General features: G+C 42.3%; 2 protein-coding genes across 2 annotated transcripts; one reads left to right on the top strand and one right to left on the bottom strand.

Moving 5' to 3' along the window:
* Window positions 1-51,464: 51,464 nt before the first annotated feature.
* Window positions 51,465-130,010, bottom strand: GET1 (guided entry of tail-anchored proteins factor 1). The gene is made up of 5 exons (XM_089677884.1): window positions 129,614-130,010; window positions 127,690-127,855; window positions 106,806-106,873; window positions 63,691-63,805; window positions 51,465-51,785 (listed from the first exon to the last, which is right to left on the bottom strand). The coding sequence occupies exons 1-5, from the start codon at window positions 129,731-129,733 to the stop codon at window positions 51,712-51,714; spliced, it is 543 nt and encodes a 180-aa protein (XP_089534010.1). The 5' UTR covers window positions 129,734-130,010; the 3' UTR covers window positions 51,465-51,711.
* A 389-nt stretch (window positions 130,011-130,399) lies between these two features.
* On the top strand, window positions 130,400-141,791 carry HMGN1 (high mobility group nucleosome binding domain 1). Its single transcript, XM_089677887.1, has 6 exons — window positions 130,400-130,634; window positions 131,647-131,682; window positions 131,865-131,894; window positions 135,479-135,532; window positions 138,020-138,151; window positions 140,684-141,791. The coding sequence occupies exons 1-6, from the start codon at window positions 130,620-130,622 to the stop codon at window positions 140,726-140,728; spliced, it is 312 nt and encodes a 103-aa protein (XP_089534013.1). The 5' UTR covers window positions 130,400-130,619; the 3' UTR covers window positions 140,729-141,791.
* The last annotated feature ends 2,388 nt before the right edge of the window (window positions 141,792-144,179 follow it).

The raw sequence follows: 144,179 nt of genomic DNA, 5'->3' as shown, positions 1-144,179 counted from the left end.
CTAGCGCAAAAAATAAAAAAATGCAGAGGTAATCAAATATCAACAAATGAAAGCTCCATTTGTGGGAAAAAAAGGACGTAAATTTCAATTTGGTGCAGCATTGCATGACCGCGCAATTGTCAGTTAAAGTAATGCAGTGCCGTAATGCAAAAAAAATGGCCTAGTCATGAAGGAGGGTAAATCCTCTGGAGGGCAAGTGGTTAATTCCTTTTCAGAACTTATATGAGGTACCTAACACTGCAAACGTTTTCTACTTGCAAATGAGACATGCTGCAACTAAGTAGCTAGGCTTGGTTGGGGTGGCACTAACCATCTCTAAGTACTCCTCCAGCCAGGGCACCAAAAACTAAAATCAACATACCACTCAGTTTTGTAGCATTCTAAGACCTCAGGCACACAGGATGTTTTAAAAATGCTGCTGTTCTTGGCAGCAGTGGTCTGGCAGAAAAACCCGCCTGAAGCTTGTAAAAGTGTCTAATGCATTTACAAGCGTTTAGGTGCATTTATAGGCGTCAAGCACTTCGGTGTTAATTCATTTCATTGGCTAGAATAATAATTTATAAATGCGCCTAACGTTAACACGCGTTTAGACACGTTTGCACACATTTACACTCGCCAAGCATTTTTCTGCCAAAACACTGCTGCTCCTGGATGCACTGGCAATGGGTTCTTTTGCAGCTCCTAAAAGCCCCTGCCACTACAAACGTCTAAAAGTCTATGTTTGCATGGACACGTAGGATAACATGGAGGAGCGTTTGGAAGCTGTAAAAAAAAACGCATGATGCCCCTGAAAATGGCTGCAAAAACACCCTGTGTGCATGAGGCCTAAAACGGCTTGCCTTGGATAAGACACAATGGCAAGAGGGCCTACCAGGTCTACCAAAGGACGCCTGGCAAGACATATTACAGTGGTCCTCATATTACTTCCATTATATCCTCCAAAGCAGGGGTAGACTGACCATTTGGAAACTGGGGCACTGCCCGAGGGCCCGGGGTCAGTAGGGGGCCCCATGAAATGCCCCTGGTACCTTTTTCATAGGCTTTTTTGAGTTTGGGCAAGGACACAGGGGCCCCATGATCCCCTATTGCCTGGGGGCCCCATGAGTTGTCAGTCCACCCCTGCTCCAAAGGTAAAGTGATTCCGCTGAAATATTTGCACTGTATATGCTACATGCCCTACAAATGTTTAAACATGGCAAATCATCTACCTCCTCTTGCTCTAGATTCCTGACACATTTAGGCACTTTTTTTTTATATGACTTGGGATTGTCCCAAAATACAAACCTTTTGATGTGAAATAACTAATTTGCTGCAAATCTAGCTTTACCCAATATCTCCAATCATGTTTGATGCTTGCTGGGGTATTTTGAGGACTCAGACATGCTTAACCCTACTAAACCCCTTCTTTGCCTTTTAGGGCTCGTTCACACTTGACTGTTTTACCAATGCTTGCCAAATGCCCATATAGCGTTTGCAAGCATTGGTCCAGCATTTGCGGAGCGTTTTTTAATGCTCGGCAAACGCTATGCAAACGCCGCATGCGCGGTTCAGCGGCGGTTGCTAGGCGTTTGCCGAGCATTAAAAACGCTCCGCAAACACCTATAATGAAGTTTAAATGGTGTTATCGCTCCGCAAATGCCCCGCAACCACGTCGCAACCGCGCCAAAAACGCTGGCCGGGCCTTTGCGGAGCGGAACGCCTCCTGACTCGACCAGAGGCGTCTGTTTTGCCACGACCCGACACAACACTAATGTGCAGAATTGTCAGAGTCTCTGCCGCCTGCACACAACGCTAGTGTGAACGTAGCCTTATACTTCTATATGAAGAAGTATATGGCTATTACCTGGAAACAGTGGCGTCCCGAGGCAGGTGCGGGGGTTGCGCTCTGCACTGGGTGACACCATTCGCACGGGGTGACACCGGACCTGCTCCACGAAAAGGTAAGTTGTAAAGCAAGCCAACGATCCCCGCAGAATGGATCTGATCCATCCTGCAGGGGTCATCGGCTTTCTTTACAACTTACCTTTTCATGGAGCGGGTACGGTGTCACCCCGTATAGGTTGCATGCCAACGATCCCCACAGGATGGATCGGATCTGCGGATTGGGGAGCATAATGGATCGGAGTCCGATCCATTATGCTCAATCCGCAGATCCGATCCATTCTGCAGGGATTGTCAGAGGGGGTGTCACAAAGTGTTATCGCACCGGGTGACACCAACCGTAGGGATGCCCCTGCCTGGAAATCTTTTGATCCTCCAACAGTAATTATTGGAGAAAATCTCATCAACAAGGTAATACCATTTTAGAAGCTAACATATGACTTATGTGGCTGCGCAAAAAAATGGAGAAATTTTAGTTCCCCTGGCAGGACACACAAAATACTATACCTTTAAAATAAGGTCTCTATATTGAGGTTTATGAAAACATATTTTCTGTGTTTGTATAGAAGGAGATACACCATAGACAAATATGAGACTGTACTGGGTTTAATATTTGGTTTTTATTATCTCTTATATGGATTAAATATCAGTCAACATGATTGTTTTAATTACCTTTATGATATACTGCATCCTCCAATGAAGATAGAGTCCTAAGTTTATATGTTGTTTAAAATCTACAGTATTGCAGCGTATCAGTGCGTGGATAAAGTGTTCAAATTAGTTTTCTTTTTCATTTTTTTGTTAATTTTTCCTGAGAATAACATACTTCCTGTTCTTGGGTGGCTAGGCTCACTCACTTCACTATATTTTTGCAGGGAGCCATGGTTGTCACCCAGACTGGACTATAAATATGTCTTCCCCTCTTCATCTTCATTACAAATGGTGGTGGATTTGTAGTTTACAGAAGAAAGATAACATTGCTTAAGTTTTTTAGTTCAATTCAGCTCAACAGATATTTTCTGTACTTGCTGAAAATGTTCTTAACCTGAAAAGTGAAAACTAGTGTAGCCACATCTTAGTTCTGATAATCTGTAATATATTACATTTTTGTGCTTGGGTTTGGTGATCTTTTAAAGAGACACTGGGGCAGATTTACTAAAACTGGAGCATGCAAAATCCGGTGCAGCTTTGCACAGAGACCAATCAGTTTCCAGGTTTTATTGTCAAAGCTTAAAATGTTTGTAAACCCATGACCCTGCATTCACTATATCTTGTCTCCCCGAACCTGCATTCACTATATCTGGTCTCCCCGGACCCTGCATTCACTATATCTGGTCTCCCCGGACCCTGCATTCACTATATCTGGTCTCCCTGGACCCTGCATTCACTATATCTGGTCTCCCCGGACCCTGCATTCACTATATCTAGTCTCCCCGGACCCTGCATACACTATATCTGGTCTCCCCGGACCCTGCATTCACTATATCTAGTCTCCCCGGACACTGCATACACTATATCTGGTCTCCCCGGACCCTGCATACACTATATCTGGTCTCCCCGGACCCTGCATTCACTATATCTTGTCTCCCCGGACCCTGCATTCACTATATCTGCTCTCCCCGGACCCTGCATTCACTATATCTGGTCTCCCCGGACCCTGCATTCACTATATCTGGTCTCCCCGGACCCTGCATTCACTATATCTGGTCTCCCCGGACCCTGCATTCACTATATCTAGTCTCCCCGGACCCTGCATACACTATATCTGGTCTCCCCGGACCCTGCATTCACTATTTCTTGTCTCCCCGGACCTTGCATTCACTATATCTGGTCTCCCCGGACCCTGCATTCACTATATCTTGTCTCCCAGGACCCTGCATTCACTATATCTGCTCTCCCCGGACCCTGCATTCACTATATCTGATCTCCCCGGACCCTGCATTCACTATATCTGGTCTCCCCGGACCCTGCATTCACTATATCTGGTCTCCCCGGACCCTGCATTCACTATATCCGGTCTCCCCGGACCCTGCATTCACTATATCTGGTCTCCCCGGACCCTGCATCCACTATATCCGGTCTCCCCGGACCCTGCATTCACTATATCTGGTCTCCCCGGACCCCGCATTCACTATATCCGGTCTCCCCGGACCCTGCATTCACTATATCTGGTCTCCCCGGACCCTGCATTCACTATATCCGGTCTCCCTGGACCCTGCAATCACTATATCTGCTCTTCCCGGACCCTGCATTCACTATATCTGGTCTCCCCGGACCCTGCATTCTCTATATCTGTCTCCCGGGACCCTGCATTCACTATATCTGGTCTCCCTGGACACTGCATTTACTACATCTGGTCTCCCCGGACCCTGCATTCACTATATCTGGTCTCCCCGGACCCTGCATTCCCTATATCCGGTCTCCCCGGACCCTGCATTCACTATATCTGCTCTCCCCGGACCCTGCATTCACTATATCTGGTCTCCCACAGTACACAGAACATAGAAATGCAATTATTTTTGTAAATATAAACTGCTAAATACCTTTTCTGATCAGCAGTTAGATCAGTCTTGTGACTTCTATTCATTCTCCCCTGACTGTCCTATGAGGCTGCAGGACCCCTGTCTGAACAGTGCTGATTGGCCCTGTGTTGATCACATGCACTCTAGCAAGAGAAAAAAACTCTCTAGCAATACACACCAAACCGAGCATGTGCAGCTTGCCTCCAAGCCTCTGTTCTATCAGGAGATAAATTATATTGGGGACAGTAGAAGAAGGGGAGGATCAGAGGAAGACAGAATTAATGCAGAAGATTAATCCCTTAGGTTCCACAGTGAGAATAACAAGCATGCTTTACTGCATATACAGACTGATTTTACTTCTGTGGGTTTAGTAACACTTTCATAGCCCATCCAGCAGGTTATACTCACCCATGCTTCTCTACCACAGATTGGGGCTTTGAGGTATGGAAAGGCATGTGACCATGATTGGGGTAACTGCAAAGCCAAACCTTTGTCACATATGAAATACTGGAGCAGGAAAATGGTGAGAGAGCATGGATCTGTTGTCTGAATAGGTATATGGACAGTGCAGTGTTTTTCAGTCACTGATCACATTTAGGCCTGATTTGGCAGTGTGAACGTGACTGGCACTAAGCAAAGAAATGGCATATTAATACGTACTGACCAGGGGCGGACTGACAACTCATGGGGCCCCCGGAAAAAAAAGGGGATCATGGGGCCCCTGTGTCCTTGCCCAAACTCAAAAAAGCCTATGAAAAAGGTACCAGGGGCATCTAATGGGGCCCCCTACTGACCCCAGGCCCTCGGGCAGTGCCCGAGTTTCCAAATGGTCAGTCCACCCCTGGTACTGACTTCAAGAAGAACCATCTACCTCCATGTGAGGTCGTCTGTGATATATGGGTACAGTGGATTATTTAAGATTTAGATTATGGTAACGTGAGTCGACTGCTAGATATTGGCACAGCTGCCATATAACTTTGCATGCATTCACAGGTACAGATGAGTTTATTTTCAGACATGCATTGTGCATCAATACAATCCAAATTGTGTTGGGTTTGTATGGTGATCCCTACCAGATGTGCAAGGAGGTGCAGCTACACTAACGGCCAAAGGTTTGTGAACATCTAACCATTACATCTATATGAACTTGTTGGACATCCCATTCTAAAACCATGGAAATAACTTGGATAAAGTATCCCCTCCTTCCTCCCAATCAGCCGAAAGAGCATTTGTGAGCTCAGGTACCTCAGGTGATGACCTGATAGCTAGAAGACCTAGCTTGCAATTGCCATTCCAGCTCATCCCAAAGGTGTTCAGTAAAGTTAAGGTCAGGGCTCTGTGCAGGCCAACTGAATTTTTTTCTCACCAAATTCCTCAGCCATGGGGGCACAGTCACACTGGAACAGAAAATGGCTTTCCCCAAACTGTTTTTCACAAGGTTGGAAAAGCTGAATTCTGAAAAATCTTTGTATGCTGAAGCACTAACAGTACCCTTACCTAGAAACACCTGAAATCACTCATTTAAAGGGGTACCACATACTTTTTTTTGCAATTTAGTGTGAGCTAATTGTCTCAACTGGCCCTGGTGGCTATGTATCTTTATTAGCAAAGACCAGTGATTTGGTCTTTGTATGAAAGTGTCAGAATCTGAAAATGAAACTAGAAAGATGGAGCTGGAGGTCTAATGTGCATTCTGGGTACTTAAAAAAAAACTAAGGTACCATGTTTTTGGTGGGAAGCTTTTCCTTGTGTATATCAGACAAAATGCAGCACATACCAATTCTTGGGAACTGTTAGTTAGAATTGGGTACCATGTTGTGGGCTGACACCTGGAGGGCTACCCAATGGCATTCTGCTAGGCACAGAGTCTGGGGTCACTCTCCTGCAGTTGGGGTTCCTTTGCTTGTGCACCATCAATGCACCAGGACCAGATGGAGGCCACTTTAGGGAAAACCTCACCTTAAGGTGGACCTCCAACTTAGAGATATGGGTTGTGGACCCATGTCCCTTTTAAAAGGCTACAGGACCAGTTGGTTGGACCCAAAGAGCCTGCCAAGAAAAACCTGAGAAGTGGTAACACATTTAACTCTTTCCAGACCAGGTTGCACTCTAGCTAAGCTAACAGTAGGTAACCTGCCTACACATGCAGTAATGTGAACAGGGCCTTAATGATGTATGAGCACTATTCTGTGAAAGTGCACTTTGAACCCAGGCCAGTGTGCTGTCCCCACACAGAGTGTCCATGATGGCCTAGGCTCACAGGAAGTGAGTAAATGTTGCTTGCTGTTATTAAACTTGGAAGGGGTGCAGCATCTAGTTGAGGAACAGAGAATGTCTGCAGAGGACAGCACTGGATTGAAAGTGAGTACTGCACTTCTCAAAACACCGTTTTAAGTTGACTACATACAGTTGCAAGAAAAAGTATGTGACCCCCTTGGGATTACGTGGAGTTTTGCATGAATTAGGCATAAAATGTGCTCTGAATGTCATCTAAGTCACAACAATAGAAGAACACAGTCTGCTGAACATAATACTACACAAACATTAGATGTTGCCATGGTTTAATTGCACATAACATGTAAACATTCACAGTGCAGGGAGGAAAAAGTATGTGAACCTTTGGACTTAATAACTGGTTGACCCTCCTTTGGCAGCAATAACCTCAACCAAACATTTCCTGTAGTTGCAGATCAGACCTGCACAACGATCTGGAGTCATTTTGGACCACTCCTCTTCACAAAACTGTTTCAGTGTAGCAATATTCTTGGGATGTCTGGTGTGAATCGCTCTCTTAAGGTCATGCCACAGCATTTCAATCGGGTTGAGGTCAGGACTCTAACTGGGCCACTCCAGAAGGCGTATTCTGTGCTGTTGCAACCATTGTTTTGTTGAATTACTTGTATGCTTTGGGTCATTGTCCTGTTGCATCACCCATCCTCTGCGGAGCTTCAGTTGGCAGACAGATGGTCGTACGTTTTCCTGCAAAATGTCTTGATAAACTCTGGAATTCATTTTCCCATCAATGACAATAATCCGTCCAGGCTCTGAGGCAGCAAAGCAGCCCCAAACCATGATGCTCCCTCCGCCATGTTTTACAGTGGGGACGAGGTTTTGATGTTGGTGTGCTGTGCCTTTTTTTTTCTCCACACATAGTGTTGTGTGTTCTTCCCAAACAACTCAATCTTGGTTTCATCTGTCCACAGTATATTTTGCCAGTAGTGCTGTGGAACATCCAGGTGCTCTTTTGCAAACTTCAAACGTGCTGCAATATTCTTTTTGGACAGCAATGGCTTCCTCCGTGGTGTCCTCCCATGTACTCCATTCTTGTTTAATGTTTTCCTTATTGTAGATGTGTCAACAAAAATGTTAGCATGTGCCAGAGATTTCTGTAGGTCTTTAGCTGACACTCTGGGATTCTTCTTTATCTCATGCAGCATTCTGCGCTGTGCTCTTGCAGTCATTTTTACAGGACGACCACGCCTAGGGAGAGTAGCAGCAGTGCTAAACTTTCTCCATTTGTAGACAGTCTGTCTTACCGTGGACACATGAACATCAAGGCTTTTGGAGATACTTTTGTAACCCTTTCCAGCTTCATGCAAGTCAACAATTCTTGATCGTAGGTCTTCTGAGAGCTCTTTTCTGCGAGGCATGGTTCACATCAGACAGTGCTTCTTGAAACCAGTAAACCCAAAACAGGTGTGTGTTTTTTAAGGGCAGGACAGCTGTCAGCAACACATCCAATATCATCACACTGATTGGAGTCAAGGTTGGCTCACTCCTGGCTCCAATTAGCTCTGGGAGAAGTCATTAAGCTAGGGCCTCACATACTTTTTCCTCCCTGCACTGTGAATGTTTACATGTTATGTGCAATTAAACCATGGCAACATCTAATGTTTGTGTAGTATTATGTTCAGCAGACTGTGTTCTTCTATTGTTGTGACTTATATGACGTTCAGAGCACATTTTATGCCCAATTAATGCAAAACTCCATGTAATCCCAAGGGGTTCACATACTTTTTCTTGCAACTGTACGTATTATTGGTGGCTAAACAAACCATAGCAAAAGCCTGGAATCAACAGTTCATATACTTTATGGAAGTTTATCGCTGCATAGATTTCTTCCTGGTAAATGAAAAAGTCTATAGCATTCTTTCAGATACCCATGAGAGATTCATTAAAACATGGACTCCATGGATCCAACATGCCCATCCTGCTATACCAATAGGTAGTTTCACTTCGCTATAATTTTGGAGGTCCCATAACCCAAGTTCTGGCTCCATTGACTTTCTCCTTTCATTCCTTTCTTGTCTTCCCCCCCTTCTTCTCTTTTTTTCTTTTATTCCAGTGGCTCTTCCACAGGGATGTTTTTTTATATGTTCCATATATTTCTTGGTTGACTATATATTTTATGCATTTCAAATGGTATTGTCTTTTTCGATGCTATCAGATGTTGGGCAATGGGTGTATAGTCCTTCATCCAATTCCTACACTGATTCATTGACATGATACGGTTGATATGTCTGTTCTCTTCTTTTTGACATGTCATTTACAGTGTCATCATTTACAGGTATGTTTTTATTTGTGTATGACTGCTTTTGAATGTTATTCTCAATTGTTAAACCTTTGCTTGTACACAAAATAGTGGTTGCATTTGCATTCTCTAAAATTCTAAACTATTCAATAAAAATGTATTGAAAGGAAAGTGAGTACTGCAGTGACAACTGTCTTTTTTATTTTGAATAGGTCTGGATATTGTTTTTATTAGAGTTGAGCTTTAACAAGCAAAAGAAAATGAGTTTCAGGTATTTTCAGCCTTCCTATGTAGTTCTATCACATGTAATTGAAATTAGAGAGCACAGTTTGGTTCCCAGCAATGTAATTTTCCACAATGCATTTGTCAATCATATCATGGGGGCAATCTTGTGCTGTTTAGATTTGGTTATATATCCATTGCATTATATGTCCTGACTGCACAAAAATAGGTTCACGTTGGTCTCAAAGTGAAACTTTAGTCAGAAAATTAGGTCCTGCTAAATCACTTCAGGCTGGCCCCTTATGCAGGTATACTTATGTACTCCTGATGAAGTCACATGTTGTGACGTAACGCGTAGGGTACGTCGATGACGTCAAGCTGTAGACAGAAAGTGTACGTACCGCCATTTTGAATAAGGGATCCAAGTCAGGGCATTCATGAAATACACTGTATAAAGAGTATTTAATCCTGTAGTGTCCCAGGTGGACACTTACAAATGTGAGTGCATTTTAACATTATTTTAATAAAAGTTTATTATATTTTGGATATACTTCACTATATGGAGCCTTTTTTTCATTTATCTGCAGAGCGTTTTGGAGCTTAGAGGTGCTGAAGGAGGTGGAGAGCTTTTGTTCCAACATACCCTCGCGGGTTAATGGGAAAGGCGCAGTTTGACCTGAATATTCAGGTCAAACCAGAAGGTGAGCGCAATAGTGTGTCGGAGGTGGATAAGCACTGAGGGGTGACACAGGAGCACCGTGTATATATTTATATACGTAATAGAGTGGTCACACGCATTCACTTGGAGCACAGCAGTCTTAAAGTGACAGTTCACCAGCAATTTGATACCATTTTCTTTTTTTGGGACACTTGCTTGATGGTATATGATACACAGGAGGCATATCGCATAAGCACATGAGAAGATTTTGGAGCATTAAAGGGACAATTCACAGTTTATATGATTTATTTGGTATTTGGATACATTATTATTTAGCACTGGTATATTTAGTTTATTTACATATATGTGTTGATATTCATTTAATGTAGCACATATTATTGTCACAAAGCACGATTGTATTCACATGTGTATATTGATTTATTTAGCACTTTATTTGAGTTTATAGTACTGCGCTGCATTTTTTTTGATTTATGGTTTATATGTGGGAACACATTACATGCTAGCTGCAATATTTGATGTATAGGAGATCCATTGCGCTGTAGGTATTTCATACATACTTATGTAATACATTAAAAATAAGTACCTATACTATTTAAACTCCAGCAACACACGGTCTCACCCTGCTCTGCACATGCTCAGTTGCTCTTTATTTTTGGCATTCTGACAAAAATCTGAGCCACAAGGGGCTGATCTGCTGACAGCTTAAAGATTTACTGCTGCTCAGGGGCTGTGGGCTTCAGCAAAATGGCATCCTCCAGCAAGAAAAAACAGAAGCAATGCTGGAGGCATTTTATAGCACACACTCAAATTATATTAGTATTATAATAGCATATTAGTAAGACCTCATCTGGAATATTCAGTTCAGTTTTGGGCACCAATTCACAAAAAGAACATTGGGGAACTGGAGAAAGTACAGAGAAGGGCAACCAAACTGATAAGAGGCATGGAGGAGATCAGCTATGAGGAAAGATTAGAGGAACTGAATTTATTCTCTCTTGAGAAGAGGAGATTAAGGGGGATATGATCACCATGTATAATACATAAGGGGGGATATGATCTCCATGTATAATACATAAGGGGGGATATGATCTCCATGTATAATACATAAGGGGGGATATGATCTCCATGTATAATACATAAGGAGGGATATGATCTCCATGTATAATACATAAGGGGGGATATGATCTCTATGTATAATACATAAGGGGGGATATGATCTCCATGTATAATACATAAGGGGGGATATGATCACCATGTATAATACATAAGGGGGATATGATCTCCATGTATAATACATAAGGGGGGATATGATCTCCATGTATAATACATAAGGGGGGATGTGATCTCCATGTATAATACATAAGGGGGGATATGATCTCCATGTATAATACATAAGGGGGGATATGATCTCCATGTATAATACATAAGGGGGGATATGATCTCCATGTATAATACATAAGGGGGATATGATCTCCATGTATAATACATAAGGGGGATATGATCTCCATGTATAATACATAAGGGGGGATATGATCTCCATGTATAATACATAAGGGGGATATGATCTCCATGTATAATACATAAGGGGGGATGTGATCTCCATGTATAATACATAAGGGGGGATATGATCTCCATGTATGATATATAAGGGGGATATGATCTCCATGTATAATACATAAGGGGGGATATGATCTCCATGTATAATACATAAGGGGGGATATGATCTCCATGTATAATACATAGGGGGGATATGATCTCCATGTATAATGCATAAGGAGGGATATGATCTCCATGTATAATGCATAAGGAGGGATATGATCTCCATGTATAATACATAAGGGGGGGTATGATCTCCATGTATAGTACATAAGGGGGAATATGATCTCCATGTATAATACATAAAGGGGGATATGATCACCATGTATAATACATAAGGGGGGATATGATCTCCATGTATAATACATAAGGGGGGATATGATCTCCATGTATAATACATAAGGGGGGATATGATCTCCATGTATAATACACAAGGGGGATATGATCTCCATGTATAATACATAAGGGGGGATATGATCTCCATGTATAATACATAAGGGGGGATATGATCACCATGTATAATACATAAGGGGGGATATGATCTCCATGTATAATACATAAGGGGGGATATGATCTCCATGTATAATACATAAGGGGGGATATGATCTCCATGTATAATACATAAGGGGGGATATGATCTCCATGTATAATACATAAGAGGGGGGGGGGATATGATCTCCATGTATAATACATAAGGGGGGATATGATCACCATGTATAATACATAAGGGGGGATGTGATCACCATGTATAATACATAAGGGGGGATATGATCTCCATGTATAATACATAAGGGGGGATATGATCTCCATGTATAATACATAAGGGGGGATATGATCTCCATGTATAATACATAAGGGGGGATATGATCTCCATGTATAATACATAAGGGGGGATATGATCTCCATGTATAATACATAAGGGGGGATATGATCTCCATGTATAATACATAAGGGGGGATATGATCTCCATGTATAATACATAAGGGGGGATATGATCTCCATGTATAAATATATCAGTGGTTCATATAGTGAACTCAGTGTAGAGTTATTCACCCTGAGGTCATCACAGAGGACAGGGGGGCACTCTTTACGTCTGGAGGAAAAGAAATGTAATCTCCAAACACGGAAAGGTTTCTTCGCAGTGAGAGCTGTGAAAATGTGGAATAGACTCCCTCAAGAGTTGGTTCTGGCAAGCTCAGTGGATTGCTTTAAAAACGTCCTGGATTCTTTCTTGGATACACAGAATATATCTGGTCAGGGGCGGACTGATCATTTAGAAACTTGGGCACTGCCCGAGGGCCCGGGGTCAGTAGGGGGCCCCATGAGATGCCCCTGGTACCTTTTTCATAGGCTTTTTTGAGTTTGGGCAAGGACACAGGGGCCCCATGATCCCCTATTGCCCGGGGGCCCATGAGTTGTCAGTCCACCCCTGTAACTGGTTGCTAACATTTATAGGTAAAGTTGATCCAGGGAATATCCAATTGCCTCTCAGGGGATCAGGAAGGAATTTTTTTCCCTTTCCCTGCAGGAGCAAATTGGATGCTTTGCTGGGTTTTTTGCTTTCCTCTGGATCAACTGTGGGTGTAGGATTATAACTTTTTTTTTCTCTTTTTTCTTTTTTAATGGTTGAACTGGATGGGCTTTTGTCTTTTTTTCAGCCAGACTAACTATGTAACTCATTTTGTTATCATAATTATTAATGTGAAATGTATGTTTCAGCTTTAAAAACATATTGCAGTAAACATGTTGGCGGTTTCCTGTGCACGTTGAGCCTTTAAAAAAATTGGGAAAAGCTTTGAAATGCGTAGAAAACCCCAAACTGACAGCTGGGGTGTGTATCTATCCTAAATGAGATCATGAATCACATTCCTCTGCATTCCCCCAGACAACACCTCTACCTTTCCCTTGCTTTTCTCATCGGCCATTTTGCGTTGTAAAAAATCAAGCTATTCATATAAAAAGCAATCCATTGCACATCCCCTTTTGAAATACTTGTTTTTCTTTCCTTCTGTCACCGACACTACTACCATGCTTGGAAGTAATTAGCAACATTGCACAATTAGGTGCAATAGCATGAAAAAAAACATGGGTTGGCGTAATTTCAGCGACGCTAATTATCCCCCTTCATTATAGTACAGAGTAATTTATAGCACTCTTTGTTTTATCCACTTGATGAAAAAAAAACAGTAAACGGACTTCATGAAAATTCCTGATGGCTGATCGCACACACTCCCAGATAAAATATGGGTCAGTTCGTCAACTGAGAACAACCGATTGGCACTGTCTATTGTTCTAGATCATTCTCCCTCGTTGTCTCCCATGAAGCAGAGGGCAGCAGCTGCCGACATGATGCAAAATGAAATTTTCATTCACTGGCCTGTTTTTTTTTTTTGCTGTGTTTTATCCACTACAGATGTTCTGTTCTTCATGCCATACAAGCTGAAAGTGAGGGAGGAAAATATAATGTTTACAAAAAAAAAAAACCTTTTAGCATACTGTAAAAAAAAATACAATAGACAAACATGGGTACATTATTCTTGTTCATTGTTGATTTTTTTACAGTTTGCCAAAAATGATCTTTCCCTGGGACCATCGCCATACTGGATTAGAATAACTCAAACATTTTCCCTGCAACAGATAAATATTTTACACTGAACAAAAATAGAGATGCAGTATTGAAAGGCATTACAATCAATTACAGTGTTCTTATTTCCTTACTGTTTCAATTAAATGTAACATTTACATAACGTAAAAAAAATTTACATTTTTATTTCAATTAAATGTAACATTTACATAACATGTGAAAGAATTTACATTTTTATTTCAATTAAATGTAACATTTAAAATTTTAGAAATTTGCAATATAAAAGGAATGTGTTTGGGTTAACAATGGATTTACTAACCTTACCTTTACCCAAATATTTCTCGCTTACACATCCTGTTTTCTGAGTACTATTTTACAGTCACTGGGGTTGATTTACTAAAACTGGAGAGTTCAAAATCTGGTGTAGCTCTGCATAGAAACCAATCAGCTTCCAGGTTTTATTGTAAAAGGGTAATTGAATAAATTACATTTAGAAGCTGATTGGCTACCATGCACCTGATTTTGCACTCTCTAGTTTTAGTAAAGCAACTGCAGTGTTCTTATATTAATTAAATATAACATTTAAATAAAACTGTTAAAAAGAAAAAGAAAAGGATCAGGTTAAAAGGCGCAAGTGTGCCTAGTATCTGCGTTGATTTAATTTGATCCTAACATATTACAATGGCCCAAAAAAAATATTACATATACAATGTAAATATATAATGTAAATCAAGGGAATATACAGGATTCCAGACACCACCCAAACCGGCAGATGACATCAGGAGAAATATATATATAAACGCTCATTAAATTGTGCGTTCTGGTGAGTGTGCATTCTTTCCGCACTTTATTTCACAGCACCTTACCACCAGGAGGATACAGTTACATGAAAGCACCTGAAGTCACTTCAAGCCACCATATGAACTGTTCATTTAATGATTTATATTCATAATGTGTTTTCTTCTAGCGCTGCACTTTTGATTTACATTGTTTTTTAGAGGTTTTTATGGTTACCTGGTGTACAGCTGCTATACTCTCTTTGTGTGTGCGCTCGCATATATTTTCCATAATGTAAATATATACTTTTTCCAGTTTTAAATAAATGTAATATTTAAAAAGAAAATTGTAATTAACAAAAAAAATCGGTTTAAAGGTCACAGGTTTGCCAATCCAACACATACACAAAAGACAAAATGTAAATATTGTAATGAAGTAATTACTGTCAAAACGCTAAAAACAAATTTTATTAATTTTGTTCTGTTTTCTTTTAAATAGTTTTTTTTGTTTTAAATGCTTTATTTAAAAATGTATATATATATATATATATATATATATATATATATATATATATATATATACACACACAAACATATGTGTGTGCCTGTCAGCCATGTGTTCACATACCCTCCCTGAGAGGCTCTCAAGCGAGCAGTAAGGGAGGGTACACATATTTATCTGCACAACTGCTGAACAATTTAGGCTGACAGGCTGGGCACCGCACACCAATCCTCTTTGTGTGCAGAAGACTCAAATGCTAAAAATAAAAAATAAAAATAAATAAATAAATTTGAAAAAATGCACAAATATCTGCTGGGCGACATTTAGGCATGTCTGTGTTCTCTCTGTGCTGGTGTGTCTTCCTGAAAGCTCACTTATGAGAGTGTTGAGCGTCTGCCTTCCCCTTCCCGATTGGTGGATCCATTCTGTGTCTATGACAGAGCGTAGAGCAGGGTTTTTGGCTCTGAGCCATCTCTGCCTTAAAATGGACGTTTGGAAACAGAATGAGAGCAGGATGACGATGAGAAATGTCCAGCCGGGCTTGTACGCATCGAAGCAAGCCTGTCCTGGGCAAATTTTATTAAGAATTGTAGGAAATTGCAGATTTATTCTTAGTGGAAGGGCTGTCTTTTACAGTGACAGGGCTGCTAGGACAGAAACATTTGTGCTGTCTGAATCTACAGCCTTAAAGGTACCTTTCATTCAAAATAGCAAATTAAAAGTGAGTGTAAAACCTAACATAATATTTATTTTACTAAATTAAGGCGTATCATACACAATTGTATTTTTATTTTTTAAATTAAATATTATTTTCACCTTTTTTTTTATCCTTTGTTACGTGTTGGTGGTGCTTATGTTACTTTGTATCACACACATTTGTATTTTTAAACAAAAATGAATATTATTGTTACCTTTACTTTAATACAATGCTTTATCATTGTGTATCATATAAAATTGCATTATTTATAAAGTATTATTTTCACTTTTTTAATTTCTTTGTTTCAAATACTATAGGTTACAAATCTCTGCAGTTATATCCTGTCTATATATATATCTCTCACACCCCAGCGCACAGGAATGCCTTTCAATAAAAAATAGAGGTAAAAGTATGCTGCTGTGCACCGGTGCAATACACCAATTGATAATAAAATATATATAATATATAAACAGCACATATTATTATTATTATACAGTATTTATAAAGCGCCAATAGTTCGCTCAGCGCTGTACATTACAAAGGGGGACAGAACATGTGACAGAACAATAACAATACAATGCAAAACATGAGGGGATTGAGGGCCCTGCTCTTTCGAGCTTACAATCTAGGAGGAAGGGGATGGTGGCACAGGAGGAGATAGCTGTGGGGGATGGGGTGGTAGGAAGAGCGGAGGAGGTCAGCAAGTTAGCAGGGGGTGAGGTAGGCTTCCATGAAGAGATGGGTTTTCAGGGTGCGCCTAAAGGAGAGGAGAGTAGCTGATAATCTGATGGGTTGGGGCAAGGAGTTCCAGAGGATGGGTGACACCCTGGAGAAGTCCTGGAGGTGGGCATGGGAGGAGGAGACCAGGGAACTAGAGAGAAGGAGGTCATGTGAGGAGCGGAGTGTGCGTGCTGGGCGGTACTTGGATATTAGGTCAGTGATGTAGTTCGGGGCAGTATGGTGGACGGCTTTGTACGTCAGTGTTAGGATTTTGAATTTGATCCGTTGCGCAATCGGAAGCCAGTGGAGGGATTGGCAGAGGGGGGTGGCGGAGATGGAGCGGTTGGAAAGGTGAATGAGTCTGGCAGCTGTATTCAGCCGCATATCAACCTCCTTACCATATAATCAAAATTATATTCTAAAAATTGTGATAAATTATATAGTGATAAAAATGTCCAAAAAAATCTATAAAATATATATATATTTGTGCAAGAAATTATGTATATCACATAAATAAAAGTTCTTTCTTCCCATAAAATCAAAAATGATCTTCTCCCAAAAGAAATGTGCTTCCACCAATCACCAGTGTGAAATCAACATCAACCGCACTCACCAGATGTTAGTGAGTGTTGCGCCTTTAGGATTTTAGGGATCCTACACCCAGGGGCGGACTGACCATTTGGAAACTCGGGTCAGTAGGGGGCCCCATGAGATGCCCCTGGTACCTTTTTCATAGGCTTTTTTGAGTTTGGGCAAGGACACAGGGGCCCCATGATCTCCTATTGCCCAGGGGCCCCATGAGTTGTCAATCCGCCCCTACCTACACCCCCTCTAAATATCTTCCAGAGCTCCTTTTCACTTTGTATGGCTTGATGTAATCCTTCCACTTACTCCTAATAGAATATAGTTTTGATTATATGGTAAGGAGGTTGATTTGCACTGTTTATATATTATATGTATATCCTGTCTATGTGTACTCCAATGATGGTTGCATGGTATTTTTAGGGACAGGTTTCCTGTTGGCAACTCTGGATTGTCCCTGCATAATTTGGGGTTGATTTACTAGAACTGGAGAGTGCAAAATCCAGTGCAGTTCTGCATAGAAACCAATCAGCTTCCAGTTTTTTTTTTTAAAAGCTTAAATGAACAAACTGAAGTTAGACGCTGATTGGATATCATACACAGCTGCACCAGATTTTGCACTCTCCAATTTTAGTATGTAGCGCTACCCCCTTGAGGGCCACTGGATTTTGTGGCCCCCCTATTCCTGCACAGCCAGGCAACACTCAATTTTTTATCTTTCTCATGGTGTTGGTAACAAGTCCATGGGCTTGTTTTTGTTGTTTTATTGAAGGGAAAACAACTTGGATGGGGATAAGGGAATATGGGATGCCCAACTTGACTTGGTAGAACATTCTGAGGACAAACTTTCTTCTCCATGTACCAGGGGCGGACTGACAACTTATGGGGCCCCCGGGCAATAGGGGATCATGGGACCCCTGTGTCCTTGCCCACACTCAAAATACACCCAAAAAGCCTATGAAAGGTACCAGGGGCATCTCATGGGGCCCCCTACTGACCCTGGACCCTCGGGCAGTGCCCAAGTACCCGAATGGTCAGTCCGCCCCTGCCATGTACACAAAAAACCAAATGCGATATCTCCTGCGCTCCGGGACCCAGATCGGTGGTAAGTAGATGGAATCAGACTCCAAAAAAGCAAGGAGGAGACCACCGAAATAGTTAAGGTCGTGCAGCTCCACACCAAGGCTGGGGAAGCCCAAACAGAACTGTGAGGAAGAACAAAAAAGAAAAAGAAGCGCACCAACCTTGCGCATTACCTCAGTAACCAAAATTTATTAATAAAAGAATGGTACTCACAAACAGCGAATAAAAAACCTTCTCTTTTCATTTAGATTTTTATAGCAATATAGCTTTTTTCTTCCAACTGTCATTTGTAGCAAAATACTTTGGCTATATTGCCCACTTAGTGGGAACATCTTTGAATTCACTGGCTATGAATGGTTCATTCAGTTGTGTGAGTTCCTCATTTATCCTATACTCATTGTATGCATTTTTGATCGTTAGTGCAATGATGATAATTATGGCAATATATATATATTTCTAACTAAGGGATGAATTAGTGAAATTTTATTTATATTTATTTATATTTTTTATATATATTTTTTATTTATGCATTTACAAGTTGCATTCATGAATGATTTTATTTGTATTAATTGATTCCATATATGTGTACACATTTTATATTTTATATATATTTTCATCCGATTTTTGAAGTTTATTATCTATATGTTACTATGAACCCATGATGATTATTTATTGTATTTGATTATTTATTGCATTTTGATTGACACCCGGGCCCCTCCTCCCTGCCCAGGACAGCCCAACCTAGTGGGGAGGGCCTTATTTCAGTCTGGAGGCATAAAAGGGAACACACATTCTCAGTCCAGTCAGCTCTGAGGAAGAAGGCTTGTCCTTCGAAACGCGTCAGCTGTACTGAGTGGCTTCCTCCATGATGGGATTCGCATTTGCATCTTGCCTTTAAAGTCCCTTTGAGGACTGACATGCCTGTTTTTATTCGCTGTTTGTGAGTACCATTCTTTTATTAATAAATTTTGGTTACTGAGGTAATGCGCAAGGTTGGTGCGCTTCTTTTTCTTTTTTGTTCTTCCTCATGTACACAAAAATGCAGATCCTGGACTGTACTCTCTCTAGAATAACGTCAGTCTCTAAAAGATCAGTAGCAAAGGTTCCTCTTTTAGGAGTTCTATGTCCCCTGGGTGAAATTCACAAAGTCCCAATACTTTCTAGAAAATACTAGCCCACCTGGTTGCCTTGTAAAGTGTCCCAGAGTAAGGGGTTTAAGTTAGCTGTGACACTGTCCCAATGAAAGCATGCTGGATATTGCATCTTTCAGCCCTCTCCCTTAGAGGCCCTGGGGGTGTAGAGGTACTCACACTTTCCCATGAGTCCTGCTACCTTGGATAAGACTGTTGTCCAGGCCTTCTGGTGTGCTAGTATTCCCATGCTAAGCATGCTGTCTCTTGAATAGGACCATACGTTAGTGATGATCCCTCTCTCCAGCTTCCTTTCCTTTCTTCCTCTGCTCCAGCCTGGAAGCAAAGCCCCCCATCCCCAAGGCCCCCTCTTAGGCCTCACGATCCTCAGCACTCCATCCTCCACCTGACCACAGACCATTCCAACTGGCCAGGATCTTCAATATTTATGGGCCCATCTTACCACCCTGCCAGGCCTCCTGCCTGGGGATTGGTCAAACACCCATAGATATTCAGATCCCTGCCTCTGTACCTCCACCCCCTAGCTTCTAGAAGACCTCCAGAACCAGGGGGAGGCAATAGAGGCCTGATCTGCAGAGTCTTTCAGCCTGACCTGGTTGAACCCACAGCAGTTACCCAGACTCACTTAACTACTGTCAGTCAACATACGTTTACCTAACCTAACTATACACTAGAAGGTGCTACAAGTAAATCAACTGTGTTGTAATGGCCACTTGTAGTCTCCTTTAAAAGCCTATATGGCACAGGGAAAATGCAGCACTAAAACAGACTAAACTCTTTCAAACATTTCATTTTATAAAGCAAAGTGTACTGTAAACATTTACCATGTTATCTTTTCTTATGGAAACCACTGGGGTTGATTTAGAAACGGCAAATACATGTACACTTCTTTTCAAGTACACTTGCACGTTTCATGGAAATTTGCTCAAGAACTTAGTAAATTAGGTGAAGCTTCACTTACAAGGAATACCCAATCACACGCAAGGAAAAAAAATAACATTTTTGCTTGTACATGATTGGATGATGGAAGTCAGCAGAGCATCTACTCAATTACTAACTTCTAGAGCAACTTCCCTTGTAGAGGGCAACTGCACTTGCATAGTACACAGTCTATTTACCTTTAGTAAATCAGCCCCTATAGTGTTAACCTTTTGTTGCATTTAAAGTGGTTGTAAAGGCTCATGGTTTTTTTTTAAAAAACCTTCTGTGTGCAGCAGTGCCCCCAACCCCCTCATTACTTACCTGAGCCCCATCGTGATCCATTGATGTGCACAACAGCCTCGTCTGTCCCAGGTCTCTGCCTCCTCATTGGCTGAGACAGCAAGCAGGAGCCAGCGGCTCCCGCTGCTGTCAATCACAGCCAGTCAGTCAACGAGGACAGAGAGGGGGTGGAGCCAAGCCGAGGTTCTGTGTTTTATTGGACTCCTCTCTCCTTTTGATTTCCACGAGATATCAGGACATGCTAAGTGTACGGTATGAAGGAAAAGCAACAAAAAGAAAGAAGAGGGATACCCTTATCTGCCACTATTAAATAAAGCGCTATTTGGGTCCATCTAACCTGGTGAGTGTGGCCAAAAAAGGGGGGGTCACGGATAGAAGAGCATTTTGTTAAAGAGCACCAGTCACTATTTATATCGTTTGATGACCGGGCTATAGCTGAATAGCTGAATGACGGCTACAGCTCGGTTGTCCAGTTCTGGGAGGGCGTCATATAACGTCCTCCCAGAATGCGCCCTCCCGCGAGCCCCCAGCAGCGCACAGCCAGTGCTGTCTGTGATCGCCATGTCCTATGGACACAGCTGATCACATGAGAAGGTAAAAAGCCAATCACAGCGGCCTTTTACCATGTGATCAGCTGTGTTCAATGACACAGCAGATCACTGAGCAAATGCAGTTGCTGGTTATCGGCAGCACTTGACAGCGTGAGGAAAGTACTGCTGATAACCATCAAATGTCACAGAGCAGATCAGCACTGATCATCAGTGCACTGATGACCAGTGTTGCCCAGCAGTGCCACCCACTAGTGCCCAGCAGTGCCACCCATCAGTCCTGCCTAGTAGTTGCACCAATCAGTGCCTAGCAGTGCTGCCCATCAGTGCCAGCAGTGCTGCCAGTCAAGTGCTGTCAGTCAGTGCCACCAGTCAGCACCGCCCATCAATGTCACCCATCAATACCACCTCATCAGTGCAGCCTATCAGTGCCCATCAGTGCTGCCTATCTGTGCCACCTCATCTGTACTATCAGTGCTGCCTATCTGTGCCACCTCATCTGTACACATCATTGCTGCCTATCAGTGCATCAGTGCAGTCTCATCAACGCACATCAGTGAAGGAGAAATATTACCAGTTTGCAAAATTTTATAATAGAAACATAGAAAAACTTTTTGTTTTCATTTTTTGCTCTTTTTTTGTTTATAGTGCAAAAAATAAAACACCCAGCTGCGATTAAATACCACCAAAAGAAAGCTCTATGTGCATGAAAAAAATTATAAAAGTGTCACATGGGTGCAGTGTTGCATAATCGCGCAATTGTCATTCAAAGTGCGACAGTGCTGAAAGCTGAAAATTGGCCTGGGCAGGGAGGGGGTAAAAGTGCCCGGCAGGCAAGTGGCTAAGAAGATACATATGTATATATACACATTTTATTAAGGACTGAAGGGCTATTTGAGTATATACAGTATGTTTGGGCATGGAGCACTTTCAGAAGACACATATATATCGTCAGGGCTGTGGATAAGGGGGTGCCAGCAGTCCTCCTGTACAGGCCAACAGGGGGGCCCAAGCAGCTGGCTGAATGGGATGTGGGCAGTGAGAGTGATCGGCATGGTGGGGGGGCAATTACTGTAACTGATGCACTGTATGGCTCTCTCAGGAGCATCTGAAAGCTGAATTCTTCTTTTCTCCCTCCCGCTGGTTTTCAGCTGCTGCAGAGGGAGCCATACAGGGGATCGGTTCCAGTAATTGCCCCCCCCGCCCTCCATGCCGATCACCCTCCCTGTGCACATCTGATTCACCCAGCTGCCTGAGCCCACACAGTGCCAGCTTCCCTCTTCTCCTTCCCATTGGCAGCTGCGAGCACATAATAGGATCCTTCAGGATGGAGATTGGGGGAAAAGTCAGAAAAATATGTCACATTAACCAGCCCCCTTCCTTTCCTGAATGAACACAATGAGTGATCGGTACTGATCATTCACTGTATCCATTCATAACTGAAGCATTGTACACTTTGGTTGTTTTTTTTTTGTTGTTTTTTTAAGGGCGCCCTGTCAGGTTGGCTGTATGGGGCCCCGTGGTTTCTAACAGCAGCCGTTTATATCACTATGAACTGAAGGTGTATTTGGACGTTTTGGAAATTGTTTGTTGTGGTATGGTATACTGTTGAGCGCTGTTCTAAAGGAATTTTTCTTTGAGTAGCAGTGGAACACATTTGAGCAGCTGCACCAGTTATTTTTTTTAAGTTTTTCACACCACTTTAGTTTTGACTTGGTATAACCATAGTTCAGTTCATTTTTATGTTTTTTTTTTAGCTTTTGTTGCGTTTAAGTGCTGCTAATCTCTTCCAGCCTTCTTGCAGCTACTTTCCAGCTACATGCATGCACTATAATAATGGCTGACAGTCATTGCTCAAAGCAGACTTCCTGATGGTGAAAACAGTTGAACATGCCTGTGGAATTCATTTTAAAATGACCGTTTATGGTCTCCATTGGTACTGCATGTGGCAGGGTGACAGAGCAGGAGAGCAATTAGAAGACAGACACAGACAGGGTGTTGTCGCCCAAGAACAAGAAGTGCTTGAACAAGGACCTTCATGTCAGAATTTCCAAGCATTTTTTTAAACCAAAGCTGTAGATCGGAAAAATTAACATAAAAAAAAATGTCATAGGGTAGATATTTTGTGAGGTTTTACTGGTTGGTTTTACAGAAGGAACAAAATGTTTGCAAAAGTTCAGTAAAGTGCAGCAAAATGTAAGAAAACACACATTAACCATTTGCCCTCCAGAGGACTTACCGCTCCCCCCTTCCTGACCAGGATAATTTTTGCATTTCGGCACTGCGTTACTTTAACAGGCAATTGTGCGGTCATGCAACTCTGCACCCAAATGAAATTTACGTCCTTTTTTCCCACAAAGTGAGCTTTGTTTTGGTGGTATTTTATCTCCTGTGCGGTTTTTATTTTTTGCACTATAAAAAAAGTGATTGACAATTTTGAGAAAAAAACAATATTTTTTACTTTTTGCAATTAAACATGTCCAGTAAAAATATTTAAAAAATCAAATTTCATCATAAATTTAGGCCAAAATGTATTCTGCTACATGTACATGTATTTGCAAAAAAAATCCCAATGCGTGTACATTAATTGGTTTACGTGAAAGTTCTAGCATTTACAAATGGTGGTATATATACTGGGATTTTTCTTTTCCATTTTTACTAGTAATGGCGGCAATCAGCGACTTATAGCTGGAGTGTGGGACTACGGCTGGCATTCTGACACCGGGGGAACTGGCTTGGTGTCACTGACATCCCTGGTGTCACTGTACTAATGGCACTGGGCAGGAAGGTGTTAACATGTGGGTGATCAAAGGGTTAACTGTGTGGTGTTTTACATCATGTCCTGTGTTAGTGCTTCATTGTAAGCACACTGCTTTTCATGGCTGTGCAAAACAGTGTGCACAAGCTGACAAGGCGGAGAACTGTTTTGTTTACTAACAGTTCTCTCTCCCCCCCCCCAGCATCGGAGATGCTCAGCCAGTGAGTAATCACTGGCCGAGACCCGGTGATTGACAGCCGCAGCCACGAATGGTGGGTGGGAAAGGCGTGCATGCCCCCTACCCAGAAATTAAACATCACGTATATATACATGATTTTGCGCACCCAGTAGTATATCTACTATAGGGCGGACTGGTTAAAGCCAAAAGCAAACATTTATTACATTACAGCTTACCAATTCTTAGATGTGATGGCTGCATTAGTTTTCTTTTCAGACTCTCTTTTAGTTTCATCTGGTGATTCAGGCAGCAACTCCACTGTTTTTCAAGCTCTCCAGCAGAATGTATCAGTTTACATGGATGAGAAAATCCATTTATTGTACCACTGGCAGGACTGATTAAAATGATCAGCTTTTATTTATTCATGTAAAACATTTATCCCACAATGAAAAAAAAAATAGTTTGCTTTAACAGATTATAAAGTGTTAGCTGGAGTTTGGCTCCAATTTGTTATTGTATTTAAATCAGCTTGTAGGTAGATGCAGCCTACTTTCTGCAAGTGCGCTATACTGCAGCAGCATTGAAGAGGGAGAAGAAGTCAGAAGGAACATTCTCATCTATGGTTTTCTGGGTCAATGGGGAAGCTATCTTGCTGGATGCTGCTACCCCATGTGACTCTGGTGGCCATCTTGGGTCATGCAGAGTCTACTTAAGACCATATCTCCCAGGCTTGGAGCACATTTCTGGGAGTGGGTAGTGCAAGGACAGCTCACCCTTCTGACGGGGACAGTGAATAATGGTAGGGAAGGGTTCCAGTTGAGTAGGGAAAGGATAGGGACCTGCCATCCTTCCTGGAATCCTCCTATTTGGGTGCAGAGTGGCCCGGCTGCATTCTGCACTCCGAGACAGATGCTGTTGGCACATTTGAGACCTGCTCTGTTATAGGGTGCCTTCCTGTTGAGTTGTTTGTGGAAGTTTGGACTCTGACTTTAATACAAGTTCCATTTACTGCAACTGGACTCTGTGGGGTTGATTTACTAAAACTGGAGAGTGCAAACACTGGTGCAGCTCTGCTTTGGAACCAATCAGCTTCCAGGTTTTATTGTCAAAGCTTAATTTAACAAGCTGAAGTTAGAAGCTGATTGGCTATCATGCACAGCTGCACCAGATTCTGAGTTCTCCAGTATTTAGTAAATCAACCCCTGCTTGTTTACTGCTGCCACACCATGCTGCACTTCTATGCTAATACATTTAAACCCCCCCCCCCCCCCAGACTGACAATGCTGCTGTCTGCTGTGTCCTGTGCTCATTCCTCCAAAGTGGTGTCTCACTAATACAGGTGGTGTGTTACTTGCCAGATAACCAGGTGAAAATAAAGGGAAAAAACCAACAAATAGAAAACTGATGCAACCACCACATCCAATGATTGCTAAGCTACAATATATTTATTTTTGGTTTTGTGTGTAGTATTGCTTAGACCTTGCAGTAAAATGCAAGTTCTGCTCAAATTATCAGGCTTCCCTACCTCTTTACAAATCACCTATTGTTAGGAGGTAAAAATGTACAGTTGCAAGAAAAAGTATGTGACCCCCTTGGGATTACGTGGAGTTTTGCATGAATTGGGCATAAAATGTGCTCTGAACGTCATCTAAGTCACAACAATAGAAGAACACAGTCTGCTGAACATAATACTACACAAACATTAGATGTTGCCATGGTTTAATTGCACATAACATGTAAACATTCACAGTGCAGGGAGGAAAAAGTATGTGAACCTTTGGACTTAATAACTGGTTGACCCTCCTTTGGCAGCAATAACCTCAACCAAACGTTTCCTGTAGTTGCAGATCAGACCTGCACAACGATCTGGAGTCATTTTGGACCACTCCTCTTCACAAAACTGTTTCAGTGTAGCAATATTCTTGGGATGTCTGGTGTGAATCGCTCTCTTAAGGTCATGCCACAGCATTTCAATCGGGTTGAGGTCAGGACTCTGACTGGGCCACTCCAGAAGGCGTATTCTGTGCTGTTGCAGCCATTGTTTTGTTGAATTACTTGTATGCTTTGGGTGATTGTTCTGTTGCATCACCCATCCTCTGCGGAGCTTCAGTTGGCGGACAGATGGTCGTACGTTTTCCTGCAAAATGTCTTGATAAACTCTGGAATTCATTTTCCCATCAATGACAACAATTCGTCCAGGCCCTGAGGCAGCAAAGCAGCCCCAAACCATGATTCTCCCTCCGCCATGTTTTACAGTAGGGATGAGGTTTTGATGTTGGTGTGCTGTGCCTTTTTTTTTCTCCACACATAGTGTTGTGTGTTCTTCCCAAACAACTCAATCTTGGTTTCATCTGTCCACAGTATATTTTGCCAGTAGTGCTGTGGAACATCCAGGTGCTCTTTTGCAAACTTCAAACGTGCTGCAATATTCTTTTTGGACAGCAATGGCTTCCTCCGTGGTGTCCTCCCATGTACTCCATTCTTGTTTAATGTTTTCCTTATTGTAGATGTGTCAACAAAAATGTTAGCATGTGCCAGAGATTTCTGTAGGTCTTTAGCTGACACTCTGGGATTCTTCTTTACCTCATGCAGCATTCTGCGCTGTGCTCTTGCAGTCATTTTTACACGACAACCATGCCTAGGGAGAGTAGCAACAGTGCTAAACTTTCTCCATTTGTAGACAGTCTGTCTTACCGTGGACACATGAACATCAAGGCTTTTGGAGATACTTTTGTAACCCTTTCCAGCTTCATGCAAGTCAACAATTCTTGATCGTAGGTCTTCTGAGAGCTCTTTTCTGCGAGGCATGGTTCACATCCGACAGTGCTTCTTGAAACCAGTAAACCCAAAACAGGTGTGTGGTTTTTTAAGGGCAGGACAGCTGTCAGCAACACATCCAATATCATCACACTGATTGGAGTCAAGGTTGGCTCACTCCTGGCTCCAATTAGCTCTGGGAGAAGTCATTAAGCTAGGGCATCACATACTTTTTCCTCCCTGCACTGTGAATGTTTACATGTTATGCGCAATTAAACCATGGCAACATCTAATGTTTGTGTAGTATTATGTTCAGCAGACTGTGTTCTTCTATTGTTGTGACTTAGATGACATTCAGAGCACATTATATACCCAATTCATGCAAAACTCCACGTAATCCCAAGGGGTTCACATACTTTTTCTTGCAACTGTACCTATAAAAAAAACAAAAACTTAAATATACTTTGCTCCTGTCTTCTGCATCACTGGGTGTAACACCTGCCCCCTTCTGGGAAGATTCCTCAGGAATGCAGTGCAGGCAAAATCCCTGATATATGTCCAGAGCATCTTGCAGGATTTTGGCTGCTCTGTATTTCCCAGGATATAACTGGGAGAAGAGTGTGACCTCAGCCTTGCCTAGACACCACTGGTGAAAGACAGGGGTGAGATAAGAATAAACTTTATTCTTTATTTTCTAGAGGTACATTTTATACCTACCAATATTAGGTGATTTGTGAAAGGGGAAGGGGTCCGGACAATGTAAGTGGACCTTGCATTTTACTGCATGGTCCAATTTGAAGACTCACACCAGAATGCAAAGTTTTATAACACTACAATATGATTCCATTCTAACGCCTCTTTTCAGTTTTTACCACCCAATTTAATGAAGGAAAGTTGGAGAAGAAATGTTTTAAAGATCACAAACTGTTTCCAGCTAAAGAACATTTCCAGATTTTTGCCACTTTGCCATCATGTTTGTACACACTCCATCACACTCACAATTTTCCATTTTGCGCATTATAAAGAATTGAAAAGAGACTTGGGAAATATTGTAAGATAGAAGCACAGGGCAAAAAGAGAAAACTGTAAAATCCTTTCCTTGAAGTACATTAAAAGGTAACTCCACTTTTATAGGAAAAAAGCAAGTAAAAAAAATTAATATAGCATATAAAACTGTGACACAAGTCATATTGTAATGTTATTAAAAATGACCTTTTCTTTTCAATCTGAAACGCCGTAATTTTCTTTAAAATGCAATGCCCTATGGTAACCTGGAAACATTCTGTACACAGAATAGAACGCCCCTCAGAAATGTAATTTCCTATGTAATTGCCTCACTAATTTTCCCAGAAGTCTACACTAAGATAAAAGTCAAATTTTGGGCCTGCCCTGCAGCAAAAAGTTAATTTTTGGTGAGATACTCCCACTTTACTCTTACTTTAGCCTTACAAATGCATCAGCTGACTGATAATTATAAAACCACTCCCATACAGATTCACTCTGCACATGGACTCTGACAAACAAACAGCTATTTCTTCGGAATAACAAAAGGTAGGAATCTGCAATAAAGTTTGTTAAAATACTTGCACTGTGCATAGACCACCAAGAGAGGATTTTTTTTTTTTTTTTTAATGGAGTTACTCTTTAAGGGACACAGGATGACGTTTTCAGGTACATTGAGTTATGCTGCTTTCTTTTGGAGAATGGGCACTGGCAAACAAAGCTGTGCTGACAACTCAATATAACCCTTCCGATTTCCAGCCCGTTTCAGTTTTGTAGCAAGCAATAGTGAGAGTGGATCAAAATAACAGAAGGGAGGGATAAGTGTCCCTTAATGTACTCCAAGAAAAATATTTTATGGTAAGTTAAAAATCTTGATTTCTTAATCGTACATTAAGGGATACCAGATGAAGTATGCAGGTACATTGAGATGTCCAAAAGCAGTCTAAGGGGTGGGCAACACAGCAATAAAGGACAACAAGCCCAGAATGCCCAACAGGGTAACAGAGAAGGCTCAACAGAACCCACAGAGCCACTTGAAGAACCACACAACTGAAGCTGACATCAACTCAGGCCTGAACTTCCACATGGTAAAATGTAACGTATGTGTGAACAGAAGACCAGATGGCAGCCTTGCATATCTGAGAAACAGATGCCTGATGATAAAAACAGCTAACCAAATCACCCTGAGTTCCAGAATATTGATCAAAAGACTATCTTCCTCCCATGACCAACTCCGTAGAACCAAGAGGGTATCCAGGACTGCTCTCCAGCCCAAAAGGCTGAAATCCATTGTGAGAACCTTCCAAACCATTGGGAGGAAGTATTTTTTCAATTCCAGCTCCAAACATGTGGCCCACCTTGCCAGGACAAACCTGGTTCTGCTGATCAGCCATATAGGATGACCCAGAGACTGCTCCTTTTTGTCTCATACTGCCAGAATGTTGTGTTTTAACAGTCTGGATTAAAAGTGGGCAAATGAGACTGCCTCGAATGACTATCATCTGGCCCATAACTCACATGCAAAAGTGAAGGGTTAGTTGGCTCCTCTACTGTGGAGTCAAAACTTGAAAGGCAGGAGTCTGGAGTTTGTCCATGAGAAGGAAAACATTGGACAGGCCCAGATACTCCAAGCGATTATTGTTCAATCACTGGTTTCTGGAGATTTAGGATTCACCCAAATCTCTGTAGAGTCTGCATAGTCTGTTGGACATTGGCTGACTGACCCCCAGTTGACTGGGTTTTCTAGATATTTCTCTACTGGGATGCCCTGACAGCGAAGCATAGCAAAAATAGGAGATAGCACTTTGCTGAAGACCAAAGGTGCTGTGGACAGGACAATAGATTGGTAATGTTGCATGCTCACAGCAAAATTCAGGTAGTGTTGATGGAAGATGAAGGACATCTGTGTGTGCATACTTGATCAACACAAAGGCCAAAAGGTCTCCCGCATGGAGGGAAGCAAACACTGACCTGATGGATTCCATACTGAATTTCTGTACCAGAGGAAAGTTTTGAGGACCTTAAGATCCAGCATGTGGCAAAAGCCCCCTCATATCAAGTGAATCCACCAATTCATCAAAACAACAGTGTAGGGCTACAGGCAGGAGCTCCAGTTGTAGGAAGACAGAAGACACTATGAGGATAGACCCAGGATCCCAAAACATACCTTTGGACCAGGCACTCTGGGGTTTATTACTAAAGCTGGAGAATGCATAATCAGGCACAGTTCAGCATAGAAACCAATCAGCTTCCAGGTTTTATTGCCAATGCTTAAGTGAACAAGCTGAGGTTAGAAGCAGAAGTAAGCCTGATTTTGCACTCTCCAGCTTTAGTAAATATACCCCTCTAGATCTGGCAGATGAACCACAATGGCAGGCTGTAGGACAGGGCCAGCAAGGGACTATTAGGCCATGGTAGGACTTTTATCCCCAGGATCTTTAAACATGACATGTCCTCTACATAAACAAAGTGTTGTTAAAACATGAAAAGGCTGAGTCCACTATTGGATAACCTGCTTTTAAAAGCACCCCCCCTAAACAGGATATTGCTGAGCAAAATATTTCACAAATCATGTTGCAAAAGTGAGTGAGTAGGAAAGGTTTTAACAAGCTGGCAACTTTTAAGAGACCCAGTACAGCAGTAAGGACCCAAACTCTTCATTGAACACAAGGTACATTCCCCTTCAACCTCAGCTGTGCAGATGCAACTTCAGTCAGAGGGAAGTCAGAGATGGACTGAGGGAGACGATATAGATGCACACTTGCGGCCCCTGTGCTCTCAATTAGGTAACCTGAATAACATTTTTCACATAAATTCAGGCATGGTCACTGCAAATTCCTCCTAGATTAGGAGATGGGAGCCACCCCGAAAGGGTTAGGGAAGACCCCAAAGAGTGTTGCAACAGGTGATTGGTGTCAGATCCCTTAGATGGTACACTGCAAGCCCTCAAAACTGCTAATTGATCATAAGTTGGCAAGGCCCATGGGACCACTACCCTTGCTGTTATATGATCCACCATACTAACAGTGCCAGGACAAGATCATCTAGAGCAGCCCTCAGAATTTCCACTCGTCTGCTCGCATTCAGCATGTTTTTTCCCTTTTTAATTCAGCATTAAATATTTTCTTAACAATGCAGTAATAATGTGTATAGTGCCTATAGTAGCCAATCATATTTTATCCTTATTTTATTTATCACAGTCAGATCAATGAAATATGATTTCCGATTGCTGGTATTGATTATTTGTATTCTTTTCCTTATTTAGTGTGATAATTACAATAATACAGCAATGGGAAGAAAATATTTTCATGCTAGATTGATGTAAAGTGCTTATTTTTCTTTTATGTTTACATTGCTTTATGTTAATATAGTTAAAGTTGTTGTTATTATTTATTTTTGTAACTTTATTCTACATAAAACATTTAACAGTGTAATTTCATGAGATAATTTACAAGGGCATGTTTGGTGGCAAAATTAGGAGCAGGGCAGGGTCGAGGATGGGTGGGGCAACTGGTGACGAGTAACTCTTAAGGCATGACTAGTAGCTCAGGACTTGAAATTTTGAGCCCTGATCTAGAGCACAGGGCGAACATGCTAAATTGCACCTCCCCCCCCCCCCCAAGATGTATAAGCATTATGTGTCAGCAAAAATCCCTTCGCCCCTTCCCCTCCAAAAAAGAAATCAAGCACAATCTGCATGCTTATCCCTAAGCATAAATTCCCCCTCCTCCCAGTACATATCCGCCCCGCCTACTGAAATCTCCCCTTCCAAGCACAAATCCAATCTCTCCCCATATGCCCCCAGCACAAATTCCCTCCCCCCAAAACAAATTCCCCCTCCTAGCACATCATCTACCCCTCAAATTTACTCTCTGAACACAAATCATCTCCCCTAACTCCAAATTGCCCCCTCCCAGCACAAATTCCCCTCCCCCAATCCTCCATCCTACCACAAATCCTTTTTCCCCATCCCAGCACAAATCCCCCCCAAATCGCCACTCCTAGCACACCTCCCCAAATTTCCCCTCCTAGAACCATTCTTACACCTACCGCCGCCCAAATTCCTCCTCTCAACACTAATCCCCTCCCTCCAATCTCATTGTGGTGGCCCCCACCTCACATGATAACACAGTACCCAGGCCAGCTGCCCCTCTTGCCCATCCCTTGTCCCGGCCCTACATTCTAACTAGTGAAGGATTGTCTATTGACACTCATGCTGTGAAGCAGTGGTGGTTATTTCTTTTTGCTACTGGACATTTTGGCACCTTCAGATGTCCTTTTGATAGCATAGCTTTCAATTTGTTTCTGATGTGCATTTGGGTGACCTCAGTGTGAGAATCCCAAGGGTGTCTCCCCACTCCCCTCCATCTTTTGGGTTCATCCAGCCCAGGACGCTGGACACACAAGCAAAAAAACCTTCTAACTTTTAGATATTTTTGGCGATAAAAATAATGAAAAGGTGTCAGGGCAGGAGCCGAGGAACGGATAGGCAGGCCTAACAATGTAATGCACTGGCTGACGACAACCACCACCCACAGACCGAAGTCCCTCAGGGCGCGGAGTCTAAGTCCCAGGCTGCCCTTCACCAGGGCCCCTGATGGTGGGGATGGACTTGACGCAGCCAGGAACCAGGTCGCGGCCCCCGAGACACCTCAGCTGCAGTAATGGCCGCCGCCAATGGCGTGTAGCTGGTGGAAGAGACAAAAGAGTAGTCAGACAAGCCGGGTGAACAACAACAGGACAAAACAGTACAGGACAGCAGACGAGAATCACAGGTCACGAGCCGGGTTCAGCAACAGAGGGTCAGATCAAAGGAGAATACAAAGAATAGTCAAGTCACAAGCCGAATCAGATACCAGGAGAGTCACGAGAGTCAGAACAGAGTAATAGCAACACAAAGACACAAGACACAAGTGCAAAGAGCATGTGCGGGCCACAGGCTTATATGTCATCAGCCACACCCCTCTGGGGGATGGACCACAGAGACCTGAAGGCATAAAAGGATTCCCACCATGCACAGCAGAATCCAAGATGGACGCCAGCACATGGAGTAACAAAACCTCAGGGAAAAGGTAGGACCTTGACAAAAGGAATTGGATGAATGTTTTCTAACCATCTTCTTTCTTCAGCTTACCCCTGATGAAAGAGTTCTGAAACGCGTTGGATTTCCCAGCTGAAGATATCCATCTTCCTCCCCTCTCTACCATCCTGAAGATGGAGGTCTCATTCTCATAGAAAGTCAGCATGTTCTCTTGCAACCGCCTATATATCTTGATTTTGATTTTAGCTGTATGTACAAAGTGTGTTGCTCCAACTATTTTTTTAGTCTTTTTGTAAAAAAATGTACTTGTATTTCTGTATGTATGTATGTTGCCTGAAAAGTCCCATTACATATGTGGGGAAAACTCAGGACTGGAGTATGGCACAGTTAAATGTAAGTGTTTCATGAAATTTTATTGGCTTTTTCTGTAGGCATGGTGAGAGGAAATCGGGTGTAAGTGGGAGTCCGGCATTTTGAGTGGAGCTTTTTCTTTCTCTCTATATGAAGTGAGGTGATATGTTGTTGTGGAGGTAAAAACACATTATTTTTGTGGTTAATTGTTTATTTGTGATTTTGTAGATGGGGCCCTATAGTGCATTCTAAGACAGATGTGGCCTATATTCTGTGATAATTGAAATGCTAGAAGATGGCATATGGGCTGATACTATAATAATATGTTTAATCATCCATTTTGTGCAGCTATATAAGTAAGCATATTATTTCTTTAAAAATATTAAATATGGGCCTGGCATTTTTAGAACACATATGATTATGATTTGTTAAACGTTTAGGCACATGATTCCCTATTTGTCACATGCTTTTTGGGATTCTGTTTTGTGTGAGATCTACAGCCAGGCCTCACCCTCCATAGAGTTGGAACAACTCTATAACAACCTGTAAGTACCTGCCTGCATGTTGCTTGTGGTATTGGTAGGATTCTAGTATATATCTACCCTCCTCTATTCAATATAGTGTAACAGTGATGAGTCCACTGGCATTTTGGTTTTGTTTTTTTTATTGTAGGACCAGATATAAATTCTGGCCCATGCCTTTGTGCCCTCTTTATGGGCGTACAATACTTGAGTCCCCCATGCCCACCACTAGACTGGATTTTATTGATCACCGCCAGAATTGTGTAAGCCTAGCAGTTTTCTATATATTGTATATATTTTTTGATGTATTATATTATGCTATATGAAACTAGTAATGTATATTTGCTGTTTGATAATAGTAGTACTGTTCCCCTCTACAAATAATTCACGGTCCTGAAGAAGCCCCTACACACAGGCAAAACGTGTTGACCATTTTCAACTGAACGGGAATATTTTGGTGAAAGGGACACTACCCTTAGATAATGTGGTGATTTGTGCTTGAAACTGTGTAGAGGGTCACACCAGGTGACCAGGTCCACCCTTTTGGAACTATCCATGGATGCAATTACATTTTATTGCATGGTTTGTATGCTTTTGTATGAATAAAGTATATCTTTTTTATATAGATTGTTCAGTCTCTTAGTGTGCCTAATGCACTCAATAAATGTGTGTCACAACCTTCAGGAGGTACACACAACAAAGTTAAAAATGTGTTGTTGTCCTCCAACTGAGTGTCTGTGATACAGTTTAAAGTGTTGAACCACAAAGTTGAACCCCTAAAGGGGAAGCGGGTATATGCTCAGAAGGGTGTGCAGACTCCTACAAAGGGAGGCATACCTCCAGAGCAGGGGCGGACTGACCATTTGGAAACTCGGGCACTGCCCAAGGGCCCGGGGTCAGTAGGGGGCCCCATGAGATGCCCCTGGTACCTTTTTCATAGGCTTTTTTGAGTTTGGACAAGGACACAAGGGCCACATGATCCCCTATTTCCCGGGGGCCCCATGTGTTGTCAGTCCACCCCTGCTCCAGAGTCTTCAAGGACAAGCAGGTGTAGCATCACCCTGGACTTGTAAAGCACTCTGCAACTAACCCAAGTGTTACACCAAGGATGACCATCTAACACAGAGTTCAGTACTCAAGGACACATCACAGAGCAGCCCCTCATCTCCCTCTCAGAGTATGACCTCCAAGGCTATGCTGAATACCAGCCAATCCAGAAAGCTGCAAAATGAGCCCAAGTGGCTCTTTTGAAACCAAAGAATCTTTTTTAGTAGAAAAAAAAAAATATCTTGATAAAAGGTATAAAAACAAGTAAAACAGAGCTAGCTTCCTTCAGAGGAGAGGTGTCTGTTTTCATAGGACACTAGCAAAAACTGAGGCAGCCTGGGAGTGGGAAGGGTTATACTGGGTTGTCCTTACAGCTTTGTTTGCCAGTGTCCAGTCTCCTGAAGGCAGCAATATAACCCAATGTACCTGAATATGTCATCCTGTGTCCTTAAATGTACGATAAAGAAAAAATGTTTTTCATATACACACATACACCTTTTTATGATATTCAAGATGGTATGTCTGTTTTTAAAGCAGATCCAAACATGAACTGGATGACATATTGTTTGCCATTGAACTGCTTGTCATAAATAATTGGCATGCCTTTTCTTTCTGTTTAAAAGGCTTGGCAATCTCTTTAAAATCTTGTTCCACACTCCAAAGTGACAACCACCCAGGAAAATACTTACCTTAAGCTCCACTTACGTTCCTGTGTAGCCCTGCCCCAGTGCTCCAACAGCCTTTGCAGTAAAATGTCTAATTCCTATTGTACACATGTGCCACTCAGTGTATTCTTTCCAATGGCTGGTCCATTCTTATGGAGACCCCCCTGCCATCTAGAAAAGTGTGAGAATGAATGAAGCAAGCAGGCTAAATATGCAAAGGGAGCAGGATGCCACCTGGACCATTTTCTGCAAAGACCATGAGGCTCTAGGGATGGCCACAGAGAGAAGAGTTTGGAAGCTGGGCTGAAGTTAAAGTGGTTGTAAAGGCTCAAATGTTTTTCCCTAAAATAAAAAGGAGGTTTATACTTACCTGCTATCAGGGGTGTATTTACCACCAGGCAAACAAGGCATTTGCCTAGGGCGGCATTTTTCAGGGGGACAGCACCCTCCCAGGAAGAAGGGACATATGTGGCGTGGGGACCAGATGGGATCTGAAAGAGGCTGCAAGCTGCATATTTGTGTATGCAGAGCCCGACTCTCGTTCCCGGGGAAGCCCGTAGCTGTGAGTCTTTCTTTCTGTTGCCGGGGGAGGGGGTGGGTGGGTGTTAGTTGAAGGCTCTCTCAGGTGGGGGGGAGCAGGGGTGTTGTTGGTCACTGTCAGGCTCTCTCCACGGAGGGGGGAACCGCTCTTGGTCAGTGCCAGGCTCTCTCTGCCAGGGGGGGCTCTGATTTTTGTGTTGCCTAGGGCAGCACAAAACCTAAATACACCACTGCCTGCTATATGCAAGGATGTGTCACAGTGCGGCCCTTACCTCCTCTTCTGAAGTCCCCTGCTGGCGCTCTCTGTTCTTCCTTTTCTGAGTGCGCTACCATAGCAAGCTGCTTGCTATAGGGGATCAAGTGCGGGCATGTCCCTGAGCTGGGCTGTGTGGATCCATAGACACACACAGCACAGCTCGGCCCCGCTCCCTCCTCACTGGATTTTAGTGACAGCAGCAGGAGCTAGTGCTGCTCACTGCTATCAATCTGTCCTGAGACCAGGAATAGAGACCAGTGCTGCTGCAGACAAGCACAGAGCTGGATTCAGAAAGGGCTCAGGCAAGTATTTAGGGGGGAAGTGAAAGGAGGGGGGGGGTAGCTGAAGTCTTTGGTTTTTTTACTTTAATGGAAGTCATGCATTAAGGTAAAAAAACCTTTTGACTTTAGAAGCATTTTATGAATTTTGATGGAGGAGTAAAGGAACTGATGAGTGGAGGAACTCCAGTGCTAGCTGCATGTGATATCTCAGGGCAGATTTTCTAATGGCAACAATAATGGAACATTCCTGTGCAATGTACATTAACATGGCTGCTTGAAGTCTCTAGAGACAGTGACAACACTGGAGCATAATTGGGAGACAGAGACATAGCATTGTCATCCTATAACATATGGGCAGCACAGCGGCTAAATGGTTAGCACTTCCTCCTGGCAGTACTAGGGTCATTGGTTCGTAGCTCAACCACAGCACCACCTACCTGGAGTTTGCATGTTCTCCCTGTGCCTGCGCGGGTTTCCTCCAGGTACTCCGGTTTCCTCCCACACTCCAAAGACATGCTGGTAGGTTAATTGGCTCCTGTCTAAATTGTCCCTACTATGTGTATGTATGAATGTCAGTTAGGAACCTTAGATTGTACACCCCTTGAGGGTTAGGGACTGATGTGAATGTACAATATATATGTAAAGCCCTGCGTAAATTGACAGCACTATATACTGTAAGTACCTGCAATAAATAAATAATAAGAACAGTAAGTGCCTGAACAAGGTCCTTAATTTCAGAATTAGTCCTCATGCACACTGGACGTTTTTACAGCTGCTGGTTTTTGGCGTTTTTTCTACAGCCAGTAAAGTCCCCAACATGTTATCCTATGTGTCCATGTACACATAGACGGTAATCAGTGTTTTTGGCAGGGGTGCTTTTTTAGCTGGAAAAAAAACAGAACTAGTGGGTTTCTACAGGAGATTTTGTAGCTGTAAAAGCGCTCTAACGCTGAAAAATGCGGTGAAATGCGGTAAAATGTGGTAAACCAGTGTTTTTGGACTTTTTTTGAGCAAAAAAAAAAAATTGGGGGAAAAAAAGCTAAAAACCGCAAACATGGAAAAAATGCAGCAAAACGCAGCTAAACGCTAATGCAAAAACGCTAAACAACGCTGAAAAACTTGCATTTTTTACGAGACTTTACACAGCTAATTAAAATGCCCAGTGTGTATGGAGCCTTATCAGAAACTTTGTAATGAAAGCTGTAGATTGAAAAAAAAAATGAAAATAATGTAACAATGAAATTATCATGCTAAAGATTATATAACATTTTAGTGATTGGTTTTACAGAAGCAAAATGTGTTTAAAATATCAGTAAAGCACAGCAAAATGGAAAACACTTTAACGGCTTCCCGTCTGCCCTATAGCAGAAATACTACTACAGGGTGGCACATATATACGTGATTGGGCATTATCAGGTAGGGGCCGCCATTTGCGGCCATAGTTGTCAATCACCGGGTCCCAACCAGTGATTAGTCGCCGGCGCCCAGTGATTGCCAAGGATCTCCGATGGGGGGAGAGAACTGTTAGTCAATAAAACAGTTCTCTTCCCTGTCAGCTCCTGCACACTGCTTTGCATGGCTATGCACAGCACAGCCTTGCAAAGCAGTGTGCTTACAGTGAAGCACACAGCCCCAGCCCCATAGTAAAACACACCCAGCTCACAATTGACCCTTTGATCACCCCAGATGTTAACCCCTTCCTGCCCAGTGCCATTAGTACAGTGTCAGTACTTTTTATTAGCACTGATCACTGTATTGGTATCACTGGGGATGTCAGTGACACCAAGTCAGTTCCCCCAGGGTCAGAATGCCCGTCGCAGTCTCGCTATAATGCTGATCGTCACCATTACTAGTAAAAATGGAAAAAAAATCCCAGTATATATACCGCCATTTGTAAACGCTATAACTTTCACATAAACTGATTAATTTACACGTATCAGGATTTTTTTGTAGCAAAGACACGGAGCAGAATACATTTTGGCCTAAAGTTATGACGGAATTTGATTTTTTAGAATTTTTTACTGGACATGTTTAATAGCAAAAAGTAAAAAAATATAATTTTTTTAATACCGCAAAAAAATAAAAAACGGCGATCAAATACCACCGAAAGAAAGCTTTATTCGTGGGGAAAAAAGTACATAAATTTCATTTGGATGCAGCATTGCATGACTGCGCAATTGTCAGTTAAAATAACGCAGCGCCATAACGCAAAATATGGCCTGGTCAGGAAGGGGGGTAAATCCTCTGGAGGGCAAGTGGTTAAACAGGCAGATTGCAGAATTTTAGAACGCCATAATAAAATTCCAGCCTCCACCTAACTGTGCATCAGCATGGCTGCTTGTAGTCTCCATTGGGGGAGCATGTGAAAGGGTGACAACACAGGAAAAAAAATTGGGAGACAGGGACATAGTATCATCACCAGGGGAATGTCTAAACAAGGACTTTCATGGCAGGATTATCATGTAATTTTTTTGTGACGGCTGCAGATTTAAAATTTCAGGTTAAAGCTTAACCTCCCTAGTGGTCTGATTATGTCAGTATTTCTGTGCTCAAAGCGGTACATTTTTTTGCATGGAAATATGTTGTTTTTTTATTGTAGGCCTGTAATTTTTAGGAATAACTCACTGAAATCTGTCCGAACAAGAGTCTAGTAAACATAAAATTTGAAACATGAAATCAGAAATTATAATTTAATAAATAATCATAAAAAATAATAATATAATAATAATAAATTTAATTCAATAATATAATACAAACAAAAACACTGAAATTTGAAATATAGCGCCAAGTTCGCACATCACTGATGACGAATTTCCCCACGGATCATTATCACTCAATTCTGCAAGTGGTTCTAATTTACTATCGCTGTTCTCTAGCTGGTCTCTATCACTTTGACCTAAAGGGACGCTTTTTGGCCTCCATGGACGTTTCTCAGTTTCCAGGCAGAAAGAACAGTAAAAATGCAGGCAGGGCGCCGGACAAAGCACTCGGGACAAAATGTATGTGAAATGGTTTGATACAGGAATGTTATACTATGTGATTTTAGTGTATTTAGTGAATGTCACTTTTTAACATTTTTAAATTTCCCGCCGGTTACGTCTCCCGTACGTCTCGACGTTGGAAGGAACAGAACCCGAAAGACGGATGCCGGCATTGGTTGGAGGAGATGGCCGGGAACGCTGCAGGAGGGACATCGCGGGAGCGCAGGACAAGGTAAGTGCAGAAGAGATCCCGGAGCAACACTGCAAGGTATTCCCAAGTGTAGCTCAGGGTTACTGCTTTTGGTACTGAAACTTTACCCCAAGCTACACTCCTGGGGAAGTCACGTGTGGAGGGTGACACAACGCGTGACATAATTCCGGCAGACGCCATCTTGGTACACCTTGTTTCATGCAAAGTACACCCATAACATGGGCTTGACTTTTTTTCAACTATATAAAATGGAATAAATAGTGCTGCACTATGGAGGATCTTTTTTCTTCTTTCATAAGCTACATGTGAGCAAGTTGGCTGTATTGAGGTTACCTACCTACCTATCCACTGGAAGGGGAATCTTTTGCTGTGTGTGGCCATCATTGAGGAAAGGGTCTCTGGAGATCGGATAGTAAGGAGATCTTACTCGTGAAGGATCCAGGTGTGATCCAAAAGGCGTATTGGCTCTTTGGGTCATGTGAAGGGGGTGAGGGGGCATTTTAGCCATTGAACGATATAAATCGGCTTGTTTGCACATGCACCGCACCATCTGCATGTCCTGAAATAGTGAAGCACCTTTTTTACAAAAACTCTTTACCAATTTTTTGCTCTTTATTGGACGTTTAATTCTTACTATTGATATTTTCACCATTTTGCATTTTTTAATTTATTTTTTATGTGTTAGTGTTGTGAATTTTATAGTTTTATGTGCTTATTGTTTTGGGGTTGAAGCACTTGTCACTTTCTTTTTTATGATTATCCTGCATTTGGGATTCACTGCGTATACACTCAGTGTATGTTCATCATCCCGATTTTTGGGATTGGGTAGTTTATTATTTTATTTCACCATATATTGGGTCCAATTTAGGACCAAGTTGATTGGTTCACAATATTCACCATTTACAGTTGTGTTCAAAATAATAGTCAGACATCACTAACCGGATCAGTCACTGTTTTTGGTAGAAATGATATTTCTACATGGCAAATAATTTACTAGCAGGCGTAGTAGAGTAATAGAAATCCAACAGACCCAACAGTCATGACATGCATGCTGCTGATTCTGTGTAATTGAATCACTAATTGAAAGGGGCATGTTCAAAATAATAGCAGTGTGGAGTTCTATTAGTGAGGTCATTCATTCTTTGAAAAACAGGTGGCAATTATTGCTCTTATTTAAGGAAGGAAGGCAGCAAATGTTGTACATGCTGGTTACAGTGCATTTCTCTCTGAAATTCTGAGGAAAATAGGTCGTTCCAGACATTGTTCAGAAGAACAGTGTACCTTGATTAAAAAGTTGATTGGAGAGGGGAAAACATATAAAGAAGTGCAGAAAATGATCGGCTGCTCAGTTAAAATGATCGCAAATGCTTTAAAATGGCAACCAAAACCTGAAAGACGTGGAAGAAAGCAAAAAACTACCATTCGAATGGATAGAAGAATAGCCAAAATGGCGCGGACTCAGCCAACAATCAGCTCCAGGAAGATGAAAGAAGGTGTAAAGTTCCCTGTGAGGACTGTTACAATTAGAAGACGCCTATGTGAAGCCAAGCTATCTGCAAGAAGTCCCCGCAAAGTCCCACTGTTGAAAAAAAGACATGTGCTGAAGAGGTTACAATTTGCCAAAGAGCACATTGACCGGCCTAAAGAGAAATGGTGCAACATTTTGTGGACTGATGAAAGTAAGATTGTTCTTTTTGGGTCTAGTGGCCGGAGACAGTTTGTCAGACGACCCCCAAACACTGAATTCAAGCCACAGTACACTGTGAAGACAGTGAAGCATGGTGGTGCAAGCATCATGATATGGGGATGTTTCTCATACTACGGTGTTGGGCCTATTTATCGCATACCAGGGATCATGGATCAGTTTGAATACATCAGAATACTTGAAGAGGTCATGCTGCCTTATGCTGAAGAGGAAATGCCCTTGAAATGGGTGTTCCAACAAGACAACAACCCCAAACACACCAGTAAACGTGCAACATCTTGGTTCCAGACCAACAAGATTGACGTTATGGAGTGGCCAGCCCAATCCCCGGATCTTAATCCAATACAAAGCTTGTGGGGTGACATCAAAAATGCAGTTTCTGAGGCAAAACCAAGAAATAGAGAAGAACTGTGGAATGTAGTCCAATCATCCTGGGCTGGAATACCTGATCACAGGGGCCAGAAGTTGGGTGACTCCATGCAACACAGATGTACAGCAGCTCTCAGAAACAGTGCGACTACAACCAAATATTCATTAAGTGATTCAAAGGAAAGCAAAATCTTCAAACATTTTTCAGTTTATATAGTGAATGTTTGAGTTTGTAAAGAAGAATACAAACACTGCTATTTTTTTGAACCGTCTAATATTCACTTTTCTTCAATTTTTTTAGAGGAACAACACAAATTTGATCTATTTTTCTTCATGTTTTGATTTGGAATAGAATGTGTCGTGTTCCCAATGCATTTGTGTGGATGGAAATAAAAGATATTAGAAGGATTTTGAGCTTTATTCACTTTTTTCAACACACTGCTATTATTTTGAACACAACTGTATGTGGCACACAGTATTATGCTTCCCTGTAGGATTTCATCACAACAATTTTTACAACTATTTTTATTCTGTGATTATTTATTGTTTATATGTTTATGATATTTTAGCTCTGCACCAATATATTTGAGTATTTTGTGTTTACCTCCAGGGGGGTTAATACTGTTGGCGCTATATAAATGCTGTATAATAATAATAAATAAAATTTTAGTGATTGGGTTTGCATCTATGGTAATCAACATCGGAAAAATTGTACAGACCATGTTGCCTTGTTCTTTGTGCGTCTGGCAGCCATCTTAAACTCTTAAAGGAAAGACATGCCGTTTATTACACCCCTCTCTCTCCTCAGTGTTCTGTCTTTAATTGTGACCCTCTAACCCCGCTCTTTGTTTATCTGACTTGGATATTAGTTAGACAATCTAATTATATGACTATACCGCTTTCTGTGAGCCTTCATGAAGGATTACCCCTGCGCTGCACAGTTCGGAAGAAGAATCCGCTCTGTACTTTTACAGTGCATAAACCATCAGCGCAGAGGTTGCAGATCGTAAGTCAGTTACATCATAAAGTCTTTTCTTTGCACTGCTGGTAAACCATGGATTTTATGTAGGCAAAGAATTCACATCTGAAATAAAGAAAACAAAGCAGGATTTATATTCCTGACTTGGTGCATCATGGCTTTCGGAACTATTATAATACAAGACAGATGTCACCGCTGGCAGGATCCTAAAAAACGCTTGACATTAATGATTTCTCTGATGTCTTCATTCTTCTAAAAATAAATCCTATAAGATAAATGTAGACAGACATTAATGATCTTTGAAAAATGTGTGTCTGGTACTGATCCATTGACATCAACACTTTCCCAATCAGTGACCCGCTACAAGTATGTACATCGGGAGCTGGGATTTATTTGCTGTGATTAAGTTATTTATTTATTTATTTATGTGTTCACAAACACATGCAGGCTCCATCTCCGCAACATTGCCAAGATACGTACCTTCCTCACTCCAGACACCACCAAACTTCTAGTACACTCCCTCATCATCTCACGCCTTGACTACTGTAATTCTCTTCTCACCGGCCTACCCAAGTGCAGGCTCTCCCCGCTCCAGACCATCCTGAACTCAGCGGCTAGACTCATCCACCTCACCACCCGCTCCACCTCTGCCTCCCCCCTCTGCCTCTCCCTCCACTGGCTCCCGATTGCCCAACGCATTAAATTTAAACTCCTAACCCTGACCTACAAAGCCGTTCACAACACTGCCCCTGACTACCTCACCAACCTGATCCCCAAGTACCGCCCTACCCGTACCCTTCGCTCCTCACAGGACCTCCTTCTAGCCTGCTCCCTGGTCTCCTCCTCCCATGCACAACTGCAGGACCTCTCCAGGTCCTCCCCCATCCTCTGGAACTCACTGCCCCAATCCATCAGACTGTCGCCTTCCCTCTTCACATTCAGGCGCTCCCTCAAAACCCATCTCTTCAGGGAAGCCTACCCCACCCTCACCTAACGGCCATTCTCCCTCTTTCCTCCCACCCCTCATTCACCTCAGCCACTTCCTACTGTACCATTACCCCCTCCCTCCTAGATTGTAAGCTCGAAAGAGTAGGGCCCTCTTACCCCTCGTACGTTGTTTGTTATTGTTGTACTGTGCCATGTATTGTCCCCCCTATTGTACAGCGCTGAGCAAACCCTTTGGCGCTATATAAACTCGATGTAATAATAATAATAATAATTTATTATTTATTTCAGGTACTTCTATAGCGCCGTCAATTTATGCAGCGCTTTACATATATATTGTACATTGACATCAGTCCCTAACCCTTATGCTGAAAAAGACAGCCTGGTAACTAGATTGTTTCAGAAAATGTCCACGATGGCAGCCCACAAAAAACCTTGAGGTGACAGAACCTACACACAACAACCCTGCCCCATCCAAATGCTGATCTGATTATTATTATACAGGATTTATGGCGCCAACAGTTTTCTCATCGCTTTACAATATAACGGGAGACAATACAGCAACAATACAGTTCAATACAAGAGGGTTAGGAGGGCCTGATCCTGGGAGCTTACAATCTAAGAGGGAGGGGCTGGTGGTACAAAAGGTAATAACTGTGGGGGGATGGAATGGTAGGAGGAATAGAAGATTCCTGTGACGGGAGTCACTTTGGGTGGGGGGGGCCCATGGAACACAGCCCCCTTTGGAGGGGTGGGGAGACCCCTGTCTCAGCTCCCCATATCCCTATTATGTGTAAGTCACCCTGTGCCTGTTAGGGGTACAGGGTGAAATGTTCTAATATTGGTGTGGGGGTTGTTCATTGTTTACTGCCATGTGGTCCTATTGTTCTATTGTGTGTCTTGTTTGGTCAGCTGTGGAGTCTGTGGTCGGTGTTCGGACGGGGAAGCGGTAGTATAACGGAAATACCAAAGTGCAGACTGGGTCCGATTCCGTTACAATTCCGTTATTAGCTGAAGGCAGGATAGGCTTCCCTGATCTGATTAGTAGAAGCTTTGACACTTGCTTACATCTTGCTACCTCCCAACTTTTTGAGATGGCAACGAATGACACCTATCAGCAAATGTATGTAGGCCTAAGACACACCACCCTGCCATGCCCCCTTAATGGAGAATTATACGAAAAAAAGATTAGTTAAACCCAAAAGTGCTTTTTTTTACCATTACTATTCCTTTATACTGGCCTTTGAAGTTTACAAATGCAACCATTAAGAAACTGGATGAAAGGTTTAGCACTGGGAAACACTTTTTGAAAGATAAATAGTGCATTTTATATACAACTATATACAGTTGCAAGAAAAAGTATGTGAACCCCTTGGGATTACGTGGAGTTTTGCATGAATTGGGCATAAAATGTGCTCTGAACGTCATCTAAGTCACAACAATAGAAGAACACAGTCTGCTGAACATAATACTACACAAACATTAGATGTGGCCATGGTTTAATTGCACATAACATGTAAACATTCACAGTGCAGGGAGGAAAAAGTATGTGAACCCCTTGGGATTACGTGGAGTTTTGCATGAATTGGGCATAAAATGTGCTCTGAACGTCATCTAAGTCACAACAATAGAAGAACACAGTCTGCTGAACATAATACTACACAAACATTAGACGTTGCCATGGTTTAATTGCACATAACATGTAAACATTCACAGTGCAGGGAGGAAAAAGTATGTGAGGCCCTAGCTTAATGACTTCTCCCAGAGCTATTTGGAGCCAGGAGTGAGCCAAACTTGACTTCAATCAGTGTGATGATATTGGATGTGTTGCTGACAGCTGTCCTGCCCTTAAAAAACACACACCTGTTTTGGGTTTACTGGTTTCAAGAAGCACTGTCTGATGTGAACCATGCCTAGCAGAAAAGAGCTCTCAGAAGACCTACGATCAAGAATTGTTGACTTGCATGAAGCTGGAAAGGGTTACAATAGTATCTCCAAAAGCCTTGATGTTCATGTGTCCACGGTAAGACAGACTATCTACAAATGGAGAAAGTTTAGCACTGTTGCTACTCTCCCTAGGTGTGGTCGTCCTGTAAAAATGACTGCAAGAGCACAGCGCAGAATGCTGCATGAGGTAAAGAAGAATCCCAGAGTGTCAGCTAAAGGCCTACAGAAATCTCTGGCACATGCTAACATTTTTGTTGACACATCTACAATAAGGAAAACATTAAACAAGAATGGAGTACATGGGAGGACACCACGGAGGAAGCCATTGCTGTCCAAAAAGAATATTGCAGCACGTTTGAAGTTTACAAAAGAGCACCTGGATGTTCCACAGCACTACTGGCAAAATATACTGTGGACAGATGAAACCAAGATTGAGTTGTTTGGGAAGAACACACAACACTATGTGTGGAGAAAAAACGGCACAGCACACCAACATCAAAACCTCATCCCCACTGTAAAACATGGCGGAGGGAGCATCATGGTTTGGGGCTGCTTTGCTGCCTCAGGGCCTGGACGGATTGTTGTCATTGATGGGAAAATGAATTCCAGAGTTTATCAAGACATTTTGCAGGAAAACGTACGACCATCTGTCCGCAAACTGAAGCTCCGCAGAGGATGGGTGATGCAACAGGACAATGACCCAAAGCATACAAGTAATTCAACAAAACAATGGCTGCAACAGCACAGAATACGCCTTCTGGAGTGGCCCAGCCAGAGTCCTGACCTCAACCCCATTGAAATGCTGTGGCATGACCTTAAGAGAGCGATTCACACCAGACATCCCAAGAATATTGCTACACTGAAACAGTTTTGTGAAGAGGAGTGCTCCAAAATGACTCCAGATCGTTGTGCAGGTCTGATCTGCAACTACAGGAAACGTTTGGTTGAGGTTATTGCTGCCAAAGGAGGGTCAACCAGTTATTAAGTCCAAAGGTTCACATACTTTTTCCTCCCTGCGCTGTGAATGTTTACATGTTATGTGCAATTAAACCATAGCAACATCTAATGTTTGTGTAGTATTATGTTCAGCAGACTGTGTTCTTCTATTGTTGTGACTTAGATAACGTTCAGAGCACATTTTATGCCCAATTCATGCAAAACTCCATGTAATCCCAAGGGGTTCACATACTTTTTCTTGCAACTGTAGATCAAACCAAAATGAGGGACAAATGAGAAGTAGAGAGGGTCAGAGGGACTTTGTTTCAAATCAGGGACAGTCCCTCTAAATCCGGGACAGTTGGGAGGTATGCTTGCTGACTCCTTCTCTCCCACATGTGGGCCATTGAGTCAACCATTCATAGTGATGGGGCAATAAAAATGTGTGAGTGTGTGGGTGTGTGGGAACTCCAACGTAACTAGGAAGTGTAAGAGCTTTGCCCAATGAGAACAGCCTTGCATTTTTTTAAGTATAGTAATGGAAAGCTTTTCTAAGTATGTGAAGGCACCTCTAGATGGCTGCCCACTATATTTTTCAAAAACTTTTATTCTTGCTTTGGCTTGCCTACATGGGCTGCCAAACCAATGCCATTGTTTCAATACATTTTTATTTAAATTGTTCAAATTTAACGTGTCATTTATCTTGGAAACACTGCAGAATCTGGAAAACCAGCAAATGGTAGAGGAGGAAGGTAGACATCACAACATGTGTTCTCTAATACGTGAAAGATCGCAAGTAATATGCAGTCTTAGTACTGCTATGGGCAGGATTGGAAGACCACTTTGGCTTGATTCTTAGCAAGCAACGTGAGAGTGTCTATAACATGGATATAGGACAGAAAAACACACAAACATGGGAATGCATAGGAACCTATATCACCCCCACTGCAGGTTCTGCAAGGATAGTCACCACAGCGTGGGGTGAATAGAACATAAAGAGGGTTGAAGCAGCTAAAGAAAGGAATGTATGAAGGTATGAAACAGAGGAAAGGAAAGAAGAAATAGAGGAGAGAAGGAAGAAAGAAGAGAGGGAAAAAGTCAGCATGCTGATCATAAATAGTAAGAAACGGCTTCAAATGGATTTGTTTCCCTATTGCTTGGTATGGTAAGGTAACAGTAGGGTAAGGTTTGCAATCCTACCAGACATGCTGAAGAGTGCATACCAAGGAACATCCTCAAAACCAAGTTGCTGGGTAGGAAGGAATTGCCATAGATATGCAAATAATTTTTTTTTATAATTTAAAACAGTTGTGAAAGCTATATTTTGTTTTACTAACAAACATGTTATACTTACCTGCTCTGTGCAATGGTAATGCACAGAGCGGCCCCAAACCTCTTCTTCTGGGGTTCCCAGCCGCGCTCACTACTCCTGTGAGCCACATAGGAAGCCTGTGATTATACATGCACACAGCACAGCTTGCCCTGGTCCTTCGCTCCCTCCTCACAGCCAAGATTGACAGTAGAAGGAGCCAATGGCTCCCACTGTTGTCTCTGAGCCTGTGAGAGGAGAGAGAGAGAACCAATGCTCCTGGATCAATACAGGACTTAGGTAAGCATTTAGAGATGGGGACGGGGGGTGGAAACTAGTGGAAGTTTTTTTTGCCTTAATCGATTAAAAAATCATCCCGTTCAGCAGGAACTGTCCAACTTGCAATCCATGTGTACAGGCTGTTGAATGGTCATGCTGGAAAACCAGAATTTGACCAGCACTTGCAGCCAGTGTACCCAGCTTAACTCAGGTCCTGCTGACCTGTAGGTGAAGTGCATTTCAAACAATGCCTGTGTACACGAGACATTAAGGGGTAGAGGCAAATAAACTGTGCATTTTGCAAGTGCAGTTGCTCCAGAATACCCATATGCAAGGAAAATTTAAAAAAAAATAAATGAATTTTTGCTTACATATCATTCGATGATGTAAGTCAGGAGATCAGAACAGCACAGTGGCTAAATGGTTAGCACTTCCGCCTGGCAGTACTAGGGTTATTGGTTTGAATCCCAACCACAGTGCCACTTACCTGGAGTTTGCATGTTCTACCTGTGCCTGTGTGGGTTTCCTCCGGGTACTCCTGTTTCCTCCCACACTCCAAAGACATGCTGGCAGGTTAATTGGATCCTGTTTAAATTGGCCCTAGTATGTGTATGAATGTAAGTTAGTGACCTCAGATTGTACACTCCTTGAGGGTTAGGGACTGATGTGAATGTACTATATATATATATATATATATATATATATATATACACACATATATATATATATATATATATATACACATATATATATATATATACACACACACATATATATATATATACACACACACATATATATATATATATACACACACACATATATATATATATATGCAAAGTAAATTGATGCTGCTATATCAGTACCTGAAATAAATAAATATAAAATATTCACTTCATTTACTAATGCAGAGTGCACAGTGTACTTGCTTTTAGTAAATCCAGCCCTTAATGTGCAAAGTCATTTTAAATTCCAGAGGTAATTGTAGAGGTAATATACTACCTACCATGAATTATTATTATGAGGACAGCATTATTGTAAATCTCCGTCACTCCACACCCTTTTATTCAGCCACTCTAGGCAGTCTGTGCCAATCCTTAGAGATCTCTAATTATCCCATTTAAAAAAGCAAGTTACAACAAACCATGTAATTTAATAGAAATATAAAAAATATTTCTTAAAATTATGTTAAAAATAGCATAGGAAATCTAACTGTATTTTATACAGTTACAAAAATATCTGTATCTTTCTATAAGATAGGGCTCCAAGGCCATAACCATGTAGAAGAAAAAACAATTCAGGAGCAGCGTGTGGCCATTCCCTCCCAGGCAGTCAGTGGTGAGGGCTGGTACATTATTCAGCAGATCTTCACAGACTCCCAATGATCTTAGAGCAGGGTGGGCAAGGACAGCAAATTATTCAGGTTGTCTGGTTCAGGGATCAAAACATTAATAGCTCCTCCCTGATTATGAAACCAAGACAAGACTGTACATTACAAACACAGACCTCCAAATAGATCTGCTGTAAGTTCTTAGAAGGTAAAACAAATCCAAAACAGAGGAAAAAAAAAAAAAAATACTTAGCTCAGACCTTGAATATTTGTTGCTTCCTGAAAACCCCCGTGTGGTCACTGAGCCTCACTTCTGCATCTTGGGAAAGCAGAGTACCCCAAATCCTGTGGGAATGGGGCTTTTCCACAGTGCTGGAGTGAGGTTCAGGGACATCAGCAGCAACGGTAAGACATGCCCGGAAGACGGGGTCTGAACCAAATATTTGTTATTTTTTTTTTCTAATGTTTTGAGTTTTTTAACCCTTTGAGGACCATAAGATTTCAGAAGGCCAAAAAAATCATTTTTTGTTTTTAAAGTTCGTACACTTCAGTTGCTGTAACTAAGCCATTTCATGAAATGATTGGCAAAAAGCTAGATCCATTTGTTGATAAGAACTAATATTTTGACTCAAACCAAAAAAAAAAAAAAGTATTTTAAGTTCTTAATCAGATAATACAGGCAATTAAAAACATGGGACAAATGCATCCCTTGGTCCTCAAAGGGTTAAAAGCCTAAGTTTAGGAAGGTTTTTTTAATCAGCACAAGGGACAGTAGTTAATGAGAAATGTCCCTTTGTGATGGTACTGACTGTCCTAGTTGAAACCACACTGCTTGGCCCACCCTTCGTTCAAAGAACGCTTTTTATCTATGGAAGCAATAGTACATCTTTTATAAATGGAGGAGGGGTGGAAGGGACGGGCATAGTTGGCACACTTGATGAGCGCCTATGACAGGTCCAGTGGCTTTATTAACCCCCACAGCACCAGAACATTGCTGCTGCTGGTGCATGTGTGTGTGTGTGTGTGTGTGTGTGTGTATCTGGGGGGTGGAAGATTTTAACTAAGAGGACAGCCAGCACAGCACAAGGTACACTTCTCATCATGTAAGTCCCTTGTGCTAATTAAAAAAAAATAACTAAGCTTAGGCTTTGGGTTTTTTTTTCTTTGGGGGGTGTATAAGCGTACATTTTTGAGAAGCTGAGAGTAAGCAAATTGCATCTCCTGCTCACTTCCCGTGGCAGCAGATGGTTTTCAGTCCAGCATAAGCCTCCTGTTCTGGTTTATTTCCATGTAATGCCACTGGTCCGTATCCACACCACCTGCTGGCTGAGGGATTAAACCCCAGCACAGGGGTGATTCAGCGTGCCTATGACGTCAACAAGTGGCAAGAGTAATCCTGATCACTGACAACTTTGTACATGATCCTGTGCAAAACACTGCTGCTGGTACTTGTGGAACATCCCAATGATTTTACTTCTTCATGCCTCAAGTTTTTCCCTATGTCAAGACTGCCAGAACATCACAGGTCAGTGTAGGTCTCCAAAATGAGTATACAACTGCATCTCTGGTCCACTATTCTGTGGGCTTGCAACAAACCTTGAGACTATGGCAACTGTTGGTGGACCTATGTTTACCTCTATGATGATCAGAGGTCCACCAACATCTGCAATAGTCATTGGAGGATGTGGGTTTGAAGATCTCTGCTTTACTGCAATAACCAACATACATTTGTGGTAAATGTGCAAAACTGAATACAGTGAAAAAAAAAAAAAACTCTGGGGGATTTTCAGGCACAACTTTATTCCAGATACTTAATATACAATTGTTAAGTCAAAAAATAACATAAAGTGACTTTATGACACGACTTGACAGGCATGGCTTTACCTGTCAGTAAATGAAGCACAGACACATGAACACATCACATTCTTCAGTACAAATGAATAAATAGATCATAGACTGGAAGCTGCAGACAATACATCGCTTTCAGTGCACATTACTGGGAAGTTGTTTCTCTGCATTCTCACTTTCTCAGCTGATAGGGTAAAGCAAAATGGCTACCACTTTGTTGCATACCACCAGCCAACATGTAATACCAACTCCACCTGAAACACAGAGAATTTATAATTAATTTAATTCGAGTTAGACCCAAGCAAAATCCTCAACAGCTCTCCCGCCACACCCCATAACCATCCTCACTCCCTACCAATGGCTCTGTCCTCCACCCCCATGCTATATACCAGGGGCGGACTGACCATTTGGAAACTCGGGCACTTTCCGAGGGCCCGGGGTCAGTAGGGGGCCCCATGAGATGCCTCTGGTACCTTTTTCATAGGCTTTTTGAGTTTGGGCAAGGACACAGGGACCCCATGATCCCCTATTGCCCAGGGGCCCCATGAGTTGTCAGTCTGCCCCTGCTATATACCCAACTTCATCCATACTGACTAACCATATGGTCTCATAACAAATGGCTCTGGTCTAGTCCTGACTACTACCTCAGTCTCACTTTGTTTCTACCACTTCCCCACTTCACAACCCATGGAAGACTAACAGGGACTAGTTAACCTGTAGCTATGGGATAACAAGACCTTTTAACCAAAATAATCTAGGACCCAGAAATGGTGGCATACTCATCTACAATGAATGTACAATCTCTGCAACAAACCTCTCTAGAGAAGAAAAACTTTTACCCAGATTGTATTATTTAAACTTACAGTTGTGACCAAAATTATTCAACCCCCAATGCTGTAAAGGGGTTTAGGGACTATAGTGTACATTTGGAATTGTATTCAGAATCAAATCCTACAAGGACGTTGTAACTACCCAAATGCAACTAAAATGACATCAATTGTTTATGTAATACAGTAGTAAATGGTTCTTATGTGGTTTCTTCATTGCCACAATTATTCAACCCCTTAAAGACTACCACTCTGAAGAACAGAGGTTCATACAGGTGCTTTCCATCAGGTATTGAAAACACCTGTGGATGTCACCGAGCAGCAATCAAGCATAATAAGCACCAATTAGGCAGCTTTAAAATGACTGTGATACTCAGCTCCTTCTAGACATTTACTGGTGTGGTTACAAACATGGTGAAGGCAAGAGAATGGTCCAGGAAGACAAGAGAAGAGGTGATTTCTCTTCACAGGAAGGGCAATGGCTATAAGAAGATTGCAAAGATGTTAAACATACCAAGAGACACCTTAGGAAGCATCATTCGCAAATTCAAGGCAAAGGGCACTGTTGAAACGCTACCTGGTCGTGGCAGAAAGAAGATGCTGACTTCGACTGCTGTGCGCTACCTGAAGCGTAGAGTGGAGAGAAGTCCCCGTGTGACTGCTGAGGAACTGAGAAAAGATTTGTCAGATGTGGGTACAGAAGTTTCAGCCCAGACAATAAGACGCACACTGCGTAATGAAGGCCTCCGTGCCAGAACTCCCAGGCGTACCCCCTTGCTGTCTCCAAAGAATAAGAAGAGTCGACTGCAGTATGCCAAAAGCCATGTGGACAAACCACAAAAGTTGTGGGATAGTGTTCTGTGGACTGATGAAACAAAATTAGAACTGTTTGGGCCCATGGATCAACGCTATGTTTGGAGGAGGAAGAACAAGGCCTATGATGAAAAGAACACCTTGCCTACTGTGAAGCATGGTGGAGGGTCAATCATGCTTTGGGGCTGTTTTGCTTCTGCAGGTACAGGGAAGCTTCAGCGTGTGCAAGGTACCATGAATTCTCTTCAGTACCAGGAGATATTGGATGGAAACGTGATGCAGTCCGTCACACACCTGAGGCTTGGGAGACGTTGGACCTTTCAACAGGACAATGATCCCAAGCATACCTCCAAGTCCACTAGAGCATGGTTGCAGAGGAAAGGCTGGAACATTTTGGAGTGGCCATCGCAGTCACCAGACTTAAATCCGATTGAGAACCTCTGGTGGGACTTAAAGAAAGCAGTTGCAGTGCGCAAGCCTAAGAATGTGACTGAACTGGAGGCCTTTGCCCATGAAGAATGGGCGAAGATACCCGTAGATCGCTGCAAGACACTTGTGTCAAGCTATGCTTCACGTTTAAAAGCTGTTATAACTGTAAAAGGATGCTGTACTAAGTACTAAGATTGAATGTCACTTGGGGGTTGAATAAAACTGATAATGCTGTGAGCACAGAAAAGACATTTGTGGTTATTTCATTATAACTGTTATGTTATATTTGTCTGACCTACAAGTGCCTCTTTAATGTAAATGTAAGCAAGATGACTGAATGATCAAAAGCAATGTCAAACTGGCCAAAACACTCAATTTCAGTGGGGGTTGAATAATTTTGGTCACAACTGTATATTCCTCTTAAAGGAGAGTTCCACCTTTTCCAATAAAAATAAATAAATGCACCCATACTGCAAAAAGTAAAAATGGTCATCACTTTTTTTTTTGCGGTGAAGATTGCAAAGCACTACAACGATAATCATGGGGTTGCAAGTGCGATGATCTGGCTCTTGCCCCAAAGCAGGTCTGTACTGAGGCACAGACTCTCAGATACGGAGCTGGCAGAAGTGTCAATGGACGACATACGTGGTGACATCAGCACACTTGTGCTCCATTGAGAACAGTCCAGGGGCGGACTGACCATTTGGAAACTCGGGCGCTGTCCGAGGGCCTGGGGTCAGTAGGGGGCCCCATGAGATGCCTCTGGTACTTTTTTCATAGGCTTTTTTGAGTTTGGGCAAGGACACAGGGGCCCCATGATCCCCTATTGTCCGGGGGCCCCATGAGTTGTCAGTCTGCCCCTGGAACAGTCCCACTGCTGTAGTGGCAGATTGGACTTGTAGTTTCTTCAGTCACAGATTTCTGTAAATGGCTGATGCAGCAGTTTAGGAGGAGCCACGAACACCTGCACTAAATGTATGACAGGAGGCGGAAGAGAAAAGAACTCCTGGATTTTGTACATAGGGAAAGGGAGGGACAGTTTGGAGATGGAGACTGTGGATTCTGACTACATTATACCCAAAATATGGTCATAAAAATGAACTTTGTTTTTTAACTCTTTTAATACTATTACAAAATTCCACTGGGCAGTTTCCTACTATAGGCTGTATCTGTCTACACCCAGAGTGCCAATCCTGTTCAATATACCAAAAAAAAAAAAAAATTAACAATGATTTTTTTTACTTTTTTAATATCTGCCTGGAGTTAAGCTTGATCTATTTTACAGACTGTAACTTTTGAAAATTTAACTATGGGAAAATAAAAAAAAATGACACATATAACACAGCATAAACAAAGCAGTCTTTGCTTTTCTCCCTTGTAATATGGCTTTATTTCCTGTTGATTCTACCACTAGATTCTGGATTTGTCTACTTCCTGCAGCAGACCAAGCTGTCCAGCAAAAGTAGCAGTTAGTCCTCATGCACATGGGACATTTTTACAGCGGCTGTTTTTGGCTTTTGACGTTTTTTTCTACAGCCAATAAACCCCTCAGCATGTTATCCTATGTGTCCATGCACACATAGACTGTAATCAACATTTTTTGGCTGGAACAAAAACCCAGAACAGGAGTTTTTCAGCTGTAAAAATGCTCTAAAGCTGAAAAACGCGGTAAAACGTGGAAAACCGGCATTTTTGGACTTTTTTTGACCAAAAAAAACCACGAAAAACACAGCTAATGTTATCAGCGTTATTAAAATGCCCAGTGTGCATGGAACCTTATAGGGATAGGAACAAATCATTTAACACTGGGAGGGTTACTTATAACAGCTTTCAATCTTATGGATCAAATCTTTTTTTTCCTCCAAAAGAATAAAGGAACAGTTGGTGTAATTGCTTAAAAAAAGTGTTTCAGTTGGCTGGGATTGGGCGCAGAGTGCTGGAGTTGGGATTTATGCAGGCCATAGATGGGTTGAAAATCGGCCGATTTTTCGGCCGAAAACAAAATCGGCCGATTTTCAGATCGTTAGTGGGCTAACTGTTCGGCCGTTTTTCGGTATTTTGGCAGATTTTTTTTATCGGTAAAGTTGGAAAAAGGTCGGCCGATTTTGCCGATCGGCCGATTTTCGCGGCAATTATGGGCAAATCAGCCGATCTTTTTACCGATAAAAAAAATCTGCGCATGAGCAGTGACCTGCAAGAGGAAGACAAAAAGAAGAAGAAAAATAAGAAGAGGATGAAGAAGAGGAAGAGGAAGAAGAAGAAGAAGAAGAGGATGAAGAAGAAGAAGAAGAAGAGGATGAAGAAGAAGAGGAAGAAGAAGAAGATGAAGAAGAAGAGGAGGAAGAAGAGGAGGAAGAAGAGGAAGAAGAAGAAGAAGAAGAAGAGGAAGAAGAAGAAGAAGAGGATGAAGAAGAAGAAGAGGATGAAGAAGAAGAAGAAGAGGATGAAGATGAAGAAGAGGATGAAGTAAAGAAGAGGAAGAAGAAGAAGAAGAGGATGAAGAAGAAGAGGAAGAAGAAGAAGAAGAAGAGGATGAAGAAGAAGAGGAAGAAGAAGAAGAAGAAGAAGAGGATGAAGAAGAGGATGAAGAAGAAGAAGAGGATGAAAAAGATGAAGAAGAAGAGGATGAAAAAGATGAAGAAGAAGATGAAGAAGAAGAGGAAGATGAAGAAGATGAAGAAGAAGAAGAGGATGAAGAAGAAGAAGAGGATGAAGAAGAAGAAGAGGATGAAGAAGAAGAAGAAGAAGAGGATGAAGCAGAATTAGAAGAGGATGAAGAAGAGGATGAAGAAGAAGAGGATGAAGAAGAAGAGGATGAAGAAGAAGAGGATGAAGAAGAAGAAGAGGAAGCAGAAGAAGAAGAGGATGAAGAAGAAGAGGATGAAGAAGAAGAGGATGAAGAAGAGGAAGATGAAGAAGAGGAAGATGAAGAAGAGGAAGAAGAAGAAGAAGCGGATGAAGAAGAAGAGGAAGATGAAGAAGAAGAGGAAGATGAAGAAGAAGAGGATGAAGAAGAAGAGGATGAAGAAGAGGATGAAGAAGAAGAGGATGAAAAAGATGAAGAAGAGGATGAAGAAGAAGAGGATGAAGAGGATGAAGAAGAATTCCAGTCCGGCAAAAAGTGTCCCTGCAGAGAGCTCCGCTATTTCTTTGACAGTCTTTGACATTTATAGCAGCTGCAACAATGTATCTATTTGTTTCTGAATAAAAACATCTGTATCCGAAATGGATACAAATAGATACATTCTTGCAACCGCTATAAATGTGAAGGAACTGTCAAAGAAATAGCGGAGCTCTCTGCAGGGACACTTTTTGCCGGCTGTAGACAGGATGAAAATCTGCCGATTTTTTTTACCATTCCTGGTAACGTCGGCCGCTTGAACAACCGATTTTTTGTTTTTTTAAAGAAAAATCGGCTGGTTTTCTCCCCATCTATGGCCTGCATTAGGCTCCACGCACACTAGCGTTTTGTTTTGTTTTTTTAAGCTAAAAAAATGCTCGGTAAAAAACACTGCAAATTGCATTTTAGTAGCATTCAGAAGTGTTTAGGAACATTAGCATTTTGCAGTACATTTAGAGGGGGAAACAAGCTAGGAAAAAAGCTGTTAGGAGTGTTTTATTAGGGTTTAGCAGCATTTAGGAGCGTTTCACATTTTTTCTGCAGGAAAAACGCTCCAAAGAACTTTTTTCTGCTCCTTAACGCTGAAGCTCAAATAATGCTAGCACCCTAAAACAGTGTGCATGGAAACATAGGATAACACTATTTAACTAAAGGAGCAGAAAATAATACGCTGATAATAGCTTCTAGGAGCTTAAAAAAACCTGTTAGTGTGCATGGAGCTTTATTCTGTTTTTTGATAACTTAAAAGAACATTTCAAACTAGAAGGCCATCTAAGACCATCCTGTCCACAAGGATGACACCATTGGTTACATTTACTTTCTAATTCCCTTTAGCATCCCCTACAATTGTTACATTAAATCTTTTCATACAAATATGTATATATTTCTTGTGCTCCTCAGGTCCATCAATTGACCATAATGCGGTATTTTACTACTACCGATAAAAAAACCCAAAACATTTATTCAGAAGGGGAAATAGCCTAACCCAAAATACTGTCCCAGTAAGTACTTATAGGATGCAAATTGTTGATACACCTGAAAAAAAAAAAAAAAACATTTGCTAGTTGGGAGGAAACCTGGGTGAGATATTAAACTGCAATAGTTCTGGTAGCTTTATTCTGTTTTTTGATAACTTAAAAGAACATTTCAAACTAGAAGGCCATCTAAGACCATCCTGTCCACAAGGTTGACACCATTGGTTACATTTACTTTCTAATTCCCTTTAGCATCCCCTACAATTGTTACATTAAATCTTTTCATACAAATATGTATATATTTCTTGTGCTCCTCAGATCCATCAATTGACCATAATGCGTTATTTTACTACTACCGATAACAAAAAAAAAACCCATTTATTCAGAAGGGGAAATAGCCTAAAGAACATTGTTTTTTGCCCAATTCACATGGAAGAAAATTACATTCAAATTCACTAGACAAATTGCTATGCAAATTTATTATAACTAGACCTCAAACTGTCACACTTGAGAACCCCAAATACTGTCCCAGTAAGTACTTATAGGATGCAAATTGTTGACACACCTGAAAAACAAAAAAACAAAAAAATGCTAGTTGGGAGGAAACCTGTGTGAGATAATAAACTGCATAAGTTCTGGTAGCTTTATTCTGTTTTTTGATAACTTAAAAGAACATTTCAAACTAGAAGTCCATCTAAGACCATCCTGTCCACAAGGATGACACCATTGGTTACATTTACTTTCTAATTCCCTTTAGCATCCCCTACAATTGTTACATTAAATCTTTTCATACAAATATGTATATATTTCTTGTGCTCCTCAGGTCCATCAATTGACCATAATGCGGTATTTTACTACTACCGATAAAAAAACCCAAAACATTTATTCAGAAGGGGAAATAGCCTAAAGAACGTTGGTTTTTGCCCAATTCACATGGAAGAAAATTACATTCAAATTCCCTAGACAAATTGCTATGCAAATTTATTATAACTAGACCTCAAACTGTCACACTCGAGAACCCCAAATACTGTCCCAGTAAGTACTTATAGGATGCAAATTGTTGATACACCTGAAAAAAACACAAAAAACATTTGCTAGTTGGGAGGAAACCTGGGTGGGATATTAAACTGCATACGTTCTGGTAGCTTTATTCTGTTTTTTGATAACTTAAAAGAACATTTCAAACTAGAAGGCCATCTAAGACCATCCTGTCCACAAGGTTGACACCATTGGTTACATTTACTTTCTAATTCCCTTTAGCATCCCCTACAATTGTTACATTAAATCTTTTCATACAAAGATGTAAATATTTCTTGTGCTCCTCAGATCCATCAATTGACCATAATGCGGTATTTTACTACTACCGATAACTAAAAAAAAAGAACATTTATTCAGAAGGGGAAATAGCCTAAAGAACGTTGGTTTTTGCCCAATTCACATGGAAGAAAATTATATTCAAATTCACTAGACAAATTGCTATGCAAATTTATTATAACTAGACCTCAAACTGTCACACTTGAGAACCCCAAATACTGTCCCAGTAAGTACTTATAGGATGCAAATTGTTGACACACCTGAAAAAAAAAAAAAAAAACATTTGCTAGTTGGGAGGAAACCTGGGTCGGATATTAAACTGCATACGTTCTGGTAGTTGAAGTACTGATCTGGAAGCCAACAAAAAGTTGGTTGACTAATTTGTGGTTGGAAGTTATTTTTTTTACGGCAGCCACGAGCCATCACACAACAATATCCAGAGCCAGAAAAAACCCACAAGGACTGTTTTATGAGCAGGGAGAAAGCTATAAAGATAAAGGTCATAAAAGCCTGTAAATATTATCACACATTGCAGCACAAAAGAATAGATAATTAATGTGACACTAAACTTTAAAAAAAAAAAAATGTATTCAAGAATATATTTTGAAAGTGCTTGTAAAGGATCCAGGTTTTTTCCCTTCATGATTTCTATGCATAAAGGTTAAAAAAATCTTCTGTGTGCAGCAGCCCCCCTAATATTTACCTGAGCCCAGGGGCGGACTGACAACTCATGGGGCCCCCGGGCAATAGGGGATCATGGGGCCCCTGTGTCCTTGCCCAAACTCAAAAAAGCCTATGAAAAAGGGTACCAGGGGCATCTCATGGGGCCCCCTACTGACCCCGGGCCCTCTGGCAGTGGCCGAGTTTCCAAATGGTCAGTCCGCACCTGCCTGAGCCCCATCACTCTTTGGGGACTTTCCTTCCTCATTGGTTGAGACAGTAGTGGGAGCCATTTGTTCCTGCTGCTGTCAATCACAGTCAGTGAGCCAATGAGGAGAGAGAGAAAAAGGAGCCGAGCTGTGGTTCTGTGTGTTAATAGACATGCAGAGTAGTGGCTCAGGAGCAAACCTGCTCAGGTGCCCTCATAGCAAGGTTTACCCTGGGGGTACTCGGCAGGAGGTTGGGACCAGGGTGCTGGCAGGGGGACCTGAGAAGAGGAAAATCGTGGTTGCTCTGTGCAAAACCATTACACAGAGCAGGCAAGTATAACATTTTTTTTTAATTGCCCTTAACATTACTTTAACACAAGTACATTCTACTCCTCTCAGCCTCCTCGAAATGTCTTCTTTTTTTTTCTTACTTATGTAATGCAGCTTCCTATTAGAGGGTGGCTATTTTCATTCTCCCTGTATGTAGGAAGGTAGCCACCATCTTTTTGCTTTTTTTTTCCCCATCTGTGTCCCATTGGGGAGATTTTCCTTCACATCACGTCCCAAAAACAACCAAAACCAGGAAGTGAGAGGAAATCCCTCCATAGTGAGATAATCCCTGGTTGTCACCAGAACTAGTTTCCATTTTGGAAGATTTCTCCTTTATTCCTGTCCTGGAGACAACCCAAAATTTGGGATTTTCTTTTACATGAACTCTTCGTGATAATGGCAAACATGACAAATAGAGAGGGTGAATCTCCCTGATGTGGACACAGACAGCAATAAAAACCCAACAGGTGTTCTAATCCCTCTTTACTCTATCCCAGGGGTAGGCAACCTGCGGCTCTCCAGCTGTTGCAGGACTACAAGTTCCCTCATGCCTCTGCAAGTCATAGCTGTAACTGTCAGTTTTGTAATGTTGCAATGCCTTATGGGAAATGTAGTTCCACAACAGCTAGAGAGCCGCAGGTTGCCTACCCCTGCTCTGTCCCAAAACTAAAAAAAAAAAAAAAGTTTTGCCTTTAGTTATACTTTAAATCAGTAGAGCAGTTCGGACAGGAACAAAGGTTGTCAACACTGGTCCTAACAATCTAAAGCCTAAGGGACATGGATCTACACCTTGATGTTCTTTAACTACTTCCCATCCGGCCCATCTACATAAATGGCCGGACAGGAACGCTGCCGGAGCGGGTGGACGTTTCTAAACGCCCCTTCCCACGCATCCATTGCCTGTGCACGTGGAACCGAACACCGATCATTGTACAGGACCTCTGTGCGAGGTCCCGATCATGTGATCACCGATTGGCCAATCAGTGACCACATGAATAGTAGCTTACTACTACATCATTGCTTACTACTAGTGAAATCTGTGAATGATCACAGAGGTCACATGATGCAAGGCTATTCACAACAGCCTTGTATCATGTGACAAGTTGTGACCAATCACAGCTATCACAGTATTTCTCAATGGCTGCAAGAATGCAGCCAGAGAGAATGAGAAATTATTGCTTTTACAGCCTTTATGGGTGTAAAAGCAAAAAGTGTAAAAAAAAAAAACAAATCTTCATCACCCCCTACAAGTATTAGTGTCACTATGGTGACACTGTACTGCTAGGGTGACAGTATGTTAACAAAAAAAAAAAATAATAATAATATAAAAAATTTAATTAAAATATGAAAAAAAAATTTGGAAAAATTATAATTTTTGGTTATAAACTAATTTGGGTTATTTTTTTTTTATACTAAAAGATAGATGAATACATTTTGGCCAAGATTTATGAAGAAAGATTATTTATGTTCAACATTTTATAAGAAAAACACTTGTTTTTAAAAATTTTTGACTTTTTCATTTATATAGCAACAAAAAAATCCCAGTGGTGAATAAATAACACCAAAATAAAGTTTTATCTGTCTCAAAAATAATGCTAAAAAATTCATATGGGTACAGTGTTGCATGACCATGAAATTGTCAAAGTGTGATAGCACTGAAAGCTGAAAATTGGCCTGGACAGGAAGAGGGTGAAAGTGTCCGGACTTGAAGTGGTTAAATCTTGCATTTTGGTTATAGGCAGGTGCAGTTTTGCATGCAGGGATGCCATTGAAAATGAATGGCAATGCACAACAATATGTACACATATCAAATGGCTGTACTACACAATAACATGAAAGATGGCGCATGTTAACACTTGGCACAATACACATGCAAAATTTTAAAGGGATCCTTAGCCTTTATACTAAAAATAAACAGAGTTTGCCAAAAGCACCAAAACCTGGTTCAATGACCATGGGATTACTGTGCTTGATTGGCCAGCAAACTCGCCTGACCTGAACCCCATAGAGAATCTATGGGGCATTGCCAAGAGAAAGATGAGAGACATGAGACCGAACAATGCAGAAGAGCTGAAGGCCGCTATTGAAGCATCCTGGTCTTCCATAACACCTCAGCAGTGCCACAGGCTGATAGCTTCCATGCCACGCCGCATTGAGGCAGTAATTGGTGCAAAAGGGGGCCAAACCAAGTACTGAGTACATATGCATGCTTATACTTTTCAGAGGTCTGATATTGTTATTTGTACAATCCTTGTTTTATTGATTGCATGTAATATTCTCATTTTCTGAGATTGTGGATTTGGGGTTTTCATGAGCTGTAAGCCATAATCATCACAATTATGACAAATCACGGCTTGAACTATCTTGCTTTGCATGTAATGAGTCTATCTCATATATTAGTTTCACCTTTTAAGTTGCATTACTGAAACAAATGAACTTTTGCTCGATATTCAAATTTTTTGAGTTTCATCTGTATATTTTGGTTAATATGGGAATATACTCGAGTCCCTAAATAGTAGACACTTGTTTAATTAGGCTGTCAATAAAACCTGGAAACTGATTGATTTCCATGCAGAGCTGCACCACATTTTGCACCATGCAGTTTGCATGGCAACAAACTTACTTTTAGGCTTCCCTGATCTCTATCCTCTAAGGCAGTGGTTCTCAACCTTCCTAATGCTGCGACCCTTTAATACAGTTCCTTATGTTGTGGTGAACCATAAAATTATTTTCGTTTCTACTTCATATCTGTAATTTTGCTATTATGAATCGTAATGTAAATATCTGATATGCAGGATGTATTTTCATGATTTTACATTTACCCACTAATTATAATTCATGAAGTGTTGTTTTACCTCCAATACTGCTGCTTTCAACACAGTAGCTGCTTTTAACAGAGTAGCTGCTTTCAACACAGCAGCTGCTTTCTACACAGTAGCTGCTCTTTACACATGTGTGACTGGTCCACATAAGTACATTATGGTGCCAACCCTGTCACATACACCTGTATTTGTATGGGGTGTATGTGATGGGGTTGGCGCGATGATGTCATCACGCCGGGTACTCGTATGTGGGAGTATCTGCATGTGGGCAGACCTGCCTGGAGACGGATAGAGGAGCGGTGTCTCGGTTCCTAAGACCATCGGAAATATGTGTTTTCCGATGGTCTTAGGAAACCCCTGTGAAAGGGTCATTCGACCCCCAAAGGGGTCGCGACCCACAGGTTGAGAACCGCTGCTCTAAGGACACACAAATCACAGAAAAGGGTTAAAGAGTGGACAAAGTCCAGACAGGCCCACTGGTGTTCTATGGCACATGTAAGAGCTGTAGCATTGGTTCAGCTTTGGATGGATGCTGGTGGGATAAATCATGAGTACTCCAGAGGTGATATCTCGACCCAAAATTCCTGCTCTGATCCCACGCAAGTGCACCAGAAAAAAAACGGAATGTAATTCTAATTCCAAAGTTGGTAGTATAATTACCTGCAGTCCCTGTGGGAAAGGCAACCAGGCGTTCCAGAGGTGCAATCCATTTACTAGGAAGCACAGTGACAGGTTCAGAGTAATACTTCCATATAAGGCAGATCATCAGAGCAGCCTGGGGAAAAAAAGACACAGGTCACTATGTTATAAAACAAAAACAGAGTTTATTTTATAGAGAGTAAATAGTTTAGGTAAGCCATTCTCAACCAAGGTTCCCCCAAAGATTGCTAGCTCCTTAGGTTGATTGACCTTCCATTTGATGGTGTGTGCTTCATTCCAGGGCCAACACCATTTGGTAGAGTTAGCTGCATGACATCAGCTTAACATTATAAGACCAACCGTACAGTGTCTGCTACCCCTCTCTGCTAATCCCTCCATTGGCTGCCACCCAATAACTTCAATTCAAAATACGAACAATAACTTACAAAGCCATCCTCAACTCGGCACTCAGCTACATTACTAACCTAGTCTCAAAATACCAACCAAATCATTCTCTACATTTTTCCCAAGACCTTCTGCTCTCTAGCTCCCTTGTCACCTTCTCCCATGCTCGCCTCTAGAACTTCTCCGAGCATCTCCCATCCTATGGAACTCCCTAATTCAAGCTGTCAGGCTATCTCCTACTCTGTCCATGTTTAGGTGATCCCTGAAAAACCCTCCTCTTCGGAGAAGCCTTTTCCACCTTCACCTAATAACTGTATTTCCATTTTCTCCATCAGTTCACCCCCCCCCAGTTATTACCTTTTGTATCACTTGACCCTCCCCTTTAGATTGTAAGCGCTAACGAGAAGGGCCCTCTCATTCCTCCTGTATTGACTTGTATTGTAACTGTACTGTCTGTCCTCATGTTGTAAAGCACTGCGCAAACTGGTAGCACTATATAAATTCTGTATAAAACTAAAAGACCTCTTGCGCATGGGTGCCTCAGCCAGTTAAATGTAAATTCTGTTACTTCTACTTTTTCTATTTTTCGCATGTGCCGTTACACTATACCCATGTTTAGGAAAGCGTCACCGCATATCCGGAGTACAGTTGCACACAGTCATTCATATCTATGGGAGGTTGTATGCATCACCTGGGCTTTCTGGGGTGGTGGGAAAACCTAAGAATTCAGGATGAATGGGTTCAAGCAGCTGTATGCAAGAGGCATATAGCCAAAAATGGTAGATGTGACAGACTCAAATATTATTTGTTTGTTGTAATTGCTGGTATTTTATTATATATTGGAATTATTTTTTCTTTAGTCTTTAGAATGCCCTTCTCCTGAAGAAGCATCTCTGGGAAATGCATGGAGCTCCATAGATTCACACCTACCCTCATGCATATTATATATACTCACCGGCCTCTTCAATAGGTACACCTGTTCAATTGCTTGGTAACACAAATTGCTAATCAGCTAATCACATGGTAGAAACTCAATGCATTTAGGCATCTAGATGTGGTGAAGATAACTTGCTGAAGTTCAAACCGAGCATCAGAAAGGGGATTTAAGTGACTTTGAATGTGGCATGGTTGTTGGTGCCAGATGGGCTGGTCTGAGTATTTAAAAAACTGCTGATCTACTGGGATTTTCATGCACAACCATCTCCAGGGTTTATGGCCAGAAAAAGAGAAAATATCCAGTGAGCGGCAGTTGTGTGGATGAAAATGCCTTGTTGATGTCAGAGGAGAATGGGCAGACTGGTTCAAGATGATGGAAAGGCAACAGTAACTCAGATAACCACTCGTTACAACCAAGGTATGCAGAATACAAACTCTGAATGCACAACACATCAAACCTTGAAGCAGAAGGACTACAGAAGAAGACCATACCGGGTGCCACTCCTTTCATCTAAGAACAATTTAAATTCTAAAAAAATTAAAAACAATAACATTACTCCATGTTAGTTAAACTGAAGCTCAGAAACTTGACCATATATTGCAACTGATGGAGGAAATCCTAAACAAGGCCCTTACTCAGAGAAACTTTGAAGATAAAAGACAGGTGAAAGTAAGTACTGAGGTGGATAAACAACATTCTATAAGCAAGGATTATGAGCCTTCATGAGCTCAGAGAAGCAACTTTTGACAGAAATGTCTAAAAACTGGGTATACATTAGTAGAAGTTCAAATGAAAATTCATATGAAAATTCTCAGAACATTTGAATGTCTTTAGAAAGTAGTGTGAAAGTTTGCTGGCTTTTAACATTCGATTTTGCAATGAATGGACTTTACCAAACGAAAAGCACATACACTGATAGAAATTCATACATTCGAGAAAAATTTTCCATCCTGCTTCTTCAAAATTTCCCATCTCTGCAGTTGAAAGGTGGAAAATCAAACGAACGTTCTTACAACACAAACAAAATTCTACTAGTGTATACCCAGCTTAACATGCCTGTGACCATGAGGTAACGAAAAGAAGACTCAAACAAATAACCAACCACATGCTTTTCCCCCCTCACACTTAATTCCAAATTTAACAGCAACACAATACAGAGACTCATATGTGGCATCTGCTTGGTATATAGTGAGGAGGACATGCAGTATGATCTTCAGATCATGGCTGGTCAAAGAAATCTTTCATCTTGTGGTCTGACAATCCCATAAGAAAATGTAACCATCTTTAATGCTACCCAAGTTGGGATCAACCGTTGTGGTAGGTAGCAGAGGTTGGTGATCGCTTCAATAATAATTATTCATCTTGATTTCCCTTGCAGGTTGCCAGTAAAATGTAGATGGCAGATGGATGGACCTCCAGCAAACTTTTTTTCCAGAACAATGCACAGATACAGCCTGGTATTTGTAAAAAATGGTAAACTTCAGAGTGATAATGAGCCTCTGCAAACAACAGAAGTAGTCATTGTCAAATAAGTGCTAGAAAAGCTCACCATGCATGTTCCATATCTGAACGTTAACCAAGTTGGAGATAAAAGCCATGTCCTTGCTCCTGGGGTGGGGTGAACCAAATTGACATGAGCAGATATCCCCCTTGCTGTCAACCTCTATTGGAGATCCAGTATAGATGGCCATAGAACGGAATATTCTTATGTGTGTAACCTTCTGTTTTCTACAGGCACAATCACAGCCAGAATTAATCTCAAGAGACAAAAAATATTGTCCAAAAAAATTAAAACATGATAACATATTTAGCTGTAAGCAACTGGCCAGGCTTTTCTGCTGAAACCCAGTCCTTTGGAAATGATCAGAATTAAATGATGATTATCTATTGTATTTGGGTTCCCATGGAGTGCAAATTGTTTCTGGTTGAGTTTATGAACAGCACACAAACACAGACATTTTTTATCCAATTTTTTACTATGAATGAATGATTTAACCACTTGACCCCCAGGCTGAATCTGACATTTCCCACATACAGGCAGTCCTCGGGCTATGAACAAGATAGGTTCTGTTGGTTTGTTCTTAAGTTGAATTTGTATGTCAGCTGGAACAGGTACATTTTTTTCAATGTGTAACTCCAGCCAAAAAACAATATTTTTAAGTTTTGGATACCATAGGGAAAGTTTAACTGGCTATGCAGTGATGTGGGATCAGAGCTGTCTTTAATATTGATTGGACTCTGGGCAAACACTTTTTTGGGGCCCCCCTAGCCGCCACCCAAGCCCCCCACTCTGAGACATACAGTAAATAGCAGCTAGACTCAAAATAAGTTTACTGCAGCAGATCAGGCAGCAACTGGTTGCCAGAAGTTACAGCATATCATTACTACTCACTGATTCCTAGAGGCTACAGCACGCATTACGGCTCACTGATCAGTTGCTAGAGCTTACAACACATCATTTCTGCTTGCTGATTGGTTGTTAGAGGTTACTGCACATCATTACTGCTCACTGATTGATTGCTAGAGGGTACTGCACATCCTTACCGCTCACCCATTGGTTCTTAGAGGTTACTGCACATCATTACCACTCACTGATTGGTTGCTAGAGGTTACTGGGACCAGCATGATGTCATGTTGCCTCCATTCTTAAGTATGAGTTATATGTAAATCGGAGGTTTGTAACTCAGGGACTGCCTATACATGTAAAAATCAATTACATGATTGCTAGAAAAGTAGAACCCCTAAACATTTTTAAGCAGAGGCCCTGGAGAAAGAAATGGTTGTCATTTCAAATTTTTACGTCGCAAGATAGTTGAGCAGCAGTGTGTCAAAAATAATACCCATTTTTTTGGTCAAATACAAAAGATGATGTTATCCTAAATAAATAGATAACTAACATGTCACTTTTTAAAATTACGTATGCAATTTTTTATCAACTTTATTGCTATCACAAGGGATGAACATGATCCCTTGTGATAGCATGGGCCATGATAAGTTCTCCTTATGGAGAGATCTAGGGTCTATTAGACCTCAGATCTCTCCTCTGGCATCCAAAGCATCTGATCAAACCAAGATCGGTTTGATCATATGCTTTACCAGCTGGTAAAATCTTGTAAATGGAAAGCGGAAGTGAAAAAATCCTTTTTCACGTCCAGATTCTGATCTCACAAAAGAAGGGGGGAGACACAACGTCAGAACAGCCGATACAGCTGGTCAGATTGATCCCTAGCTCTCTGGTGGGATGGGAGAGGCTAGGAAAGTCAGCGATGGCAGGAGGGAGGAGGACCCCTTCTGCGGCCTGTAACAGTGATCAAGCAGCTATTTAGCCACTTGAATCACTTAAAACGGTACCAAGATCATGGCTGTAGCCTCAACCATGATGACCCAGGTATAACCACCTCAATATGAGGCTGTATATACCAGTCTTAGAGTTGGCCCACCCTTTACAGCTATACCAGCTTCAACTCTTCTGGGAAGTTTAGGAGGGTGTCTATGGGAATGTTTGACCATTTTTCCAGAAGCACATTTGTGAGGTTGGGCACTGATTTTAGATGAGAAGGCCTGGCTCGCAGTCTCTGCTCTAATTCAGCCCAAAGGTGTTCTATTGGGTTGAGGTCAGGTGCAGGCCAGTCAAGTTTCTCCACCCCAAACTCGCTCATCCATGTCTTTATGGACCTTGCTTTGTGCATTGGTATGCAGTCATGTTGGAACAGGAAGGGGCCATCCCCAAACTCTTCCCACAAAGTTGGGAGCATGAAATTGTCCAAAATGTCTTGGTATGCTGATGCCTTAAGAGTTCCATTCACTGGAACTAGGGGGCCAAGCCCAACCCATGTAAGACATCCCCACACCACAACCCCCCTCCACCAAACTTTACACTTGGCACAATGCAGTTAGGCAAGTACCTTTCTAGTGACAACTGCCAAACCCACACACATCCATTGGAATGCCAAACAGAGAAGTGTGATTGGTCACTCCAGAGAACACGCCTCTACTGCTCTAGAGTCCAGTGGCAGCGTGCTTTACACCACTACATCCGCCGCTCTGCATTGCATTTGGTGATGTAAGGCTTGGATGCAGCTGCTCGTCCATGGAAACCCATTCCATGAAGCTCTCTAAGCACTTTTGTTGTGCTAATCTGAAGGCCGCACGAAGTTTGGAGATCTTTAGCTATTGGCTCTGCAGACAGTTGGCGATTTCTGCGTACTGTGCTTTTCAGCATGTGCTGACCCCGCCCTGTCATGTTACGTGGCCTACCACTTGGTGGCTGAGTTGCTGTTGTTCCCAGTTGCTTCCACTTTGTTATAATACCACTAACAGTTGGCTATGAAATATTTAGTAGCCAGGAAATGTCACGGATGGACTTATTGCACAGGTGACAACCTATCACGGGACCACGCTTGGAGTCATTGAGCTCCTGAGAGCGACCCATTCTTTCACAAATGTTTGTAGAAGCAGTCTGCATGCCTAGGGGCTTGATTGTATACACCTGTGGCCATGGAGGTGATTGGAACACCTGAATTCAATGATTTGGAGTTGTGTCTTAATACTTTTGGCAATATAGTGTACAAATGGCAGTATTGAGGTGGTTAAAAATACTAATAGACAGTCCCGATGCTCCTGAGTCCCTGCTTCTCTCTCCTTCTCCTGGTTTCTTGTCCTTTAGCGCCCCCCTCTTTTTTTTCTTCCCTGTATTTCTGTTTCATAGGTGTGCGACTTCTTCCTTCAGTCGTTTCAACCTTGCACTTGGTCTCGCTCTCTTCATTTCAATTTCGCTCTCTTCCCTACTTGTATTTACTTGAGCTGCAGATGGAGAACTCATATGGGTCTAGATGGATCCCAGTGATGGCCCGCTGTTGCAGAGGGGACCCTACTTGTCCTTCATTCCCTGTAACTGGCAATGTGTATTGAATTATTGCTGTTGTGTTAGTTTCTACTGGACACCTACTGTCTTTGTATGATTACTTTCATTGTACGTACCAATGCTAACCCCTGCATGGGCGAACTTAATACTTTATTATTATTATTATTATTATTATACAGGATTTATATAGCGCCAACCGTTTGCTCAGCGCTTTACAATATAACGGGAGACAATACAGCAACAATACAGTTCAATACAAGAGGAAAACGAGGGCCCTGGTCCTCGGAGCTTACAATCGAGGAGGGAGGGGCTAGTGGTACGAAAGGTAGTAACTGTGGGGGATGGACTGGTTGGAAGCGTAGAAGATTCCATTATTAGCTGAGGGCAGGATAGGCTTCCCTGAAGAGGTTTTCACAGATCGCCTAAAAGTAAGCAGAGTAGGCGATAGTCTGATAAATTGGGGTAGAGAGTTCCAGAGGACGGGGGAAGCTCTGGAGAAGTCCTGGAGACAAGCATGGGAGGAGGAGGCAAGGGAGCTAGAGAGCAGGAGGTCTTATGACCTCCTTACCTGTTTTCCATGTTAAAGTCCAATAAAAATCACTGAAATAGAAAAATACTAATAGACAAAAGTCTCTTACGTTTGTTGGGAATGACAAAGAAAAAACAAAAAAAAAAATCCAGTTAAAAGTCAGTAATGTGTCAAAAGGAGAAAGGCTAGATTTGTCCAGCTGAGAAGAAGTCCACAACTGTTCAAACACTCCAAATATATGACAGAGTTGTGTGCAGGAGATCCTGAAGACAGAACACACCGAACCATGAACATGGGCTACAAAACAGAAAAAGACTGTTCTACCCTCGCCAACTAAGAAAAGGAAAAAGGCAACAGTAGGCACAGGAAGACTAAAAGTGAGACATTACCTAGCTAGACAAATCTCAGATTCTGCTGGAACATGCAGATTGTTGGATCAAAAATAATTGCTGCATCCTTGGATACCTCAATCCACTTCAATCGTTATCAAACCCAAAACCAAAAGTGTAATATATTGCAGCTTACCAGTCATTAGATGTGGTGGCTGCATTCATTTGTAGGCTTTTTTCCCTCACTTGGTGATCCAGCCAGTAACACACCTCCTATATTAGCGCACCCCTACTCTGGATGAAGGAGCACAGGGGGGACCTTTGGACAGCAGCATTGTAAGTCTGGGGGAGGGGAGTGTTAGATGGACTAGCAGAGTCAGATACACTAAAGTCAAACTTCAGCTCACACTGCAGTTACAGACACAGTTTTTATCTCCTTTTAGGATAAAGGTTTTACATACTGTAAATAAATAAAAGCTGATCATTGTAAGCTCCTCCGGTCAGTGGTAAATGGTTTGTCTCATCCCTGTAAATGCTACATCTGCAGGACAGCTTAATCTTTTAAAAAAACAACAGACTTACCGGCAGGATCACCAGGTAAAAATAAGAAGAAAGCCTATGAATGCTACATCACATCTAAGAATTGGTGTGCTGTAATATAATACGTTTGCTTTTGGGTTTAATATCACTTTCATTATTCCCAAACCTGCTAACCGAACAGGTAAAAAGTAGCAGCACAGTAATATGATCATCTTTGCGCTCTCCCTTCCTGTGAGCGAGCTTCCCGTTTTAGACTGACAGCACTGTGCAATGCTGTAAAGCCCTGATTGGCTCACAGAGCTGATCCCTCCCTCTCTGAACCCCGGTGTGCAGAAGAATGTGTGCAGATACAATAAATACAAATTTCAGGTACTAATACTAATTTATTTAAAAATACATGTAATTATTTTATTATTATTATTATACGTGATAATTGGTAATACATGTAAATATTTTTATTATTAGTATATGTAATTATTAGTAATACATGTAATTATATTATTATTAGTATATGTAATTATTAGTAATACATGTAATTATATTATTATTAGTATATGTAATTATTAGTAATACAAGTGATTATTTTATTATTATTATTATATGTGATAATTGGTAATACATGGAAATATTCTTCTTATTATTAGTATATGTAATTATTAGTAATACAGGTAATTATTTTATTATTAGTATATGTAATTATTAGTAATACAAGTAATTATTGTATTATTAGTATATGTAATTATTAGTAATACAATTAATATTATTATATGTGATAATTGGTAATACATGGAAATATTCTTCTTATTATTAGTATATGTATTAGTCATACATGTAATTATTTTATTATTATTATTATTATTATTATGCTCAAAAATCTGCAATACCTTCCCTCCCTGTCCTTTGTTTCCTTAACAAGCCCACACAAGGACTCTACATTTCCCATCCCATTAACAGAAAATTCCCCTACTGTTTCTAACATTACAGTTTCCACCATACCTCTAACTTCAATGGAGAAGATTAAGGCCCCAGGCGTTCCATACGTCAGTTTTCAATCTGTCCGTTTACGGATGAAAAACGGACACCCATGTATTTCTATGGACTAGTGGATGTAAACAGATGATCATCTGTTTACATCTGTTAATGTCCGCATCTGTTACCATCCGTTTTTTTTAAAGGAAGAAAACCCTATTTTTCTTCTGTTAAAAAAACCGTAACAGACGAAAAACAGATGGAAGCAAACCAAAATGGATGTAAACGGGCCAAAAAAGGTTGTACACGGATGTAAATGGACAAAAACCAGATGAAAATGGATGTAAACAGACATAAAATGGATGTAAACAAATGAAAAACGGATGTAAATTGATGAAAAATGGATGTAAACTGATCCGTTTTTTTTGTGTGGAAAAAACGTGACTGAATTGATGAAAAAAACAGAACGCCCGTGTGAAAGGGCCTAATGCAGGCCATACATGGTTCGAATTCCGAACAATTTTTCGTCTGGAAACGTTGTTCGCTCGGTAATCCCATGTGCCATCATTGAATTTGAAAATCGGCTGTCCAAGTCATAAAGTTCACCCCATATAACAGGCAAAACTTCTGTTCCTTCCAGGTCACGGCTCATGCGCATATTCTTTTCGGAAAAACCATCGTACGATTTGACCATCATTGAGTCAAAAATCGGTAGTTTTTCACAAATTTTCAAACATGCCCGATCACCGAAAAGGGGAGGAACCACGAAAATCAACCGGTACCATTGACCCACTAACAGAGCAAAAATCTGCCGATTATTCTTAGGTCTGATTTTCGAAAGAAAAATCGGTCGATGCCATTGACCCACTAACAGAGCGAAAATCTACCGATTATTCTTAGGTTTGATTTTCGGATGAAAAATCGGTCGATGCCATTGACCCAATAACAGAGCGAAAATCTGCCGATTATTCTTAGGTCTGATTTTCGGATGAAAAATCGGTCGATTTTCGATCCATGTATGGCCGGCCTTATTTAGGGCTCTTTCACATGAACTTTCCGATCGGGTCCGCCTGCCTGTTTTTCAGGTGGACCCAATCGGAAACTCCATTCTCCTCTATGGAGCAGTATCTGATCCAATATGAAGGGATGGATGGGGATCGAATTCCCCTTCCATCCCTCTCATCAAATTAAAAACGGACAGGCGATCCATTTTCATCCGACCGCCCATTGAGGAGAGCGAGCTGCTCTGTGTCCACTCTGCAGAAGCGGAGGGGACACAGAGCTGTCATCCGCTTGCTCAGTGGGGATCAGCAGAGAGATCCCCCGCTGAGCAAGCGGATCCAATAAACAGGTCCGCCCCATGTGAAAGAGCCCAGCAGCTGTGCATGGTAGCCAATGAGCTTCTAGCTTCAGCTTGTTCAATTAAGTTTTGACAATAAAACCTGGAAGCGGATTGGTTTCTATGCAGAGCTGCACCAGATTTTGTAAATCAACCGCTATATCAGTGGTTCTCAACCTGTGGGTCGCGACCCTTTTGGGGGTCGAACAACCCTTTCACAGAGGTCACCTAAGAACATCGGAAAACACATATTTACAATGTGTAAAGAGCAGCTACTGTGTAGAAAGCAGCTACTGTGTTGAAAGCAGCTACTGTGTTGAAAGCAGCTACTGTGCAGAAAGCAGCTACTGTGTTGAAAGCAGCTACTGTGTTGAAAGCAGCTACTGTGTTGAAAGCAGCAGTATTGGAGGTAAAACGACACTTCATGAATTATAATTTCTGGGTAAATAATTTTATGGTTGGGGGTCACCACAACATGAGGAACTGTATTAAAGGGTCGCGGCATTAGGAAGGTTGAGAACCACTGCCCTATATGAACGTTCAGCAGTACATGGTCACAGATGACACAAAGACCTAGGTAGAAATTCCTTTTAGGAACAAGTCCTAGTGAACTGCTATGTAAATCAATGCATATCTTGGTGATTCTGCCATTGTTATTATATACTACGTCTACTGCTGTACCTGATGCCGTACTGTGTTTCTGCTGGACTAGTTGGTATTGATGTTAAATGCAAAACAAAAAAGGGATCATGTTTTAGATATTTGCATAAGGTTTAGCATCACCTGTTTCAGGTTTGATTATTTGGGTAAAGTGACACTTATTAAAGCTGAACTCTAGGTAAACAACTAAATACACTGATTAAATACATACTATACATGGGAGATGTTTTACTTGTCAAAGCATTTGTAATCCTGTACATCCAGTTCTGAGATGTACACAGCTCTGCCACACATTATAGCTCTGTCCAAAAGAACCATGACACAACTTTTTCTGCTGGAGTGAAAGCGGAACTCTGGGCACAAAAAACTTCCACCTAGATTTATTCCTTAATAGCCATAGATGATAGGAATTATCTGAATAATTCCAAATGCCTTTGCAAACCCAGATATCACTTTGTAAAAGTAGCAATGACATCAGCACTGTGCAGTGAACAGAGCTGTGGGAGGGACCCAGCATGCTTTACCCACTACAGACTGCCTGCAGAAATCTACAGGAGGGGGCGGAGATAAGACCAGTCACCCTATACAAGGAGAGAGCTCGGCAGTGACCAGTCTTTACTACAGGAAGTACAGTCTCACACTGGATCACTGCACAGATCTAAAAGAAATGCACAAATCACACAAAGATTCGATGAGGAAGAATCATTATGAATGGATTTCGACAATCTTTGCTTACCTTGGAGTTCAGCTTTAAAGTGTAAGTAAAGGCTAACTATAACTATTCTTGAAAATATTCCCACCTCCCTCCTCCTACCTACGCGGTTGGTCACATGATTCCACAGCTCCAGCTCCATTCTTTAACTGCTATCCTGCCACCCTATAGCAGAAATAATGCTACAGGGCGGCAGGGGTGGACAAAATCGTGTATATATACGCGATTTTGCATTTCTAGGTAGGGGGTGTGCGCGCCCTACCTGCGTCGCCATTAGGGGCCTCGGCTGTCAATCATCGGGTCTCGGACGGTGATTCCCCACCGGCACCTGGTGATCACAGTGTATCACGGACAGGGGAGAGACTGTATGTAAACAATACAGACCTCTCCCGTCAGCTCCTGAAATGATTTTACAGTTCTGGGTAGGGGGCATGCGTGCGCCTGACCCGCGCAGCCATCAGTGGCCTCGGATGTCAATCACCGGGTCCCGGACGGCGATTCCGCACCGGCACCTGGTGATCACAGTGTATCACGGACAGGGGAGAGACTGTATGTAAACAATACAGATCTCTCCCGTCAGCTCCTGAAATGATTCTACAGTTCTGGGTAGGGGGCATGCGTGCGCCTGACCCGCGCAGCCATTAGCGGCCTCGGATGTCAATCACCGGGTCCCGGCCGGTGATTCCCTGCCCCAAGTATTTCCGAAGGGGGAGAGACCTGTATGTAAACAAGACAGATCTCTCCCTTGTCAGCTCCTGCACACTGCTTTGTATGGCTCTGCATAGAGCCATGGAGGGCAAGTGGTTACGGGAGCTCTGGACAATGGCTGTGAAATCCTGGAGATGTGAACTTGCCCATAGTCTCCTGTGGCCCATCCCTTGTCATGCTCTCTGGTCTCTCTTGCAGCAGCTGTTCACTGGCATAGGGGAGTCAGAGCTGCTGGATCACGTGACTGAATGAGATAAAAAAAAGTAAGTACACAGATATTTTTTTATACAGGGTATGCAGAATAGGTAAGAGGAGGGGGAAGGGAACAATTTTAAGAATAGTTATAGTTAGCTTCATCTTCCACTTTAAGGCAAAAATCTGCCATCACACATCATACAAGCCCGGCCCGTGATAGGTGACCACAACTCCATCCAGGCCAGGCCCCCACCATGTTTCGCCTCACCCATGGTTTCTCCTTGTTCTATGGATTACATAGAGTCAGGGCGGACTTCCAGTCTGACCCCCACCCTCAGTGGAATACATTGAATGGGGGGCATAGATGCCGAAGCAAAGACCCTAAAGATAGCTTAGGTTCACATCTTCCACTTTAAATTACACTTACAGTCCTTGTCCCTCCTCTAAACAGTGACTGGACAGTGAAAGAAGAAGCAGCACACTGATAAAGTGCATCTCTCTATGTTCTCTCCTTCCATCAGCATGTAGTTTCCTTCTTTTCTGTTCACAAGCATTGCAACAGAACTGGTTGGCTCCTTGTGCTGCTTCTCCCAATCCCAGTCTGAGCTCTGCGGTACAGTCAGGGCTGGTGCTTCGACTAGGACAGGGGTGTCAAACTGATGGCCAAGAAGCTGTTGCCAAACTACAAGTCCCATGAGGCATTGCAAGGTTGACAGTTACAAGCATGACTCTCAAAGACAGAGGCATGATGGGACTTCTAGGGCAGGTGGGTGCAGTGCAGGCCGGCACTCTCTGTGTGGGACGCTGAGGGAAGGGGCAGCAGAGAGGAGGAAGAAAGGGCAAAGGAAGATGCCAGGTGTCTGGGGTCAGTGTAGCAGCTGAGCTGCTGTTCCTTCCAGTGTTCCTCTCAGACTCAGTCCCTTACTGCAAGCTGGCTGGTGGCTGCTCATCACTGTGGAGTTCCAGCCCTTTTCTTCCCATTCATCAGTGGAGGCAGAACTGCGCCTGCGGAGGAAGGTAATGTCTGACTCTGATAGCTTGTGTCTCTGTGAGTGTGACCCAGCCAGCCATCCATCACATGTGCAATGTGACATCATCACGATCCAATAGCCTTCTCTTCTAGTGCCTGCTGATCTGTGTCAGTGTCGGTGGTGGTGTGTTGTGTCGGATCTGTCACTGTGTGGGATCGCCCAATTCAGGTGTTCTCTGTGTGTGTGGGCTGATCTGCCTACTGTCACAGCGTTTTATTTCCCTCCATTGCCTGGCAATTCCAGCCTGGGAACTAACAGAGTGTGGATCCATCATCCTCCATTCACTGCAACTGTCACCCGTCCACTGCCAGCCACAGATACAGTCCGTCCATGACACTGATTTTGTCTTTAACATTGGTGCTGGTGGCATCTTATGGCACTTATTTTTGCAAATTAAAAGAACTTTAGCACTTTCATGTTTTATTGATTTAATATTTTCTACTGTTTTTTACATTTTTTTTCTTTGGGGGGGGTCAAGTAGCTGGTCTTGCCTAGGGCGCAAAACAGTCTAGCACCAGCCCTGGGTACAGTGGACTGCAAGAGGCTGATACAAGACCAAATTCAGGTAGTTGCATTGAAAAAAATGCATTTAATGAAGTATTCACAAATACAAAGCTGTATGGGCAGCACAGTGGCTAAATGGTTAGCACTTCTGCCTGGCAGCACTGGGGTCTTTGGTTTGAATCCCAGCCGCGGCACCAACTGCCTGGAGTTTGCATGTTCTCCCTGTGCCTGCGTGGGTTTCCTCCGGGTACTCTGGTTTCCTCCCACACTCCAAAGACATGCTGGTAGGTTAATTGGCTCCTGTCTAAATTGTCCCTAGTATGTGTGTGTATGAATGTGAATTAGGGACCTTAGATTGTACGCCCCTTGAGGGCAGTGGTGTATTTAGGTTTTGTGCTGAACTAGGCAACACAAAAATCGTCTGCCCCATGGACAGCAACCAACACAACCCCGCCTTCCCCTTCCCACGGAGAGAGAATGACATTGACCAACAACACCCCTGCCTCCAACCCAGGAGAGCCTTCCACTAACCCCCACCCTCCAGAGATAGAGAAACACTCATTTTCACAGCTCCGGACATCCCCAGGAACAAGTGCCAGGCTCTACATACACCATCAAGCAGCCCACAACCTCTCTCGGATCCCACCTGGTTCCCTGCGTGTGTCCCTTCTTTCCTCCCTTCTTCTGGGGGTAAGTGCAGCCCCCCTGAAAAATGCCACCCTAGGCAAGTGCCTTGTTTGCCTTGTGGTAAATACACTCCTGCTTGAGGGTTAGGGACTGATGTGAATGTACAATATATATGTAAAGCGCTACATAAATAAATAAATAAAATAATGATCCAGCCAAGCGCAAATAATTTTTTTTCCTTGCATATGTTGACTTATCTTTGCAGAGTGTATTTTTCACCTTGTTTTACCTCTTTCAGCAAGAGAAGTAAATATTTTTCTTAGGGGAACATTCTCAAATCAAGGTCTAGGTTTGCTATGTATACATGTGTGTATGTGAGTTAGGGACCTTAGATTGTACGCCTCTTGAGGGTTAGGGACTGATGTGAATATACAATATATATGTGTAAAGTGCTTCATAAATTGACTGAGCTATACAAGTACCTAAAATAAATAAAAATTAAATTTGTGTCCTTTATATCGGCCTGGAGTTCTTGAGTTCCTACTACCACGGAAAAGGCTGCATGTGAAAGTTACATAACTGTCAAACATTTCAGCTTGGGACAGGTACGGGCACATTTATTTAGGAATATTATTAGCAGTTTTTTGTGTAATGTAACCTTTTTTTGTGTTTAGGCTTACTTGTCCTATCAATGGAAAGGGGTGTAGAGAGCAGAAAACAGGTGTGCAAGCTTCCCCCAGGAATGTATGGAGATGAAGCCTCAGCTTGTGATGTACACAAGCCACCAATAACGAGGGAGCTAGGAAGCGAATTATCATTTGAAATGCTGTTTTGTAAGTCAGATCTTGCCAAGGGCAAAAAAAAAATTTCACCCGCCCCAATGCCTTTTATGCTTGAATTCTTTAACATCAGGGAGGGGAGGCTGCCTGGGCATGAGCTGTGTGCAGCAGAGGGGAATCCACTACCAGACGCATTTTCCCAAACTGTGTTCTAGGTGTGGCAGGCTGCACGGAACCCGGGCTCCAAATGACACAACTATATACTGCATTGGGTCACTTACCATCCAGAGAACTCATACATGTATACATAGCAAACCTAGACCTTGATTTGAGAATGTTCCCCTATGAAATACATTTACTTCTCTTACAGAAAGAGGTAGAACAAGGTGAAAAATTAACTCTGCAAAGATAGAAGTCACCATATGCAAGGAAAACAAAAATCCTTGCACTTGGCTGGATCATTATTTTATTTATTTATTTATTTATTACAGGTACTTATATATATATCTCTTAGATTGTAAGCTCCCAGGATCAGGCCCTCTGAACCCTCTTCTATTGAACTATATTGTTGCTGTATTGTCTCCCGTTATATTGTAAAGCGCTGAGCAAACTGTTGGCGCTATATAAATCCTGTATAATAATAAATAAATAAATAAATCCTGTATAATAATAATAATATAAATCCTGTATAATAATAATAATAATAATAAATAAATCCTGTATAATAATAATAATATAAATCCTGTATAATAATAATAATAATATATAAATCCTGTATAATAATAATAAATAAATCCTGTATAATAATAATAATATAAATCCTGTTTAATAATAATAATAATAATAATAAATAAATCCTGTATAATAATAATAATAATATATAAATCCTGTATAATAATAATAAATAAATCCTGTATAATAATAATAATATAAATCCTGTATAATAATAATAATAATAATAATAATAAATAAATCCTGTATAATAATAATAAATAATAATAATATAGCGCCGTCAATTTACACCGCACTTTACATATATATTGTACATTCACATCAGTCCCTAACCCTCAAGGGGTGTGCAATCTAAGGTCCCTAACTCACATTCATACATACACATACTCAGGGGTGTATTTACCACAAGGCAAACAAGGCATTTACCTAGGGTGGCATTTTTTCATGGGGGGCAGCACTGCCTCTTGGAAGAAGGGATGGAAGAAGGGACACAGGCGGCATGGGGACCTGGTGGGTTCCGAGAGATGCTGTGGATTTCATGAAGGTGTATGCACAGCCCGACTCTCGTTCCTGGGGAGCTGTGAAAGTGAGTGTCTTTCTCTCTCTCGCCATGGGGGATGGTGGCTGGTGCATGGGGGGCAGTGGTAGTGGAGGGCTCGGGTGGAGGGCAGGGGTGCTCTTGGTCAATGGCAGGCACTTTCTGTGGGGGGGGGGGCAATTTTTGTGTTGCCTAGGGCAGTACAACACCTAAATACACCACTGCACATACTAGGGACAATTTAGACAGGAGGAGTCAATTCACCTACCAGCATGTCTTTGGAGTGTGGGAGGAAACCCACGCAGGCACAGGGAGAACATGCAAACTCCAGGCAGGTGGTGCCGTGGTTGGGATTCGAACCAACAACCCTAGTACTGCCAGGCGGAAGTGCTAACCATTTAGCCACTGTGCTGCCCATTCATTGCAGACACACAACTGCCACAATTTAGTTGAGACGTTGTCCTATCTTCTCTATCATTACACTTTAAGGGCCAGTTCACACTACAAAAATGCACTCCGGATGCATTCCGGCTTACAGTTCACACCAAACACAGTTCCAGTGCAGTTTTGATGCAGTTTGCTATGTTCCAGTATGGTTCTGAGCAGAAAAAATGCAGCATGTTCTACTTTTTTTTTTCTGCACCAGAAACTGACTTGAACTGACTGCACTGGTGTGAACTAGGGCCATTGGAATACATGGAAAACACTGTGTATGCATTTCTGACGCAGAAAAAAAAATGCACTGGACTGGCGTTTTTGATGCTTTTTTTTCCCAACTTGTTCCTGGGCAGATTAAAACTCAAAATGCATCAAAAACGCATTCCATACATTTCTGTAGCGCCTCCATTGAGGTCTATTGATCCAAAAACCCAATATTTTGAGTTTAAAAAGAACCCTGACCCTTTCCAAAAAATGCACCGGGTGAAAACGTGAACGTATCCAATAGGAAATCATGGTAAATGGACTGCTGTGCTTTTCTGTGAAACGCCGTGTGGCCAACTCCACACAGAGTCACAGTACAGAACAAGGTATGGTAAGTGTTGGGGGAAGCAGACCACAAGTGATACTTGTGACTACAGTTCACACACAGTTCAGTTCTGGTTTAAAGTGAACCCCGGACCCTGCATCCACTATATCTGGTCACCTTGGACCCCGCATTCACTATATCTGGTCTCCCCGGACCCCGCATTCACTATATCTGGTCTCCCCAGACCCTGCATTCACTATATCCGGTCTCCCCGGACCCTGTATTCACTATAGCTGGTCTCCCCGGACCCTGTATTCACTATATCTGGTCTCCCCGGACCCCGTATTCACTATATCTGGTCTCCCCGGACCCCGCATTCACTATATCTGGTCTCCCCGGACCCCGCATTCACTATATCCGGTCTCCCCGGACCCTGCATTCACTATATCCGGTCTCCCCGGACCCTGTATTCACTATATCCGGTCTCCCCGGACCCTGCATTCACTATATCCGGTCTCCCCGGACCCTGCATTCACTATATCTGGTGTCCCAGGACCCTGCATTTACTATATCTGCTCTCCCCGGACCTGCATTCACTATATCTGGTCTCCCCGGACCCTGCATTCACTATATCTGGTCTCCCAGGACCCTGCATTCGCTATATCTGGTCTCCCCGGACCCTGCATTCGCTATATCTGGTCTCCCCGGACCCTGCATTCGCTATATCTGGTCTCCCCGGACCCTGCATTCACTATATCTGGTCTCCCCGGACCCTGCATTCACTATATCCGGTCTCCCCGGACCCTGCATTCACTATATCCGGTCTCCCAGGACCCTGCATTTACTATATCTGCTCTCCCCGGACCTGCATTCACTATATCTGGTCTCCCCGGACCCTGCATTCACTATATCTGGTATCCCAGGACCCTGCATTCACTATATCTGGTCTCTCCGGACCCTGCATTCACTATATCTGGTCTCCCCGGACCCCGCATTCACTATATCTGGTCTCCCCGGACCCTGCATTCACTATATCCGGTCTCCCCGGACCCTGCATTCGCTATATCTGGTCTCCCCGGACCCTGCATTCACTATATCTGGTCTCCCTGGACCCTGCATTCACTATATCTGGTCTCCCAGGACCCTGCATTCACTATATCTGGTCTCCCAGGACCCTGCATTTACTATATCTGCTCTTTCAAAGTAGACAGAACATGGAAATGCAATTATTTAAGTAAATATAAACTGCTAAATACATTTTCTCATCAGCAGTTAGAGCAGTCTTGTGACTTCAGCAGAGCATTGGTTAGGAGTTTTGTTTTATCGCTCAAGGAGCATGTGAAACCTCTGACCTCTGTTTGGACAGTGCTGATTGGCCCTGTGCTGATCAAATATACCCTCCCATGAAAAAAAAAAAACCTCTCTAGCAATACACACCAAACTGAGCATGTGCATGTGACCACGGGTTCAGTCTGTATCAGGTGGTCATTTCAACAAGGGGCAGAGAAGACAGGATCAAACAGCCTTTTTACACAATGCAGAAGTTTAACCCCTTAGGTTCCACAGTGAGTATAACAAGCATGCTTTACTGAATATACAGACTGATTGCACTGTTGTGGGTTTAGTAACACTTTCATAGACCATCCAGCAGGTTATACTCACCCATGCTTCTCTACCGCAGGCTGGGGCTTCGAGGTATGGAGGGGCATGTGTATCGTGGGTTTAGTAACACTTTAATATTCTTGCTTTTGGAAGTCTATTCCTTTAGTTTAGAAATGGTCTAAAATGGATCCAAATGAATGTGTGAATGGGGGAATCCTCCCTGCTATGTCTCTGTATGGTGATGGCAGGGAAATCTCCCTGCTGCCATAATACATTGATCTGCGGTGCAGGTAGATCACTTTCTGTATAACCACAGTGCCCATACATGGATATTTGCCGTACACAAAATGTGTCCGGTCCCTGCTGAACTGGGCGGATTTCGATCCATCTATGGGCAGCTTTAGGTTGTCTGGCATGTTTGGCACCCAACCAGAAATGTTCAGGAGATGAGAATAATTCCGTTTAGCAAACAAACAGATCAATTTGGGTCTGAAAACAATCAAATTGCACCTGTGCATTTTATTTGAGCTATCTGGCAAATTGTATCCTAAATGTAGTAAGGATATGTACCTGGAAAAGAAACCGTGACATAAAGCTACAGCCGGCCACATATTGCTGCCTGGGCAGCCCCTGAAGCAGACTCTGCAGACTGGGATGCTGTATTTCAGATGCATGCTTAGATAATGGAGGAGTAAACACATCAAAGGCAAATATTGACTTTGCCTATTAAATGATACCCAAAGGAGAGAAAGCGTGACTGGTTACAGCATACTGTCACATGGGTCAACCGCAAATAGCAACTGTTTCTTATTGCCACCCCAGGAACACACCAGGCATGCAGAATGGGGACATTGGGCAGCACAGTGGCTAAATGGTTAGCACTTCGAATCCCAACCATGGCACCACCTGCCTGGAGTTTGCATGTTCTCCCTGTGCCTGCGTGGATTTCCTCCGGGTACTCCGGTTTCCTCCCACACTCCAAAGACATGCTGGTAGGTTAATTGGATCCTGTCTACATTGGCCCTAGTATGTGTATGTATGAATGTAAGTTAGGGACCTTAGATTGTACACCCCTTGAGGGTTAGGGACTGATGTGAATGTACAATATATATGTAAAGTGCTGCGTAAATTGATGGCGTTATATAAGTACCTGAAATTTATTTATTTCCGGTACTTATATAACGCCGTCAATTTACGCAGTGCTTTACATATATATTGTACAATCACACCAATTTAGAGAGGATCCAATTAACCTAGCAGCATGTCTTTGGAGTGTGTGAGGAAACCGGAGTACCCGGAGGAAACCCACGCAGGCACAGGGAGAACATGCAAACTCCAGGCAGGAGGTGCCGTGGTTGGTATTCGAACCAACGACCCTAGTACTGCCAGGCGGAAGTGCTAACCATTTAGCCACTGTGCTGCCCATGTAATAAATAATAAATAAATTACACAACAAAAAATAATCCATGAGCAAATTAGGCAAGCCATACATTAGGTAATTTTCTTGTGGTTGCAGGAAAGAAAATTGCTTGATTCCCCCATCAACAAAGTCAGTGTCGATGGGGGAATCCTTCCCGCAGTGCTATTGTGTTCTGCCGGTGGGGAGCCTTCCCCGTAGGCAGAACACAATGACCCCAGTAGCTATGGCCACTGGCAGTGATCGCATTAAAAAAAATCTGACAGGCTGGTTATATTGACATTGATCAATGGATCGACGTCAGTACAACCAACCTGCTCATACATGGATTGAATCTCAGATACTCCCTGCTGAACTGGCCAAGAATTGATCCATTTATGGCCAACATATTCATTTCAATGAGCATTTGCTTTAAATAACAACTAAAAGAAGAAGTGAATATCTGCCTGATCCCTGAGACTGATCATTAATTTTTGATGGCAGTGACTGATTATTGTTTAGAGCCAAGGTTTTGAACCTCTGAGCCGCAGCCTGGTAGCTCCTTCCTGTCTGCTCTGACCGGTCGTGGTGCAAGAGTGGTGCTCGCGTATGCCTAGTGACTGTATTTGCATCTCTGGAAATAAAACAGCATTGGTTTCAACATCTGTGTCTTTTAAAGAGTTAAGCTGCCTGTGGATTCCGCCAAGGCAGCAGACAGCCATACTGTCCATATAGACTGGATCTAAGGAGGTATCTCAATGCATATACAGGCGTATCTCGGTTTACGAACGCCTTAGTTAACGTCATTTTCAGTTTACGAATGAAAATCTATTGAAAATAATGCCTCGGTTTACTAGTTTTTTTTCACAATAGGAACGGAATAATTGGTTTTCAATGCATTTACAAATTTTTTTTAATCATGTCCCTGTACAGTATTTATGCCTTTAAAGTGCACCTTATAAAGAGTTTTGAACAGATAAAACTTTTTTTTACTTTTTTCTGACCTCCGGAATGGATTAATTGGTTTTCAATGCATTTACACATTTTTTTTAATCATGTCCCTTTATGCCTGTAGCCTCCCTAGCGGTCTGATTATGTCCATATTTCTGTGCTCAAAGCGGTACTTTTTTTTGTATGGAAAGATGTAGTTTTTTTATTGTAAGCCTGTAATTTTTAGGAATAACTCACTGAAATCTGTCCGAACAAGAGTCTAGTAAACATCCCGGGTAGGATAAAATTTGAAACACGAAATCATAAATTATAATTTAATAAATAATCATAAAAAATAATAATATAATAATAATATATTTAATTCAATAATATAATCAAACCAAAAACACCAAAATTTGAAATATAGCGCCAAGTTCACACATCGCTGAGCAAAGTCGCAGAATCGTTTTCAGTGTCTGATGAGGAATTTCCCCCACAAATCATTATCACTCAATTCTGCAAGTGGTTCTGATTTACTATCGCTGTTCTCTAGCCGGTCTAAAACCGCTTTTGACCTAAAGGGATGCTTTTTGGACGCCATGGACGTTTCTCAGTTTCCAGGCAGAAAGAACAGTAAAAATGCAGGCAGGGCGCAGGACAAAGCACTCGGGACAAAATGTATGTGAAATGGTTTGATACAGGAACCCAGAAGACAGATGCCGGCATCGGCCGGAGGACATTACAGGGGACACTGCAGGAGGGACATCGCGGGAGCGCAGGACAAGGTAAGTGAAGAGATCCCGGAGCAAGATCCCGAGTGTAGCTCGGGGTTTCCGCTTGTGGTGTTGAAACTTTACCCCGAGCTACACTTGGGAATACCGCCAGGGAGGTTAAATTGCACCTTATAAAGAGTTTTGAACATCTAAAACTTTTTTTGACTTTTTTCTGACCTCCGGAACGGATGATTTAGTTTTCAATGCATTTACAAATTAATTTTTAATCATGTCCCTGTACAGTATTTATGTCTTTAAAGTACACTTTAGAAAGAGTTTTGAACAGATAAAAGACTTTTTTTTTACTTTTTTCTGACCTCCGGAACAGATTAATTGGTTTTCAGTGCATTCCTATGGGAAACTGCGTTTCGGTTTACAAATTTTTCCGCAATACGAAAAGTCCCGCAGAACGCATTAAATTCGTAAACCGAGGTACACCTGTATGAGCATTATAAACAGAAAAGAGTAGATTTCAAAAGCCTTTTTTCATGCTCTGCTTTGCTGGTTATGAAGTCTTCCCTGTGCCTTAAGTGAGCACATGAACTGAGTGAGTACATACTGCAATATAGACTGGGGGGGACTGCTTGCTTACCCCCCAGACATGGTACATAGGTTTGTTAAACTGCTGGGGGTTGATTGTTTCTATGAAGTTTAAAGCTATGCCTTCGGTAGTTTCACTACCAGCAGGGCCTCCCAAGGCGGACAGGTTCCGGCGGAGATACCAGACTAATGATGTACCACCTTGTCTGGGCAGCAGCAGATGGGCAGTGTTGGAGGCTGAAGATCACGTTTGACTCGACAACGGCGACAACATCGAACTTACACTGCACAGAAGAAAGGCCCAGCAATCTACTTCTGTATTATGACTAGAAAAGTTGATGAGACAACAAAGAGAACTGTTGAATAGTGGTGGAAGATGGTCCCCTAGGTTGGAAGGTACTCATTATTATTATTATTATACAGTATTTATAAAGCGCCGATAGTTCGCTCAGCGCTGTACATTACAAAGGGGGACAGAACATGTGACAGAACAATACTAATACAATGCAAAACATGAGGGGAGCGAGGGCCCTGCTCCTTGGAGCTTACAATCTAGGAGGGAGGGGATGGTGGCACAGGAGGAGATAGCTGTGGGGGATGGAGTGGTAGGAAGAGTGGAGGAGGTCGGCAAGTTAGCAGGGGGTGGTGTAGGCTTCCCTGAAGAGATGGGTTTTCAGGGTGCGCCTAAAGGAGAGGAGAGTAGGTGATAATCTGATTGCTTGGGGCAGGGAGTCCCAGAGGATGGGTGACACCCTGGAGAAGTCCTGGAGGCGGGCATGGGAGGAGGAGACCAGGGAACTAGAGAGAAGGAGGTCTTGTGAGGAGCGGAGTGTGCGTGCTGGGCGGTACTTGGATATTAGGTCAGTGATGTAGTTCGGGGCAGTATGATGGACAGCTTTGTACATCAGTGTTAGGATTTTTAGGGAAGAGCTGCCGGTCACCAAGAGTGAGTTTGGTACTTATGAGGCTGATGGATTAAAGTGTTACTAAACGCAGAATTCTTTTTAATTAAAAAACCAAACAAGTTATACTCACCTGCTCCATGCAGTGGTATTGCAGAGAGTGGCCCCAATCCTCTTCTCGGGTTCCCCACTGGAAATCCTAGCTCCTCCTCTTCTTTGTGTGTCCTCATAGCAAGCCATCTGCTATGGGGGCAAACACTGAGTGCTCTCTCCCGACCTGTGTGTCTGTGGAGCCGAGATCCATAGACACACACAGCAGAACTTAGCCCCGCCCCCACTTCTTCACTGCACTTGATTGACAGCAGCAAGAGCCAATGGCTCCTGCTGCTGTTCAAGTTCCTGTGTGAAGAGGAAGCAAGGGGAGCATGCACAGCGCTAATCTATTCTCCCCTCTCTTCTCCTTCACACAGGGAACTTAAAAAAGTTTTTTTTAACTTAAAGTGGAGTTCCACTCAAAAGTGCAAGCTCCGCTTATTTACCTCCCCCCTCCACTGACATATTTGGCACCTTTTGGGGGGGAAGGGGGAGCGGATACTTGGTTTTGACAGGTACCCGCTCCCACTTCCGGCTCAGTTCGCTGTGGCGAAGTGAGCCCGACGTTCAGCCCCTTCCTCCCTCCCGCAGTATCCTGGGAACTTTCACAGGTCCCAGAAGACTGTTGGACCAATCAGAAGGCGCAGTATGACTCGAGCATGTGCAGTGGGCACCAGGCTGAGAAGCTGCAAGCTGTCACAGCCTGGTGCCCACTGTAGAGATGCCAGCACCGTGGAAGACAGAAGGAGAGAAGGGACGGCGTGGGTGAGTACATCGCTGGACCCCGGGACAGGTGAGTGTGTGTTTATTAAGTTTTTGTAGCTGCTGACTTTTAATAAACACAAAAACGTCTGGAGCTCCACTTTAATGCATTAAGGTAAAAAAATGTTTCTAGATTTACTATCACTTTAAATCCAATAGGACGTCCCGATGTTGATGTTGCTGCACAGACGAAAGGCCCGGCAATCTACTTTTGTATTATGCCAAGAAAACTTGATGAGACAACAAAGAGAACTGTTCTACAGTGCTGGAAGATGGTCCCCTAGGTTGGAAGGTACTCATCAAGCTATTAGGGAACAGCTGACGGTCACGAAGAGTAAGTCCGGTACTTATGATGGATCAAATCTGACAGGATGTCCTGATGTTGATGTTACTGGACATAAAAGGGAGACCAAAAGCTGTGAAGACATTATCACCAAAGGAACATGGAACTTATTAAGTATGAACCAAAAAAATTGGAAATTGTTAAGATCAAATGGATTAAACCAACATTGATTTATTGGGAATCTGTGAACTCAAATGGACAGGATGGGGACACTTTGGACATTGGATTTGCTATTCTGGTCACAAAACAAACAGGCAAAATGGTGCAGCATTCATCCTCAATAGTAAGCTTTCAAAGACAGTACTGAAGTACAATACCATTAGTGACAGAGTCGTATAAATCCATCTATAGGGAAGGCCAATCATTGTTACCCTGATCCAAGTGCATGCGCCAACAACAGATGCAGAAGAGAAGGATGTGGAATTTGTTCATGAACAATTTAAAAAAACAATAGATCTAGAAAAGAACCAAGATCTACCGCTTATTATGGGAGATTTCAATGCAAAAGTAGGAGGTGCATCTGAAGATGCGGTGGTTGGAAAGCATGGCCTAGGAGAAAGAAATTAAGCCGCTAATAACTTTGTACAGTTTTGCAAAACTTATCAACTGTCTGTCATGAACTCACAATTTCAGCACCACAAACTATACACATGGACTTCTCCAAGTGGCACGCATTGTAATCAAATTGACTACACCTGCATAGGACAAAGTGGAAATCTGCCGTTTTGACAGCAAGGACCCTGGAGCGGATTGTGGAAGCGACCATGAGCTTTTGACATGCAAGATCAAGGTAAAGCTTCACAAGAAGATCATTAGAGGCCCTCCAAGATATGACATTGAAAATATTCCACAAGATTACTGGATTAACTAAACAACAGATCTGCTGTTCTTGATACAAAAGATAAAGAGCCTGAAGAGTTATGGAATGGCATCTAAATGATAATTAATGAAGCAGCTGAAAAAACATTACAGATGAGGGTGAACGCCAAGAAGTCACCTTGGATTTCAGAAGAAGCTAGAAAAAGAGATAGAACAAAGAAGGCAAGCCAAAATTTCTGGTGAATGAAAGCATAAAAAATGATCCGAGTGTTTCGGCGTTAAGTTCGGAAAGATAAAGAACAATATCTCAAGGATATTTGTAAGAACAATTAAGCTGAGCACATAAAAGTAAAAACCAGACTAGCTTTTCAAGATATCAGGAGATTGCGCCACAAATTCCATTCTAGATTGGGGATGCTTAAAGCGGAGCTCCACCCAAAAGGGGAAGTTCCGCTTTAAGGACTGCTCCCCATTAAGGATTGGCACCTTTGGGGGGCGGGTACCCGCTCATTGACAGGTACCCGCTCCCACTTCTGGTCCGATCGGCTAGGCCAGGGGTAGGCAAATTGCAGCTCTCTAGCTGTTGTGGAACTACATTTCCCATGAGGCATTGCAACATTACAAAACTGACAGTTACAGCTATGACTTGCAGAGGCATGATGGAACTTGTAGTCCTGCAAAAGCTGGAGAGCTGCAGGTTGCCTACCCCTGGCCTAGGCAATCAGAAGTGGAAAGTGTCCTCCCTCCCTCTCTCCCAGTAGTCTTTTGGGACAAGTGACAGGTCCCAGAAGACTACAGGACCATTCATGAAGCGCAGCACTACTCGCGCATGCGCAGTGGGTATCCAGCTGTGAATCCGCAAGCTGCACAGCCGGGTGCCCACACTGAAGATGCCGGCCTCCTGGAATACAGGACGGCCAGTGAAACGGGCTGTGGGGGACACACTGCGAGACCGAGGGACAGGTAAGTAGCTGTTTTTTAAAAATCAGCAGCTACAGTTTTTGTAGCTGCGGACTTTTATTTTTTGACAGGTGAGAGGAACTCCGCTTTAAACTGTTACTAAACCCACAACAAAAAAATCAGTCTGTATATGCAGTAAAGCATGCTGGATATAGTCATTGTGGAACGGATTAATCCTCTGCATTGTGTAAAAAGGCTGTGTGATCCTGACTTCTCTGATCCTTCCCTTCTTCCAGTGTACCCCTCTTATCCCCTGATAAGACATATCATGTGGAAACACTCTGCACATGCTCAGTTTGGTGTGTATTGTTAGAGAGGTTTTTTTTTTTCCTTGGGAGAGTGCATGTGCTCAGCACAGGGCCAACCAGCAATGTCCAAAAGAGGTCAGGGGTTCTGCATCCCCCTAGAGCAGAAAGAAAACTCCTCCTACAAGCTTTAACCATTTCCCTGCTTAACACTGATAGAAGTCACAAGGCTGCTCTAACTGCTGATGAGAAAAGGTATTTAGCTAATTATATTTACTAAAATAATTGCATTTCCTTGTTCTGTGTACTGTGGGAGACCTGATATAGTGAATGCAGGGTCCGGGGAGACCAGATATAGTGAATGCAGGGTCCGGGGAGACCAGATATAGTGAATGCAGGGTCCGGGGAGACCAGATATAGTGAATGGAGGGTCCTGGGAGACCGGATATAGTGAATGGAGGGTCTGGGGAGACCAGATATAGTGAATGCAGGGTCCTGGGAGACCAGATATAGTGAATGGAGGGTCCTGGGAGACCGGATATAGTGAATGCAGGGTCTGGGGAGACCAGATATAGTGAATGCAGGGTCCGGGGAGACCAGATATAGTGAATGCAGGGTCCGGGGAGACCAGATATAGTGAATGCAGGGTCCGGGGAGACCAGATATAGTGAATGCAGGGTCCGGGGAGACCAGATATAGTGAATGCAGGGTCCGGGGAGACCAGATATAGTGAATGCAGGGTCCTAGGTTTAGTAACACTTTAAAGTATGGATGGATACTGAAACATTAAATGGAGATGGAAAGAATATACCGAAAATGTATATAAAAAAAGCAGTGTGAATAACATTATAGAAACTGAACCAGAAAGTGATGCTGAAGACGAACCAGATATCCTAAAGGAGCAGCAATTAAAGTTTAACCAAACAATAAGTCACCAGGTATCAAGGGTATCTCAATTGAGTTAATCAGAGGCTCCGAAGGTGCTATCATGGCCCTTACTCAACTGTGTTAATGAATTAGAAACTAAAAAACATGGCCAACCGACTGGAGAAGATCACTGCTCATTCCCATATTGAAGAAAGGCAACGCCAAAGATTGCAATAACTACAGAACAATTGCATTATTTCCACATGCCAGCAAAGTTCTGTCGAAAATAATACAACGAAGAATGCAATCATACATTGGGCAAGAACTACCTTAAGCTCAGGCTGGGTTCAGAAAAGGCAGAGGAACAAGAGACTTTATTGCAAATGTTAGATGGAGATTAGAGAAGTACAAAGAATACCACAAGACCGCATACTTTTGCTTCACTGACTACAGCAAAACGTTTGGGTGGATCATGATAAACTGTGGAGGACTCTGTCGCAAATGGGAATACCTAAATGCATAACTCATTTGATCAAGAGTCTCTACAAAAATCAAGAAGCTGCGGTGAGAACAGAATACAGCAACACTGACTGGGTTCTATTAACCCCCCTGGCGGTATTCCCGAGTGTAGCTCGGGGTAAAGTTTCAGTACCACAAGCGGTAACCCCAAGCTACACTCAGGAATACACTGCAGTGTTGCTCCGGGATCCCATCTGCACTTACCTTGTCCTTCGCTCCTGCGATGTCCCTCCTGCAGTGTCCCCAGCCATCTCCTCCAGCCAATGCCAGCATCTGTCTTCTGGGTTCCATCCCCTGCGATGTCGGGGCGTACGGGGACGAACTGGCGGAAAATTTGAAAATGTCAAAAAGTGACATTCACTAAATACACTAAAATCACATAGTATAACATTCCTGTATCAAACCATTTCACATACATTTTGTCCCGAGTGCTTTGTCCTGTGCCCTGCCTGCATTTTTACTGTTCTTTCTGCCTGGAAACTGAGAAATGTCCATGGTGGCCAAAAAGCGTCCCTTTAGGTCAAAATCGGTTTTAGACCGGCTAGAGAACAGGGATAGTAAATCAGAACCACTTGCAGAATTGAGTGATAATGATTCATGGGGGAAATTCGTCATCAGACACTGAAAACGATTCTGCGACTTTGCTCAGCGATGTGTGAACTTGGCGCTATATTTCAAATTTCAGTGCTTTTGGTTTGATTACATTATTGAATTAAATTTATTATTATTATATTATTATTTTTAATGATTATTTATTAAATTATAATTTATGATTTCGTGTTTCAAATTTTATCATATCCGGAATGTTTACTAGACTCTTGTTTGGACAGATTTCAGTGAGTTATTCCTAAAAATGACAGGCCTACAATAAAAAAACGACATATTTCCATGCAAAAAAATGTACCGCTTTGAGCACAGAAATATGGACATAATCAGACTGCTAGGGAGGTTAACATGAGGTGTCAGGCAGGGATGCATTTTGTCACTTTACCTGTTCAACCAAATGGTGAAGCCATCTTCAGAAATGCAAATTTGGAAAAAGAGTCTGCCGGTATCAAGTTGGTGGCCAAAGCATAAACCACCGGCGCTATGCAGATGACACAACGTTCATCACCAGCAGCAAAGTCGAAATGTGGGATTAAAACTAAATATAAACAAGACGAAGATCATGAACACAGAAAATAATGATGATTTGAGCTTGATGGTCGATAGAATAGAAGTTGTAAAGCATTTTAATGTCCTGGGCTCTTTCATAAACAAAGAACCAACTAGTAGTGACAAAATACTCCACAGAAGAGCACTTGGTAGCCACACAATGAAGACACTTGACAAAGTAAAAAGAATCACACTCAAAACAAAGATCAGACTCGTCCATGCACTCATCTTCTCAGTTGTCAATTACAGCTGTGAAAGCTGGGCACAACGAAAACGGGACAGAAAGATGATCGACTCATTTGAGCTTTGGTGTTGGAGAAGGATTTTATGTGTGCCATGGACAGCCCATAGAACATTTATTTTAATTTTGAAAGATCCAACTGGCTATGTCACTAGAAGCCCAAATGATGAAGTTATGACTGTCCTAATCTGAGCACACTGTTAGAAGACAGAGATCACTGAAGAGGGAAATATTGTTTGGGAAGATCAAAGACACCAGGTGAAGAGGGAGACCAGCTATTAGATGGTTGGACCCAAGCTTGATGTCACTCCGGTTCCATGTTGGTTCCGGACACTCATACATCCATACAGAAATGTGGCCACCCAGCTTTCCCATTCATGGTGCCTACAGTCACTGAAATCTCCTAGTGTGTGGACGATACCTAATATTGATGCGATTTCTAATACAAGCGCTCTTTTTGTGGATTTGGCTGCTCTATTAAAGCTGTGTGTTTAATACTACACTTAGTGGCGCACCCCCTGTGCTCCCTACTGTCTTTTCAGAGATCCATTCCTATCTCTTGGTGGAGCTGCCTGCTTTGTGCTAGAAGATCACTATGGACTATACTGATCAGTATGGACAAATATGAACTCATCTAGTCTATATAGATATGTAATGAGGGGGCAGATTATACATTCCTTGCTTCCCCTCACTGGCCACAGGCAACTTGCAGGTGAGGAAAACTAAAACTTCCAAGACACCCCCACCCTTATCACACTCCCCAGATACCCCCAGTCTGATCACACACCCCCAGATACTCCCCCACCCCGATCAACCTCCAAATACCCCACACATCCTGATCACCCCCCCAGTCTGATCACCCTCCCCAGATAACCCCAGTCTGATCACCCCCCAATCACACATCCTCACATCCCCAGATACCCTTGTCCCATCACACCTCCAGATGCCTCCACTCTGATCACAACGCCCCTAAATACCTCTCCCCTTCACACCCCCCAGATACACCCCTCCCCCATCACACACACACCCCTTTGATTTATCAATCCCTCAGATCTCACCAGTGCTGGAGCTTCTGCTCCAGATGATGTGAGTGGGGGAATATGTGGCACAAGAGGGCAAAGATGGTTAGCCGAGACCAGGGCTCGCAGCAGATCTACACCAAAACCCCTGGTGGTGGCGGCAGCTGCAGCAAAGAGGAGTTTAGCTTCCTCCACCACGACCCTCTCCTCCAGGCCTGATTGTTCCCGCACAGCCATGAGGACACCTCCACCCTGTCTGACAGCGAGGCCCCAGCTCCTACCTACACACGCGGTGATCCGCCCACTGCTCCACCCTCCTCTGCATCATTAGATCTGCTCTGACAGTGGTACACACTTATCGCCCCTGTGTATTAAAAACAGCCCTGGTTGGCGACTGGGCCTCTTAGGATGCCCGCCTCCCTACATGTGTATGGGCTGTCCTCCCCTGATGGAGGACCTCGGGGAGAAATACTACCCTATTCATTGCCCACAAGTGCTGGTATAGCAGAAACCACAAGAAGAATTGCTCCTGCTGAAGAATTATTTAAAACATAAAAGGAATTGAAGGAATTAATGTATCTACTCCAATCAATTGCAATCAGATACCAAAAAATAAAGGGAAGATCAATGTCATGCACCCTTCATGTATTTGACTAGTAACGATGCAAAGCTTGATAATGATTCCAAAATCATGTTTCTGCTGGATACATCCTAAAAGTCCAAGAAAATCACATAATCTATAGCCTGCCTCAAATAAATTCTCCTTTATTTGCAGAGGCAGTGCTGTCAATCCACCAATCAGTGGGCAGGACTAAGTGTGGTCAAGCTACAGGCTTGTGAATCAGCAGTAACAATGTTGATAACCATGCCCTATGCAACATTGTTTTCATCCCACTGTAATGCAAGAAGGCACTGCCTACATGAGTGTGGCAACTCAGCACTGAATTCAGGAGCAGTGCAGCACCATTGCCCCAACATAATCACAGGAAGTTGCATTAGGTGACCTTCACTGGCAGGATCAACAGGTGTTTGTGAGATACTGTAGATAGACTAAAGCCAGCCATAAATGGGTCGATTTTCGAACGAAAAACTGTTTGTTTGAAAATCGGACCTAAGAATAATCGGCTGATTTCTACTCTGTTAGTGGGGCAATGGCACCGGCCAATTTTCGTGGTTCCTCCCCGTTTCGTTTATCGGACATGCTGGAAAATTCGTGAAAAACGACCGATTTTCGAAATCATTGGTGGCACCATCAGCTTACAGAACTAACAATGTTTTCAATCGAAAAATCTTTTAGAATTCGAACCACGTATGGCCTGCTTAAAAGAAAACAGTAAAGGCAGATGCACATAAAAATATGTGCTATATCAAATATTTCGTAATGGGAGTCCATAGTTCATTTTTAATTTACAAAGCTGAATGGGAAATACAGATTACACTGTAAGAACAAGCATTTTTACATGCAAGACTGGCTTTAAGAAGAGAACTGTTTAAAACAACCTGAATGAGAATTCTAGGTTTGAATTGCTGAAATGTACAAAGTGCTTGTCAGTAAAAAGGATTCCACCACCTTAATGGATAAAGTGTGATAAAAACGAATTCTGCCTAATGTGCGTTGCTGCCAGTGTAAAGCTCTAGCAGCCTGAGGGTCCTTGCTGGTTGTTTCTCTGTACAGTTCATTAGAACCAATGTAATCACAGGGATTTCCCCCGGAGTATTCCCACCACAGACTGGCAAATCCTTTTATAGATATTTACCTTTACAGCTAATGCTATAATGTATATATCGGAAACGCATTACGGGGGATTAACTAAGCTTCCTGCGCCACTGTAATGGTAGCGGCATGCACCACATTAGCAGAGCCGATCGACCTGTTTCAGGTTTATCTTTGGAACCAATGGCAGTTTCTATTTCAGAGTGAAATAATAACTGGTGCAGACGAAAAATAAAATAAACGAAAAAATAATACCTAAATATTATTTATTATTACATAGCGCTTACGTAGTGCCGTCAATTTATATTTTACAATTTAAAATCAATTTTACAATCTTTAAAAATACAAATCTACATTTTTGGAATGTATTTACAAATATATGTAAAAATATGTTAAAATGACTTTTTTATGTTAAAACAAATCTGAAGAATAGATTTTAAAAAAATATATTTTTTAAATATTTTTCATATACTTTGCATTATATAAAAAATGCATTCCAACATGCAATATATATATACATATTTTATTATACATTATATAAAAGACATACAGTATATTTGAAATGTATTTCAACATACAGTGTGTGTATGTATATATATATATATATATATATATATATATATATATATATATATATATATATATATATATGAAAGACATACAGTATATTTGAACTTTACTTGTAAAAATAATTTTCATATATTTTGTAATAAAAACACATTTCAACATGATATATTAATATATATATATTTTATTGTATACTATATAAAAGACATACAGTATATTTGAAATGTATTTCAACATGCAGTGTGTGTGTGTATATATATATATATATATATATATATATATATATATATATATATATATATATATATATATATATATATATATATATATGAAAGCCATACAATATATTTGAAATTTATTTGTAAAAATAATTTTCATATATTTTGTAAAAAAAAACGCATTCCAACATAATATATATATATATATATATACATACACACATATACATATACACAGGTGAAACTCGAAAAATTAGAATAGCGTGCAAAAGCTCATTTATTTCAGTAATGCAACTTAAAAAGGTGAAACTAATATATGAGATAGACTCATTACATGCAAAGCAAGATAGTTCAAGCCGTGATTTGTCATAATTGTGATGATTATGGCTTACAGCTCATGAAAACCCCAAATCCACAATCTCAGAAAGTTAGAATATTACATGCAATCAATAAAACAAGGATTGTACATAGAACAATATCAGACCTCTGAAAAGTATAAGCATGCATATGTACTCAGTACTTGGTTTGGGCCCCTTTTGCAGCAATTACTGCCTCAATGCGGCGTGGCATGGAAGCTATCAGAATGTGGCACTGCTGAGGTGTTATGGAAGACCAAGATGCTTCAATAGCGGCCTTCAGCTCTTCTGCATTGTTCGGTCTCATGTCTCTCATCTTTCTCTTGGCAATGCCCCATAGATTCTCTATGGGGTTCAGATCAGGCGAGTTTGCTGGTCAATCAAGCACAGTAATCACACGGTCATTGAACCAGGTTTCGGTGCTTTTGGCAGTGTGGGCAGGTGCCAAGTCCTGCTGGAAAATGAAGTCAGCATCCCCATAAAGCTTGTCTGGGGAAGGAAGCATGAAGTGCTCCAAAATCTCCTGGTAGACGGCTGCGTTGACCCTGGACTTAATGAAGCACAGTGGACCAACACCAGCAGATGACATGGCTCCCCAAATCAACACAGAGTGTGGAAACTTCACACTGGACTTCCAGCATCTTGCAGTGTGTGCCTCTCCATTCTTCCTCCATACTCTGGGTCCTTGGTTTCCAAATGAGATGCTAAACTTGCTCTCATCAGAAAAGAGGACTTTGGACCACTGAGCAACAGACCAGGTCTGTTTTTCTTTTTGAAGTCCAGGATCCGTCTGTGTGTGGTGGCTCTTGATGCACTGACTCCAGCCTCAGTCCACTCCTTGTGAAAGTCTCCAACACTTTTGAATGGCCTTTTCCTGACAATCCTCTCCAGGCTGCGGTCATCCCTGCTGCTTGTGCACCTTTTTCTTCCACACTTTCTATTAATGTGCTTTGATACAGCACTTTGGGAACATCCAACTTCTTTTGCAATTACCTTTTGAGGCTTTCCCTCCTTATGGAGGGTGTCAATTATGGTTTTCTGCACAACTGTCAGGTCAGCAGTCTTTCCCATGATTGTGATTCCTACTGAACCAGACAGAGAGACCATTGAAAGGCTCAGGAACCCTTTTTGCAGGTGTTATGGCTTAATTATCTGATTAGAGTGGGACACTTTGAGCCGAGAATATTGCACCTTTTCACAATATTCTCATTTTCTGAGATTGTGGATTTGGGGTTTTCATGAGCTGTAAGTCATAATCATCACAATGATGACAAATCACGGATTGAACTATCTGGCTTTGCATGTAATGAGTCTATCTCATATATTAGTTTCACCTTTTAGGTTGCATTACTGAAATAAATTAACTTTTGCACGATATTCAAATTTTTCGAGTTTCACCTGTATATATATATCAATCACATTGAAATGCATTTTCATTACAAAACATATGAAAATTATTTTTACAAATAAATTTCAAATATACCGTATGTCGTTCTTATATATATATATATGGGAAGAATATTTTTAAAATATATTTCAAATATGTTATTCTTCCATGTGGGACTTAAGGTCTCTAACTCATATTTATATACATACTAGGGCCAATTTAGAGCCAATTAACCTACCAGCATGTCCTTTAGAGAGTGGGAGGAAGCTGGAGTACCCAGAGGAAGCACATGCAGGCACAGAGAGAACATGCAAACTGCAGGCAAGTGTTGCTGTGGTTGAGAGTCGAACTGACAACCCCAGTACTGCCAGGTGGAAGTGCTAACCATTCAGCCACTGTGCTGCCCAGAAAGAATGCGGCAGTTTTGTGCTGTTCTATGTGCTGTCAGTTCCCGACATGTCAGAATGGAGAACCGATTGTTCCTACTTAACAGGAGCTTGCATCCCTTTTGTGAATTAGGAGTAGCATCTGCTTCATTTTCTACATTTAGAAGAGTGGTGAAAGCATTTTGCTTGCACCACTCTTTGTCAATTCCCCCTGGTGTACACGAGTTGCTCAAAGCAAACCAGGACAAAGTATTCGGTTTGCTCTAATGTCCCCCTACTCAGAAGAAAAGGAAGCCCTGTGCGAGATCAAGGTGCTGTAGTCAAGAGTTTATACAGGCTCAGGACTCCCTGCCCCCATGTGACAGTGCTGAGCTAATCATCAAGTGTCTGTATGAGAGCACGATCCTTACACAGAATGTTTTTAAACAGAAACATTACACAAAGGCTTTCCAGAGCAGTATGAGGAAACTAAAAAGACAAAGAAATTGGTAATCATCCCTTTTCTGTAGAATCTTGCACTGAAATTTGTGTCACTGGGACAAACCATTTAATTCTTACGTACATTCAAAGCTTATCTAACCACAAGGAAAAAAGTGTAATATATCGCAGCCTACCAGTCCCTAATTGTGATGGCTGCATTAGTTTCCTTTTCAGGCTTTTTCCTTTATTTTCACCAGGTGATCCTGCCTGTAACACATTTCCTGCCCAAGGGTGACGATGTTCAGTCACTATACTGTTTCTATAGAAGAGTACTGCTGTCAGCTTAGGGCAAAAAAAATCTTTAGGACTACACAACACCCCCTCCTCCATAGATCCATATGCCCCTGTACATGAGGCCATAATGTGTATGTAAATATATATATTTTTTTTTTGGTTTTAGATCTCTTTGCACTTTATTGGAACATTTTTTTGGCACAAGACTCTTTTCACAGAGCACTTTATGAATACAGAGTCTTTAATATTGTTTATTGGATATATGCACTTTATCATAGACTTTTTGCTACTGTTTTATTGCAGTGATTTATATTGTTCCGAGGATTTATGCGCTTGTACAGTGATTGCTATTGTTGGATTATTGCACATTATTGATCTATGCACTTTGCTAGGTTGAGGACATAACTGAGGGAGGTGTGTTGTAGTATAGTCTGTTCTATTTCAAAGGTTGAGAGTTTTTGGGCTGTGAATGTATACATTTATGTACTGTAACCTCCCTAGCGGTCTGATTATGTCCATATTTCTGTGCTCAAAGCGGTAAATTTTTTTGCATGGAAATGTTGTTTTTTTTATTGTAAGCCTGTAATTTTTAAGAATAACTCACTGAAATCTGTCTGAACAAGAGTCTAGTAAACATCCCGGGTATGATAAAATTTGAAACATGAAATCATAAATTATAATTTAATAAATAATCATAAAAAATAATAATATAATAATAAATTTAATAACAATAATGTAATCAAACCAAAAACACTGAAATTTGAAATATAGTTCGCACATCACTGAGCAAAGTCGCAGAATCATTTTCAGTGTCTGATGACGAATTTCCCCCACGAATCATTATCACTCAATTCTGCAAGTGGTTCTGATTTACTATCGCTGTTCTCTAGCCGGTCTAAAACCGTTTTGACCTAAAGGGACGCTTTTTGGACGCCATGGACGTTTCTCAGTTTCCAGGCAGAAAGAACAATAAAAATACAGGCAGGGCGCAGGACAAAGCACTCGGGACAAAATGTATGTGAAATGGTTTGATACAGGAATGTTTTACTATGTGATTTCAGTGTATTTAGTGAATGTCACTTGTTCACATTTTTAAATTTCCTGCCAGTTCCGTCCCCCGTACGTCCCGACGCTTCCAGGGAACAGAACCCGGGAGACAGATGCCGGCATCAGCTGGAGGACATTGCAGGGGACACTGCAGGGCGGACATCGCGGGAGCGCAGGACAAGGTAAGTGCTGGAGGGATCCTGGAGCAGCGCCGCATGGTAAGCCCGAGTGTAGCTCAGGGTTACCGCTTGTGGTGCTGAAACTTTACCCCGAGCTACACTCGGGAATACCGCCAGGGAGGTTAAGGGCTAGGTTTATTTTAGATCATTGTATAGGCGGAGGTGTCTTGTAGTACTGTAAGCGCCACACCACACTGATTTTATTTAATCTACGTTCTTTGCAAGTGCAGCTTTATTTCTAGATATACATTATAGTGAGAGTGTCTTTAACGTCAAATGTAAAAATTTCTACTACTACAGAGGATTATGGAAAATTTTTGTGATTTTTGTTTTGCGGAACTTCATGCAAAAGGTCATAGTTGCAGTATCTCAATGGTATACCCCACGCATGCCACTCGATTGCTTTGCAGTTTCCACCACTAAATACAATCAAAGACACGGAACAGTGCTTAAAGAAGTCTGGTCAAAGCTTTTTTGACTATACGTCTCCTATGGGTCACAGGAGTGCAGGTCATCCAGCACTCAGCCGGTCCAAGCTCAGGAAAGATCTCGATGTTTTGAAGTTGGGATCCACCCAGGTCCTTGGAGTGGCAGCTGGCTTGATCCTCTGAGAGCCTGAGCCAGCTATTCCGGCTCCCTCCGCAGTCTGGCACTCCACCGAGCACTGGAGGGGCAGAGCCTAGAGCCAGAGACTGACAGTCAATGGCTTTCTGCAGGCTGAAGACCGAGAACTGAACAATCAGTGGTCTTTGATTGCTCAGTTCTCAGTCTAGAGGCAGCAGGGGACAGACACATTTGGGATCAGTGCTGCAGCCATCTAGGTGGGTACGAATTATTTTTTTTTCTATTTTAATACTTCTCTTTTAAGATTGACCACATGGAGATAGAATTAATATTGCCCCAATTGAACATGGCAGATGAATCAAATCATTTTTAAAGAAATTGCCACAGTCCCTTTGTTTCAATTCGATCTCCTAAAGATTATTTAACCACTTGACTTGGCAATTCTGACACTTCTCACATATATGTAAAAATCTACTTTTTTTGCTAGAAAATTACTTAGAACCCCAAAACATCATATATATTTTTTAAGCAGAGACCCTAGAAAATTAAATGGTGGGTGTTGCAATTTTTTTTCGGTCACATGTTATTTGCACAGCAGTTTTTCAAACTTTTTTTGGGGAAAAAACACTTTAATTAATTTTAGTGCACAAAAACACAATATAATACACATTTTTCTTTGTAAAATATAAAAGATGATGCTACACAGAGTAAATAGATATGTAACATGTCTCGTCTGTTGCGTACGCCTGTGAAACAGCGCCAAACTACGGTACCGAAAAGTCTCCATAGACAAAGCTTTACATGTTAGCAGTTTAGTTACACAGGAAGTCTGGAGCTAAAATTATTGCTCTCGCTTTTTAGTGAGGATATCTCACTCACATGTGTGGTGTGATCACGGATTACATATGTGTGCGGGACTTTCGCATAGGTTCGCATTTGCTAGTGAGCATGGGGGGACGGGGCACTTTAAAGTTTTTTTAATTTTTTATTCCATTTAAAACATTTTTTTTTAGCAACTTTATTGCTTTCACAAGGGATGAACAACATCCCTTCTGAGAACAATAAGCATGGCAGGTCCTCTCTATGGAGATATCTGGGGTCTATTAGACCCTAGATGTCTCCTCTGGCCTCCAAAGCATCTGAGCAAACAGAGAAAGGCCAATTTAATTAATGGCTTGTACAAAGAACTGAAACCGGAAGTGACAAAACCCTCATCGCCGGTTTCTGATCTCACAGATGGGGAGAAACAACTTTAGTCCCTCTTTCTGTGTACTGCAGTAGATGCTGAAGGCCTGAGAGGTCCTGTTCTCCCCGACGGGAAGGGAGAGCCCAGGAAAGGTGGCCGCGGAAGGGGGGGCATCCCCTTCTGTCACCTGTAGAAGTGACCAAGTGGCTGAATAGCCACTCAAGCCACTTCTACTGTAAAGAGCATCGCCAGCTGAAAATTTTGATACCTGGATCATTCATCATTCTAGTATCACCACTTAAAGCCCAGTACATCATATGATGTCCACCCGGGCAGAAGTGGTTAAACCAAAGAACAAAATATAATATATTGCAGCTTTCCAGTCCTTAGATAGATATGGTGGCTGCACCTGTTTTCATTTTTCAGACTAGAACATTTTTAGCAAGTGCAAAAACTAGCTGCTGATCTTACCAGAAATGCCTTTACACATCCTGTGAGCCGAACTGCATAAGCATAAAACAAACTTATCAACCTTCTGTAAACTACTAATCTCCCCTATCCTCATGTAAAGGAGAACAGAAGAGGAGAGGAGGACATGTTTGAGGTCCAACCTGGGTAATAACCATGGCTCTCACTCACATACTGTGCATTTAGTGAGTGTAGCTGACCAAAGACAGGTTAGTGTGGTATTTGCAGGATCAAGTAAAAATAAAGAAAAAAAATTAAAAAATAAAACCAATGCTGACCTGGTAAGCAGCAATATTTTACATTTTTGGTTTTGAATTTATATGTACGTGAAACTGCATTGAAGATGTTAATTTATTGCCCAGTTTTACCTCTGCGGTCAACCGTAATTAAACTCATAGATGGTTGATTGCTTAGTTTCTGGTAATTACTTGCGATCTCATATGGTTCTCAGTGGATCAAAATGGTTGAAATTGAATAAAAATGACAGTTGCATGGCCAGCTCCAAGCAACCTCCATGTGAACAGTTCAACATCTTCCACCAAAATGATGGTGATGGAACATATCCACAGATCAGGTGACTATACAAAATATTGGATGCTGAAGTTCTGCTTCCTCTGCCTGATCTTGCACATTGCATAAAAGTAAAAGAACGATTCAGATCATCCCCATTTTCTGCCCTCCTGGAGGCATGTTCACTGTTTGCCAGATCTATACAATCTAGCAGAGGTCCTGGTGTCTCGGAGTGCTGCCTCTCTCTTTCTCAGTTACAGTGTAAAGCAGCCTTTCTCAACCTTCTTATCATGGTGGAACCCTTCAAATAATTTATGGATCTGCTAAACGTTATTATATCTACGCCTTCTGGTAGATTAGCATGATCAAAAAGTTGTTGTACATATTATAATAAAGAAATAAGGAAGGAGACACCCAGAGTTTTTTTCTTTTTAACCACTTCCCGACTGGCCGTTGCATATAAACGGCCGGACGGTGGCAGTGCAGGGTCGGGTGTCCGTTTATAAACGGCACCCCGCACCCTGCTTGTGCGCGCTCCCTGGGAGCGCGCAGCACCGCGATCCGGTGCCCGCTGTGTCCTCCGGACACAGTGAAACACCGATCGTCGGACGGGACCTCTGTACGAGGTCCCGATCATGTGATCACTGATTGGCCAATCAGTGATCACATGCAAAGTAGTAAGCAAGATGTCACTTCTGACATCATTGCTTACTACGTGTGAAATCTGTGAATGATCACAGAGGTCACATGGTACAAGGCTATTCACAACAGCCTTGTACCATGTGACAAGCTGTGACCAATCACAGCTCACTCAGTACTTCTCAATGAGTGCAAGAATGCAGACAGAGAGAAAGAGAAATGATTGCTTTTACATCCTTTATGGGTGTAAAAGCAATCAGTGTAAAAAAAAAAAAATCTTCATCATCCCCCACAAGTAGTACAGTGTCACCATGGTGATACTGTACTGCTAGGGTGACAGTATGTAAAAAAAAAATAATAAAAATATAAAAAAATAAAATAAAAATGTAAAAAAAAATGTTCAAAAATTATAATTTTTGGTTATAAACTAATTTGGATTTTTTTTTTACTAAAAAGATAACGGAATAAATTTTGGCAAAGATTTATGATGAAATATTATTTATTTGCAAAATTTAAAAAAAAAAAACACTTTTTTTCAAAGTTTTTTGACATTTTCATTTACATAGCAAAAAAAAAAAAAATTCCAGCGGTGAATAAATACCACCAAAATAAAGCTTTATCTGTCTCAAAAAAATGGTAAAAAATTAATTTGGGTACAGTGTTGCATGACCGCGCAATTGTCATTCAAAGTGTGATAGCGCTGAAGCTGAAAATCGCCCTGGTCAGGAAGGGGGTAAAAGTGTCCGGTCTGGAAGTGACACATCCTTCGCCATACAACATTACTTTAATTCATAATCACGAACTGCCACAAATAATGATAATGTCCACCGAAATGAATACAGTAAAAATTGTGGTGTCTCTTTACATCAGTATTCAATGGAGAAATACTCTTTTAATGGTGATTGTTACTGAAATAGTGCTGCTCTTATACTGGAGGTCAGTGTAAAAGTGCTTCTTTAGATTAATGGCTAGTATAAAAATGTCTCCTTGCACTGGAAATCAGGCAAAACGTTTCCCCTTATAATAGTTGGTGGGTAGGAGAGGTGCCTCCTTAGGCTGGGTGTCAGTGGAAAGAATGCTTGTTACACTGGTGGTCAGTGTAGTTCTTCCTGCTGCATGTCACCAGCACTGGAACTATACAGACACCATCAGGTGGAAAAGTATTCCACCACTGCTTACTTCTGGAGGAACCTCTGGGTATCATGGAACTGTTGTTGAGAAAGCCTGGTGCAGAGAATGACAAAACAACTAATATAGAGACCTACTGGGGGGATTTACTAAACCTGGAGAAAATCTGGTGCAGCTGTGCAAGGAAGCCAACCAGCTTCTAACTTGTTCAATCAAAGTAGATCTTTAAGTAAAAATTAAAAATTGGTGGACAGGCAAGATTTTAATACAGAAGAGACATGCTTTGTCTCTTCTGCATTAAAGCTACCTACAGTTGTGCTCAAAAGTTTGCATACCCTGGCAGAAATTATGACATTTCGGCATTGATATTGAAAATATGACTGATTATGCCACAAAATGCTCTTTTATTGAAGGATGATGATCATATGAAGCCATTTATTATCAAAAAGTTGTTTGGCTCCTTTTTAAATCATAATGATAACAGAAATCACCCAAATGGCCATGATCAAAAGTTTACATACCCTGGAATGTTACAGACACACAAGGTGACACACACGGGTTACAATGCCAATTAGAGGTTAATGTCCCACATCTGTGGCTTTTTAAATTGCAATTAGTGTCAGTGTATAAATAGCCAATGAGTTTGTTAGCTCTTATGTGGAAGCGCTGACTAGGCTAGATACTGAGCCATGGGGATCAGAAAAGAACTGTCAAAAGTCCTGCGTAACAAGGTAATGGAACTTTATAAAGATGGAAAAGGACATAAAAAGATGTCCAAAGCCTTGAATATGCCAATCAGTACTGTTAAATCACTTATTAAGAAGTGGAAAGTTTGGGCATCTCTTGATACCAAGCCAAGGTCAGGTAGACCAAGAAAGATTGCAGCCATAACTGACAGAAGAATTGTCCAGGATTTGTTGTGTTACCTTGTGTGTCTGTACCAAGGCCAAACATTCCAGGTGATGTAAACTTTTGATCCGGGCCATTTGGGTGATTTCTGTTATCATTATGATATAAAAAGGAGTCAAACAACTATTTGATAATAAATGGCTTCATATGATCATCATCCTTCAATAAAAGAGCATTTTTTGGCATGATCAGTCATAATTTCAATATCAATGCCACAATTTCACAATTTCTGCCAGGGTATGTCAACTTTTGAGCACAACTGTACCTGCCTGTCCACCCCTGTACAGTAAGCTGGGAAGGCTGTACTAATTTGGCAATGCCGAATTTGACAGAACTCCTACGCATGCACAGGAGTGATGTCAATCCAACCTGGCGTTTGGGACCTACCCAAGAGAAAAACCTGTAAACCGATTGGTTTCTATACAGAGCTGCACCAGATTTTGCACTCTCCAGTTTTAGTAAATATCCCCCACTGTGTTTTATCAGTGCTGCAAACACATTTGATATTGTTTAATGACTATACATAGCTGGAGTATGGAGCTTTTTTAATTTGCTTCAATTTCTGCCTAAAAAATGAATTATTAAAAAAAAAAAGCTTCAACCTTTTCTCTGAAAGAAAAGTATTTGACTTACCTGAAGCACATAAAAAACAGCACTGACAACCCACTTGACCTTGGCTAGCTGGGAAGTTCTGGCTTTTACTGTTGGCAAAAAACACACAAAAAAAGCACAAATAAGTACAACATAAGAAAATAAGGCTTCATATACTCATTCACTAAAATGTTCGACGTAAAACTAAGTGCAAAACAGAAAATGTATGTTATCCAGAATGCCAACATAATTATCATTACCTGGTCTGTCTGTCCCTAGGACCTCTTTCAATTACAAAAAAAAAAATACCTGGCGATCCTTACAGCAGATTCACTTCCTTTGAAAGTATGACAACGGTCCATGAAATGCAGCTTTGTCAGCTGTTTCATTCAACTAGTGGGATGAGCAGAAAAAAGCCCAAAAAAGATACCTACATCCACACTAATGAGGTGGATGGAGGAATCTCCTCGCCAGGACATTTTATTATAAAGCAGCCTATAGATTATGCATAGATTAGCAGTGGTGGAAGGAAATAAAATCGCTCAATTCCCCCATCAGCACAGTCAGTGTCGATAGGGGAATCCCTCCTGCAGCACTTTTGTATTTTTCCGGCAGGGAGTCTTTCCTGCTGGCAGAACACAATGATCACTGCTAGCGGCTATAGCCACCGGCAATAACTGCATGTAAAAAAATTCAACAGGCTAGTTGTACCAAAGTCGATCAATGGATTGACTTGGGTACAATCTGCCTATCCAAAGATGGATTGACTCTTGGCCAGGCCCTGCTCGGCTTAACAGTGGGACTCTCCACCATCAGAGTACACTGATCAGTAGCTGCAGGTCAACAAAAGTTTTCCAAAATTCCCATTCAACAGAAGTCGATCCCATTTGAAAAAAGTTGATCTAACTTCCGTCAAACAGGGACAGCCACACATGGATTGAAATTCGTCCTGCCCCTGCTGAACTGGCCAAATTTGATTCCATCTATGGCCAGCTTTTAGGACTACAGAGAGACTTGATGCCAGCAATGAGTGAAGCTAAGCTTGTTGTCTCAGCTGATTGGCCAGCCTTCACCAAGTAAATCAGCAGCTGTTTTCTATGTGACCTGTGTGCACCATATATATGCACTGCATAAAAATGTATTATATCTGCAGTTTTACACAGCACAACACATGTCACCACATGTCATGCATAGAGTTGAATGAAATGTAATTTCCTGGTGCCAACAAGTCAGCATACATGTGGGACTAGGACTCCCCTAGTTGCCCCACCTATCACATGTATGCTGCCATGGATTGGCACCAGGAAATGAAAATTATGGTATTTGATATAATATTCCATTCTCCTGGCACCAACATGGCAGCATACATGTGGCAGGCAGGGTTACTACCAGATGTGCGCTGCCATAGATTGGCGGCAGGAAAGAAAAATTACAGTAAATATTTGATACAATAATCAGTTTTTGTGACTTTTCAATATAGTTAAAAAAAAGAAAAATGTAAGTAGTGTAATAAGTTGTAACAACACAATGCACACCAGTGGGCATTCGTGAATGAGCCATATATGTACTCAACGGTGAAACAGATGTTAATAAAAATCTGATAAAAGGTTCTGACAAAGACTCCTTACTAGTCTTTCCAAAATAAAAAAAAAAAAATCAACATTTTTATTTCCAGACAAAGTAACAAACACAACGTAAACAGCAGAACGCATTTTAGCATGTCATTCACACTTTCTACACGGCTTGTGAAAGACCAGTTAGCTGATTTAAATGAGAAATGAAGGTCTATGCACCATAAAAGTGCAGCATGTAAAACTTTTATTTCTGATGTATCACAATGGTGTCCACAAAACAACCAGTGGCTTTTGATAAATACACACATTTCACCTATGCTGGAGAATAAATTAAAAAAAAAAAAAAACCACAAGAAAACGTGCTTTAAAAGCACGTTATGAAAACCATAGGGAATACACACAAGTTCTGCTTCTGTAAAGCCAACAACAACAATGACAAAAGAAAGTTCCTAACAGTCACAATAGACAAATAAAAAAAAAAACACTTTGTCTACAACAAATATTACAGTGTTTGCACTTTCAAGTTCTTCATAAAAATTTCCTGAGGCTCCTGTCAGAATGTTCACATGACTATTCCTGCTGTTCTTCTCACCTTCTCCATACTGGATGACAAAGCTTAGTTTACATGTAGATTGCAGTAAACAAAGGATATTTGCACAGTATTCAGATTCTACAGTTTAGACATTTAACACAACAAAGGGCTCTCCATGGTTCAACCCACAAAGGCGTTTTTTTATGTAGTATACCCAAAACATAAACAATTTCAGGGCCAACACAGTAGAAAGACTTGGGGGATTCAATCAATGTTATAGGTATAAACTTGAGTCACCTAAAGCCAACATTTCAGCAAGTTGTTTATTTTCCTCTTCCCAAACCTCCTCCCAACCCCTCTAGAGAACCTATTATTTTACATGATTTATCATAGTCCTCTAAGGAAAAATTCTTCTTCTAAGTGGGGTGCTTATTGTAAAATGAGCAAGCTTTGTAGCCTACCAGTGAGGTAAGCAAATAGATTTCTGGGGTGCATGAATTGAGGGATCACCAGCAGAAGGGAGGATGTTTGCCCCATATAGATCTTCAGTTATCAGTAGAGTGATCCTCATCAGGAGAGAGGTTTTGATTCCTCTATAGAGATCTGTAGTTATGACTAGGAGTATCACCAGCAGGATGAAGGAGATGCTGATTCCCCTATACAGACTTTTAGTTACCACAAGAGGGTCAACATGCACGAGGAAGGAGGTTCTGATTCCCTAAAGCTGGCCTTACATTATACCATTTTCTTGTTCAATTTCCTTTAGATTTGCCTTCAACCATGTGGTGGAAGTGCCTGTCTAGTTGCATACAATTTGAAAGTGTGTAAGGTTGACCTCATATTATGTGGTTTTGGTAAACCTAAAAGAAAAAATTTTATATGTATGGCAAGCCCTACAAAAATCTTTAGTTATCACTAGAGGGATCATCAGCAGGAGTAAGAAGGTTATGATTCCCCTATCTAGATCTTTCGTTATCACTAGAGAAATCACCAGGAAGGAAGAGGAAGATCCTGATTACCCTATAGATCTTTAGTTATCACTAGATGGATCGTCAGCAGGAGGAATGAGGACCATATTCCCCTGTATAGAACTTGAGATATCACTAGCAGAGTCACCAAGGAGAGGAAGGTGGTCCTGGTTTCACTATGCCTGGTTAGACCTCATTTAGAACACTGTGTCCAGTTCTGGAGACCTCATTTGTTAAAAGATATTGATAAGGTAGAATTAGTCCACAGACAGGCAACAAAAATGGTGAAAGGTCTGGGGATAAAACATATCAGGAGAAAGTGTAGGAACTTAATATGTACAATGTCTTAAATTACATGGAGGGTGTGAATAAGGTTCAGAAGGACAGTATTTTCAATATGAAGCTAAAATCAAGAACATGTGGGCATGACCTGAAACTAGCAGGGAGAAAGTTCAAAACTAACCTTAGAAAGTATTATTTTACCATAGTTGATGCTTGGAACAAACCTCTAGCAGTCTAGCAGAGGTAGTCAAACAACACTTGGGACAACTATAGTTCTATACTCAAATGACAAGGCTACCAGTCACCTTGTGCACAGATAGCCAGCTAGAATGACCAGTCCACTACAAAAAATGGTGCCTCAAGCACAGTTAGTATACAGCATTCCCTTATGAACTAGGCAGAAAGGTGGTAGCCTAAAGAACAGGACCTTTATTGAAGCTCTACTTCAATAAATCCCATCATACACCCCCACTCCCGTGCAGCCCACCTGGAGTAATACCTACCTTTCTCCTCAATCCAGCACTCTTTCCCATGGCTCAAATCATTCCTATGAGTAAGCTGCACTCATGGCGGCCTGTAGCAACCACTCAAAGTATGGCTTAACCATAGAAGTGAGTGGGCCGTGTCACACATGTGCATTATGAAAAGGTGCCAGCAGGGACATTGGGAACAATTCACTAAGCAGTATCTTACCGCACAGCATTTGTACACAAAAAAAAGTTTGAACTCGCTAAAAACACGCTACTTAAAATGCCGCATGAGTTATTTTATCAAGTTATGGGGCATTTTAGTAGTGAAAACCGTGCATTAATGTTCCCCACTGACAGCTAAATGTAAAAGAAAGAATTGCCAGCAATTAAAAAAATTATTGTAAAAATGGCGTGGAGTCCCCCCGTCCATTCATACCAAGCCCTACAGGTCTGGTATGGGTTTTGAGGGGAACACCCATGCCAAAATTAAAATAAAAAATGCCAAAAATCCATACCAGACCCTCATCTGAGCATGCAGCCTAGTAGGTCAGGAAAGGAGGGGGGAAGAGCGAGTGCCCCCCCACCTCCTGAACCATACCAGGCCACATGCCCAAACCCCCCCAAAGCACCTTGTCCCCACAAAGGCCTCTTCCCCACAACCCTGGCCGGTGGTTGTGGGGCTCTGCGGGGGGGGGGCTTATTGGAATATGGAAGCCTCCTTTAGCAAGGGGGCCCCCCAGATCCCACCCCTCCATGTGAATGAGTATGCCGTACATGGTGCAATTTCCAGATTCCGATAAGCCCCCCGCCTGCAGACCTCCACAACCATTGGCTAGGGATGTTGGGAAGAGGCCCTTGTCCCCATCAACATGGGGACAAGGTGATTTGAGGGGGATCCCCCCGCCCTCAAGCACATGGGGCATGTGGCCTGGCATGGTTCAGGAAGGGGGGGGGGCGCTCGCTTGTCCTTCCCCTCTCCTGACCTGCCGGGCTGCATGCTCAGATAAGGGACTGATATGGATTTTGGGGGGGGGACCCAATGCCATTTTTGTTTTTAAATTTTGATGTGGGGGTTCTCCTCAAAACCCATACCAGACCCGAGGGGCTTGATATGAATGGAGGGGGGGACCCCACGCTGTTTTATCATTTTTAAATTTTCTGCAATTTTTTTTTTACATTCAGCTATTAGTGGGGAACCCCGCTGACAGCTGATGACTCATAGGCTGTTAAGGACTCGCCGGCAACCCAATCCATTAACAACCCATGACAGTACTGACAGGTACCAGTACATACCGCATGCCTGGACCACTACTTAATTACCACATGCATTTAATTATTTATTTCATGAATTGACTTTAAGGTCTTTTTATGCGTATTTATTGAGTGTTTTTGTTATTTACGGTAAATACCACATACTAGCAATAGTAAACTGACATTTCCAGTATCACATGCGATATGTGGTCATGTGACTTACTTAACTGATGCGATAGGCTTTAGTGAATTTTTCCCATCCACAGAGGAAAGATCACTGAACTTGGGAAGAAGGTATTATCCCACGTGGGCTAAACTTAGTGAGCTGAGAATATTTAATGTGGATTCACACTTGTGGTGCAAATTGAAGCTCTGTTTCCACAGCTGATTGACAAAGTAGTTTTTCAGCGGTTCAGCTCAGGTTTAGATCAGGATCAGGAAAGAAAACCATCCTGAAATAGTGTTCAAACTCATGACATGTGCGATTCAGAAGCAGTTCCCATAGAAATCAATGAGCCTGTAATTTGCACCTGAACAGGACTGCACTGCTCAGAAATCAGACAGGACTCTTTTTCAATCCACACTGAATCTGCACTGCCAGTGCACCGGACATATGTGAACAGGCACTATAGGAAGCAAACGTTATTTCATGTCATGTGAATTGGATGCGGTTCAGTACAGAAGGAGCTTACAATCTAAAGGAAGGGGGAGGTGATACAAAAGGTGATAGCTGCGGGGGATGATCTGGTGGAGGTGATTCAAGTACAGTTCTTAGGTGGAGTAGGCTTCCCTGAAGAAATGAGTTTTCAAACATCGCCTAAAGGCAGAAAGGGTGGGGGCTGACCGGACATGCTGTGGTAGGGAGTTCCAGAGGATGGGAGAGACTCTGGAGAAGTCCTGGAGGTGAGCGTGGGAGGAGGTGATGAGGGAGCTAGAGAGGAGGATATCATGGGAGGAGCGGAGTGGGTGATTTGGGCGGTATCTGTGGATGAGGTTGGCGATGTAGCTAGGGGCAGTGTTGTGGATGGCTTTGTAAGCTGTGGTTAGTATTTTGAATTTTATACGTTGGGTTAGTACAGTGTTTCTCAACTCCAGTCCTCATGGACCCCCAACAGGTCATGTTTTCAGGATTTCCCTCAGATGAAACAGCTGTGGTAATTACTAAGGCAGTGAAACTGATCAAATCACCTGTGCAAAATAATGGAAATCCTGAAAACATGACCTGTTGGGGGTCCATGAGGACTGGAGTTGAGAAACACTGGGTTAGTAGAAGCCAGTGGAGGGATTGGCAGAGAGGGGCAGCAGTCGCTGATCGGTTGGTAAGGTGTATGAGTCTAGCAGCAGCATTCATAATAGACTGAAGGGAGGATAACCTGTTTAACGGTAGACCAGTGAGGAGGGAGTTGCAGTAATTGAGGTGGGATATAACCAAGGCGTGGATAAGTTGTTTGATGGTGTCATTGGTCAGGAAGGGGCGGATTGTGGAAATGTTCCGGAGGTTGAGGCGGCAGGATTTAGCCAGTGAGTGGATGTGGGGCCCAAAGGAGAGGTCAGAGTCCAGGATTACACCTAGCACCCTGGCATGAGGGGAAGGACCAATGGTTGTGCTGTTGATCTTAATGGTAAAGTCATGAGTGGGGGATCGGGGGGAGGAAATATTACAAGCTCAGTTCTTGAAAGATTGAGTTTAAGGTAATGATGTGACATCCATGCTGATATGTCGCTTAGTAGATTTGTGATACGTGAAGAGATTGAGGGGGTGAGCTGGGGAGTGGAGATATAGATCTGGGTGTCATCAGCATAGAGGTGGTAATGGAAGTCATGAGAGGTTATCAGTTGGCCCAGGGAGGAGGTATAGAGAAAGAAAAGGAGGGGCCCAAGAACAGAACCTTGGGGTACCCCAACAGAAAGAGGAAGAGGAGCGGAGGAGGAGGAGTTGTATGTGACACTGAAAGTGGCTGAGAAAGGTAAGAGGAGAACCAGGAGAGAGCAGTCACAGAGGCTGATGGAGTGGAGTTTACTGAGGAGGAGCGGGTGGTCGACTGTGTCAAAGGCAGCAGAAAGGTCAAGGAGTATGAGTATGGAGTAATGACCGTTGGTTGGGATGAGTACGGAGTAATTGCCGTTGGTTGGGATGAGTATGGAGTAATGGCCGTTGGTTTTAGCAGTTTGTAGGTCATTAGTGAGTTTTATTAGGGCAGTTTCTGTGGAATGTTGTGGGCGGAAGCCAGACTGTCGGGGATCAAGAAGGTTGTTGTCGGTGAGGTAGCAGTTCATACGGTTGTGAACAAGGTGCTCGAGAACGAGAAGCTTGGAGGCAAATGGGAGCAGGGAGATGGGTCTTAAGTTATTCAAACAGGTGGGGTCCAGCGAGGGTTTTTTGAGAATAGGGGTAACCAGTCCATGTTTGAGTGGGGAGGGAAAGGTGCCCATGGAGAGTGAGAGGTTGAAGATCACATTCAAGCTCTGTTTTATCAAATCAAACAAGGAACAGACTAGCTAAAGATTTTTATTTTATTTTTGGAGTGGTGGTAGTGCCTGTGCTGTGATCAAATGTATCTTTTTTTCAGTCAATCATTTTACTGCATGGGAAAATGTATCAATTTAAAATTTCAATGAAATATTCATTGATCAGTGGTAGGCTTGGTTCACATTAATGCAACCTGAAAGTTGCGCAACCTATGGTGTGACTTTACCAGATGACTTCCTGGCAATTTTGCTGGTGACTTGATGCAACTTGAGTACAACTTTGATGTGTGACTTTCGTGCAATGTGACTTTGCCTGGGTAATGTACCTGTAATGCTGGATCCAAATCACATCAATATAGATGAGGATCTGACTTGGAGGCAACTACCATTAAAGTTTATGGGCACAACTCAGGTAAAAGTTGCCTTGAAATAGCACAGGAACCTTTTCTAAAGTCGGAGCGACTCCGGTAGTGCTAATTAAGACAGCTCTCATTGACTAACAAGGGATTTCACGTGTCATGCGACTTGGGGTCTCACAAGTCGCATCCCAATTCGTGGCAGTGTGAACTGAGCCGTAATGTGCAGCAAATAAAACAATATATGGCAACACTATAAGAAAATACTTGAAAATACAACTGGAATTGAAAAACTGGGTTCAGATAAACATGCACTTAGACAGAGACTGACAATAGATGATAGATATTGAGAGATATAACAAAACTATCAGCAGTTTTGTCATCCTAGGACCTACCTACCAAAAATGATAATATCCATTTGCAGATCAGATGTAACAGCACCAAGTTCCAATGCAAATTGCAATTTTAACTTAATAAAAGCAAATTTCAATCTTATGTTGTTACCAAGCTTTACAGTAATTTTAGCCAAATCTCAGGCTAACACCACCAAGAAAATCTGAACTTGGTTCTGTTAAAGTGGTAGTAAACTATTTTAACTTTTACCTACAAAAAACTTCTAATAAAGGTTATCTCTAGGCAAAATGAATATCTCCTAAACATGCACCGTTTAGGAGATATTTGCTGTTTTTGGAGAGCCGACACATGCGTTCTGAAGGAACGGCATGCAAGTGCCATTCCTTCAGAGTACTGTGCCATGGCCTGGGATTCTTTGTGCGCATGCGCAGGAGTGACGCCATCGCGGCTCAGCCAGTCAGATGGCTGTAGCTCTTGAACCTGGAAGGAAGACCGGGTGAAGATGGAAGCCTCTGAAGCTGTGACAGCGCGCCGCTGGAGGGCTTCCTTTTAGGGTAAGTCCTTCATAATGTGTTAGTATGTGATGTATACACATATGTATACACAGGAAATGGCTGTGGGGGATGGAGTGGTGGGAGGAGTGGAGGAGGTTAGTTGTTAGGTGAGGTCAGGTGTTAGGTGAGGGCGGGGTAGGCTTCCCTGAAGAGGACGGTTTTCAGGGTGCACCTAAAGGTGAGGAGGGTAGGTGACAGTCTGATGGATTGGGGAAGTCCTAGAGAAGTCCTGCAATCGGGGGTGGGAGGAGGAGACCAGGGAGCTAGAGAGTAGGAGGTCCGCTCCTCACAGGACCTTCTACTCTCTAGCTCCCTGGTCTCTTCCTCCCACGCCCAATTGCAGGACTTCTCTAGGACTTCCCCCATCCTCTGGAACTCCCTACCCCAATCCATCAGACTGTCACCTACCCTCCTCACCTTTAGGCGCACACCGTGAAAACCCTCCTCTTCAGGGAAGCCTACCCAGACCTCACCTAACACCTGACCTCACCTAACAACTAACGTCCTCCACTCCATCCCCCACAGCCATCTCCTCCGGCACCACCTTCCCCTCCCTCCTAGATTGTAAGCTCGAAAGAGCAGGGCCCTCGAACCCCTTGTGTATTGTATTGTTACTGTCTTGTCTCATGTTCTGTCCCCCTTGCTACTGTACAGCGCTGAGCAAACCCTTTGGCGCTATATACTGTATAATAATAATAATAATAATGTATACTAGTATATTATGAAATTACCTTGCAGGGGATTTTTATTTACTTATTTTTTCCTGTGGTTTACTACCACTTTAAGATGCCTTCTGTCCAACATCATTGTATAATTCTAGATGTGTATTTCAGGTGCTAGACTATGCGAATAAAAAGTTCTTCCAAACTTCCACATGGTGCCGAAAGTAATCATAGTAACATTTGCTGAGAACAGAGTTGAGCTTCAGCTCAATTATTGTGCTAATAGTCCCTGCTGCCCCTTTGTTTCTAAAAACACTGGGAGAAGTCCAGAGTACTTGGCCTTAATTACTGCTCTATAGGGAGGTGAGAAAAAAAAAAAAAAGCAGACTAATCACATGGCTGATAAAGGCCATTTGTCCACCCTGCCTTGCCATCACTTGGACTTTTGTTGCTGGCATACAATAAAATGAAAGTGCACACTTGTGGGAAAAGAATCGTAAAGCCTAAAAACTCATATTAACCTGCCAAACAAAAATGTCTGCAAAAGTTTTACTGCCCAATAATTTGCTGACTGAGCTTCACTTGCAGCAACTAGGCTGACTAGAGTTGGAGTAACCAGCTAGCTATTCTGATCATCAGTAACAAATGTTACTGCACCAATGGTTTTTTTTAACGTAGTGGAAAATCTCTTTACAATTTATGACCAAAACCTGGCCATAGATGGAGCAATTTTCTTTCCAGCAAACACCGGTAGCAGAAAGAAAATCACTCGATTACCCTGTCAACACATTCAGCATTGATGTGGAAATTATTATTATTATTATACAGTGTTTATATAGCGCCAAAAGGTTTGCTCAGCGCTGTACATTAGCGTGGGGGACAGAACATGAGACAATACAGTAACAAAACAATATATAAGAGGGGTTCGAGGGCCCTGCTCTTTCGAGGAGGGAGGGGATGGTGGTACAGGAGGAAGTGGCTGTGGGGGATGGAGTGGTAGGAGGAGTGGAGGAGATCGGCTGTTACGTGAGGGTGGGGTAGGCTTCCCTGAAGAGATGGGTTTTCAGGGTGTGCCTGACGGTGAGGAGGGTAGGTGACAGTCTGATGGATTGGGGTAGAGAGTTCCAGAGGATGGGGGAAGTCCTGGAGAAGTCCTGCAGTTGGGCGTGGGAGGAGGAGACCAGGGAGCTAGAAAGTAGGAGGTCTTGTGAGGAGCGAAGAGCACGGGTAGGGTGGTATTTGGGTATCAGGTCGGTGAGGTAGTTTTGGGGCATTATTATGAATGGCTTTGTATGTCAGTGTTAGTAGTTTGAATTTAATGCTTTGGGCAATCGGAAGCCAGTGGAGGGAATGACAGAGGGGGGTGGCAGAAGCAGAGCGGTTGGTAAGGTGGATGTGTCTGGCCGCTGAGTTCAGGATAGACTGAAGCGGGGATAGCCTGTGTTGGGGTAGGCCAGTGAGAAGGGAGTTGCAGTAGTCCAGGCATGAGATAAGGGAGTGAACGAGTTGTTTAGTAGTGTCTGGGGTTAGGAACGTTCCCCTTTTGGGTGGAGCTCCGCTTTAAGCTGGCCACAAACTGACAAAATTTTTAACGGAAGTCTTAGGAAAATGAGTTTAAAATTTCTCAGAACATTCTTACAATTCTTTGTTGTTCCAAAAATTTCATTTGTCATTAACTTTTGATTTTGTAACAAAAGGACTTTACTGAATGAAAACCATATACACTGTTGGGAATTCATTTGCTAGAGGAAAAAATTTCCACCCTGCTTCTTTGAATTTTCCCCTCACTGCAGTCAAAAAACGAACGTTACTTTGAGCCACCAAGGCAGGCCATACATGATGTAATTTTTTTCCCCTAAACCATGGGTTGAAGAAAGAAACTCGCTTGATTCCCCCATCAACAGTTCACAGGGGGAATCCCTCCCATGAAGCTATTGTATTGTGACAGCGGGAGGTTCCCCCACTGTCAGAATACAATGATCACTGCTGCTGGCTATAGCCAGCAGCAATGGTTGTACAAACAAAAACCCGACAGGCTGGTTGTACTGAAGTCAATTGATGGATGGACTCCAGTACAACCAGTCTGCCCATAGATGGATCAAAATTCAGCTAGTTTCTGTTGAACTGGATGAGTTTTGATCAGTGACTTAATTAATGACTTAAGGAATAGAAAAACTAACAAGAAAAAGAATGTTCTAAGAATGTTTAAAAATTTTCTTTCAAAACTCTACCCATCTATGGCTAGCTTTACTTTCTCTGTAGAAAAGGCAACTATTATATAGTCTTACAAAGGGCTAGGTAATGTCCCAAAGAAGTCAAGGAAAACCCAAGAACACATAACTGAAATGGGCTTTACTCTTCATACATAAAACTACCAGATTATATTTTCACTTGTAGATAAGAATGAGCAAATAGTCAAGCGGTAGCCATTTGGAAATTCTTAAAAAACTATTTCCAATAATTCATGAACACAAATATCCATATGCACAATTCACTATTTCAAATCACCGTGAATTTAGGCAAACTAAGGTTTAAAGAATCACTAATATGTGCAGAATAACATCTGCTTGGTTTTCTGTAAATTGATTTGTCTATTCCTAAACGTTTTGCATACTACACAGCCTTATATAGTGTTCCCCGGGGAGCTTACAATTTTATGGTATTGTGAAAACAATCAAGATGCACACCACCAAAAGATAATTTTGACTAAACACCAGTTAATTAGCTAGCACGTTTTTGGTTATGGAAGGAAACAGGAGCAAACCTCCACAAATATGGGATAGGATGGGAGGGGGAGGGAAACACAAAATCTCAATGCTGGCAGACCCTGGGTAGAAATCAAACATGGAACCCGCAAGTGTTAACATAAGACCAGAGGCGGACTGACCATTTGGAAACTCGGGCACTGCCCGAGGGCCCGGGGTCAGTAGGGGGCCCCATGAGATGCCCCTGGTACCTTTTTCATAGGCTTTTTTGAGTTTGGGCAAGGACACAGGGGCCCCATGATCCCCTATTGCCCAGGGGCCCCATGAGTTGTCAGTCCACCCCTGCGTAAGAGTGAAACCTAAACCAAATGATGTAACAAAAAAGACCCCCCATGATCACCGATAATAGAGGTCCCCTGCAACTAATCCAGAAGTGTTCAACATTATCTTCAAAAAAGAGACAACTTTAGTCACACGTGACGCCCAGCAAAAGCACAATGGCAGGGAAGCCATCCAATGCATCCCTGCACCCAATTCAACAAACTACAAAACAATGGCAACCACCCCAATCTATAACTAGCCTTTATAGCAAGGTGCACATGGAAAGGCAACACATCGCAAACAAAATATTTCCCAGCACACTTAGCAGCCAGCCTGAAAAACAACCAAATTCCCCTAACAGTTTATGCTAAAAACAGAGGGTTTTGTTTGCACACCTTTGCAAATACATGCATGAGCCGCAGTGCCCACGTCAAGGAACCTCTGGATATACTGCAACCCTAACTCTAATTTTCACAGCCTCCATAGTAAGAGCACAAATATCAATGGACAGGTTAAGGGCCCTGCCCTTCCATTTGCACCTTGCTGTAAAGACCAGTTACAGGTTGTGATGGTTGCCATTCTTTTATACAGTTGGTTGAATTGGGTGCAAGGACACACTGGATGCCTTCGCTGCCAATGTGCTATTGCTGGGCCTTACATGTGTACCTGTGCCTTTAAGGAAGGATGGGCTCCCTCCAAGAAAACCTTCCCTCAATCTAACCACTGATATACAGTAAGGTCTATATATATTTGGACACAGACAGTTTTAGATTTTTTTCAGGTATTTACCAAAACATATTCAAGCTATAGTTATATAATGGATATGAGCTGACAGTGCACACTCTCAGGTTTAATTTGAGGGTATGTACATCCAAATTGGAGGAAGGGTTTAGGAATTACAGCTCTTAAGAGTAGCCATCCCCCCTTTTTCAAGGGACCAAAAGTAATTGGACAATTGAATATAATCATAAATAAAATGTTAATTTTGAATATTTTGTTGAGAATCCTTTATTGGCAATGACTGCCTGAAGTCTGGAACCCATGGACATTACCAAAGACTGGGATTCCTCCTTTCTGATGCTTTGCCAGGCTCTGACTGCAGCTGTCTTCAGTTGTTCTTTGTTTGTGGGTCTTTCTGCCTTTAGCTTTGCCTTCGGCAAGTGAAATGCATGCTCAATGGGGTTGAGATCAGGTGATTCACTTGGCCATTGCAGAATATTCCACTCTTTTTCCTTTAACCTCCTTGGCGGTATGATTCTTTCCGATTTTTTGTGCTGAAAGCGGTACCATTTTTTTGCATGGAAATATGTAGTTTTTTATTGTAGGCTGTAATTTTTAGGAATAACTCACTGAAATCTGTCCGAACAAGAGTCTATTAAACATTCCGGATACGATAAAATTTGAAACACGAAATCATAAATTATAATTTAATAAATAATCATAAAAAAAATATAATAATAATAAATTTAATTCAATAATATAATCAAACCAAAAACACTGAAATTTGAAATACAGAGGCAAATTCGCACATCGCTGAGCAAAGTCGCAGAATCGTTTTCAGTGTCTGATGACGAATTTCCCCACGAATCATTATCACTCAATTCTGCAAGTGGTTCTGATTTACTATCGCTGCTCTAAAACCGCTTTTGACATAAAGGGACGCTTTTTGGACGCCATGGACATTTCTAAGTTTCCAGGCAGAAAGAACATTCAAAATGCAGGCAGGGAACAGGACAAAGCAGTAGGCACCAAATATATGTGAAATGCATTGAAACAGCAATGACAGCAAAAATTACATTTTTTAAAAAATTCAAATTACCCGCCGGTTCCGGCACCCGTACGTCCCGACGTCACAGGGACCGGAACACAGAAGTCGGATGCCAGCAAGGTAAGTGCTGCAGGGACCCCCAGAGCAACGCCGCATGGTAAGCCCGAGTGTAGCTCGGGGTTACCGCTCTTGGTATAGAAATTTTACCCCGAGCTACACTCGGGATTACCACTAAGGAGGTTAAAAGCTCCTGGGTTGCTTTTGCAGTGTGTTTTGGATCATTGTCCATCTGTACTGTGAAGCACCAGCCAATCAACTTTGCTGCATTTGGAGGAATCTGGGCTGATGGTATATCTCTATACACTGCAGAATTCATCTGACTGCTTCTGTCACATCATCAATAAACACCAATGACCCAGTGCCACTGGAAGCCATGCATGCCCATGCCAGCACTCTGCCACCACCATGTTTTACAGATGATGTTGTGTGCTTTGGATCATGAGCTGTCCCAAGCCTTCTCCACACTTTTTTCTTCCCGTCATTCTGGTACAGATTAATCTTAGTTGCATCCGTCCAAAGAATGCTTTTCCAGAACTGGTCTGGCTTTTTTAGATTTTTTTTTGGCAAAGTATAATCCGGCTTTCCTATTCTTCAAGCTTATGAATGGTTTGCACCTTGTGGGGAACCCTCTGTATTTGCTCTCATGAAGTTTTCTCTTGATTGTAGACTTTGACAATGATACTCCCACCTCCTGGAGAGTGTCCTTCACTTGTCTGGATGTTGTGAATGGGTTTGTCTTTATCATAGAGAGGATCCTGCGATCATCCACCACTGTTGTCTTCCATGGACGTCCATGCCTTTTTATGTAGCTGAGCTCACCAGTGCGTTCTTCTTTCCTCAGAATGTACCAAACTGTTGATTTGGCTATTCCTAATATTGTTGCTGCTATCTCTCTGATGGATTTGTTTAGTTTTTGAAACCTTACAATGGTCTGTTTCACTTGCATGGACAGCTCCTTGGAATGTGTGATGTAGGTTCACAGCAATAGATTACAAATGCAAATACCACCCTTAGAGTCAACTCCCCACCTTTTACCTTTATAATTGATGAAGAAATAACAAAGGAGTAGCCAGGGGCGGACTGATAACTCATGGGGCCCCCGGGCAATAGGGGATCATGGGGCCCGTGTCCTTGCCCAAACTCAAAAAAAGACTATGAAAAAGGTACCAGGGGCATCTCATGGGGCCCCCTACTGACCCCGGGCCCTCGGGCAGTGCCAGAGTTTCCAAATGGTCAGTCCGCCCCTGGGAGTAGCCCACACCTGGCCATGAAACCGCTTTTGATTCAATTGTCCAATTACTTTTGGTCCCTTGAAAAAGGAGGCGATGGTTACTCTTAAGAGCTGTAATTCCTAAACCCTTCCTCCAATTTGGATGTACATGCCCTCAAATTAAACCTGAGAGTTTGCACTTTCAGCCCATATCCACTATATAACTATAGCTTGAATATGTTTTGGTAAACACCTGAGAAAATACTAAAATTGCCCCTGTGTCCAAATATATACGGACCTAACTGTATGTGCTCCTATTATAGAGGCTCTGAAAATTAAGAATTAGGACCGCAGTATATAAAAAGATTCCGTGACATGAGCACTGTGGCTTACATATATATTTGCATGTATTAGGCCCCTTTTTACATCAGCGGTCAGTTTCATTTTTCAGGTGGACCTGATCGGACCCTATATTCTGCTCTATGGAGCAGTGGGTGTAAATGGACTTGTGTCTGTTTACACCCGCCTACCTCCACTCTGATCTGCCAATAACAAACGAAAGGCGATCTGTTCCCCTCCGTCTGGGCAGATTGGATCGGAAGGGCAGTCGGGTGTAAACAGACAGCCTGTTCGTTTACATCCGACTGCCCACAGAGCAGAGCAGGCTGTGTATGTGGCCACTTTGCATAAGCGGAGCGAACAAGGACCTGTCATCTACCTGCTCTACTCTGCTCAGCGGGGGCTCAGCAGACAGATCCCCCACTGGGCAAGGGGAATCTGCCTAGTGTCTGCCCCATCTGAAAGGGGCCTAAAACTCCATGGATGCCCCTCGGCAGTCAAAACCTTGGGGCTCCCTCGCAGGTTTCTGGTGCACACTCTCTAGTGGGATAACAGTGAACTAAGTAGTGTGCACATCGGTGCTAGATGCAGAGGACCATCACTACTGTACATTACACGTACATAGGTTGCACCAAATTTTTTTTACAAACTGACAGCTGAAAGAACATGAGCTCTGAAGAGACAAACTGTAATGTGAACCTGATGTCAATGGTTTATGTACTTTAGGTTGTTATTGGGTACATTACATTAATATTATTATACAGTATTTATAAAGCGCCAATAGTTCGCTCAGCGCTGTACATTACAAAGGGGGACAGAACATGTGACAGAACAATACCAATACAATGCAAAACATGAGGGGATTGAGGGCCCTGCTCTTTGGAGCTTACAATCTAGGAGGGAGGGGATGGTGGCACAGGAGGAGATAGCTGTGGAAGATGGAGTGGTAGGAAAAGTGGAGGAGGTCGGCAGGTTAGCAGGGGGTGGGGTAGGCTTCCCTGAAGAGATGGGTTTTCAGCGTGCACCTAAAGGAGAGGAGAATAGGTGATAATCTGATGGATTGGGGCAGGGAGTTCCAGAGGATGGGTGACACCCTGGAGAAGTCCTGGAGGCGGGCATGGGAGGAGGAGACCAGGGAACTAGAGAGAAGGAGGTCATGTGAGGAGCGGAGTGTGCGTGCTGGGCGGTACTTGGATATTAGGTCAGTGATGTAGTTCGGGGCAGTATGGTGGACAGCTTTGTACGTCAGTGTTAGGATTTTGAATTTGATCCGTTGCACAATCGGAAGCCAGTGGAGGGATTGGCAGAGGGGGTGGCGGAGATGGAGCGGTTGGAAAAGGTGAATGAGTCTGGCAGTCGTATTCAGGATGGACTGAAGCGGGGATAGCCAGCGGCGAGGCAGGCCAGTGAGGAGGGAGTTGCAGTAGTCGAGTCGTGATATGATGAGGGAGTGGATGAGCTGTTTAGTGGTTTCTGGGGTTAGAAACGTGCGGATTTTGGCGATGTTGCGGAGGTGGAGTCTGCATGAGTTTGTTAAAGATTGGACTTGGGGCTGGAAGGATAGGTTGGAGTCCAGAATGACACCAAGTACTCTGGCCTGCGGGGCGGGTTTGATGGTGGCGTTGTTGGATGTTAATATAGTGAAATTATTTATTAAACACATTGAATACACTACAGCCCAATGTGAACCAACTTTCTTTCATCTCTTTCCCTAAGGAAAGATACTGCAAACTGTTCACAAAGCACTGATTTAAATAAGTATTTTGCATTTCCTTTACCACTTGTATACTAGTCACATGCATCAGTTTGGCAACAAATTTATGTGATCCAATCTAGATTTGTGGTCACATTTATGAATGTTTCCTTTTCAGCTCGCTAGTGCTATTTTTAAAAAATCCATCCAAGCCACAATCAGAATAACAACTGAAATAACAATAATTTTTTGATGATGTTTCTGTCCATATGATTTTTTTTACATGATCTAACAAAATAAAATTGTATATTTACACACTAAAACCACATTGCAATGTAAGAAACATTTTCCAACCTGCCATTTCCTCCTTGTTTGGACTTCAAATGCTTTGATTATTAACAGATATGATCAACATTTTTAAATTACAATCGAAAGTCCAATCACTCTTTGGTAATCTATCCATTACATTTTTTTCAAGATCTAAAAGGTCAAATTGTTTAGTTACAGCACACACTACAATCACATTAAAATCAAACAAATATTTTCTTTTAGATTGTAAGCTCCACGAGCCGGGCCCTCACATTCCTTCTGTACTGAAATGTATTGTAATTGTACTGTCTCCCTTATATTGTAAAGCGCTGCACAAACTGATGGCGCTATATAAATCCTACATAAACATATATATATCTAAAACCATATATAAGGTGCAGCGCTATTATAGTAAAATGACATATATAACATATATAATAAAGTGCAAATGTCAAATCACACTGCGGTGAAGTTAAGCGAGATGAACAAGTCCCAAAATAGGTCAAACGTGGGGATCCAATAGATCCTAGTAGGTGCGTGGGGTGAGATTCTGTGTATCACACGGTGAATCTGAGGTAAAAATTGCGCACTCACCAGAAGTGCGTCAAAAAAATGCATGTAGGGTTTATCCTGTGGTATCAGATAGCGATCATCAATGGCCAAGATAGGGACAAGATCCTACACCTTCCAATAGCACCTTGGGTATATACTTCAAATTTCATAAGCGTGTCTCAAGCGTGTCACCATCCGGGGTCCCCTTTTAGAGCAGATTCTGCAAGTGGGATCTCTCATAGAAGAGAGCCCAATAAGGGACACCACATAGTGTGATACCATATAAACTGAGTTTATTTAAAGGTACAACATGTATAGTGAAGATAAAAATGCAAATGCAACACTGACCAGATATTAATCAGGATGACCACCTGCGGTGGTCAGACGTCCAGATACTGCAGCCCCCCTTTCTGCTCTAAAAGGGGACCCCGGATATATTGCCAAAAGTATTGGGCCCACTGCCTTTACACACACATGAACTTTAATGGCATCCCAGTCTTAGTCCGTAGGGTTCAATATTGAGTTGGCCCCGCCCTTTGCAGCTATAACAGCTTCAACTCTTCTGGGAAGGCCATCCACAAGGTTTAGGAGGGTGTCTATGGGAAGGTTTGACCATTCTTCCAGAAGCACATTTGTGAGGTCAGGTTCTGATGTTGGACGAGAAGGCCTGGCTCACAGTCTCCGCTCTAATTCATCCCAAAGGTGTTCTATGGGGTTGAGGTCAGGACTCTGTGCAGGCCAGTCAAGTTCCTCCACCCCAAACTGGCTCATCCATGTCTTTATGGACCCTTAAAGAAGGGGCCATCCCCAAACTGTTTAAAACAAAGTTGGGAGCATGAAATTGTCCAAAATGTCTTGGTATGCTGATGCCTTAAGAGTTCCCTTCACTGGAACTAGGGGCCAAGCCCCACACCATAATCCCCCCTCCACCAAACTTTACACTTGGCACAATGCAGTCAGGCAAGTACCGTTCTCCTGGCAACCGCCAAACCCAGACATGTCCATCGGATTGCCAGACAGAGAAGCGCGATTCATCACTCCAGAGAACATGTCTCCCCTGCTCTAGAGTCCAGTGGCGGCGTGCTTTACACCACTGCATCCAACGCTTTGCATTGCACTTGGTGATGTTAGGCTTGGATGCAGCTGCTTGGCCATGGAAACCCATTCCATGAAGCTCTCTACACACTGTTGTTGTGCTAAACTGAAAGCCACAAGACGTTTGGAGGTCTTTAGCTATTGACGCTGCAGACATTTGGCGACTTCTGCACTTCAACATGCACTGACCCCACTCTGTCATTTTACTAGGCCTACCAGTTGCTGTTGTTCCCAGTTGCTTCCACTTTGTTATAATCCCACTAACAGTTGAGCGTGGAATATTTAGTAGCCAGGAAATGTCACGGATGGACTTATTGCACAGGTGACAACCTATCACGGGACCACGCTTGGAGTCACTGAGCTCCTGAGAGCGACCCATTCTTTCACAAATATTTGTAGAAGCAGTCTGCATGCCTAGGGGCTTGATTGTATACACCTGTGGTGGCCATGGAGGGGATTGGAACACCTGAATCACATGATTTGGAGGGCTGGCCCAATACTTCTGGCAATATATATATATAAAATTTTAATTTCCAGGCATGTCAGGAATTTATTCATGTAGATTTATAAAGTTACTGAAAAGTCCACTTTAAAGCAGAACTTCATCCCTGAGGGGAAGTTCTGCTTTTCTGTCCTTCCACATTCCTATTTAACTTTTTGGGCTTTTTTTCTGGGGAGTAGGTACTAGGTTTTGACAGTTGCCTTCTCTCTGGACCCAAGCCCTGCAGCACATCTGCGCAGAAGGGCATTGAGAATTTCTTGCTTAGGTGAGAAGAGGAGGAAGTGCTGCTTTGCAGCACAAATAAAGTATGTTGTAAAAAAATGTCCATTAGTTAGAAGGGCAGCACAGTGGCTAAGTAGTTAGCACTTCTGCCTGGCAGCACTGGGGTCGTTGGTTCGAATCCCAACCACGGCACCACCTTCCTGGAGTTTGTATGTTCTCCCTGTGCCTGCGTGGGTTTCCCCCGGGTACTCCGGTTTCCTCCCACACTCCAAAGACATGTTGGTAGGTTAATTTGCACCTGTCTAAATTGTCCCTAGTATGTGTATGTATGAATGTAAGTTAGGGATCTTAGATTGTACGCACCTTGAGGGGTAGGGACTGATGTGAATGTACAATATATATGTAAAGCGCTGCGTAAATTGATGGCGCTATATAAGTACCTGAAAGGGAGGAGGTATGGCAGTTTAAGATATTACTGAGGGTGAAGGTCCCCTTTAGATTCTCTTGGCCGCAGCGTGGTGTGATGTGGTGGATTACATTGCACCGTGCTGCCCCTTTAAGTTTGCTCACTTCCAATCACTTTACGATCATAGCAATCAATCCTTGACCTGAACGCTAATTATACAAGTAGAAAACATTAAAAGAAAAAAAAAATCTTTCAATGCACAAAAAAATTACCATGGGTTTTAAGTTTATCAGTCATCTTGTTGATTTTACGCTCCAGCCTGGCGTATCTTGCAAACTCATCCATCATGCTAATATTGGAGAGCTCCTGTCTCATACTTTGAATGTCAGACCTCATGTGAGACTCCTGCTCAGCATCCTTCTGCAGTAACCTGGATACCTGAACACAAGAAGACAGTCTAAGAGGGAGAGAGAGAGAGAGCATGCAAGAAAAAAAAATCCCATCACTTCCACCCTGGAGTTTGTGAACAACTGTCTGCAAACAACAAATCACACTCCACATTGGTTACAATGTATAACTGTGTGCAGTCTGTGTATCTGAATGAGCTGTGTGGCAGGATGGTGGCAGAGCTGTTGTCCTTGGGAAGAGAGCACCCTCCATATTTGTAGAAAAAAAAAAAGAAAAGAAAAAAAGAAAATGGCACTTTGCTATCACAGGCTTAGGAAGTGAGTGATGCTGGGTGGACTTTGCCTGACCCCCCCCCCCTGCAGATGGTCAGTGTAGATGGATCGGGGATTATTATTATTATATGTCACTCACACGATCTTTATTATTATTATTTAACCAAGTCATCCTAATAAGGATTTAGTTTCTGTAGCTCAGAAAAGGTTAACTAAGGTTAAAAAAAAAAAAAGAATGGAGCAGTGATCAGGACATGGTCTGCCTCCACTAGAAAGACATAATCAGCTTAGGTCTGCATTAGATGTAGTACTAGGCATGCACACATACATATATATTATTTTTTAATTTCCAGGGCTGCATCTTTTCCTATCGATCTGTTGATTTTAGAAATATACCTCAGATGATTATATATTTTGGGGGGGAATTATAGGGCTGCATCTCTAACTGATCTCTTTTAGAAATATATCATATATTTATTATTTATTCCCCCCCCCCCCAATGCTGCATCATTTTTTATCGATATTTTAGAAATGTGCTATATATATATATATATATATATATATAATTTTTTTTCTTTTCCAGGGCTGCATCTTTTGATAATGTCTATTTTTAGAAATATGCCTCTCTCTCTATATATATATATATATATATATATATATTTCATTTCCAGGGTTACATTGTTTCCTATCAATCTTTTTTTAGAAATTTACTATATATATTGGGGGGGGGGGGGGATTCATTCTAGGGATGGGATGCTCCTCTTTCTAACTAATCTATTTTAGACATTTTTTTTTTTTAATTGTCTGGGTTTACTCTTTTTCTAATTGATCTCTTATCTTTAAAAACATTGCCCACATTTTTGGGAGGATTTCCAGGGTTGCATCTGATTCTGATCAATTGCTATTTTTAGAAATACCCCCATTTGTTTGTTCCCTGAGCCAGGTCTACCTCTTTTTAGACTAAATATGTATTTTATTTTTAATTCCCTGGACTACCTTTTTATTATATATGTGTCTTTAATTCCTGGTGCTCTTTTTATATTTATATTTTTCCCCCTGGATTGTCTCTTTTTATAATAAATACTGTGTATATATTTTTGTTTTTAATTCCCTGGACCACCTTTATATTATATCATTTTTTTAATTTCCTGGACTACCTCTTTTTATTAGGTATATATATATATATATATATATAAATATATATATAAATAAAATGTGTTTTTAATTCCCTGGGCTGCCTCTTTCTATTATGTATATATATAATGTTTTTAATTCCCTGGACCACCTCTTTTTATTAGGTATATATATATATATATATATAAATATATATATAATGTGTTTTTAATTCCCAGGGCTGCCTCTTTATATTATATATATATATATATATATATATATATAAAATGTGTTTTTAATTCCCTGGGCTGCCTCTTTCTCTGTCTTCTCTGTAGAAATGGCCGATCCTCTTCCTAGGGGTGGATAAGATGGGTCGGTTGGTGTATTTAGCCGGTTTACTTACAATCGAGGAAAAGGCAGGCAGCTGGATTTTAAAGAGATTGCACACAAACACGGTGCTGAGCACCAGCAGCCACGCACAGCTCTCCGCCATGTTTTTTTTCCTCTCCCAGCCTGCGATCATCGCATCACAACACAATAGCAATCATGAAAGCCCCACCCCTCGGGAACTGGCGAGAAGACCCAGGATGGGGGGGGGGGTGAGTTAGACGGGACGAGGCGGGCGGACGAAGGGGCCGATCTCGGTGGGAAAAGTCGTGTCTTTGCCGGTTCCCTGTGATGCAGCTCACAGGAAGCGCGCGCGGCGGAAACCCCGGGATCCATTCGGATACATTTTTAGAAACATTGTATAGCGAAGCCCCTCCCACTTTGGAACGTTGAGCGCAAAAAAAATCCGCCTCTCTCCGCTCGCTCTGGGGAGCCCCTCCCACGTTGGAACGTTGAAGCTGAGAGCTCAGAGCGCTGTGGGCGGGGAAGCCGAGCGCGCCGGGCCAATCAGCGCACGCCCTTCTATTTACCACCAGTGATTCAAACAAGAACGTAAAAGGAGAGAGGAAAAAAAAACTTCCCAATGGAGGGAAAAAAAATAGCTAAAGCCGATTTACTAGGAGGGAGGGGAGGGGTTGAAGGGAGGAGGGGAGGAGTTTTGAGTGACAGGCCGGCTCGCCCAGACAGGTGCCGGTGTTATGGTTTGAAAGGCGCTCTTTAGCCGCGTTTGGCCAATAGGGATGGGCGGGGGCGGAGTTAGGGGGTCTCTCCGCCCACTCAGGTTGGAGCGGTGAATAGATAAGAGGGCGGAGGGATCCTATCCGGTTTGAACTAGTTCTCTGGCTGGCATATTAACCGCTTGCGAGCGCCGGGGACTGAGCTTAGTCTTTGTGAGGGACTCCATCTGCAGGAGGGGAAGGGATTCCTCCGCTGTCTGAGGCGCCTCCATTGGTTCCAGAGTTCTTGTCCTTTTTTTTTTAGGATTTTAATTTTTTTAACCCTTAATAAGCACAAAGACCACCATGCCGAAAAGAAAGGTAAGCCGACTCCGCGCGGTGCGTTACCGGACGGTAGCTCCCGGGGGGAGGAGGACGCGCGGATTTTTGGGTTTTGTTTTTTTTTTCAATTCCAGCGCCCCCCTCAGGACTCCCCGGGCGGGAAGGTGCACGAACGCACGGCTCCACTCTTATTTTGATTTTTTTTTTATTTTATCATAACGTTCGTTATGGTGGTGGGGGGAGGGGACCCACAAGCAATGGCGCGCTGTGGCGAAGAGCGGATCAGCTCTCCTTCCCCTCCTCCTCCGCTCGGCGGCGGGTTCTCCTCACAGCTTCCCCCGCGACAGGACGTTCTAGAACGTTCGTTGGTGAGCAGGAGGAGGGGAGGGTGAGGGGGAGATTTGCGGCTCCGGCCAATGGGAGAGAGCGCGCGCGGGAGCGCTGAGCTTTGTGACGTCACGTGTTCGGCGAGTCCCCCGTGTGTGTGGATGACCCTGGTTGGGGAGAAGAGGAGCTGGTGCCGCCATAGAGAGGGGGGCGGGGCCCGGGGCGCCATCCACAGCGCGGCTTCTTATTTGTTTATAAGGTAGATTACATTGTTAGCGCGCACACCCCCCGACTCTCCCGCCTTCCCCGCCCCCTCCTGCTTCCAGCGAGTCCTGTCTGCGCTGTGACGGAGCGGCCTCTCTTCCTCCCTCTAGCGCCCTCTGGTGACCGCTGTGATACTGGAGGACTGAGCTGTTACAGTGGAGTAGATTAGTAACTTCTCCAAGGTCAGCCCTGTGATGATGGCTCTCCTCTCCTTCCCAAAGCTGCAGCTCTTCTAATCCCTACTAGATTTAGGAACATGGATTTCCAGGGATTCCCTTTCTTTATAATCTTTTTGCATATCGCCGGTTTGCTTGCGATGGAGGAAAAGGCAGGAGGCTGGATCTTTAAAGGGATTGCATACCAACACGGTGCTGAGCGCCAGCAGCCGCGCACTGCTCTCCGCCATGATTCTTCCCTCTAATAAGTATTTTATGCTTTTTTTTTTTTTTTTTCTTTTTAGGTGAACGCTGCTGAGGCTGGAGATGCCAAGGATGAGGTATGGAGGCCACTGACTAGCCGGGATCTGTTGTAGCCGGGGTCTGTTATAAAATTGTAAAATCAGATTGTGTATATTTTAGTTTTCTCTCTGAACTTTTTTCTTAAGTGCTTGGTCTGATCTTGTACTTTTTTTGTTGTTTTTTGTTTCTTTTATAACTTTTTATATTATCTTTCTTGCAGCCCAAGAGGAGGTCGGCACGGTTGTCAGCTGTAAGTATTGAAAGTAGCCTTGATGTATCTATAAAATACATTGGGGTTGATTTACTAAAGGCAACTATACTGTGCACTGCAAGTGCAGTTGCTCCAGAGCTTGGCAAATGAGGTGAAACTTCACTTTATATAACACTTTACAGTATTTATATAGCACCAACAGCTCAGCGCTGTACTTTACAATGGGAGACAATACAATACACAAGGGGTCCAAGGGCCCTGCTCCTTGGAGCTTACAATCTAGGAGGGAGCGGACAGATCCAATCACATGCAAGGAAGGGGGAGGAGAAAAACTTTTTTTTTTTTTATTGCATGTGATTGGATGATCAAAATCAGCAGAGCTTACCTTCATTTACTAAGATCTGGAGCAACTGCACTTGCAGTGCACAGTATATTTGCCTTTAGTAAATCAACCCCATTTTGTATTTTTAGTTTTGCTCAGAGGGAGGAGGGTTGGTCCCGCTGAAAGTTTTTTATTGTGGTCTGTGGCACAAATGGGGAGATCTACCGCTCTTTGTATTGGTGACTGTTACCTACAAAGTAAATAGAAATAACTTTAACTACACACTTTTGGGAACATGTTATATGTTCCACCCGTGTATGAGGTAGAACATGTAACCTGTTGCGGCAACTGCAGTATCCAAAGCCCTCAGCTCCCCAAAGCTGCAGGAGTCTGGCATTGCACCCCGATTCACTGTTTTCAGGTGCAGTGCTTTCCAAGCTCCTTGGGTAAACATAATGCATGCAAAAAATGTGCATGTGTTTTTCAAAGGTGAACTTATCCTTTACAGCGCAGTTCCACTCACGATGTCGAGAAATAAGTCAGCAGCTACAAAAACTGTAGCTGCTGACTTTAAAAAAAAAAAATAAACAGCCACTTACCTGTCCCTTGGTGTTTCCCCTGCAGCCCATTTCACCGGCCATCCTGTATTCCTGGAGGCCAGCATCTTCAGTGTGGGCACCCCGCTGTGACAGCTTGCGCCATCACAGCCGGGTACCCACTGCACATGCACGAGTAGCGCTTCCTGAATGGCCTCGTAATCTTCTGGGACCTGTCGCTTGTCCCAAAAGACTACAGGGAGGGAGGACACCTTCCGTTTCCGATTGCCTAGGCCAAGGGTAGGCAACTTTGCGGCTCTCTTAGCTGTTGTGGAACTACATTTCCCATGAGGCATTGCAACATTACAAAACTGACCAGTTACAGCTATAACTTGCAGAGGCATGATGGAACTTGTAGTCCTGCAACAGCTGGAGAGCCACAGGTTGCCTACCCCTGGCCTAAGCAATGGGAGAGGGTACCTGTCAAATTTGAGTACCCGCTCCCCTGCCCCCCCCCCCAAAGGTGCCAATCCTTAATGGGGAGCAGTCCTTAAAGCAGAACTTCCACTTTTGGGTGGAGCTCCACTTTAATCTTCAAGTCCCAAAGGGAAAAACAGGCTCTCAAAGTGAGGGAGAACCCCTTAGACAGTGGGACTGATTTACTAAGGGAAAATGGGCTGTTGCTCTTTGCAAGGAAACTTGCAAGTGAATGTGGTTCCAAAAATATCTGATCACGTGCAAGGAAAGTAAAAAAGCATTTTTGCTTGCACATGATATGTTGATGGCTGTCAGCAGAGCTTCAATTCATTCACCAAGCTATTGTAAAAACTTGCAAAGTGCAACTTCCCTTACAGTTGCTTGTGCTCTCAAACTAGTGAGCAATGAACTTCTGGTGACATAATTGCTCACATGTGCAGCACCATGCCAACCGCAGGTCAAACCGAGGTTAAGATGGCTCCTTCCCTGGCTGTAAAGGATAAGGAGGGTTTAGTCCTGCTTTAAGCTATGTGAATTGGAAACCTGTAATTAATAAGCAGGTGTTCATCCCAATTTTGGCTGCAAAAGTGGACATTTCCCCAGTGGTGCACAGACAGCAAGTAACAATGGTTTTTCAGTGTTTATAAATGGTCTCTAGAGTTCTAAGAGGCTAACTTACAATCAGTGACCTTGCCTTAAGTCTTCCACTTGAAGATTGGATTATACAGATCTCCTTCACAGCACTGTTCTATAATAGTTGCTCTGGGGTACCGCACGCTCTTCATGAACCAGCTTTAGCCAGGACAACCTGACAGATTGGGGCTTCTTTACTGAGGCAGTTTTTAAATCTTCACAGAATAGTTGGGTGAAAGTTCACTTATCCAACCATGTGCAAAGCAACTGCCTGTTCCCTTCAATGCCCAGTCACAGGCTCCTAAGTGTTAGGAACCTCCACTCCTTTAGCAAATCGGGTGAGGCTGGTTCAAGAAGTGTAGTAACTCAGAGCAATGATTATAGTACAGGGCAGTGGAGTTTTGTATCTCAGTCTTCAAATGTGAGACTAGAAAACAAGCTTGTCCAAAATAGTGTCGTAATAGTGACTTTCAACTAAAAGCAGAGTGCAGGACAAGTGTTTGTACAGGACCGGAATGAAGGAAAACTTGGGCTAGGATCCCATTTGTGTGTTATGGGAATGCATGCAAAATTGCACACTAAACACACACCCCCCCCCCCCCCCCCCCCCATATGCATTGAAATGTGCAGCTCTTTGCAGATGCAGCGGTGCTGTTAACTTTAATGGCACCCTGTATATCTCACTAACATGTTTGTGCCCCAAATGCATGATAACTCGGTGCATATACCTTTTTTTTTGTTTTTTTTCTTTCAAGGCGTGATTTTTTTTAATTGCCCTACCCTAAACTTTATGAGCAGAAACGTGAAAAGCGTGCGGTCTCACCTGCTTGGATGTGAACAGAGCCTTAATCAGAAAGATCCAAGAATTTGTTTTAATGGCCCTATTGTGTTTTATAGTTAAACTGGAGGTTGCAGTCGTAGTACCAACTCTAGATGTAAATGTAATTGGCCGTTTGCCCTTGGCAATAGTCAAATATGACTTGTATTGGGAGCAGAACAATTGGTACAATAAAGTGTAGAAAGGAGTTGCCATAAGACATCAATTGTGATCCACTTCCAGAAGTTGCACATCTATAGGAATGCTGATGCAACTCCTTGCAGAGGACCTATGGTGTTCTGTTTAATGGAATCGTAGCAAAAAAGCACTTTGGGTACTTTATCCAGAATTTTTTATTTTTTATTTTTCCCCTCAAAGTAGGAAAGTATTAGAACCTCTGCTTATGGCCGTGTCTGTCTATTTTCTGCTTTTTTCCTCTGGAGACTAAATATCACATGACAGAATTCCAAAACTTTGATTGTCGCAAGAGGGTGAGGGTTAATTTTGAGAATCTGTTCCTGTAAAAGCGGAGGACTTGTCGTCTTCCTTTCCACTTCCTGTTGCATCTAGGACAGGAAATGAAGGGAAATCCTATCTGGACACAGATTAGGAGAAAGTGTGGCAAAAAGTTTCTGACGCTAACTGGTGGGAGGACCTCTGATCAGGATAAATGGGAGACTTTATATTTGCTACCAGCTACTCGGGTGTAATTAAGTTAACGTTCGTGTTCCTAGCCTTCAATGTTTTGTGGATTTTGTTCAGTCATGGCATGTACAGTCCAGATTGGGTTTTAAAAATTACAATAAGAATTTTTTTTTTTTTTTTTCTTCCTTTATAGAAACCAGCTCCTCCAAAGGCTGAACCAAAGCCAAAAAAGGAAAAAGCTGCAAAGGTAAATAAAAGTACTGCTGGAGGTTGATTATGATTTGTGCTATTCCTGTATTGTCAGTACAGCGATTGATTCTGTGGCAGTCAAAAACAGTTAAGTAGTTTAGATGACTGCCTAGGAACAAGTCATGTGATCTGCAGCGGGAGGATTGCAGTTGATTGGTCTGATCTGCAGTTTGGCCTAGATCATGTGACCATGCCTAGCTCTTTAAAGTAGTAGTAATGAAAGCAGCTGTGAGGAACGACCTGTGGCTGTGTAGGGAAGAAGGGACGTTGCAAGCACAAACTGATGTTTAAAAGTTCAGCTGTGGCTGTTAATTGCAGTCCAGTCACTATTACATGTGCCTATGGTTCATTGCATTGCAGTGTGCCAGGGCTCGTCTGATTGGCTGCCACGAGCAGTGGTTTGTATGACTTCATGTTAAAGGAATTTTACTCCCAACATTTAATCAATTTATGGATGGCAAAAAGCATTCAATATTAAGTCTGTCAATGGAAATGGAAGGTAAACTGATCAATGGGAGAAGCTGTTTACCTAGCCAGTAGAGTTCTGTGATTGGCTGGCTACTTTCAGACCGGTTGAATCCCTAATACTATACATAAGGCATCTCTAAGACTGAAGCTAGCAGAAATTGATGCCCTACTGCCATTTGTTACAAATTTTGGATTTTTTTTTTCTTTTTTGCAATTTTTTTATTTTTTTATTTCTATAAAAAAGCTTAATGGACACTTGTACCTACAGGTAAGTTTGTAGTAAAGCTTACTTGTAGGTACAAGGACTAGCCTCTAAATAGGCACTGTTTAGGCGATATTCTGTGTCCCTGCAGCTGATGACAACACCAGCGAGTGCGCCCCGAAGGAACAGCATACCCGTGCCGTTCCTTCAGAGCTCTGCTGTGGTCGAGATGAGTGATGTCACTGTGGCTTGACCATTTAAGTGGTCAGCCCATGAAGATGGAAGCCCTGTCAGCGGTGAGAGCACACTGCTGGAGGCTTCATTCTAAGGTAAGTCTTTCATAATCTAGTATGCGATGCATACTGGCACTTTATGCAATTTTTCTGGGGAATTTTGTGTGCATTTTACTACGCACTTTTTTTGTAACATGTTATACCCATATTCAGGGTGTAATGTGTTATGTTTAGATCGGCCCCCGCTTTGACAGCTATTGGGGGATGTTCTCCCTTCATCCCCCCCCTCGCTAGCTGTTGAGTTTGTGCGGGGCTCCGCCCTCACAGCCGCGTCACTCATTCAGTCCTCTGTGAATAAGAATACAACTCCCGACCGGCTTTAGTGGCTGTCAGCTTGTAGTCTTCAATGAACTACCATGTCGCTGTGAAACTCTGTGGTAGTTCATTCATTCTTCCTGTAAAAATATCTGCTTGCTCATTTTATCCCATACAGCAGATATCCTGACAGGTCTGCAGGGGACCTGCATGGCTTCAGCGATATACTGAAAGCTGGTGCGGTGCTTTCCAGGCTCCTGCAGACAATTTATACCTGCGAAAAAATGTTAATTTTGTTTCTAAAAGATGAACTTATCCTTTAAGACAGACTTGACTGCAAAGCAACTTAAACATAAGCTGTTACATTAGGCAGCATGACCTTAACCTCTTCATGCTGGCAGCACACAAATGTGCGGCCTCCCAGACGCCAAGCGACCGCACATTTGCATGCAATTAGTAAAAAATGTGCTGAGAGCACGCACCCTGCGCGCTCCCAGTACACGTCAGGTACTCATGGAAAGGTCCTGGTCTGCTCTTTCGATTGGGACCTTTCCCAATGATGTGACAGCTGTGATTTCATGGCGGTCACATGAGCCCTAAACCCCGCCTCCTGGCTTCTGAAACTCTTAAAGGGCCGGGAGGCGCTGGCGGGAAGGGGTTAATGTAGCACTTAAATCACAATGTTTTGGGTGGTATTGCAGCAAAATCTGGAGTAGGAAAACTTGTGCTGTGGTATGAGATTACTGGAAATATGTCCAGATCAAACCAGGAAAAGGCAGAAAGTCTACCCCATTGACCGTACAGAAAACATCACACTATAAAAACTTCTCTCTACTAGTGTTGTATCATGGACAGCGAGAAGACCAGCATAGAAGGTGCAGAGCTACTGTTACTTATAAAAGCTATCCAACCAGATAATTCTCAGAAGTATCATTGCTGTCCAAATCCTGCCCCCCCCATGGCCAATTCCATTGACCAGGGGTAATCCTTTCAATTGGGGATGTTTTATCCTCACGCTGCATCTTCTTGCCTTCATTCACAGCTGCAGTTAAATGTCTGCACAGCCCCATCATTCTATATAGCTATAACTATTTTCAGCTGCTATAGAGTCCTATCTGTTGTCTCGCAATCTTCACTGGCAGCCTATGCTATGACTTGTAGTTCTGGCTGATCTAGTTTGAAATAGGGGAAGCTGGTTCTACATAAGTAGAAGTAGAGACCTCTTGCTGCTAATGTAAAACACATTTTCATTGTGCCTTCTTTTCAGGAGAAGTCTGAAGACAAAAAAGTTCCAGCAAAGGGAAAGAAAGGTGCTAAAGGTAAACAGACTGAAGAGGCTAACAAAGAGGAGACTAAAGAGGATGTGCCATCTGAAAACGGAGAGACAAAGGATGATGAGGTTGGTGATGCTGGGTTTTCCAATCTTTAAAGACTTGACATGTTTTAAGCCTGGTTTCATGCTACATTTCACCGCAGTTCACATGCAATTCTGCACCGTGCAATTTTGAGCTTATTCATTTTTGAATGGGCTCAAATCACAAGTGCAGGCAACATTTTTAGCCACGCTGGAACCGGATCGCATGGTCACTTTGTAACCTGCAATCTGTCTATAGGGTGTCGTTGACTTTAAATTTACACCCGCAGCAGATCACAAAAAAGGTTTCCTGCACCGCATGTGTGTGAACCGGGGCTAAAGATGCCATTACAGTACCAAATCCTGACTGTTCTGTACTGTTGACACAAATGGTTTTAGTAAAGTGTTTCAGGTGCTGTCATGGCATTTGGTAGAAGCCAAACTTTCAAACCTGAAATGAATCCTAAAAAGTTTGTCATAACCCAGCCAAGCATGACTGTCGGTTATGACATTGTGATGTATTGTCAATTGAATGGGCGATTCCTCCCCCCCCCCCCCCCCCCCCCACTGGTTGTTGTGGACCAATTACTAAGGGTACTTCTGCAAGCTTGAAGTAAGTGGTTAATCTCACTTCTGTACAAACTGACATCAAAATGATGGTGCCACCCTTCAAACCAATCAATGGGTTGAATGGAAAGACCTGATTCTCCCATCCACACACTGTGGATGGGGGGTAATCATTCCTATTGTATTCTGACAGTAGGGAGCCTTCCTCCATTGTCAGAATACACTGATCAGTGCCACTGGTGGCACTGATCATTTGGTACAACCAGCCTGTCAGGGATTTGCCCGAAGTCCATTTGTATATCAACTTCTTTAAAACCAGCCATGCCTGTACATGGATCGAAATTTGGCCAGAGGAGAATGAAAAATGCTTAGAATAGTGTATATGTTGGCTTGACATGCGAGTTTTCAAGATATCTGATCCTTGGTCAAGCAATGATTCTAGACTAACCCCTACTAATCAGAATGTTCTAATGTCACATATAATAGAAATTTAGAGCCTCTATAGTGCCATTTTCCTTGACCGATCAGGGTTTCCAAATTATTTTTTCATAGAAATAGAATGAGCACTAGTTTCTGTTAGAAGTGGTTCCAGTTAATTTACTGATCACAATGGTGTGGGGTTTTTTTTTGTTTTTGTTCCCCCCCCCCCCCCCCCAACTTTGAATATTTGACACTCATCGCCTGGGGGTTGCTTTCAGTTTAAAGCAGGATGGCCTTGTAGAATTCAAGCTCCATCACCTGATCTAGAATGCCATCGTACACACCTTGGTTCCTATTTACTGGCACTGAAAGCTGCCTAAGAGCCTGCTGAAACTACAGTAAGAGGTTCCTCCTTTTTCTGACCTTGCTAATGGAGCCACTTTAACTTGGGGATTATGTTCTAAGTGTCACACTGGCTTTTCTTGGTGAACATTGCATACATGCAGTTATCATAAGCCTCTTAAGTGTTGCTACATCCTATACATGCCCTGCTCTCCATAGTGCACTTGCTCAGGGCATACTGCCACTTGTAGACCCTTTTTGACACCACTTTGCAGGCATAACAAGTGAATGACAGGTTACATAAGTGTAAGGTGTCTTAGCAAGCTATTCTGGCTGGCTCAGTGTTCCCTGTTTGGCATATTGGATGCAAGCTGGGAATAGGTGATTTTTGTAGATTAAATTGATTCTAAGGGCATATTATTTTTTTAAAAACATGTCATACTTGCCTCCTCTGCAATCGTTATTGCACTGAGCAGCCATGATCCTCCTTTTCTCAGTGCCCCCAGAGCAAGCTGCTTGCTATGTGGGCACTCATGCAGGGTCAGTCTTAAGCTTGCTCTGCATGTCCATAAACAATGAGCTGCCCTGCCCCCCCAAATCATTGGCTTCAATGGCAGCAGGAGCCAATGGCTCCCACTGCTGCTTCTTTGTCTAGTGAGGAGAGAACTGTTGTGCTTGTACACATTACTGGATCAATATTGGTTCAGGTGACTTTGGGGGAGCTGCATGCAGGCTTTTCACCTTTAAAGCAGAGCTTCCCCTTTTTTGGGTGGAGTTCCGTTTTTAAGTCCTCTCTTCGAGATCCACAGAAGTTCTCCTCTTTCCCGCCATCACCACAGTCTTCTGGAATATGATGGGTCCCAGAAGACTGTGGGACCATTCACAAAGTACAGCGTGGTGGGTAGCCAGCTGTGAAGCCAAAGTCACATAGCCTGCTGCCCACAGTTAGGATACTGGTACTGGGAACCTGTAGGCTAGTGAAGAACCAGCCCATGTGAGGTCGATGTTGGATCCCTGAACAAGGTGACTGTTTTTTCGATTAGGTCAGCAGCTACAGGATTTGTAATGACTTAATGCATTTTATGCTTGAGGGTCACTCAAAGATAAAACCTTCTTCTGTCTTTAGAGCCACTTTAAGAATAGGTTTCCACAAAGGGCTTTGCATATGTTTACCTTGAATGGTGACTGGTTATCTTCAGTGTTTCTTTTTGTGACGCCATGAAAGTAACTTGTATTTATTTGTTCTAGGCCCCAGCATCCGATGGAGGAGACAAGGAATCGAAATCTGAATAACCTACATCTTGTTCCAAGTCTTTTATCAGTGGTTCCTGTACCTCCCTTGTACAATTCAGAGGAATATTTTTATCAACTATTTTGTAAATGCAAGTTTTTTAGTAGTTTAATTCTAGAAAACACATTTTTAAAATAGGAGGGAATCCCACCACGTCTTTTGTTCTAAATTGTTTTTATTTTTTATTACACGCTGGATGGAAAGCCCATTTTTTTAAAAAAGTATCAAGTGTGAAGTATTTACTGTGGAGCACAAAAAGGTTAATTCCATGGCTGTGTTGTGATGAGATGGTTCAAAGTAATTTTCACCTAATTTTGACCTATGCCCCATTGATCTTGCTTGCAGGCCAAGTCAGAAGGCAAGGCCTGGATTTTGGTCTGATTCACAGTTTTCAAGGGTTTTTTTTTATGTCTTAACAGTTAAATTGTTCTCTGTACCCATATTGTCTTGCGTACAATTTTTACATCCTAATAAAAGTCCCCAGGTGATGGATTTCCCTCTGAAAAATTGTGTACTTATCTGTGATGTTACCATTTTTTCCTAATTTTTTTTTTTTATTTTATTTTTTTTTGGGGTAGTGGTATTTTATTTTCAGTATCTGTGTAAAAGTGCTGTGAATCTTTTTGGAAAAACTTCGAGTGTGTAGTGAGTGTGATGTACTGGGAAGCTTAAAAAATAAAAGCGGTTAAAATGTCAACCACTTCACTCCCAGGGCGGCTGCATTTTTTAATTTTATTTTTGTTTGGTATCTATCCCATCATCTCCTTTTTACAGAGAATGGGTTAAGCTAACGGCATCAGATACTGGTACGAGGGGTGCTTTTTGTGTTTTTAATTTTATTTTATTTTTTTTTTTACAAAAATGCCAACTTGTCCTTTTTTTTAAAGTTCAAGTTGGGAAAAGCCGCTAGGGTTTGTTTGGTTTCTGACTTTAATTTTGACTACATGTTTTTATTCCTAGATTTCCAATCTACTAGAGTTTAAGGAAAAACAATGTACAGATTGTTCATAGTGTCTGTGTACTGATCACCAAACCAATAAAACCTGGTTGAAAAAAGTTAAGTAACTTTTTGGGTTGTGAACTCTGATTTCTGAAACCTTTTTTAAAAGGAGTTAATTTTGCATTTGAAACTTCGCTGCATAACGGAACGGTGCTATGTAGATGTGACTGATTTCGGTTTTGCTTGGTACAAAGTAAACCTAGAGGAAAGGGAGGCGCTAGGCTGTCAATTGGTAAGCTTTATTAGTTCAAAGTATAAAAACAATTCTACACAAGCATATTTAACGGGCATATAAACCGCTCTGCGTGAAGCTGTCAGATATTAAAGTCCTGACTGGAGCTGCTGGTGCAGAGAACAGTGAAACCACCATAGGAACCTCAGGAACTGTCAAAAGGGCTTCAAGTGCCTATCCCATCAAGCTGAGAAAAGAGGTGGCTTGGCCTCTGAAATGCATTCCTGATGGGCTATGGCAACCAGGCACTTGACAGCTTGAGGTTCCTGCTGCAGTTTCACTGGATCTCTGCACTAGCTCCTGCATGGTCCCAGTGACTCGTCGGAACTTCTAAGGCTTCACACGGCTGATTATATGCCTGTTACATGTGATTGTGTTCATAATTTTGTTTTTATACTGTAATAAATCTTTACCCTATTGGCAGCCTGGTGCTTCTCTCCCCCTCCCTGACTCTTGCAGTACTCAGGTTCCTAGCCTGCTTAGTGAGGCAGCCAACTGATAGCTAGACACTAATTGGAATCCTATACCTGAAGGATTATTTATTTTAATTGTCATTTATTTTATACATCTAGTATATATGGTGGCAGTGTATTGTCCAGTAAATGAAATCACTTATGAAGATTATAATTACAGGTTAATGTAGCCACCCACACACTATCCAACTTCAATTGTACGGATTCATCTATTAGAAAGTGTAGTGCTGATTTTTGATTATAAAGTAATCCCAGCATCAATTCTCCAATGCCAGGGTTAAATGCTCTTCCCGCTCAGTAATGTGGAATACAGTGTATTAATTTGCTCCGGTGCTCTCCCTCTGAAGAGTTTTGGGCAGTCCTTTGCTTGCTTTGCCTACAGTGCAAGGCTTAATCTTGCATTCGTATTTTGTCTGTGCAGCCTGAAGTACAGTTGATATAAAGTCTACACACCCGTTTTTTAAAATGTCAGATTTCTGTAATGTAAATGAGACAACTAAATTTCAGAACTTTTTTCACCTTTAATGTAACCTATAAACTGTACAACTCAGTTGAAACCACAAACTGAAATCTTTTAGGTGGAGGGAAGTAAAAATAAAATATGGTTGCACAAGTGTGCACACCCTAAACGAATACTTTGTTGAAGCACCTTTTTTTGATTTTATTCCAGCGCTGTCTTTTGACTTATGAGTCCATCAGCATGGCACATCTGGACTTGGCAATATTTGCCCACTCTACCTTGCAAAAACACTCCAAATCTGTCAGATTGCGAGGGCATCTCTGTGCACAGCCCTCTTCAGATCACCCCACAGATTTTCAGTGGGATTCAGGTCTGGGCTCTGGCTGGGCCATCCCAAAACTTGAATCTTCTTCTGGTGAAGCCATTCCTTTGATATGGATGTATGCTTTGGTTTGTTACGCTGAAAGATGAAGTTCCTATTCATGTTCAGCTTTCTGGAGGTTTTGTGCCAATATTGACTGGTATTTGAAACTGTTCATTCCCTCTACCTTGACTAAGGCTCCAGCTGAAGAAAAACATCCCCAAAGTCTGATGCTACCACCACCATGCTTCACTGTGGGTATGGTGTTCTTTTGGTGATGTGCAGTTTTTCTTTGCACCAAACATATCTTTTGGAATTCTGGCCAAAAAGTTCAACCTTTTTTTGTTTCATCAGACCATAACATTTTCCCACATGTATTTTTTTGCAAAATTTAGCCAAGCTTGGATGGTTTTTCTTCGTCTTGTCACTCTACCCCATAGCCCAGACATATGAAGAATACGGGAGGTTGTTTGTCACATGTAACACACAGCCAGTACTTGCCAGGCATTCCTGCAGCTGCTTTAAGTTTCAGCACCACAAGCGGTAACCCTGAGTTACACTCGGGAATACCCTGCAGCATTGCTCTGGGATCCCTCCAGCACTTACCTTGTCCTGCGCTCCTACGATGTCCCTCCTGCAGTGTCCCCGGCCAAGTCCTCTGGCTGATACCGGCGTCCGTCTTCCAGGTTCCGTTCCCTGCGAGAGTCGGGACATACGGGGGGGACAGAACCGGCGGGAAATGTAAAAATGTGACACTCAATACACTAAAATCTGATAGTATTACATTACTGTATCAAACCATTTCACATACATTTTGTCCCGAGTGCTTTGTCCGGCGCCCTGCCTGCATTTTTACTGTTCTTTCTGCCTGGAAACTGAGAAATGTCCATGGTGTCCAAAAAGCGTTCCTTTTAAGTCAAAAGCGAT

Source organism: Staurois parvus, unplaced genomic scaffold (assembly GCF_062004578.1).
Source record: "Staurois parvus isolate SC_StPar_1 unplaced genomic scaffold, SC_StPar_1.0 ptg000195l, whole genome shotgun sequence".
Lineage (NCBI taxonomy): Eukaryota > Metazoa > Chordata > Amphibia > Anura > Ranidae > Staurois > Staurois parvus.
Note: the sequence above shows the minus strand (reverse complement) of the source record. Positions and strands in the feature narration are given on the sequence as shown.

Excerpts from the sequence above, each read along its gene's own strand:
- GET1 (XM_089677884.1), bottom strand. The coding sequence starts at position 129,733 with ATGATCGCAGGCTGGGAGAGGAAAAAAAACATGGCGGAGAGCTGTGCG. Across the intron at positions 106,874-127,689 it reads TGATAAACTTAAAACCCATG|TAAAAGCCAGAACTTCCCAG; the intron begins GTAATTTTTTTG and ends TTTTGCCAACAG. Across the intron at positions 51,786-63,690 it reads CTTTCCCACAGGGACTGCAG|GTGGAGTTGGTATTACATGT; the intron begins GTAATTATACTA and ends TCTGTGTTTCAG.
- HMGN1 (XM_089677887.1), top strand. Across the intron at positions 131,895-135,478 it reads GGTCGGCACGGTTGTCAGCT|AAACCAGCTCCTCCAAAGGC; the intron begins GTAAGTATTGAA and ends CTTCCTTTATAG. Across the intron at positions 135,533-138,019 it reads AAAAGGAAAAAGCTGCAAAG|GAGAAGTCTGAAGACAAAAA; the intron begins GTAAATAAAAGT and ends CCTTCTTTTCAG.